Source organism: Mirounga angustirostris, unplaced genomic scaffold (assembly GCF_029215605.1).
Source record: "Mirounga angustirostris isolate CCGP_5_RB_7025 unplaced genomic scaffold, mMirAng1.0.hap1 SCAF_12, whole genome shotgun sequence".
NCBI classification, from domain to species: domain Eukaryota; kingdom Metazoa; phylum Chordata; class Mammalia; order Carnivora; family Phocidae; genus Mirounga; species Mirounga angustirostris.
In genome coordinates this window covers 45,396,201-45,518,096 of record NW_026991720.1, presented here as the reverse complement: position 1 = coordinate 45,518,096, position 121,896 = coordinate 45,396,201, and the positions used below count along the sequence as shown (strand labels likewise).

The window sequence follows — 121,896 nt, the reverse complement described above, 5'->3', positions numbered from 1 at the left end:
TAGGTGTTTCAACTGCTCTCACTCTATAGAGGAGCAAACTGAGGCAAAGAGTCAGATAACCCAAAGTCTCCCAGCTAGAATGTGGTAGAACTGACAACTGATCCGAGGCTGTCCGGTTCCAGAGTCTGTGCAATAATCCTCTAGTATGGACTGTGTACAGCCAACATCAGACCCAGTATGGGTGAGGATATGAGTCTCTAACAAAGTGAAATAGTACTTCAGTAGGGAAGACAGGTTAAACCACAAATACATTTATTTCTCTAAGAATAGTATGCCATTTTTAAATTAAAAAAAAAATATATATCAACTGTCTCTGCAGTTTGCTTGCTCTTATTAAGCTGATTAAAAAAAATCCCAGAGCAGAGTGATTCACCAGCACGATCGTTAAGTTGCAAATCTCTCCTCTGTCACAGAGCAAGAATACACTCAACTCCAGAAAATAACTTTAAGTGTTCATGGAAGGAGTACCCACATCCATTTGTCATGCATTCCAGTGCATCATGGCCTCCTTTTCAATGATCTAATTTTTTTTAAAGGTTTTATTTATTTATTTGACACAGAGAGAGAGAGAGCACAAGCAGGTGGAGCAGCAGGCAGAGGGAGAAGCAGAATCCCCGCTGAGCAGAGAGCCTGACGCAGGGCTCCATCCCAGGACCCTGGGATCATGACCTGAGCCGAAGGCAGACGCTTAACTGACTGAGCCACCCAGGCGCCCCTCAATTATCTAATTTCTAACCTAGTTTCTTTTTCGAGTCTGAAAACAAGGAATTACCTAAGTAAGATATCCCTTCAGAGCACTGTTGAAAATATATTAAACATACAGATACCTCAGATCTCTTTTCCAAATGTTAAAAATATATTAGCACATACAGAAAATATCTGTATTTTCTATTATAATTTAGATTTCTATCTAAAATATCTATTATGTTCTAATGAACTTTTGTTTCTCCCTTTTTGATAATGTCTTCAATTTCTTCTGAGACTTCTCCTTGGTAGTCATTTGGTTCTACTGCATTTAACTTCTTTTGATACTCCAGTGGCAAATCATTTTCTTTTGCACCTAGGCAAATGACCTAGAAATGGTTAAAAGAAACCAAAAGCACCTTTTAATTAGGAACACAATTTAATATACCACAGCTTTATGATAACTTCTAGATAACTCTAGAATAAACAGTTATAGAACAAAATAGAATCATTCCTCTTATAGTGAGCATGAATGTGCAGGGAGTTTTCGAGGCCACATGATACATTCTCATGGAGGATCAATTTCACTCAATAATATGGTTTAAAATATTTTTAAACACTAAAGTATAATTAATATACAGTGTTATATTAGTTTCAGGTGTACAGTATAATGATTTAACAATTCTTTATATCACTCAGTGCTCATCATGGTAAGTGTGCTCCTAATCCCCTTCACCTATTTCACCCATCCCCCACCCACCTCCCCTCTGGCAGCCACCAGTTTGTTCTCTGTAGATAAAGAGTCTGGGTGTTTTTTTGTCTATTCATTTGTTTGTTCATAGATTCCACGTATGAATGAAATCATATGGTATTTGTCTTTCTGTCTAACTTATTTCACTTACCATGATACCTTCTAGGTCCATCCGTGTTGCTGTAAATAGCAAGATCTCATTCTTTTTTATGGCTGAATAATATTCCATTGTATGTATGTGTATATGTACACACACACACGCCATGTCTTATTTAGCCATAACTATGGATGGACACTTGGGTTGCTTCCATATCTTGACTATTGTAAATAATGCTACAGTAAAATAGGGGTGCATATATTTTTTCAAATGAATGTTTTCATTTTCTTTGGGTAAATAGCCAGTAGTGGAATTACTGGATCATATGGTAATTCTATCTTTAATTTTTTGAGGATCCTCCATACTGTTTTCCACAGTGGCTGGACCAGCTTGCATTCCCACCAGCATCGCATCAGGGTTCCTTTCTCTCCACATCCTTGCTAACATTTGTTATTTCTTGTGTTTTTGATTCTAGTCATTCTAATTTAAAATATTTTTATATTAAGACAAAAACTTATTGTATAGAACTGGCATGATCTATTAAGAAAAAACACCATTCTTTAAAAAAAATGTAAAGTTTATAGGGAGCAGTTTTAGGTTAATCTGGGAGTCTACTCTACCTCTGATATGAAATGAGCTAATAGATGGTAACTATGTTCAGTGGTACTTCCCAGATCCATACCAGGCTAATTCCTCTAGGTTCCATACTAGAAAATTCCAGATTAGGCCCAGGAACTGGGTCATCCACTCCACGTGCTATGTCCTGATTGGGCCTTCCAATAGTACCTAAGTTTGGGTTTCTAAAAAGGGATGTTGGGGTTTCTATCCCACATTCTTTTCCTATGCTTGTGGGAGTAGTTTCTCTGATTTTGAAAGAGTGTGACTTGGGGCACCTGGGTGGCTCAGTCATTAAGCATCTGCCTTCGGCTCAGGTCATGATCCCAGGGTCCTGGGATCGAGCCCCACATCGGGTTCCCTGCTCAGCGGGAAGCCTGCTTCTCCCTCTCCCACTCCCCCTGCTTGTGTTCCCTCTCTCGCTGTCTCGCTCTCTCTGTCAAATAAATAAAATCTTAAAAAAAAAAAGAAAGAAAGAGTGCGACTTTTTTCCCCTCCATCTACGGATGGAAAACATTTCAGCAATAGGAAATGTGTTTTTTCCCCATAAAAATGAATCTTGGTGTTATGAAATACTGTTTTGTGGAGAAAAAATGATTACAAAAGCCTATGCATAGAATAAATCCACTAAAAATACATGCATATGTGTTATTTTCTACTTTAGGAAAGAAAACATGTATCTAGAATTATGGCTCATATAGATTTCCACAGTCTTTTTTAATAAATCTGTTTTAGGAACATAGTTCTATTTTTACAAATAAATCTGAATATTTTTCAATTTGCATGTTAGGTAAATAACTATCATTTTTGTATTAAAAACATTTTTATTAAAATGAAGTGTTCATAGGGGTAGGGCAGGCAAAAAAAAAGTGTTTGTGTAGAATTTAATGCACACATAGCCTTTTTAAAACAAGATATTTTTTAGTTTAGCTCAGTGAAAATTAAAAAGGAATTGCGAACAGTCTTTGTAAGTAGCTTACCTTTTTATACTGGAGGGATGGCAGAGCACTCTCATAATTTTTCATCTGATAACTTCGACAGGTTATTTCTTTTCCTTCTTGAGTATAAACATTAACTTCTATTGGGACATATGTTCCACTTTTAACCCCTTCTTGCCTGAAACCAGAACAGCCAAATTTTAACCATATATGATTTAGCCAAGTTAGTTTACTGGATTAAAAATTTAACTATATATGGATGTACTTGCTCCCTTTGTATTTTGGGATATGGTAGAACATATTATAAATACTACCACATCAAAAGTAAACCTAGCATTTCATTTGGAAAGCCTCAGATTTAGCATTACTTAGTATACTTCTAACAGATCTCTATATTTATCCTATATAAACCCATGCTTGAATATAGTTATTTCAATCTTTATACCCCTCAACACTGCTCTCTAGGCTACAAAAAATGACTATGTGTTCTGACAACAAGAGAATATCCACCCAGAGAAAAGTAGAGAGAATGGCTCACTCCTATTCACCAGTGACATAAAGTATCATGCATATCAGATAATGCGTTCTTTTCAACTCCTACTCTTTTCTGCCAACTTTCTTTGTATACATGCTCTACCACACAACCGGAGAGTTCTAGTTATAAACAGTATCAAAACATTTCTAGTATGTTGTCAAAGTTTTTACAAATTATTACTTTTTTATTGATTCAACTGCCACCTTAAAGAATTATTTTTTAAAAACTGACTCTAGTAAAAACTGAACTGCTTTTGAAACCAATAAAAAGATGCAACAATTACAAACATCTTCATGCCTTTTCACAATATGAAACTACAAAGAGATTTTTTTAAATAAAAGATAAACAGAACAAAAATAAAGACTTCCATTTTTTTACAGAAGAGATTATAAATATCCCCCAAATCTCAACTGGAATAAGTGACCCTTCTAGGCTTTTTTTTTTTTTTTTTTTTTAATGTAGGCTCTATGCCCAATGTGGGGCTTGAACTCACAACCCTGAGATCAAGAGTTGCATGCTCTACAGACTGAGCCAGTCAGGCACCCCTAGGCTTTTTAGGATATGCACATTATACTTTTTATGTTAACTCTACAGTGTAAAGAATGTAGTATATGGTTTTGAAAAACCAACATATATATATACACATCTTTGCATATGATCCACTTTCTGAATTAGTTATTATTTAACTTATAATTAGAAGCCACCTACTTATCCAGAGAACTCAAATTGCTTTTGTTCATTTTCCATACTACTCCCCATACTTCATCGCCAGGACTTTGAAAAATGGTGGCTATACCTCCATGCCAAGTTTCACTTGTTTTGCCTTGGGAATTGCCAAAGTCAAGCTTATAATCCTACAAAGGAAGCCAAAATGATTTGATCAATATCCACTTGAACCAAAATTTCCCTCTTCAATATAAAAAAAAAATTTACCTTGAACTCCATGCAATTAAAACATAAACTTTGAGTTCTTTCTCTGCATAAGAAGCTGTAAAAAATACAAAGATAAACAAGGACCCGGATCTCAAGGACTCTATTTTTTCATATTTTTCTTTAAAAATGAAATGTATACTGAATATACATATGTATATATATTTTGCCATAAATTGGTTAAAAAAAAACCCCATAATCCCAATGCCTTAATGTAACTATTTTCATTTTTAAAAATTACTTCCCAGTCTACCTACATACACGTAGATTTTAACTTAGAGGCAACCATAGTATACATAATTGTTGAAGCTGGGTAGCTACATAGGGGTTATAACCTACTTTTATGTACATAGAGAGTATCCTACTAGCATGTATCACCATGTTTGTCCTCAAGGAGCCAGCATTTGAGGGTGATTTGTATACTTCCTAACATTAATCTAGCATTCATGAATTGTACTATTATATCTATAATAAACATTAAGAGCAGCTAACACTAGTACATTACTAGGTTCTATAACTGCATTATGAGCTTTATGTGGACTCATTTTTATCCTGCCAACAACTTTATTATACCCATTTAACAACAAGAAAAACTGGCTTATAAAGATTAAGCAACTTGCCCAAGGTCTCACAACTAATAAGTAATGGAGCCAGGTTTCTAGTTCATTTTTATTTTTATTTTTTAAAGATTTTATTTATTTATTTGACACACAGAGAGATAGAAAACACAAGCAAGGGGAGCGGCAGGCAGAGGGAGAAGCAGGCTCCCCGCCAAGCAGGGAGCCCGATGTGGGACTCAATCCCAGCGCCCTGGAATCATGACCTGAGCCGAAGGCAGACGCTTAACTGACTGAGCCACCCAGGCGTCCTGCCAGGTTTCTAGTTTAGCTTCTTCCCTATAGAGATGGGTAATCAGAGGAGAAAATCCTGGGGAAGATTACAAACCCTTACTTGGCCATTTGGTGTAGAAAATTTCTATCCATCTTTCCAGAGCTTAGTTTCCTTAATAATAAAAAAAGGTTGGACTAGATACTAAATTTAAGGTTTATATTTTATCTCTGTCACCTTTATTTTCTTAAAAATGTTAGACATTTCAGGAAAAAGGTTGGTTTGAGTGCCCAGTATCTTCAATTGGTATACTGGATGTTTTAGGGCCAAGCAGCCCTGGCAGGACATCAGGAGAGCTGATAAAAAGTCACAACCACATTAGGTACTGGTTGTTTACTGCTGAATCCAATGGACAATTTTCATTCCTCCTCTTGCTCCACTTTTCAGCTGCTTCCGACAGAGTTAACCAGCCTGTCTTGATCTGCCTCCTTCCTGACTTTCAGACTGTTCCCTGATCTCAATTCCCTTTGCTAACTCCTCTTCCATACCTGGTCTTCAAATGGTAGAGTTGCTAAGGGCTCAGTTTAGGCCCCTTTTCTTGTTCATCAGCAATTTGCTCAAGACAATCTATCCCTTCCGATAACTTCAAATACCATCCGATATTCCAATCATCTTTTAATCCAACCCAGATCTCTCTTCTAAACTTCAAAAATGCTTAGAACAGGGTCTACCACACAGTGAGTACTTAATAAATGCTCACTAATATTTTTCTGCTCACTTGGATGTGTAACAAACATCTCAAACTCAGTATATTTAAGCTGAGCTTGACTTTCCCTCCAAAACGGATTCTCCTCTTTACAAATATCACCATCATCCACCCTATTGCACCAAAAATCTTAGTCACCCCTGTTATCTCTTCCTCCCTTCACAATCAATCACCAAGGCCTAACATTGTTATCCCCTAAGTATCTCCCCAACCCATCTACCCACCACTGCTACCACTTGAGTTCAAGGTGCCATTATCTTTAGCATGGATTGCTACAAAAGCTTTCTAACTGGGCTCCCCACATCAACTGTTGTCTCTCCTTCCAATCTATTTTCCATAGCAACCAGAATGAGCTTTCAAAGTTGTAAATCTAATCTTTCATTTGCTTAAATTCTGCAATGGATCTTTTCATTGCTCTCAAGATAAAGACCAAAGTCCTCTTTGGCCTCTGTGATCCTGTAACATGTGGTCCTTCTACCTCTCTGGTTGTCAAGCAATATCCTCCTCACACACTAAACTCCAGCCACAGCAGCTGGATGATCCAGCTTCTTTCCTGAGGTCATTTGTACATGCTGTTCCTTCTCTTTTCTTTGTCTCCCCCTGCCCAATCATTCAGGTCTCAGCTTAAAAGTCATATTTTCAGGAAAAGCTTTACTAAGCTCTTAGGTCAGGACCTCCAAGTCATACACTCACATAGCACCTTGTAGATCTCGCTCTCTCTCTTTTTTAAAGCCTTCACTTTTTTTTAGAGCAGTTTTAGGTTCACAGCAAAACTGAGAGGAAGGTACATGTCTCCTTTTTAAACTCACCATATGTGTAACTGAATAATCACTTGTTTGATAACTCTTCCACTTGTCCCAACTATAAGCATCTGAACTTCTTTTCCACATTTGGGCAGTTCCCTACCTTAGGAGTCTGGGGGGTAGAAAGTGTTAGAGCCCAACTCCCATTTCTGAGGCTTCAAATGCCAGCAGTTGGTTCTCGCAGCTTTGCTTGCAGTCAGGGCATGGGCATGTGGCCATGGGTTAGCCAATCAGGACACCCACCTGCGACTTTGAATTAGAAGCTAGTGCTAGTGCCCAAGGACAGCAGAAACTACATCCCGGAGGTGGTGGCCTCATCTAGGTTTCAGGAACTGCAGGAGTGACAGTAGCAGGCAAGGTCCGAAGCAGACAGGGTCAGTGAGGCACAACTTAGTGTCCATGTTTACGAAGTTCAGCAGAGGCGCGCCAGTGGCCTCCGGGGCTGTTGTGGTTGCTGTACCTCCCTCTATGCCTGCCTGTTTTTTGTTTTGTTTTTAAAGTAGGCTCCACATCCAAAGTGGGGTTGAAATCACAACCCTGAGATCAAGAACCCCATGCTCCACCCACCGACTCACACAGGCGCCCCTATGCCTCCCTGTTTTGTCAGCTCTGTGGTCCTACCTTCCTGGTCATTCTGTGAGGCCTCCAACAGCCTTTCAACACATTCTTTTTCTGCTTAAATCAGCCACTTTCTGTTGCTTGCCACTAAGAACCTGACAAGGACAGCAGAGACCATGTTTGTCTAATTCGACAATGTCAAAAGGTTTCGTACATAATTTTTTGGTGTGTCCCTCCTATAGACATGGACGGGTCCTCAAGGCAGCCCACTTTATCACTTTTGTATCTGCAGGGAAAAAAATCTACCAAAGGAATGAACGGATTGTACTGAAGAGCAATTATTTTTAAGTTTTTATTTATTTAAGTAATCTCTACGCCCAACGTGGGGCTCGAACTCAGACCCTGAGACCAAGAGTCACATGCTCCTCCGACTGAGCCAGCCAGGCGCCCCTGAAGAGCAATGACTTTTACCAACGTGTGTTATGGTTCACCCAGCCACCTGGCTGAACTGAGCACGGCCCTTACTATGACTACGACACGGTGCCAGCTTTCAGGACCTCTCCCATCGGGAGCGGGACAGGTGAACGGAGTTTTACAATACCAGCTGACAAGCCCTGCAGCGAAGGTGTGTGGCAGGGAAGAGAACGCCACGCGTTCCCTGACTTGGGGCAGAGAAGGCGTCTGGGAGGCACGGAGCGAATGGATGCTGTGAGCGCTCCCCTAAGTCGGTGGGCAAGACCGAGGCGGCCAGGTCTGGGCAGAAGGAGCCTCCCGGGGAAAGTCAGCAGGGGGGCTCAGGGCGGCCCGGGGGCGCACAGCTGCCAGGCGGGCACAGCGCCGTGGGGGCGAGGCGGGCTCGCCCAGGAGGGCACAAGCCAGACGGTGAAGACAGCCCCGACGTGCTCTTATCAGCAAGAGCTGCATTCCCGGCCCCGAGAAAGCGACTTCTCGAAATCCTGCCCTCTCGTCCGCAGGGTGGGCACGGCACTGCAGGGGCCGCGCGCCGGCAGCACTGACCTGCAGGCGGGCCACGCAGCAGAACGCGGCCGACCGGTTTCGGAGGTGGATCCGCTCGGTCAGCAGATTGCTACCGTAGGCGAAGTACAGAAAACTCTCCCCCTCCTGGCCCCGGACGTCCTCACAGCCCGAATTCGCCATGTTCCACCAGACACCCGCGCGGCCCCGGGGTCGGCGACAGGACTGTGAGAAGAGGACTGCGGGCGTCCCAAGTCCGGTGGCTAACGAGCCGGGGCCTCCGGAGTTAGCGGAAAGGCGGGAAGCGTGGGCCGGGCGAATCGGACGCGACCGCTCGTCTGACTGGCTGCGCGCCCAAATGTTGAGTCTCCCCCTATGATTGGCCAAGCCCGCCACCCCCTCTTCGCTCTCCAGTTAGGACCCTGAAATGCTCAGCCCTGAGGCGACCGCGAGCCGATTCCTCATTGGACATACTCCTCTGTTGTCCCGCCCCGATGCTCCAGGCTCCGTACGATTGGTGGGTGGGCGGGCGCTACGCGGAGGCGGGTCAGGTCCGGTGGGTTCGGTTTGGGGGTTGCTCCGCGTGGTTCCTAACCAGGTTTTCTCTCCTTAAGGTGGTGCCTGCGTGGTTCCAGGTGTTTCGTGCTCTTTAGGGAGCTCGCCCGCCGCCCTGCCCTCCCGGTTCGAAGCAGTCGGCCACGACGGGTCAATTTCCCCCTCATGCTGGTTCTCGCATCCCCAGCCCTGATCACTTAACGTGGAGAAGACCCTCTGAATGTCTGGGACTCCCTTCCCGGATGGAAATAGCGTGCCGGGTTCAAATCCCAACGCTGCCATTTACTGGCCACCTCTCATAACGGTTTCCTCCTTGTAAAATAGCGATTTTAACATGAATTATGATCACAGTTATATAACTTATAATCCCCTATCTCATAGGGTTGGTTTAAGTATTTAAAGAATAATTTTGTTAATGTTATTAGGCGCAAAAACTCCAGTGTAAAATAAGATATAAAAGTATAAAAACAAGAAATAAAACCTTATGTTAACTTTGAAATGAAAATATTAATTTGAACTCAGGGCAGTGGTTATCCTTGGCACCCAGATTTTGATCCCTAAATACCACTCTCCACTAAAAGGTCCCAGGGCTCCTTGGAGAAATGATATATGCCAGGTCAAAAGCTGGGAATGAATAGGAGCGCTTGGGACATCTTGTGACAGTGAAATCTGGAGGTATCCAAGAAAAAAAACAAGGTCCTTTCAAAAGGATATGGGAGCCAGCTTGAAGGAATGCCCACTGGCCAAAATTAGAACAATTTGAGCACCAAAAATAATGACTGCAATTGATTGAAAATGTCAAAGAAGTCCCACCAAAAGAATAAACCAAATATAAAAAACAATTTTTAAAAGCCTCGTTTGCCATGGTGACTGTTACAGCAACTCTTTACTCTGAAAAGTGGTAATTTAAGAAAATAAATTAAACATTTATCCTGCCCTCCTACTTGCAGCTGTATTTCAGGGTAACCAAATAGTCCCAGTTGATGAGGAAACAGTTCTCTTTACAAAAGTTTTCCAGCTAAATAATGTAAGATGAATGATAGAATTAGAAAATCACCATCTTGTAGCCCCTAATGAAATAACTGATTCATTACAGGATCATCAATGAAACCATGTGGTGAAAGGGTGACAGGGAACAGAATAGTCACCTAGGGCCAAATTATCCCCCAGGGATTGCTAGCTGTAGTCAGAAGAAAAACATAGTGACAATGAAGGAATCTGGTCCCTCCCATCTTAACCTAGATCAATCTTATAATCACTAAAAGTGGACCAATCAGACATTATGTGCCTCCTGATGTGATACAATATGATGCCCCCGTTTTGTCTGTGAAGGATTGTTTCCCAAACTCTTTCACTTCTATATAATCACGCTCAAGCAGGAACTACAAGGATAGAAGAATAAAATGACACCAAGAGGAAACAATTAGAAAAATTCTGAACATCCTGCAGAACAAATGGCTGTCTCTTAAGTCAGTGTAATTACAAAACAAACAAACAAAAAAGCAAGACAGAGGGCAGGCTGTTCTAGATTAAAAGAAACCTAAGAGACACAATAACTACATGCAATGGCTTGTCCTTGTTTCTGGTTCAATAAACCAGATATAAAAGATATTTTGGGGACAATTAAATCTGAATATGAACTAGGGCATGAGATGATATTAAACAACTGCTTTTTTATTAGGTATGATAATAGTATTGTGCTGATGTAGAAAAATGTCTCTATTTTTAGATATACATATTAATATATTTTGGGGTAAAATTTTTGATATCTATATTTATTTTAAAATAATATAGAAAAATTAAAATATGGAAAGTGTTCAGTGCTTGATTGATGTGTATATGGGTGTTCATTTTATTATTCTATCCTATATATTTCAACATTTTCATGTTAAAAAGTCAAAGAAATATGGTGATGTGTGTAAAGCACTTGACATACAGTGAACACTCAATAAGCAATAACACTGTTGTCATGTAATCGGAAAATAGGATGGTTCATACCCTCTCCCATCCCCCAAACATCAAGGTAGAACTTGAAATTCGTACTTGGTTACTTCAGTGAGCAAGTTGCTCTTGTTGGCAAGATAGTACTCTACTGCATCATGAATTCTCAAGGCCTCTGCTTTGGAGCATTCCCACTTAAAATGTCCTTCTGCATTTTAAATTGTTTTTAGACATTCTAAATGTATTTATTATTTAATTACTTTGCCTTTTTTTTTCTCTTCCTATGTTTCTCGCTAATTGCTTAATTTTATGGTTACTGATTTTTCTTAACACCATTTTACAAAAATTTTCTGAAGCACTGATGTTTCCTCAAACACTGAAAATCTTTTTTTACGCCCATTAAGCATTTTATTTAGCTTCCCCATGTGGATTGCTGTGTACTGACCCCTGTTGGCTAAGTTAGTAGATAGCAAGGGTTTTTGTTCTTCCAAATTTAATCAAAGCTTGGTTAGTAGTTAACATTCACTGAGCACTTATCAAATGCCAGGCTCCAATCTAAACTCATATATATTAACTCATTTAATCCTGAAAATAGCCCTATTGAGACAGTACTAATATTATTTTCATTTTACAGTTGAAGAAACTGAGGTCAGTAGGTTAACTCACTTGCCCCAGGTTGTAGCTAGCAAGACAGGCACACAATTCAACAGCCAAGCCCTCTGATTCTAGAGTCATTACTGGGTACTGACTCCCAGATTTCTCAAACTGTAAAACCTGGTGGTCTCAGAGCTGGTGTCAGATGGGATGGGAAGAGGAGGCAGGGTGACTGAGAAGAAAGCAGACCCCACCTAACAAGAGAACGGAGCTAGAGAAACCCAAGCCCTGAGCTTTGAGGTGCCTGGCTCCAGCTGTTACCAGACCCAGATGAATTTCTCATGTTGTTTTTCATGAGATAGTCTCATAAGCTTTATATTCCAAACCACACTGATAATGAAATGAAAGATTCTATTAAATGCACATAGGTTATGTGAAATGTGGCATATTTAATCCCACAACAATATTTTAGATTGTGTCTTGACTTCTAGCTCCTAAAGTATTTTGTTCTGCTTGTATTATTTTATTTTATTTTTAAAAGATTTTATTTATTTATTTGACAGAGACAGCAAGAGAGGGAACACAAACAGGGGGAGTGGGAGAGGGAGAAGCAGGCTTCCCGCTGAGCAGGGAGCCCAACTCGGGGCGCGATCCCAGGACCCTGGGATCATGACCTGAGCAGAAGGCAGACACTTAACGACTGAGCCACCCAGGTGCTGCCTGTATTATTTTAAATAAATATATATTAGTGACCTAAAGTATAGAGAAATCATTAATTATATGTGGTCCCAGGTCACACAGGCAGTATGAAATAAATATGAACTTCCAACAACTGCAAGGATGAGGAATAAGCAGTTATGGAGAAGGAATTGTGTTTGCTGCCTCAAGCCCAAAATTAGTTACCTTTGACTCATCTCTTTCTTTCAAACCCTGTGTCCAATCAGGAAGATCTGCTGCCATCAGCCGTCCTCTGCATTCTCACACTCACTACCTTCTCCCTGGTGGCATCAGCCCACACCTGAATTATTCAACAGCTTCCTAGCTGTTTTCTCCGACTCTGCTTTTCTCTGGAGGTGGGGTAAGGGTGGGGGATCACATGAGGACAGCACAGAAGAGGTTTGGGGAATAGTAAGTAGTTCAATTTCAGTGGAGTAATAGGTTCATATTAGGGAATGGGAGACAAGTCTGTAAGGAGACTAGCATGATTTATGGGAGGGTCTTGAACTTCGCACTAAAAAGCTCAGACTATGTGGTGGTCAAAGGGGAGACATTTTTGACCTTTGAACAGAAAGGGGCCCTCTTGGACCTTTAGAAACATTCTTGTGGCTGTGTGTAGGATGGCCTGGGAAGAAGAAGGATGGGGAGATAGTTGAGTGCTGGACACTAGCTCCTTGCAATAGGCAAAGTCCTAAAAGTCAGAGCTAAGGCAGTAGTTACAGAATGGAATTGAAGGGATGGAAAGTGGGGGGAGGGGCAGAGGGGAAGAGAGAGAGAGAGAGAGAAGCTTTTTTTTTTAAGATTTTATTGACACACAGAGAGAGAGATCACAAGTAGGCAGACAGAAAAGCAGAGGGAGAAGGAGAAGCAGGCTCCCTGATGCAGGGCTCAATCCTAGGACCCTGGAATCATGATCTGAGCCGAAGGCAGACGCTTAACTGACTGAGCCACCCAGGCGCCCTGAGAGAGAGAGAGAGAGAGGATCATAAGCAGGCTGCTCAGTGTGAATCCCCATGCAGGGCTCGATCTCATGACCCTGAAATCATGAAATCATGACCAAAACCAAGAGTCGGACGCTTAACTGACTGAGCCACCCAGGCACCCGAAACATATTTTTTTCTTTTTTTAAAAAGATTTTATTTATTTATTTGAGAGAGCGAGTGAGCACATGTGTGAGTGAGGGGAAGGGGCAGATGGAGAGGGAGAAGCAGACTCCCCGCTGAGCAGGGAGCCTGAAATGGCCCAATCCCAGGACCCTGGGATCCCAAGATCATGACCCGAGGTGAAGGCAGACACTTAACCGACTGAGCCACGCAGGTGCCCCCAAAGACATATTCTTTTAATTTGCTTTTATTGTATCACTCCTTTGTACAGATACCTTGTGAGGCTGGCTGTCTATTACTTTATCAAGTTCAAGCTCTTGTGAAAGCTTTTTCTTATCTGATTCCATTCTATTTGGCCAGTCTGATTTCCCGCTGATGGTAAGCCCTTTGGAGGCAGGGACTACACCTCATCTTTCTGTACACCTACAGCATAGATGAATAATAAATATTTGCTGATCAATCAAATCAGAGTCAGAATCTCCCCTGCCCTTCACAGAGATGCCCAAACCTTTTTTTCTTTATGATTTTTTTTTTCCAGCTTTCCTTGACTTACTGAGAGGCATTTGTCCTTTAGCTCTGATTTAAGATTTAAAAATTCATACTAATGCTTTAACATACAGGATTCTGCATACATTTTATTAGCCATAGTGGTATTTATATCTCCTCCCAGCTCATGGCCACATGACTGGGAAGCATGCCAGAAGATATTAAATCAGAAGTGTTCTGGGGGAAAAAAAAAGTAAAATTCTGGTAGGCAGTAATTTGTCAGGATGTTTGACAGATAATCCGTATTCTTGTTTTGAGATTAACCCTAGGAAGTGGTTCCAATACAGTTTTTTAGTGCTTAGTGCTTAGTAAAAAAAGAGTGCTTATCTTTATATCTATATGTATTTTTATCTATAACCATACACTTTGGAAAGGCATGCACCAAACTGCTAACAGTGCTTACTTACGGGAAGGGAAACGGAATTGGAGGGGTGGGGAATAGGGGAGCAGTTTGGACAAAAAGCTTTCATTTTCTTCATTCTGTATTCTTTGGTATTTTTTCCATGTTTGAGCATGCATTCCTGTATTACTTTTATTATTTAAAAATACATATGTTATTAAATTCATATCCTATGGAATTTAAAGTCAATATCTGGAGATCTAATGTCAGGAGGGTAAAAAGAGGGTGATGACTAAATAACTGTCCAAAATAAAAGCAGACCCAGCAAACACATTCCCAAGTGACTCACCTCTCAACACATCAGATAATTAGGCCAGAGCAGGTCAACCTTGCTCTGTGGAAGGGTACAACCCCATTCTGAGAGGCCTGCAGCGGCAGAATCTCCATGTGTCTATCCGGTTAGTCCCTCTTTGCCCTGTGAGATGCCAGTGGATACAAGACCCAGACTATTTTCCCAGTCTGGTTTAGGGGAAGACCACACATATATTCTAGGACAATGACCTGCTAGATCCTACTGCCAACCTTAAGTCCCTTCCAGGAAGTTCTGGAGATAATAGCAATTCAGCCATCTCCATGTCATTTACCATAGCTACATTAGATCAAGATGTACCAATCCCAAGATCTACTACCATGAATGTTAAAGTCTGACAAACTGTATCATAATTAATATACTCATCTCTTCTGTTTATATGCCCATATTATTTGTAACACCTTAAGTTTAACTGAAATTAAAACGTAAAGGAAGACTATTGCTGCGTATTTCTACTGCCAATAATAGCTGTAATATAAGCAATAACACTTTAGAATGTAGATTTACTTAAGTGAGAATCCCAATGTTTCCCTTGGTGATAGACCTCATTCTTTTCTTCCTGGAAATTTAAACTCAGTAAATTCTTAATATCATGTATAATAATTAGATGAGAGCCAAGGTTTTCTCCACGTCCCCATAGGAAGAATGGCTTTGGAATGAGGCCTAGTTTAAGCATTTGGAAACATTTATGGAAAGTGAGAACTATGCTTGAATTCCCTGCTTAATTAATATGCTTGGATTTCATGTTTTCAGTCTATTCAACAATATTTAATCAACAATTAACACTTCTCAGAGACATACACTCAAATGAAGCATTTTACTTGACTATTAAAACAATTCTGGATGTTTGGAAATCTTTCCAGAATAGCTGACCTAGTGCTGGTGTCAACCTTTTTTCTTCTTCATTATTTTCTGCTTTCACATGAATACAACACATCCCAATAATAGAGCTCCCAAAAGGCATCTCTACTTATTGTCTTTGTTAAATGCTTATTGGATGAGAAGACAACAGAAACTCTAGATAGCTGAGTAACAGAAACTCAGATGGCTCACTGAAAATGACTGTTGTTCATGGGAGAAATAGGTGTGTTTTGTGTGGAGAAGAAACTTGCTTCAGCAAGTTATCCTCTAAGCTTCCTGAGGGTAGTGCATTTTATATGCATCTTTTTTAGATGCATTAAAAACTGTCTCAAGCTAGCTGAATCATATGAATTTTATTAGAATCCATATGCTTTAGAATTTTATTTCCATGATCCAACAATTCCACTCTTAGGTATGTAACTAAACAAATTGAAAACAGGGACCCAACAGATACTTGCGCACAGATATTCATAGCAGCTCTACTCAAGACAGCCCAAAGGTGGAAATAACCCAAAGTCCATCAGCTGATGAATAGATAAATAAAAGGTGGTATATCCATACAATGGAATATTATTCAGCCATAAAAAGGAATGAAGTACTGATACATGCTACACCATGGATGAATCTAAAAAAAACCATTATGGTAACCGAGAGAAGCCAGACATAAAAGGTCACAAATTATATGACTCCATTTATATGAAATATCCAGAATTGGTAAACCCATAGAAACAGAAAGTTGATTGGTGGTTACCAAGAGCTGGAGGGGCAGAGGGGTAACTACTTAATGGGTATAGGGTTTTATTTTGGGGTGATGAAAATGGAACTGGAAAGAGTTGGTGGTTGCACAACATTATGAATGTACTACATGACACCAGGTTGTTCACTTTGAGATGGTTAATATTAGATTATGTGAATTTCATCTTAATAAAAAAAAAAAGGAAAAATCAAAAACCCCATTTACTTTCCAGGGTTTCTCATCAGTGCTGTGAGAAGTGACAGTAGAATGTTGGTGGATCAAGGAGTAGGGGTGGGGGACAAAAAAAAAAAAGTAATGTTGGTGGATAACTTGGACATCAAGTTCCTCTGATATGAGGTGAGGGTGAGGAGTTTAACAGATTTGACATGTCTCCCGGACAGGTCACTCCTGTTCCCATATGCACTCACTGAAGGAATGTGATGCCCTTACTATTTTCAAGGGATGATGGCAGAACCTTTGTCTGCAGTAGGTGCTTGGTGGATATTGTGGGAAGGGAAAATCAATCATTACTAATATGCTGCTCCTTCCCTGGAGTCTCCTTATAGTGTCCGGTGCTCCATTAACAATAGGGAGGTGTTCAAGAATAACAATTATACTTGAACAGCAATAGTTCCCAAAGTATGATGCTTGGGACACTGGCCCCACTAGATGGTCCTCCATCCAAAAACAGCTCTGTAGTCAAATGAGCTGGAAAACAGTATATTCTGTATTTCTTCTTAGAGATTCACTATGTCTATTACCACATGAAGGAATCTGAGAATACCTGTAGTGAAGAAACCTGGTGACATGTTTGTCCATACCTCTTTAGTCACAGAACCCCTTGGATGTGGAAAGCATATTACTCAGAGTGTGGAAAATGCTGCTTTGTGTTGATAGGCTGACCTTGATTTGTTTAGGATGACTATTAAGTTTTTGAAGAATCATATTAAATAAAACCCTAAATTATCCAGAAAATTGAAGACAAGCAATAATGGTGTGTGAGCTAGAAAGGGAAGATTCTAAATCTTCGTACTGTTCTGGTTTGCTACTGCCTGGTTTGGTGGGTGATAGATAACCTCTTATCACAGATTGACTCATGGAGATAGTGTATGCCTTTGCTGGCTAAATACCTGATAACCAGAAACTGAAGATAACTGATAATTTGAAGCTGCAGAGTCATGTATAAAAATACCCATCAACCGCCAACTTCTATTAAATGCAATAATGGTTGTAAGCTGGTGAAAATAAGAATTTGATTGCAAGGCTGAAAGCAAAAGTGATAGTTTCCAAAATTCTCAAACTGGAAAAGCATTCGGCTCCTTGGCTCTTTCTACTTCCCACCCTTCTTATTTTGTCCTTTCTTAGTTCCTTTAAGATGGTCAAAGAAGTTTATAGGCTTAATAAAACAGGTTAGACAACTTCATGGAAATGTACCTAATTACCATTGATAATAATGGCAGGTCTTGTTAGGCCAGTAGCTTCTTGAAACAAAATGCTTGAGCTTACCCATTAAAACATTTTAGTAAATGTCAGTACTGATTCATGTTTCCTGTTGCAAATAAGAGTTCTTTCTAAATTCCCATTTGGAGAAAAGCATTGGCTTAGCAAATTCTACTCCCTGGTGTAATATGATTTTCCAAGCTGCCATGCAATTAAGAATTTCTTCAACATATAAAATCACTAATGAATTGATAATGACAAATCAGATTTACTGCATCTGGCTCCTTCAAGTCCTTCTGCCAATCTGGTTTAGTGTGTACAATATCTGATGTTCTCCAAAGGGAGCAAATGACAGTAAACACCGATGTGGCGCGGAACAGGGGTGCTTCCTGGGTTTTCAGTCAGGTGTCAGAGAGGAAGGTTTGGAAGTAACAGGGAGACCATTTTTAAGAAGAATATCTTCCATCTGGCTTAGAAATGAGAATATTTATCAGGAAGAAACTTAAAATACATCCTTTTTTCCCTTGAATTAATTTCATTCACTCTGTCAAAATTAATCTCTTTTATAGAATTGTTTTGAATCTTACTTTCCCAAGCTATCACTGCCTAGGGAACAAAAGCAAAAATAAAGTCAAAACACTAAAACCCACAAGATATTGGTTAATATTTACATTAGCAAAGTAGGACTGGACTGTAGTGAAATAAACCTGCTAAAAATAAGCCCTGTGTATAGTTTCAGTCTGCCTGCAAAGACTTTTCCTACCTTCCTGGAAAACTCTTATTTGTTCTTTAAGATCAAACTAATGTTGTTTCCTATATCAAGCCATCCTTAACTTCTAGCTAGATTCAGTCTTCAATGTTTATAACACTTGACTGATTCCTTTACTCTTGCACTAAAACCATTTTATTTTAATCATTTGTTGACATGCTTTCTTCCCCTACTAGACTAGATGCCCACAGAGGGTGAGAATCATTACTCATTCAGCACATATTTATAGAGTGCTTGTATGGGCCAGCAGGCCATTTTCCTCCTCCTCAAAACTGCAACATTCATCTTTTTATTCCCAACACTTAGTACATGACTGTCCCATTATTGAGTAGGCACGCAGCAATGAGTTGCTAAATAACTGAGTAACTGAGTGAGTGAAAGGATGAATGAATGAATGAATGAATGGACTCGATTGTATAAGGTAGAAAAGGCACCAGTTTTGCAGGAAGTTTTAGCTTCCCAATTTGCAAACAGAATCAGTGCAGAGAGAAGTTAAGCTCCCAAGGAGAGCAGGACCTATCATTCCGCAAGGAGACCAATGACTCAATTCCTAGGGGACCTTAGAGGTTTAAAGATACCAGGGCTATAAAGTGGTATAACTTTAGAAGGGCGCAGTCCTAGCCTGGTGTCTTCTATGTGCTGGATTTGTTCTGAGATAAGATTGAAGGCTGGCTAAATCAGGAGAATTCCCAGGGCTCCCCTGCTAATAACTAGGGTTGAGAGAAAGAGAGAGGTGGGTGGGGGCACTGGATTGAGGAGGAAAGAATAATGCAAATGAGACATTTAAAAGACTGTGGGTTTCCCCCATACTGCAATATTCTTGTTGCAGAAAACATAACGCTTGTTGATTTTTCTCTTACAATACTTCCTCTGATACTCTCTCTCTCTCTTCATAAATAATGTGCTAGGCCTTACATAGCTGCTGCAAATCATTTTTGACAGCAGGGAGTATTTTTCCAAGATGAGCCTGAGCCATTCTGAGCCTTGAATTTGCTTGTCAGCAGTTTGCCCACACCGTAGTCTCTGGGGCTGGCCCAGACAGGCTACAATGCCTCTAAATTTCACACTTGAGATGGAGGGTTATTACGTGGAGTCTGATCTAGTTCCAGTAGCAAGTGTAATTTCTGTGGTTGGGTGTGGCATAAAGAAAGACAAGCCCAAAAGAAAATCATCAATCTTATGTGCATTCCTCGTTGATTTCCTTTCCTGTTTTCTGCATGGCTTTCAACCTCCCACCAGTCTTGTCAAGCGACTATGTGCTCAGCAAGTAGCATCCCTCATATTTTAATTTACAGAGAAAAGAGAGACTGTCAGGCATCTACTTTCTTTCCTTTTCCATACCATGCATGTCTTCACCTGTCATTCTTCAATTTCCTTCTGACTCAGAGAAAGTAGTGGTAACAAATTGCTGTGTAACAATCCTAAAGTTTAGAGCTTAAAAGAACAAACATTCATTATCTCACAGTTTCCATGAGTCAGGAATTTAGAAGCAGCTTAGCTGGGATGGTCTGGCTTAGGTCTTTCATATAGTCAAAATATCAGCTGGGGCTGCATTCATCTGAAAGCTTGACCGGAGCCAGAGGACCAACTTCCCAGGTGAAAATTTCATGTGGCTGTTAGCAGGAAACCTCACTCCCCGGCCACATGAGCCTTTCCACAGGGTTGCTTGCTTGCATGTTTTCATGAAATATCACCTGGCTTCCCCTAGACTGAATGATCTAAGAGAATGAGCATGGGAAACATGGCAATGCCTTTTATAACTTCCTTTCCAAAGTTGCACATTGTCACTTCGACCTCATTCTCTTAGAGTCACTAAGTACCACCTACACTCAAGAGGAGGGGAATTAGCCTCTATATTTTGAAGACAGGGGTATCAAAGAATTTGTGGCCATCTTTTAGAACCACGACAGAGGGATCCCTCTTCCTTTTCAGGGTAATTCATCCACCTATAAGCTTGATTCTATCATTTCCCATCTGGACTTGACTCAGTTATGCTCTCTCTTAATCTCTTAATAATAGATCCCATTTATGGAGCATTTGATATATCCTGTCTACTGTGCTAAGGACTGTATGTGGATAATCTCACTTAGTACATTCAACCACATGAGGTAGGGGAATGATTACTCCACTTTTACAAATGAGAAGACCCCAGCTCAGAATGCTTAAGTGAGATGCCCAATGTCAGAGAGCTAGTAAGTAGAGAAGTCACTACTTAAATCCAGCCCAGACTGACTCCATAGCTGTGCTTCCTTCCACTAATTTATTCTACACTGCCTTGCATGGATCTTTAATTTCTACCTCTCCATCAGCTTCTTCTCCTTCACTTTCAAACAGCCTCTATTCCTCCTCATACAAACATTACCTTCCTTTAAACTCTACCTCATCTCCAGTTTCATCACATCTTCCCATCACAAATTTCTCAAAATAGCAGTCAGCATGCTGTCCCTACTTCCACACCTCCCTTTTGCTCAGCTCACAGCCATCAGTTCTACACTTATCAATTTCACAAAAGGGATTTCTCTAAGTAAGGCAAGCAATGCCTTCCTAATTTCCAAATCCAGTGCTTTCTTTTCAGCTCACATTCTGCTGTGTTTAATAAATTCTAACACACATAATTTTCACATTTCTGAGGGCAGGATGTCTTAAAATCAATGGTACTTTGTATTTGTGTTTGGAAAATTCAATTTCTTCACCCTTCTTTGTATTTCATACCATGCCCATTCCCCTCTCCCGGAAACTCTCTGTTCCTGTGCCACTGACATCCCTGTGAACAGGCTTCCCTCCTCCCCCTCTGATAGCTCTACGCAGTCTTCTTCATTGACTCCTCTTCCTCAGACAAACCCTTAGATGACAGTATAGATAATTTGGTGGTGATTCACTCTTTTTCCTCCTGCACTGTGGGTAATCTACTTTAACATGTCTCCCATACCACTTTTATGTTAATAACTCCTAATTTCTTCTCCAGCCTCATCTTCCCTTTTAATTAATTACTTATTTCCTGTACGTCTTACAAGTACCACAAACTCTGCATGTGCTGATCCTTAACCCCCTTCCAGACTATCTGTCCTGCTTTTATTGCCTATCTTGGATGTTGACATCATCCTGTCAAAGAATATCTCACAGACATGTAGTTTAAAGCACAGCTGACATTTATCATACGGGGAGATCTAGTCATATATAGATTGTCACCAAAGAGGCAAAACAGGAACCCTTAATCGGTGGAACAATGAGAAAGCTTTTTGTTTTGTTTTGAACTTAAGCATGCTAATTGGCTGAAACTACCGAGGGGATAATTTGCACCCAAGCAGACTGCATTATTACCAGGATAGACAATTTTAGTTACTTGTGATCCCCCCCTGCCCCGAAATCCTGTGATTTCAGCTGTGGAATAGGTAGGGAGTATATTCATTTTTGGTATTGGCTGCTGATGTCCTTCCTTTGGTATCTATACCATAGTTAAGCTATGACTGTCCCATTTCTCTCATTATAATTACTCACTCCCTTCTTGTGGTCAAACTCAGACCCAGGACCATGGCTAACCATGAAGACTTTAGTGTCTTCCTGATGCAGTATCACCCACTGGATGTTGCATTGACATAATAGCTCAGAGTAGTATTTAAGTAACTGGATATCAGACAATGGAGGAGCTCACAATGTATGAGAACAATCACAAATAAAATTAAAAAACATTTGAAACCCAGTTTGTATCCAAGTTTCCCAGCTGGCTTAGACCAAACCGGGCAAATAAGTCTCTTGTCTTATATTATTATTATTATTATTATCCCTCATATTCCTTGCATTCCTTTGAGGCTTATGTAGATTTCAGTAACAGCAGCTAGTGGTTAGAGGCCAACAGTTCAGTTAAGATATATTGATATGTTAGGGGGTCTTATTAGAGGAGTCTAAAGCCATTGGCAAATCCATCCATTATTAACATTGGCAGCCATTGCAATTGTTTGAGATAGGTTAATTAGGGAGTTCAAAGAGTTTATGGCAAAGAAGATAGCTGAGGGAAAAGCAAATAGGATTATGGCAGTCATTTTATAATCTCATCCTTTCACCCACACAAAGGAAAGCATATAAGTAATAAAGGAGGAAACAAATAACAAAATATAAGTCCTAACCACAGATCTTAATCTGGAAACCTTAGGTAGAACCTGTCTACACCTTATATCATCATTTTGATTCATAAATCTTGGAGTAGCTATCTATTTCCAGAGCTGCCTGCTTCTAAAAGCTTTTTACTAAGCCTAAGAGTTATGTTATCTCCAGTGGGATTGGATGTCCAGGCTGTAGAATCTGTACAGTGGGAATCATTAATCCTTAGAGTTTAAGAGTAATTGGCAGTTCAAAGTCCATGATATGACCTCTCCAAGGCTGATGTCTTGGCGTCTTGGCGTCCTTCTCAATATACCCAGTTTCCTGGTTTTATATCATGTAGAAATGCATTTGATGTTGTCATTTTCAAAGTGCAGCTTGCACCTTGTGATTGAGTACATGGTATTAGTTTTGACAATAGCTGACAAGTTTGGATTGTTTAACAAGGCAAAGTCTGTTGGAGGAGTCAATCTGAGCCTCAATCTTATTCTTTTTTTCTTTTTGAATAAACTATGCCTGATGTGGGGCTTGAACTCATAACCCTGTGATCAAGAGTCACATGCTCTACCGACAGAGCCAGGCGCCCCCCGTTATGGGTCTTCTTATATGAATTTTCTATGGTGAGAGTTTGAGCTTTTTGTAGTGTACATCGCATTATGATTATTCGTCAATAATCATCATATCTGATTATTTTTTTTAATAAAGATTTTATTTATTTGACAGAGAGATAGAGAGCACAAGTAGGCAGAGCGGCAGGCAGAGGGAGAGGGAGAAGCAGGCTCTCCACTGAGCAGGGAGCCCCATGAGGGGCTCGATTCCAGGACCCTGGGATCATGACCTGAACCGAAGGCAGACGCTTAACCGACTGAGCCACCCAGTCGCCCCGTATCTGATTATTTCTTGATCTTTAAGGTCAAGAAAGGTTAAGCTCTTCTAGAAATTTCAACAGTTTTGATTTTAAAATATCATTTGTTAGTTTTACCTTTCTAGAACTTTGGGGATAAAAGGGACAATAAAGTTTCTGTTTTATTTGAAGATTCTACATAGATCCTTAAGTATAGAAATTGTAAGCTCCTCCTTTCAGGTAGAAAAAAACAAAATCCCGTTTGTTTTTTTAAAATCAATTAAAGTATTATCCTTTTAGCAGAATAAAGCATTTGTCCCAATAAGAAAAAGTGTAAGAAAAGTCTATTACTGAAACATATTTAAAATTTTATCACTTGGGCAATAGAATGAATCCACTTGTAGGATGCCTGGGAGGCTTAGTTGGCTAAGTGTCTGCCTTTGGCTCAGGTCATGATCCCAGGGTTCTAGGATAGAGCCCCACGTCGGGCTCCCTGTGGAAGCCTGCTTCTCCCTCTCCCTCTGCAGCCCCCCACTGCTTATTCTCTCTCTCTCTCAAATAAATAAATAAAATCTTAAAAAAGAAAAAAAGAATGAATCTACTTGTAAATGTTTAAGTGAATCTTTAGGCAGGATTCTGAACTTTGCCCTTTCTTTACAGTTTTTCCTGGATTTTGATACTTATAGACAAAGGAAGTTTCAGTTACCTATTGGGCCTCAGGTAAAATTTCCCCAACCGTATTTTTGCATTTTAGATGGAATCCATCCTTGGCCTCACAGACGCTTCCCTGTAACTGATGTAATAAAGGTTTGCAGGTGTACTTGGGAGCCACCAGGTGGCCATCACGGGAAGTCCCAAACCCAAAGCTCTGCATGAGAGTTTTGATATAGTTATGATCTTTTTTCCTTCTGTAGAGGCAGATCATTGTATTCAAATAAATCCTTCTGGATTGATGAAATCATATTAAGTAGTGCTCCCTATAATAACAATCGTGGGAAAATCAGTAAGGGCTGTAGTTTTGCACAGTAGATGGCTAGGACATTTACTTTAGCTTCAAAAGTATTATTAGTATGTATTTGTAGTAGTATTTAAGCAGTACTTTTAATAGTATCTTAAAAATAATATTTTTTCAGGTGTTGTCTTGTCTCTAGTTAGTTATTAATTCATTTTCCATCTTTGATTCAAGGAAGTTAGAAGACCCATTTGCTTTCAAAACATGCCGAGATCTTGAACGATCCAAAGGCATATCTACTATCAGGGTATTTTGAATTCTTAAATCTTTAAAGGGATGGCATGTTCTTGTTAAGAGGCAGAGAGTTCTGAAGTTACAATTTATGCAGCACAGAACGTACTTTGATCATTTTAAAAATCAGAACCATGAAAAAATAATACATCAGCATTGGCCAAGGTAATATCAGTCAAGAGGGGGAATGCTAAGAGTCTGAAGAGCTAAAGTAAATGCCCTATGGGATTCACTTTTATTAAGAGGGGGAGTTATTAGATGGGTTTCCTTAGATTGGATTACTGAGGTTGGAGTGGTACTTGACAATTACATGAGAAGTGGACAATGGAAAAATGTCACAGGCAAAATGCAGATAACTAAAAAAAAAAATGCAGGTAACTGTTGTGCATTGTTTTGAAGCAATTAGGTTTGAAGGACAAATTTGATGAGGGATCTTGGTATTATGATTTAAGCTGAGGCTATAGAATAATACAATCACCGTTGCTATCAAATATTGTCAAAGAGGTGATATTATGAATTTTATGTGGAAGTGGAGTAATTCATTCTAAGTAGGTTTTAACATTGTTTAAAATTCTTAAAAACAAATCTTTAAAAAAGATCTAATTATAACTCAGTGTAGTTGGGCATATGCATTTCTTAACGTTTTTATATTGTCAAATAATTAGTAACGTAAACTTATCGGAAGAACAAGACTAGTACATGATTTAGGAAGTTCAGATTAGTAAGACTTTCCACAAATAAATAAATCCAGGTCTTGCAAAAGCTAAAATATTAGCTACCATTATTTTTTTTCCTTGTTGAAAACAGAGAAAACATATTACTGTTTTTAAATCAAAATAGTCAAGTCAGTAGACCTATGGCATATGGAATTAAATATTTTTCTTTTCTTGAATTCTCCTATATTTATATTACAAATTATTAGTTTCTGGTTCTGTGCTCATGGATTGGAAGAACCAATCTTGTTAAAATGTCCATACTACCCAAAGCAATCTACAGATTTAATGTAATCCCCATTAAAATACCAACAGCATTTTTCAGAGAACTAGAACAAATAATCCTAAAATTTGTATGGAACCACAAAAGATCCCAGATTTCAAGTTATACCACATAGCTGTAGTAATCAAAACAGTATGGTACTGTCAAAAGAATAGACACACAGATCAATGGAACAGGATAGAGTCCAGACATAAACCCATGTTTATATGGTTGATTAATTTACGACACAGGAGGCAAGAATATACAATGGGGAAAAGGCAGTCTCTTGAACAAATGATGGTGGGAAAACTGAACAGCTACATGCAAAAAAATGAAACTGGACCACTTTCTTACACCATACACAAAAATAAACTCAAAATGGATGAAAGACCTAAATCTCAGACCTAAACCATAAAACTCCTACAAGAAAATATAGGCAGTAATTTCTCTGATATTGGCTGTAGAAACATTTTTCTTTTTTTTTTCTTTTGTATTTTATTTTATTTTTTAAAGATTTTATTTATTTATTTGAGAGAGAGAATGAGATAGAGAGAGCATGAGAGGGGGGAGGGTCAGAGGGAGAAGCAGACTCCCTGCCGAGCAGGGAGCCCGATGCGGGACTCGATCCCGGGACTCCAGGATCATGACCTGAGCCAAAGGCAGTCGCTTAACCAACAGAGCCACACAGGCGCCCTTTTTTTTTTTTTTTTTTTAAGATTTTATTTATTTATTTGAAAGAGAGAGAGACAGCGAGAGAGGGAACACAAGCAGGGGGCATGGGAGAGGGAGAAGCAGGCTTCCCGCCGAGCAGGGAGCCCGATGTGGGGCTCGATCCCAGAACTCTGGGATCACAACCGGAGACGAAGGCAGATGCTCAATGACTGAGCCACCTAGGCGCCCGAAACATTTTTTTAGATATGTCTCCTCAGGCAAGGGAAACAAAAGCAAAATTAAACTATTAGGACTACACCACAATAACAAGCTTTTGCACAGTGAAGGAAACCATCATCAAAATGAAAAGACAACCTACTGAATGGGAGAAGATATTTGCAAACGATGTATCTATCCAATAAGGGGTTAATATCCAAAATATATAAAGAACTTATAAACTCAACACCAAAAAAATAAATAATCTGATTAAAAAATGGGGAGAGGTTCTATACAGACATACAAAGAAGACATACAAATGGGCAACAGACACATGAAAAGATGATCATCATCACTTATCCTCAAGTACATACAAATCAAAACCACAATGAGAGGGGCGCCTGGGTGGCTCAGTAGGTTAAGTGACTGACCCTTGGTCAGCTTAGGTCATGATCTCGAGGTTGTGGGATCCAGCCCTGTGTCAGGCTCCGCACTGAGCATGGAGTCTGCTTTAGATTCTTCTCCCTCTCTCTGCCCTCCTCCTGTTTGTGCTCTCTCTCTCTAAGTAAAAGAAATAAATCAATCTTAAAAAAAAAAAACTATAATGAGATATCACCTCCCACCTGTCAAAATGGCTAGACTCAAAAAGACAGGAGAAAACAAGCATTGGTGAGGATGTGGAGAAAAAGGAACCCTACTGCACGATTGGTAGGAAGGCAAATTGGTGTAGCCACTGTGGAAAACAGTATGGTGGCTCAGTCGGTTGAGTGTCTGCCTTCAGCTTGGGTCATGATCCCGGAGTCCTGGGATAGAGTCCCACATTGGGCTCCCTGCTGGGTGGAGGGTTTCTGCTTCTCCCTCTCACTCTCCATCTGTGCTCTCTCTCGTTCTCTCTCTCAAAGGAAGAAATAAAATCTTAAAAAAAAAAAAGAAAAACAGTATGGAGTTTCCTTAAAAAATAAGAAATAGAATTACCATATGATCCAGTAATTGCACTACTGGGTATTTACCCAGAGAAAATGAAAATACTTATTCAAAAAGATATATGCACTGCTATGTTTACTGCAGCATTTACAACAGCCAAGATATGGAAGCAATCCAAGTGTCCATCAATAGATGAATAGATAAAGATGTGGTGTATATACACCATGGAATATTACTCAGCCATAAAAAAGCATGAAATTTTGCCATTTGCAACAATACGGATGGACCCAAAGAGTATTATGCTAAGTGAAATAGGTCAGACAGAGAAAGACAAATACCATACTATTTCACTCACATGTGGAATTTATGAAACAAAACAAACAAACAAAAAACCAGACATTTAAATACAGAGAACAAACTGATGGTTGCCAGAGGGGAAGTGGATGGGGGGATGGGTGAAATAGGTGATGGGGATTAAGAGGACACTTATCATAATGAATAATGCATAATGTATAGAATTGCTGAATCATTGTATTGTACACCTGAAGCTAATATAACATGGTATGTCAATTACACTTCAATAAAAAAATATAATTAGGGAGCGTCTGGGTGGCTCAGCTGTTAAGTGTCTGCCTTTGGCTCAGGTCGTGATCCCAGGGTCCTGGAATCGAGCCCCGCATCGGGCTCCCTGCTCAGCAGGAAGCCTGCTTCTCCCTCTGCCACTCCCCCTGCTTGTGTTCCCTCTCTCATAGAATCTCTGTCAAATAAATAAATAAATAAAATCTTTAAAAAAAAAAAGATACTTAGTTCCTATAAGTCAATCAAAATAGAGGCACCTTTAATTTTAAGGTGTTTTATAATGCAATCTATAAATTCTCTCTGGAGGTAGGCAAAGATACACCAATCCATTTGTTTAGAAATTATTTATACCCTGTATTCATTAGAGTTCTTCAGAGAAACAAACCATTGGGAGGTATACATATAGAGAGAGACTTATTATAGGAATTGACTTACACTGTTAGGGAGGCTGTCAAGTCCAAATCTTCGGTGTGGGCCAGAAGGCTTGAGACCCAGGAGAGTGGATGATGCAGATGAAGTCCAAAGAAAGTCTGCTGGTGAATTCCTTCTTGCTCAGGGAGGCTGGTCTTTTTGTTCTGTTCAGTTCTTCAACTGAATGGGTGAGGCCTACCCACATTTCGGAGGGTAATCCAGATTTAAATGTTAATTTCATCCCCAAACACCCTGTAAATTGACACAAAATTAACCATCACATACCCATACATTGAAAATATCTTATCAAACTGTCAGGAAAGCTAGATAACTGTTAGAAGAATTTTTGAGATATGAGTTCCCTCATACCTTGACATTGCTCATTTGCATTTATTTCTATTGAACTTCCCTATTCCTTTTAGTGGAGAATGGAAGAAAGAGCCTTGTACTCAGAACCTCTACAATTTCTTGGGATGTCATGAAGCTCTGAAAAGTCAGAAGCAATCATTCCTACTTCCATCTGCATTCCAAAAACACACGTTCAGTATATTTACAGTTGCTATCAGAGTTTTTTTTTTAAGATTTTATTCATTTATTTGACAGAGAGAGAGCGCGAGAGAGCACAAGCAGGCAGAGCAAGAGGGAGAAGCAGGCTCCCTGCTTAGCAGGGAGCAGGCTCCATCCCAGGACCTTGAGATTATGACCTGAGCCGAAGGCAGACGCTTAACCAGCTGAGCCACCCAGGCGCCCCTCAATTAGAGTTCTTTATTTTCCAAGTCATGAAAAAAGTTTCAATTGTTTCTTTTTTCTTTGTATACATTTCCCTCCCCTTTGATAGAAAATATGCCTGTTTGAATTAGATATAAACTATGGTGTTCACAAATGACAAAAAAAATCTTGTGGCTAATTAATCTCCAATAATTAACAACCCAAAACAAAAACTATCTGATGGGACTTCTGGGATGCTGGTGTGAGTGAAAACAATTTGGAAAAAAAAAAAAAAAAAGAATAAAATCAGAGGATTCACACATCCCAATTTCAGAACTTACTACAAAGCAACGACAGTGTGGTTGTGGCATAAAGAAAAACATACAGATCAATAAAGTGAGAGTCCAGAGCAAACGCTTGTATTTATAGTTATCTGATTTTCAACAAGGGTACCAAGATAATTCAATGGGGGGGGAAAGAACAGGCTTTTCAGTAAAATGGTGCTGGAACAACTAGATATCCACATGCAAAAGAATGAAGTTGGGGGCGCCTGGGTGGCTCAGTTGGTTAAGCGATTGCCTTCGGCTCAGGTCATGATCCTGGAGTCCCAAGATCGAGTCCCGCATCGGGCTCCCTGCTCGGCAGGGAGTCTGCTTCTCCCTCTGACCTTCCCCCCTCTCATGTGCTCTCTCTCTCTCACTCTCTCAAATAAATGAATAAATAAAATCTTAAAAAAAAAAAAGAATGAAGTTGGACTCTTATCGTATGCAAAAATCACCTCAAAATGGTCATAGACTTAAATGTAAGGGCTACAACTATGAAATTCTTAGATAGAAACATAATAAGTCTTTATTACTTTAGGTTAGGCAAAGCCTTTTTTCTTTTTTGGATGAGATTTACATTTATTTTTTTTAATTTTTTTTTATTAACATATAATGTATTATTTGTTTCAGGGGTACAGGTCTGTGATTCATCAGTCTTACACAATTCACAGTGCTCACCATAGCACATATCCTCCCCAATGTCTATCACCCAGCCACCCCATCCCTCCCACCCCCCACCACTCCAGCAACCCTCAGTTTGTTTCCTGAGATTAAGAGTCTCTTACTGTTTGTCTCCCTCTCTGGTTTTGTCTTGTTTCATTTTTCCCTCCCTTCCCCTATGATCCTCTGTCTTGTTTCTCAAATTCCTCTTAACAGTGAGATCATACGATACTTGTCTTTCTCTGATTGACTTATTTTGCTTAGCATAATACCCTCTAGTTCCAGCCACATCATTGCAAATGGCAAGATTTCATTTTTTTTGATGGCTGCATAATATTCCATTGTGTATATATGTCACATCTTCTTTATCCATTCATCTGTTGATGGACATCTAGGCTCTTTCCATAGTCTGGCTATTGTGGACATTGCTGCTATAAATATTGGGGTGCAGGTGCCCCTTTGGATCACTACATTTGTATCTTTGGGGTAAAGACCCAGTAGTGTAATTGCTGGGTCATAGGGTAGCTCTATTTTCAACTTTCTGAGAACCTCCATACTGTTTTCCAGAGTGGCTGCACCAGCTAGGCAAAGGCTTCTTAAATGTGACATCAAAAGCACAAGTGAAAAGAAAAAAAAAATAAATTAGACTTCATCAAAATTAAAACCTTTTGCTTTTCAAAGGATACCATCAGGAAAGTGAAAAGAAAATCCAAAGAATGGGAGAAACTACTTGCTAATCATATATCTGATCAACATAGGTAACCATCAGAGAAACACCAAATACAATGAGATACCACTTTATACCACTAGGATTGCCAAAAAGTAATAAGGGTTGGGGAGGATATGCAGAAATTGGAACCCTCATACACTGCAGATGGAAATGTAAATGGTGCACCCACTTTAGAAAACAGTTTGGCAGTTCCTCAAAAAAGTTAAACATAGAGTTACCATATGACCCAGCAATTCCACTCCTTGGCATATTCCCAAGAGAAATGAAAACACATGTCTACACAAAAATTTGTATATAAATGTTCATAGCATCATTATTCATAATAGCCCAAAAGTGGAAACAACCCAAATGCTCATTGACTGATGAATGAATAAACAAAATGTGGTATATCCACACAATGGAATACCATTTGGTTATAAAAAGAAATAAAGTACTGATATGTGTGTTACAATATGGATGAACCCTGAAAACATTATGTTAAGAGAAAGAAACCAGTCATATACCACATATTGTATGATTCCATTTATATGAAACGTTCAGATTAGGGAAATCTATATATAAAGTAGATTAGCGGTTGCCTAGGATTTGGGATTAGGGGTGGGGGTTCAGCTGTTGGGGAAAAAAGGGGAATGACTGCTAATGAGTATGGGGTTTCTTTTTGGGGTGATAAACATGTTCTAAAAGTGTGGTGATGGCTGCACAACTCTGGCTATACTAAAACCTACTCTATTTTATGCTTTAAATGAAGTTAATGGTATGTGAATTACCTCTCAATAAAGCTGCTTAAAAAGATTTCCACAAATACATGCGGTGCCTGGGTGGCTCAGTCAGTTAAGTGTCCAACTTTTGAGCCCAGCTCAGGTCTTGATCTCAGGGTTGGGAGTTCAAGCCCCATGTTGGGCTCCACTCTGGGCGTGGACCTACTTGAAAAAAAAATTTTTTTTTAATTTCCACAAATACGAGAGAAATATACTTATTAACAGACTGTTTAAAAAAGAAAATATTTCCTTCCTTTGCAAGGGGGGCAAGGCTTTTTTCATTTATAGATACTCAGAGAACTGGCAAAACTAAATACAGAGCATAAGACAAAGAACACAAAGGATTGTATTAATAGTCAAAAAATATAATAAATCAACAGTGTTGGATATGACATAACTGCATTTTCAACTTTATAGTTGAGGGTGGCAAGTGCTTGATTAAACCATTGTCTTGTGATGTTAAGGTATACATACCGGTTTCCCAAGTATTAGAATCTTCAAGAAAAACAGGAACAAAAAAAGACAAAGAGACACCAGGCTCCCAGCCATTTGCCACTTGACAGAGATCAGATAATCAAGGCTTAACCACCCGCTTTTCTTCCACCAATGGAAACAACAACAACAACAACAAAAAAACAAGCTGCTGTGGAGCCAGAACTGTTCAGAAACCAGGTTTAGCATGCAAGAGTCACAAATTTTTTTTTCTTTTTTTAAAGATTTTATTTATTTATTTGAGAGAGAGAGAGAGAATGAGAGACAGAGAGCATGAGAGGGAGGAGGATCAGAGGGAGAAGCAGACTCCCTGCCGAGCAGTGAGCCCAATGCGGGACTCGATCCCGGGACTACAGGATCATGACCTGAGCTGAAGGCAGTCGCTTAACCAACTGAGCCACCCAGGTGCCCAAGAGTCACAAATCTTAATGGCCACCCAAAGAGGCCCCCCAGAGGGGCTGAGGGAAGACAATTCAGAATTCAAGGTGTCCAGAAGAGATGCCACATATAGGCTCCAACAGGGGAACAAAGTGGGCCGATCTCGATGGAGATTCCACAAGTAACTCTCAAGGCATAATTCAGAGACATTTCTCACAGCAGATATTTACTCATATATGCAGGAGACCAAATCAAGCACAGACCATCATAGAACAAAGGTAGGGTAGGGTGTATCAAGGTAAACACCACACAGGAGGTGATACCGTGGGACTTCCCTTTTGCCTTTTGGCAAGCTGACTGCCTGAAAACTACCAAGGAAGATCTAGTTTACACCACAGGAGCAGAAGGGAACTGCAGTGATTTACAGATTTTCAGAGCCACCTTGTGATTTCGGCTATGGAGTGCATACGGTGTGCTCTCCTTCTCTGTTATGGCCACTGGTACGCTTCCCTGGGCATGTCCATCGTGAGCTAGGACTGAATCTCTCAATTATTATTATTTTTAAAGATTTTATTTATTTATTTGATAGACGGGGTGAGAGAGCACAAACAGGGGGAGCAGCAGGAGAGGGAGAAGCAGGCTTCCTGCTGAGCTGGGAGCCCTAAGTGGGCTTGATCCCAGGACCCTGAGATCATGACCTGAGTTGAAGGCAGACCTTGTTAACCGACTGAGCCACCCAGGTACCCCAGGACTGGATCTCTCAATTCCTTACCACGAATCCAGTTGTCTAAGCTAAAAACCTAGCACCCCCAATTTTCTGTTTCACTCCCTCTAATGTGGGAAACAAAGGCAGAAGGAAACATAGGAAATGCCCTTATAACCTGCAGCCCATTGACAAATACTTGAGGCAGGCAGAGTATAACGTTCCTCCAGGAAGCTCCTGACCGTCTTAATGTTAAATCTTTACTACAAGGGAAAACAACCTTAGCTTGACAATAGCAAGGCAGGCAGTACCCCAAGTCTTCTTTAGTATATCAAAGTCCTTTTGAAAACCTCCCTTTTTCCTTACCTCGCCCAGCTCCCAAGTATATAATCATAATCAGCCATTCCTCAGAACCCCAGTGCATCTCTTTCTGCCCACGTCCTGTCCCCGTGCTTTAATAAAATCACCTCTTTGCACCAAAGATGTCTCAAGAATTCTTTCTTGGCCGTGGGCTCTGGACCTCACCAACATTCCAAAACTATATCATCTTCCCAAGTCCCACCAATTCTCCTTCCTTAATACCTCTTAAACCCATTTTCCCTTTCCACCCTCATCATCTGTCCTAGTTCAGGTCCTTATAATCTGCAGTCTCTTAACTGGGCATCCCCATCCATCTGCCACACAGATACCAAAATTATAATAAAACACAGATGTTTGACATTCCTCTGCTTAGCAGCCTGCCTAGACTCCATGTTGCCACTAGAATAAAATTCAAATGCCTTATAAAAATGGCAAACAAGGGACGCCTGGGTGGCTCAGCTGGTTAAGTGTCTGCCTTCGACTCAGGTCCCAATCCCAGGGTCCTGGGATTGAATCCCGCTTAGTCGGGCTCCTTGCTCAGCGGGGAGTCTGCTTCTCCCTCTACCTGCCACTTCCCTTGCTTGTGCTCTCTCTCTCTAACAAATAAATAAATAAAAATCTCAAAAAAAAAAAAAAAAAGGGCAAACAAGGCCATTTGTAGTCTAGTTCCTGTGGACATGGGCAGCTCCATCTCCACCAGCCCTCATCCACCCATCTGCTGGCCCCTGGATGCCATCACCTGAGGTACTCCATCACCTGAGCTACTCCGCATTCCAAAACTTCTCCCTCCACCTGGATGTCTTATTCCTTTTCTGCCAAGGAAAACCTCCACTCAGCCTTCAAGTGTTACCTCTTCTGGGAGACCTGATTTGCCTATCAAAGCAAGTCACTTCCTTATTTGTGTTCCCAAGCTACTTTGTACTTACTTCCATTCCTTTACTTAGCACTTATCACATTGTCTTTAATTACTTGGCTGCTTTCTCACACCCTGAGGCCAGTGGGCAGTGGCTGTCTTCTCTTTGTGTCCTCCAGCACCTATCTTCTGCTTTGGCAGGAAAAAGCCTCTCAGTATGTACTGGGAGAATGAATGTGTCATCTGTCACAGAGACACAGATCAGCCCGTGTTTTTGCAATGCCTTGCATCAGCACCGCAGGTGATAAAGACAGCTTACAGTCTGGTGGAGGTTAAGAGAAGTAAATATGAATAAAACAAGCCATACAGCAATCCAGAAGCCATATGAGAATCAAACCAAATCTTAGGGTGTCAGGGGCGCCTGGGTGGCTCAGTCGTTAAGCGTCTGCCTTCGGCTCAGGTCATGATCCCAGGGTCCTGGGATCGAGCCCCGCATCAGGGAGCCTGCTTCTCCTTCTCCCACTCCCCCTGCTTGTGTTCCCTCTCTGGCTGTGTCTCTCTCTGTCAAATAAATAAATTAAATCTTAAAAAAAAAAAAAAGAAAATCTTAGGGTGTCAGAGGGCAGAAAATGATTCTCAGAGACACGTCTGAAGATTTCTAGTTAGAGGGTGGGCTCAGCTGATGGTGGGGGCGGGGGCAAAGAAGCTGTTTACAATTTGATGCTGGGACAGATTGACTGATTGACATCACTTTCAATGGCAAACTCTGAAATAACTCAGGGGTAGTAGGGATTTTATCAAAGGGTTTCGCTCTCTGGGAATTCCCTTATCTTCCAAAGCCAGCAGAACTGGAGTGCTTCCTTTTGCTGTCAAGGTGACCTTCCTCTTACAGATTTGTGACTCCTGAGCCGGTTCACAATGCAGAGGGAGCTTCCCTGTTGTTACCTGCCACTCCTCGATTTGGGCCTTGGTAGTGGCCACACCTGGAACTTCTGGACCACTGGTCCCCTTGATCTGATATGGCCTTTGCCACACTGGCCTGAGCAGAGGGGAAGCAAAGAAAGCTGCACTTCCAACGGTTGCCCATCCTTTCGTACTCCTGCAATCTACCATCACTAGACTGTCGGGCTGAGACACTTCAAGGTTTGGTAGCAAGAGACTGAATATACCAATGGACAATGGCCAGACCACATATACCAAGAGACCTCTAACCTACACCCTGCAGCAACCAGCCCAGGGAGCTGATCTATTCTCTATGTCAGACTTGTAGAAAGTCAGACCTCTCTCCACCAACCAGTCCAGAAAATCAAGCAAGAACCCCTGGAACAATCAGACCCAAAGGGTCAGCACATTATTAATAACAGCCTCCCTAATTCTTGCCCCTCATTTTTCCAGAGAAAGCAAATATACATTCCTGACCAGTCACATAAAATACCCCACTTCTAGTTAGCCAGCCTACAGCTCACACAAGCCAAGAGCCTCCAACTGGGGCCGGCCACAGCCCTCCCCTCATTCCATGATAAAGCTTTCCCACGCCTCTGCCTGCTTCTGGGTCTCTGCCAAAACGTGTGATGGTGGCTGACTCCTTTGCTATAGCAAGCCCTGAATAAATGATCTCATTTGGTTGGTCTTTGTTGATTTTCACAGCAGAAAAAGTGTCTAAAAACTAGATGCTAACTATTGTTCCTAAAATCAAAAGAGGAAAACGAGGGGCACCTAGGTGGCTCAGTCGGTTAAGCATCTGCCTTTAGCTCGGGTCATGATCTCACGGTCCTGAGATCGAGCCCCACGTCTGGCTCCCTGTTCAGTGGGGTGTCTGCTTCTCCCTTTTTGTGCCCCCCCCACCCATGCTCATTCTCTCTCTCTCTCAAATAAATAAATATTTTTTAAAAATAAAAATAAGTAAATTTTAAAAAGGGGGAAAATGTTAAATGCTGTATAAGAGTCCTCTCATGGGCATAGCGAGCTCTAGCCTCACTTTCGGTTTCTCAAATTGAACCCTCCTCTTCGGTTCTGTAGGCCATCCAGGGAAGCATACACAGACTGGTGTTGCTCTGGAATCTGTACCTTTATCCTGAACATCACAGTGGAACACAGTAAACCACAGCAATCCCTTTCCCTGGGGGTGAGTTTAGAATCTAGTCACCAAAGAGCTCCAATAGAGGAGCCCAGGGTGGGCATTACTCCCGGTCTCTCAGACCCTGTGAGCTCTCCTCCCCAGGGCTAGGTGACATCATGGTGCCTCCTTTCCCCTGGGATCCTCCAGCCCCCCTGTGGGTAACTCTTGGCCAGAAGCCCACATATGCAGCTTGCAGGATAAACACTGCTCAGAGACAGTCCAGTGGGGAATCCATGTCAACAAAGAACACTTTCCTACAGCAGTATGCATGGAAATAACATCTGTTTCCTTCTACCTTACTATGCAGAGAAGTTTTACTCCCACTTTTCTCTTCTTCCACTATCCAGCCCTGCCCCAGGTGGTCCCACCCATGATGGAGTCCTTGCTGGCTTGCTTCTGGACAGCTGAGCCCCTCACTCTGGACACCCTCGCTGACCACATGGTGAATTAGGAGGAGCCTGCGAAGTTGTTTTTCTTTTCCAGTGAGTTCATGTTCTTAGGCCCAGCGGGGTCTTCCCACCAGGCCTGATTAAGAAGAAAGGAAGATGGTAAAATTTGCTCTCCCAGTATCCGGAGCAAGCCCAGGGGGTGGGGCAGGAGGAAGACTGAGGGGTTTTTCTCATCTAATGTGTGTATGAAGGTATTTTGAACTATTTAAATATTCCTGCTTTAAAAATGTTCTTAAATAGTATCTGTCCTTTTGTGGCTGGCTTATGTCACTCAGCATGATGTCCTCAAGGTTCATCCATGTTGTAGCGTGTATCAGAAGCTCCTTCCTTTTCAAGGCTGAGTAGTATTCCATTTATGCACACATCACACTCTGCTTATCCATTCACTTATCAGTGGACACTTGAGGTGTTTCTACCTTTTGGATACTGTGCATAATGATGCTCTGAAATATGGATGTTGCTTTTCTCTATTCCCTTGTTCTCAACTCTGCTCTGGCCAGAGCTACTGATAATACCCCAAGTAGTGTTATTAAGATGAAATTAATCAATGCTCAGTTTTTAAATTGAATTACTTTACTTCTGAAATCCACTTTGAAAGGAAGGTCTGAGGACAACAGAGTTTATGCCCCCAAGTTTATGCCAAAGCAACAGATTTTGATAGAAAACAGAACAGAGCTTCTTGGTTCTGGCTGTACTGGGGAGATTCGAAGAAGTACCCAATCCTACGCCTCTGAGAGCCTGAAATAATTGATCTGGGCCTGCTGGAATCTCCTGAGAGCTTTTAAGCAGCACCAATGCCCGGGCTGCACCCGAGACCCATTAAATTAGAACTCCTGGAGGTGGGGCCCAGACACTGGTGTATTTCAAAGGTTCCCCGGCTAAGTTTCCTGCTCACTGGGACTGCCAACCACTGGCAGAGCCCACAGCTCCACCCCCAGAGGGACTAAAGATGGGCCACCTGAACTGGGATGGAGTAGGGAGAGGGCTGGGGCATAAGGTCATATAAAGGGTGGGGACCTTGGTGGAATCCAGGTGGAGGGGAACCATCCCCTGAACCTTTCACATCTCTATTGATGGTCCTTTCATTAAACTCTCCTCAGTTGCCTTGTTTGAGTGAGTCACCTTTTCCTGCCAGATCCTGACTTATATAGTATCCTCATCTAGATAGGGTTGCTGGGTTAAGTACCGGCTGCAAAAATCAGAGATGGTCAGTTTGCCATGAGCAGATGCTATAAGGCTACATCTGAACAAGACCTTTTTGAGACTGGCTTATGTCACTTAGCATGATGTCCTTAAGGCTCATCCTCATAATAGCAAGTGACAAAATTTTCTTTACTTTTTTTTTTTTTAAGATTTTATTTATTTATTTGAGAGGGAGAGAGAGCATGGGGGGGGGCAGAGGGAGAAGCAGGCCCTCCACTGAGCAGGGAGTCTGACGTGGGGCTCCATCCCAGGACCCCAGGATCATGACTGGAGCTGAAGGCAGACGCTCAACCGACTGAGCCACACAGGTCCCACTGTATTCACATATTTTAAATGTGAAATTTAAATTCAATGAAATGAAAAAAAAATCTTTGTGCATCTCCATTAAGTTTTGACCAATGTATAACCCCGAATCACCCCCAAATGTTCCAGTATTCCTTCTCAGCAAATCCTCACCCTTCCTCCCAGAGGCAACCACCATTCTTCTGATTTTCTGCCATAGATTAAATTTGCTTTTTCCAGAACTTCATTTAAACCCAATAATCTTTAAGGGTTTTCTTTCATTAGATGTGTGGCAGTCTGGAAAGCAAAAAAGTGCAAAATGCTAAATGAGAACACTCTGTTAATTGATTATCAATCAGAAATTCAATTGGAAAGGAAAGACACAGGGGCTCCTAATTCTAGATTTAATTTAAATCAATAGGAAATCTTACTGTCATCCAAGTTCAATTTAAACACAACTTTTTGGCAAAATCTTCTTTAAGAATGTTAGTTACCTCTTCACGTATCAATTCGATAACTCACATAATTATCCAGAGACAGTAATTTTTAAACTGTGCTCCTTGGAGCCCCTAGGACTTCCAAATTTAAATCAAATCTTTGCAGTGGCCCCAGGGAATCTTCAGAAACCTGGGATGGGGTTTGAAGCTAAAAAAGTTTGAAAGCCATTCTCCTAAATCATTGAATTTTAATAATGCAGAAGAACTTAAAAATTATATCATCACATGCTTTTACTATTCAGATAAGGAAAATGAGAGCCAGGGGCATTAAGTACCCAAAGTCACCAAGCTTTTATAGGGCAGAGCCAAACTCAGAACCGGGGGTGGGGGGTGAGGGGTGGGGGGCCCTTATTGTTGCCCAGTGCCCGTTCACATGGACTCTATCTTTAGTTGGGTTTGCAGGTCTAAAGGAGAAAAGGATGAAAGTCTGCCTGACCACCATCATCACTTATTTAAAGCTAATAATTCTGATAATTCACAACAGTAGTGCATGTGATGTTGATTAACAGTAGAGAACCCTATGATTTGAGGGACCTTCTGAGGGGTTCCCAGCAATGATTTTGAACCTTCTCTTTCGGTATATGTCATTTGCAGAAGCTGATGAAAGCTCTTGATCTTCTCCCCCGGGGGGGGGGGGGTAGAAACACATTTTCAGACAAATTGCATTTTGCCTAATATTTGGGGGGTTCTGTAGATTCCTTGAAGTCCACCCCTGAACCTGAGATTCCGTGCCTGTGTTCTACAATATATCTAATCCCACAGACATCCTGCATGGGACATTTCATCTGACTTTTTGACAGAAGACGCAGAAAACCAACACTTTTTCGTTTTTGACGTACATCTCTTTATTTTAAACTTATTTTGTCTAGTGAACGGAGATGTAAGACAATGATCACAATCCTCTAAGTCATGTTCAAAAAGGGACTCACGAGGACAAGTGAGTCAGGTCATCAATATACATGAGCATCTGGGCAGGAGGGCTTTCCGCTCTCATTAGTACCGCAACGATTGAGAGCCTCTCATCCCAGGCGGGGTGAAACGGACGAACCCAACACATGGCACTTTGTTTTGTTTCGTTTCATTTTTAAAGTAATCTCGATACCTAACGTGGGGCTCAAACTCACAACCCTGAGATCAAGAGTCATATGCTCTACCTCCTGAGCCAGCCAGGCGCCTCCAGATTGCACTTTTTGATCCCTTACTCTGTGCCCTGCTTTTGATGTTAGATGCCAGTCCACCAACTCCTGACGATGATCTAGTAGATCTACTAAGTATTTCAGGTGCGTGAACATCAGAGATAATTTCATTATTATAAAGTACTGAAGAAAACATTTTTTTATGATTATAGGTAAATATACATCATCTGAGCTTCTTCATCCCCCATCAGGATATAGGGAGAGCAAGGGGGTGACATTAGCAGTTATAACTCTTGTCCCTACCCGCTAATGCAAGACTTCCGACTTCTTGTAAAGTTCTCTCCAAATATTTCTCCTTCTCCCAGGGAGTGTTTTCAGGGCTGGTCTTGTTGGACAGTGTCCTATACCACTAATTCCACCAGGTGGCAGCACGACATCAGCAGGCACTGCCTTTCGGCTTCACAGTGCCCTCCTCGAGGAGTGTGACAAACCGTCCTTTTCTGCCCCTTGCATTACTACTGAAGAGTTCCCAGAGACCAAGTTTTTCTGGATTGTTTTGTTCTTATTTTTAGACAGTACAGCTAGTTCAGCCTTTGTCTCTCCACAGGAATTGGGCATTAGGCCCCTGAAAGTCAGAGCTGAGCGGTAGCCATGGGGCTATATTCAGAAGCGCCTTGCCCCTCTGATGACAAAGGCTTGGCTGCTGGGTCCTTCTGGTCCCTGGGGTGCTATGAGAGCTTGAGAAGAAGACAAGATGAGTCTTGGATTAGTTCTACCTCTGCCAATTCCTAGCCATGGGATTTTGAGCAGATTAACCTCAAAACCTGTTTCCTCATCAGTAAAATGAGGATGATGATTATGGTACCCACTTCATAGAGCTAATGATGAAATGAGAGTCTAGCACATGGAATTCACTTAATCAATGCCAGTGTTTATTATAACCACATATATTTACAAAAAACATTAACAGTGATTATTTCTGCTGGCAGCATCAGAGACCATTTTAAATTTCTTCTTTGTTTCCCAAATTCTCTTCAATAAGCATGCACTGTTTTTATAATCAGGAAAAAAAATGGCAATTAAAATATAATAGACTGTTGATCCCAGTTCCTGATGATTCCTCAGAAACATGCAAATACTTTCTCCACTGCTCAATGAGCTCCAGGCCTAGGTCTTATCTATTTTGGTACCGTTAGCATGAAGTACCTCATTTGGCACCCAGTAGGTAGTCGATACTCATTTCCTGAACAAAAATCTCAATGGTAATTGCTTCAGGTTTTAATTTCTCTGTGTAATGAAACATCTTTTTCTTCTCCATGAATTCCTTTTTCTTACTTAAGTCCAATTTTTAATCCTTCTATCGATTTAATTGAATCCTCCCCAAATTTAGTCCTCTCCAAATTCTCCTCATCAGAATTTCCTTTAGACTGCTGAGTTGGGTTTAGGCAGGCTTTCAGCAAGCTTTTCATCTGAGCTCCACACAACTCATGCCAATAGGTGATATGGATGGGACTGAGTTGAGATCAAATCTTTTTAGTAGCTAAATGAAGAACCAAGGGCAACAGTAACCTGGATTATATAAAGATTATAAAAGGAAACAGACATTTCCAAAGAAATATCATATTTTAACTTGAAACCCATAGTGAAAAGAGTTTAAATAAAAGAGTTTATTTTTACCCATGTCAAAATATAGGGTTATTGATGATTAAGTTTGGCCATTGCTAGGATGCCTGGGTGGCTCAATCGGTTAAGTGTCTGTCTTGGGCTCAGGTCATGATCCCAGAGTCCTGGGACTGATCCCTGCATGGGGCTCCCTGCTCAGCCAGGAGTCTGCTTTTCCCTCTCCCTCTGCCCCTCTCCACCGATCATACCCACGTGCTCTCTCTCTCAAATAAAATCTTTAAAAAAAAGTTTGGCCATTGCTATCATTTGGTTCCTTTGATCTTAACTGAATAAATGAAATGGTCTGGTAATCTCTAGGAAGGACAGGCTCGAGCATGATATTGCACTGGTGTTTCTTCTATAAAAGCAAATGCAAAAAAGATGACATTAGCCCTTGGCGGCTGATGTATTTTAGTTCTTTTCTCTTATTATTGATAAACATAAGACTCTCTCTCTAGGAATTTGAACCTGAAGGGAAGTCCAAAGAGGATTCCAGCTGAGCCACCTGAGGCAGGGCCCCATCTATACAGAGTCTGATACTCAATTCCTCCTTTGATCTTGTGATCTACAATAGATTCCTCTTTGATTAAGATGTTCAAACATTTAGACTCCTAACTAGGTCTTAAAAGGTGCTAGGCCAAGCCTGGGTCCAGGACCAGGAGGAGACCAGGCTGGCAAGATGTGGGGAGGGTGGTCCTGTTGTTGATGGAGGCACAGGAAATGTGGAGAAAGTGGAAGGAGAAAGAAAAGCTTGGGTGCTTGCCCACGTTGGTCAGCTGGCTTCTGTTCCCTGTAACCCAAGATTTCAGTTCACATGATGCCAAAGCAGGGCTGCGTTCCTCTCAGCCCGTTCCTGAGCCCCTGATCCTGGCAGGAGCGGGGAGAAGCGCTTGCCCTCTCTGCCATGCTGTGGCCTCTCACACGAGCATCTGGCCCTGAAGCAGAAGAGCTCTGTCTTCTGCTGCCTGCAGCAACTCTCTCCAGACAGCTACAAACCTGGTCCTCCTGAGGACACCTGCAGACACCCTGTCTTTCCACCCTCTCTCTCTGCCCCCAGGCACTGGGACATAAACTTCTTCTCTCATATCATTCAAGCAACAAAAGGAATAAATAAATGAAAATCAAATCATGCAAATCTCCTTGGCAGAGGCCCGCATCTCTGGGTTGCCAAACTTGCTGAGACATGCCTAAGCTGAGAAGTGAAGGTTGATCAAGCTCATGTGTGAACCCTGGATCATCAGGAAAAATTCCGGCTAGCAAGGAGCATTGCTCTGACCCATCCCACACGTCGCTCCCGCAAAGAGCTGGTCCAGGGAAAACTCCACTTGTTCAAAGGTGATTCATCAAAAGGAAAATGCAGAGGATCTCTCCATGCACAGGAATGGGATAGGAAAAGCAAGTGGCAGATGTGAAACGCTTACCAGGAAAATGCTGCCATAGAGCAGACAAAAGCTGTAACCAAACAATTGCCAGGCATTTAAAAGACTTGATGAAGGGACTGCCTCTATGAAGAAAGAGCACAGGGAAAAGATGGGAAGACCTCAGGAGGCGAAATGAGAGCTCAGGAAAAAAGTGTAAAAAAGAAAATAAAGAAAAACAAAACAGCCCAAGGGAGGAAAAACACTGCTGAAAATATTAGGGACACAGAAGACAGGAATGACAAAAATTCAACAAAATAAAATGGAAATAAAAGAGTTTAAAAGAATGAGATAGGCAAAGAAGCCCAGTGACTATTAATATATCAAGCACATGTGATGTACCAGGCACTGTTCTAGGCACTAAGGAATACAGCAGCTCCATAACCGACATGGGCCCTTATGGCCCTTGAAACAAAACCGTGTTTTGTTTTCAGCTTTCCATACCATCTGCGGTTGATAATGCAAAGGCCACCCAAGAGATGGCCCATTGTCAAGGTATGTCACGGTCTTGTCATGCTCCTGTCATCTGCAGGCATGTGGCATTATCCAGCATTGGAACAGTGTCCTTCAAACTTAACATCCAGACATCTAACTTTACCCCTGTCACCTCCTCCTCAGCTGGGTTACTGTTACAGGCTGAACTATGTTCCCCCCTAAATTCACAGGTTGAAGCCCTAACCCCCAATGTATTAGGAGATAGGGTCATTAGGGGTGTAATTAAGGTTTAATGAGATCATGTGTGGGGCCCTGATCCAGTAGAACTGGTGTCCTTACAAAAAGAAGAAGAGATACCAGGGCATGGCTAATACCAAAGGCCATGTGAGCACACGGTGGTCCCCTACAAGCCAGGGAGAGGGCTCTTACCAGAACATGAATCCACCAGCACCTTGATGGTGGGCTTCTAGCCTCCAGAAGGGTGAGAAAGCAAATGTCTATTGTCTAAGGCACCTAGGCTGTGGCATTTTGTTATGGCAGCTCAAGCCGACTAACGGTCCCTCAATGTGCCATGCCTAGCATGGGATCATCTCTCCCTGGTGCTTTCTGAGGAATGATCAGGACAAAAGGGGTGGTGAGCAATATAAGCCTATTTTGAAAATTTGGGATTCTACCCTGACCATTCCTGGTTACAGTGCTCTTTTTTCCCCCTAACAGCTACAAAGAGACCCGAAAATGGAGTGAGAGGACACAAACTTAATGCTGTTTCAGCTACCTGGATTTTCTTGTTGGCCTGAGATGGTCCTAGATCTCAAAGATAATGGTCACTTGGTTGAGAGCCCTGCTCACTGAATCCTCCTGCAGTGACCCATACAGCTCTGTAGTCGGTTTCTGTAAGTTCTGTAAAAATGCCCTTGTCACTCCTGCACTTGTCCCTTCTGGACAGAAGGTCTGGGCACGTGCTGGGGACAGCTGAACGAAAGATGAAGGTACAGGCGCTGGAATGGCTTGTGCCGATTCTGTGGGGTAGAGGGAGAGCAATCCCCCAGCGCCTGGGGAGGACACACCTTGGACCCTGGAGGGGCTGAGTTGTGAGGGCAGGGATGCGATGACCCCACACCTTGTCCATGACACCGGGCGCAGTCACACGGTCTGCCTGGGCCAGGCGGCCCCTACCGCTCCCGCCTGCCCTCCTGTGGGGTTGGTCATCCCTGCCTGCACACTATGGAAATAGGAGAATTCACAAGGTCACGGATGTTTCTCAAGTATTCCTCTGGCCCGAAGCTCCAACAGCACTGGCGAACATGCTTCTGAACATCCCCTCATACTGTTCAGACACCTGACTGGGACAACCTTGTTTCTACCTGACGGATACAAATTCACCTGCTTCTCTTCAGGCTCAAGGGGTCTTGGGTGAGGCCATGTGTGGCAATCAGAGACCTGTTCATGTTCCTTAACCAAACTGATGCAACGGTGAGCCAAATCAAACTCAACAACAGAGCCCAACTGGAGTGACCTGCGCCCCTTTAAACTGTACCTTTGTGTGTCAGAGAGAAGGGCCACAGAATGTCTCTCCAGGGGGTCTGACTCTCAGCATGGGGGCAGGGGGGAAGGTCCTTCCCAGTTTCTTCCTTGGGTCTTCTGCTTCAGTGCTAGATTAGTGTCAGCTACTCATTCCACCACACCTGCAGACTTTTAAAAATTGTGGTAAACTCTACATAAATAAAATCAATCATTGTAACCACTTTTAAGTATACAATTCAGTGGCATTAAGTACACTCACAATGTTGGGGAACCATCACCACTATCTACTTCCAGAACTTCTCCATCATGCCAAACTGAAACTCCATCCCCATTCCCTGTCGCCAGGCCCTGGTAACCTCTCTTCTACGTTCTGTCTCCATGACTTGCCTTTTCCAAGGGTCTCATGGAAGTGGAATCATGCTGTGTTTGTCCTTTTGTATCTTTCTGATTTCACTTAGCATACTGTTTTCAAGGTTCATCCGTGCTATGGTGTATGTCAGAATTTCCTTCCTTCAATGGTGAAATACTATTCTACAGCACATATATACCACATTTTGTTTTCATCTGTTCCTGTATTTTTTAGAGCTCTCTTTATCCCTTGGTGGTTAAGCCTCTGTTATCAGTTAATAATCATTTATATTCAACTCTCCCTGTTAACATCATGTAGTTCCCATCTCCTGACCAGAGCCCTGACACACTTGCCTTTGGAAACTGCCTTTCCACTCACTCCATGTGACCTTGATTGGGCCAGTCATGGAGGCTGATTTCCCTCATCATGAACCATACTGCCCCATCACTATGATAGCAGTGACAGGTCCTAGGGCAGGCATATGACCCAACCAATGCCAATCACAATCATTCTCCAGGATCAATAGATGGATATGGGGGAAATGTGTTTCCATAATGTTTGCCACACTGGGGTTCTTGCTGTCATGTCCCCAGACATGTGTAGAGGGCTCATCTTGTGGTAGAAGAAACTGAGACCAATACACAAGGAAAAATAGAGACAGAGAGGTTTCTAATATGTCCAGAGGCAGTGTAGCCTGAGAAGAAGGTCAGAATTTAAAGAGGTGAGGGAGGAAATAAGAAGAGTGAGGATGGGCAGCCAGAACTGCAGAAGAAGGTGGAGGAGAAGGTGGTATCGTGCTATCGTGATCATTGTGATATCAAGAGAGGATTTTTTTTAAAAGAGGGGAAGGGGTGGGGCGCCTGGGTGGCTCAGAAGGTTAAGCGCTGGACTCTTGGTTTCGCCTGTCATGATCTCGCAGTTGTGGGATCGAGCCCCACGTTGGGCTCTGCGCTCAGCGTGGAGTCTGCTTCAGATTCTCTCTCCCTCTCCTTCCCACTTGTGCTGTCTCTCAAATAAATAAAATCTTAAAAAAAATAAAAGAAGGGAAGGGGTTAAAAAAAGGGGTGGGGCTGGAACCTGGCGCCTGGATTGGGCACTAGGCTGTGGCTGACGGGAGCGAGGGCGGTGGCTGCGGAGTGCTCTGCGTTAGCACCCCTGCGTCTCTCCCGGTCTGTCTCCAGCACCCTCGAGAGCCCTGGGCTCCGGCTGTGCCTGTTGTTCTTCAAAGGTGCCACAACCCTCAGGCTTCCCCAGCTCCTGCTCTTGACCAGCTGTGACCGACTCTGCCAAATTCGAGTCAAGCTCAGCTCTTCAGAGAAGCCCCGCCGGTCAGTTCCCGGATCCCGCGGGGGAGCCGCCCCTGCGGCAGCACGGGCTCTGTCCCTTCTGTGGATTACTTAGTATGCTGCTGGCTGTGCACGTCTGTCTCCTCTGGCAGCCTGTGGACGCCCATAAAGCAGGGGGCTTCAGTTTATGCATCTCTGCGTTCCAACCAGCCAGCACAGGGCCTGGCCTCGAACGGAGCTTAGCGCACGCTAATGGATCAGCGCCTGCAGGGGTGCACTCGCCAATTCTCCTGTTACAGGAGAGTGAGATCTGGTTGCCATGGCGCTGAGAGAGATTTCTCCACCTGCTGTTTTCAGGAGGAATAAATCAACAGTGAGCTGAATGCATTTTGGCATCTGGCCAGCATGCCATCTCAGGCCGACCCTGAGATGGCAGAGACACCTTTCCAGCTAAACAGACCTTTTCACCCTCTTCTTCCAGGCAGGTAAACTGTGGGTAACATCAAAGAATTTCCTTTCGTCTGTCCCTGGAAGATTTAAAGGGCTTCTCTTTTGCCAGTATCCCCCTCTGCTCTCATGCCAGTTTCCTCCCCTTCCCTCCTGCCTCTGTCAACGAGATGTCAGAACTTGTTGCACGTGGCTTCTGCGAGCGCCCCTGAGGAGGGAGGCACCTGTGAGGGTCCATGTGCTGGTCCTGCTTCCTTATTCTTTCTGCGTAAGACGTGGGCCTAATGCTTGGTGATGTGGGAAACAAAGGCAGAAGAAAAAGTATTAAATTTCCTTACTACCTACATACAGCCCACTGACAAGTCCTTGAAACAGGCAGAGTGACCTTCCTCTAGGGACTCAGCTGCCTCGATGTTAATACTTTGCTAAGGGCAAAGCAATCTTAGCCCGACCCCCCAGGATCCTGCAAGTCTACTTTAACATATAAAAATTCCTTTAGAAATTTCCTTTATCTCTAAACCCCCCAAGATACGTGTTGGCAATCATCCCCCAAGCATATGATCCACTGATATACATCTGAAGGGTCTCATGACTCAGGTTTTATTAGACAGTAATAAATGACCTTTTCCCAATAATACCTAGCCCCTCAAGGTCCTGGAAACCTTGGTTCCAAAATTCCTTAGAGACTTACACTATCCTTACCTCCCTCCCAACTTGAAAGTCTATAATGGGCCATTTCTCATGACCCCAGTGCTGCTCTTTCTGCCCATGGGTCCTGTCCCCGTGCTTTAATAAAACCACCATTTTGCATCAAAGACGTCCCAAGAATTCTGTCTTGGCCGTCGGCTTCGAACCCTAATGTCTTTCCTACATCACTTAGAACTTCATCAACCATCAGAGAAGTCAGCCCCAACATCCTCAAGTCTTGAGCCTGCCCTGGATTTCTCATCTTTGAGCTTCTTTGTAGATGGCTAAAAATAGAGCACTGTGTTGTTCTGTGTCTGTATTTCATGTCTCTGTGACTTACAGTCAAATGCAAGTTCTAATTAATACCCCGGCCTCTGCTTCTTGGCCATTCAGAGCTGTTTCATTCTTGAGCGTGGCCTCCAGGCTCCTGCTGACTCTGTGAGTCCTCCTGCTGTCTCCCTAATACATGTCCTGTCATTGGGGCTAGCCTGAATGGGATCTTGTTTGTATCCAAGAACTGTTCCTGGTAGAAGGCATATGCTAGGTGGGAGGGTGTAATGGGAAATAGAGATGAAAGAAAATGTTCCAGGTGTGAATATGTGCAGAGGCGAAAGGCAAATGACCACCCCTCTTGTAAGTTAGTAAGACTGGATCATACATTACATGGGGAGTGAGGCTGGGAGGCAGGCCATGGTGACACTGGGCTTTATCCTGAAAACATGGGGGTGGGTGGGTAGGTTTTGCGTATGTGCGTGCGTGTGTGTGTGTGTGTGTGTAGGTCACATGATCACATTTCCAAATCAGGTATCTTACTGTAAGTGTAGTGAGGAGAAAAGATTGCTGGGAGCCAGTCTGAAGACAGGGAACCTTGTCACAGGGACCCAGATAAGAGATGATGGAGCAGTCGGGGAAGGAGAAACAGATTTTAGGCAGACCTGGAGATAAATAAAATCAGCAAGAACTGTATTTGATAGGTAAAGGAGAGAAAGAGGTCAAGTTCAGAAGCCAGAATTCTCACTTGAGCACTTGGATGGATACCACTCCTTCCTCAGGCAGTTTATGGTCTTCGCACCACCTCTGTACCCATGGAAGTATTCCTGGTGACCAAGGAACCTGTCATCTCTCACCGCTTTCCTGAAACCGTAATAGTCACAGTCTCTCAGGTGGCTTTAGGTTACATCATCAGAGGTATTGAGTTCAGAACCAGGGAGGTGATGCTCTTGGCCCCCTGACTCTGGTTAGAACATACACCAGGTGTATCGTGTCTAATCTTGGTCCCTAACTACAAGGGGGAGTTTAACAACTGGAGCTGTCTAGGTTAGGTGGCCATCCGTAAGCTACACCGATGAGGCAGTTCTGAGGGATCAGGGACCAGAGAATGTTTAAGGCTATAAGGCTCCTGTGTGCAAATGTTTAAAGGCAGAGGGTACAGAGGGTTTTTTGTGGCTCTAGAGTACACGGCAAGGACTGACGGGCTGAAGCTGTAGGGAGGCATATTTTTGTCCAACATAAAGAACCTTCTCTGGGTCAGAGCTGCCCTGTGTGGACAGGAAGCCCAGAGAGTAAACAAATAGCCCATGTGAGAGGTGTTTGGGAGGAGGCTGAGGGGCTCTTCCTCCCAATCCCCTCCAGGGAGCATGGAGCAGGGACCACAGCTCAGATGCCCGCAAAGAGCCAGGTGAGGCATTAGTTGGAGCAGTCTGGCTCAAGGTGCCCAAATTCTGCATTAAAACCAAGAGCACCAAGAAATGCTGTGCAGTGTGACAAATCCTGCCGCAGAGGTGGGACTGAGTCAACGCACCATTTCTGCCCTGGAAGGCGAGGGGCGGAGGGTGCGAATTTGTGGGGCTGCAGTAACAAAGCACCCCAAACTGGGGACTTAAACAACAAACGTATTGTCTCATGGTTCTGGAGGCTGGAAGTGTTGGCAGGGCGTGCTCCTCCTGAAGCTTCCAGGGGAGATACTCCCAGCTTCTGGCAGCCTGATTCCAACCTCTGCCTCCATCCTTAATGTGGCCATCTTCCCTCTGTGTCTGTGTCTGTGTCCAAGTTCCCCTCATTTTATACGGACACCAGTCATATTGGATTAAGGGTCCACCCTACTCCCATATGAACTCAACTCATTATATCTGCACTGACCCCCTTGTTCCAAATAAGGTTACAATCTGAGATGGCCTGGTCTTTTGGAGGGGCACAATTCAAACCCGAAGTCTGAGGTCCCATTCCGCTGAAGGCTTGTCAATCTAGGAGTAGCACCTAGCTTTGCTAAGCCTTTTGTTTGTTTTTGCCTGTCTTGTGTTTCTAGCTTACATAAGCTTCCTCCTTCCCATCAAACTGGCAAAGCCAGAGCCCCACTAATATTTAGTGACTGACACCCCCTCGCTCTGCAGAAGAGGCACGGCCTGAATGACTTCTCATAGGGCTGTGCTCCCCATCTCGGGGCGGGTTTCTTGTGCTTGGAATGCTGGCTCCTTTCTGCTCTGAAAGCCGCTGAAGGCTGGGCCTGTGGCTGCCTAGGTGCTAGTTGTGGGGAACTGCTCCCCTCTGTTGGACAGAGGGAAACCTGCTCTCCTTCCATTTCTTAGGGATTTGCTTCCCCGAAGTCACAAGTTCATAAACCCACAGTAAGAGCGCAAAGGGGCCAGAGGTCAGCGGGTCCAGTCGCCTTTGTTGTTCAGAGAGGGAGGCTGAGGCCAGAGAGGGAAAAGGCCCTGTCGAAGGCCACAGAGAGAGTTAGGGAGATGGGATCAGACACGAGCTCCTCCCTCCCACACCAAGGTCTGGGAAGCATCCCTTAGGATCCTAGAGGCACAGGCTGGAAGAAAACCAGAGTGAGGCTCCTGGGAATCCCACACATACCTTAGCTTGGAGGACAAATGGCAGAAGGCAAAAGAGAAGGGGTGGGTACCTCACTCCAAGTAGGGGCATGAGAAAGCTGGAGAGCTACTGGCCCCGAGAAGTGTACCAGGACCACCAGTCAAGTCCCCTCACTCGGGATAATTCCCCATCAACTGAGTGAGTGATCCCAGCACAGCCCAACTCCACACTCCTAAAAAGTCATGTATCAACAGAACTTCTGTAAATCAAATGTTGTCTTCACTCTCTCCTTCTTTCTCCTGTGTCCCAGATATCTTTATCATCTTTCTCAGAGCTGGCCCATGGTAGTATGATAGCTTGGGCAAGCTTACTGCTCTAACAAATAGACCAGAATGTATCACAGCTCAAATGCAATAGAAATTTACTTTTCGCTCATGTCAACAGTCCAAACAGCTTATCAGAAGGGGTGAGGGGCAACGGGCTCTGTTCACACAGTCACTCAGGGCCCAGGGTCTGCCATCTTTAACATGTGGACATCAACATCCAGCCAACAGAAAGGGAAGGGCACAGAGGACAGCACACGGGAGTTCTTCTAGGCTGGGCTGGGAAGTAGTGTGTGGCAAATTCAATCATGTTCCATTGGCTGGAATTCAAAGGATCCAGAAGGGACCAGACAAAACTAAATCTAAACCTGACTTAAGTGTTGATCCGATGGGAGGTGTGGCACCACAAGAATGTGGCTCACAGAGCTCCTACTACAGGGAGTGTCACCGACTGAGGACCCCAACTGCTGCCCTTTGAAATCTATGATGGTGTTGGTGCTGAGGCATGTCTCCTGCAGGCTGCTCCCTGCCAGTGACTGAGTGCAGCCCACACACCATGGCAGATGGTTCCTATGAGTATCAGGGACTCTTGTGTTGTCAGCCTGGTTCCAGAACGCCCCCAATGGCTTTGCTGAACCTTTCTGAGACTACATGGCAGGCTAGGATGCTTCACCCAGCTGTTGCTCCCTCACCTTCACTTGGGGTCGGATGGGCATCATGGTCTGGTGGTTCTCCTGAACTCCCTGATTCCTACTTCCTTTCATTTTCCCTAATAAAATCCTGGCACACTTAATCCTGACTGGTGTCTGCATCTTGGAGGAGCCAGTCTAACACAGGAGTCAACTCTCTGGTATTGACTACTCCAACTCCATTGGAGTCACTTAGCGCAGGTGGTGAAGACAGACAAGACTTGTTGAAGAAAAGATGCTCTGGGTACACCCAGAACTTGCAAATGTCATATAGAGGTACCAGGGGTTAGGATACAACATGCTTTTTTAGGGGACACAATTTGACCCAGAAGTGTCTCCACACTCAGCTGGGTGACTCCTTCCCACATTTTCCCAGCAGGATTGTTCTTCAGTTCTTCACAAGGGCTTTTCCAGACCTTCTCCACCCTCCCCAACATCACAGCCAAGCAATGATTCCCTGCCGGCAACAAATGACTTTGCTTCCTCCTTCACAGAAAACCGAACACTGACAGAAGGGAAGTCCTCCTGCACAGAGCATCTGTCTCTACCTTATCCATCTTCTTCTCCTGCCCCCCCTCACCATATTCTTCCTCAGCCCTAATCCATATCATGCTTTACAAATCCCTTTGCTCTGAGGCAGGGATGCTGCTTCTCCCCACTTTTCTCTGTACCAGGAAATGACACCACAATCTACCCATTTGCTCAGGCCCCCAATATCCACAAGTCCATCTTTGTGATTTTCTTTTCCTGACTCTCCTTCTTCCTCTAACATGACTAATCCATCAGTATGCCTGATTTGCTTTACCTTCCAAGTATTTCCTGAAACCAGCCCGTCTCAGCATGTCCACCGTTACTCCTCCAATCCGGAAATCTAACTGGTAGTTAGAAAAACCTCTTAACTGCTTTCCCTGTCCCCATTCTTGTCTCATTCCAGCCCAATCTCCACACACAGCCAGAATGATAATCTTAAAACAGACATCAGACCATTTACTCCCCTGCTTAAAATGCTTCAGCAACTCCCCATTGCAGATGAAAATAATTAACTTTTTTTTTTTTTTATCATGGCCTACAAGACCTATATGATCTGGACTTTGTAGACTTCTCTGATCTTGTTTCATATCTTTCTCCTTTTCAGTCACAACATTCCAGACACATGGGTTTTCTTACTATTCTTTACACAAGCCAAGTAGGTTCCTACCTTAGGGCCTTTACACATACCATTACTTCAGATCTTCTCATGGCTGATTCCTTGTTATCTCTATATCCTAGATCAAATGTTGCCTCCTTAGAGAGGCCTGACCACCTATCTAAAGACTAGCCTCATCTCATGTCATGCTTTACCAAATTTCCCTGCTTTATTATTATTGTTTTTTTTTTTAAAGATTTTATTTATTTATTTGAGAGAGAAAGAATGAGAGACAGAGAACATGAGAGGGAGGAGGACCAGAGGGAGAAGCAGACTCCCTGCTGAGCAGGGAGCCTGATGCGGGACTCGATCCTGGGACTCCAGGATCACGACCTGAGCTGAAGGCAGTCACTTAACCAGCTGAGCCACCCAGGTGCCCCTTATTATTGTTATTGTTATTATTATTATTATTATTATTATTATTAGAGAGGGAAGGAGAAAGAGGGGCAGAGAGAGAGACAGAATCTCAAGCAGGCTCCACACCCAGCATGGAGTCTGATGTGGGGCTTGATCTCACAACCCTGAGATCATGACCTGAGCTGAAATTAAGGGTTGAACACTTAACTGACTAAGTCACCCAGGCATCCCTCCCTGCTTTATTATTTTTAGAGTACTTACCGCTACCTGAAACTGTTTATTAACCAGCTTATTTTTTTTAAGATTTTATTTATTTTATTTTAGAGAGAGAGAGGGAGTGAATGAGTGGGGGCAGGGGCAGATGGAGAGGAAGAGGCAGAGAATCTCAAGAAGACTCCAGGCCCAACACAGAGCCCGACCTCACAACCCTGAGATCATGACCTGAGCCAAAACCAACAGTTGGATGCTTAACTGACTGAGCCACCCAGGTGCCCCAACCAGCTTATTTTTATATTGTCCGCTTGGTCCCAAAGAATCTAAGCTCCTTGTGAATAGGAAGTTTGTCAGTTTTGTTCATTGCTGTTCCTCCAGTGTCTAGAACAAAGCTTGGCACACAGTAGGTGCTTGGTAAGTGTTTACTGAATAACTATGTGACAGGTGACATGGCTCTTAAGCATTACAAAAGTTTCCAGGGGGACACTATTTCACCACTGTGACATTCCCTGTCCAAATCCTAGGAGGTACCTTGAAGGCCAACATATGGTCACTTTTGTGCCAAGCTGGAGGAAAGGAATTCTTTCCCAAAGGCAAAGAGTCCCAGCACTTGGATCCAGCCCCTCCCAGGGGTGCCACAGTAACCACCTCTCACTGAGACTCTGACACTGTGACCAGTGTATTTGGGAACACTTGCTGGTCTCCATTTCTTCTGGATCCACAGACCTCTGCTCCTCGTCTCAGAGAAAATCTTACTACTCTAGCCGCTTCTGCTTCTCACTGTACAAGTCCCTAAGTGGTTATCTTCCCCTGACTCCTAATTTAACAGTTTTAGAAGATGAAATCTTCCCTTACCTATGCCCTAGGGATCAAGGAGGGAAGGGAAGAGAAGCCGTTCTCTTTCCTCCCAATGCTTCCACGCCAGTGAAATCAAAACATAAATTAATCTTACAATAAATTACCCTGCCTTAGCCACTGACATCATCACTAAGGTTTCAAGGGACCTTACCTCCTTGTTGTTGGAGAACAGGCTGAAACAAATCTTTGCTAAGGGAGGCTAGAAGTTGAGGCAAAACTTTGTTAATGGTTCAGGGGCCAGAAAGGAGAGTCAGTGCCAGAGAATTATGGAAGCCAGACCACGTGGGTCACAGGCCAGGTTCACTCACCCTATATTTAGGATCTTCTTCAGGGCACCTCTCTGCTTTAGCCTCTGCTGTAGCTGCCTGCACCTAAGGGAAAAAGACCCAGAAAATCAAGCCATGGAATTTTCTGCTTCTTAGGTAAAGGGGTAAATATTTTTGAATAAAACAGGTGCCTAGGGTAAATGTTATGAATAAGACAGGTGCCTAGCTTTTCTGTAGTAAGGGGATTCAGGGAGGATATTATTCTCACTGCAATGACAATCATTGTCAAAGCCTCAAAAAGTCCCTTGAAGGCCAGCAGTCTGGTCACTCACTTCTCAAGAAAAGGGATTATATAACCAGTTCAGGGAAGAACCCTGTATTAGTTATCGATTGTGTAACAAACTACCCCCAAACCTAGCAGCTTAAAAAGCCACAAACATTATTTCACAGTCTCTGTATGTCAAATAATTGGAAGCAGTCCAGCTAGACGGTTCTAGATCAGGGCCTTCCATAAGATTAGATGCAAGACGTTGACTGGGGCTGCAGTCATCTGAAGAAGGCTGGACTGGGGCTGGAAGGCATGGCTCCCAGGTGGTCCACTCACATGGCTTATGGCAGGAGGACTCAGCACCCCATTAGCATTTGGCACTGATCATAAAAGAGCTTGAATGGCTATATTAACATGAGACTAAGTAGATTTAAAGAAGTATATTTAGAGATGAAGATGAACAATTCATAATAACAAAAGTGTCATTCAGCAAAAAGATGTAATAATTATAAATGTGTATATGCCTAATAATGTCAAACAAAATACATGAAGCAAACATGACAGAATGAAAGGTAAAAATAGACAAATTCGCTATCAGAGATTTTAACATCCTCTCTCAGTTATTGATAGAACTAAACAAAAAGTAGTAATGACAGAGAAGATCTGAACAACACTATCAACCACCTTGTCTAACTGACTCTTATAAAACACCACGCACAACAACTGCATAATGCATATTCTTTTTAAGTACACACGGAGCATTCACCAAGGTACTGCCATATGCTGGGTCACAAAATTTACTGAAGTCAATAAATTTCAAATGCTTTTCTCTGACTATATGGGAATTAAGCTAGAAGGCAACAATAAAAATAACAGTATATGTTTAAAGGTTTCAAATATTTGGAAATTAACATTCTTCTTTTCTAAAAGATTTTCTTTATTTGAGAGAGAGAGTGAGTGTGAGAGAGAGAGAGCACAAACAGGGGGAGGGGGAGGGGCAGAGGGAGAGGGAGAAGCAGACTCCCCACTAAGCAGGGAGCCTGATGTGGGGCTCCATCCCAGGATCCTAGGATCATGACTTCAGCCGAAGGCAGACGCTGAACTGACTGAGACACCCAGGCTCCCCTAAACAACACTCCTCTTGATAACTAATAGGTCAAAGAAGAAATCACATAGGGAATCGGGGAATTAGAAAGCATTTTAAACTATATGAAAATGAAAACATGATGTATCCAAAATTTTGGAATTCAACTAAAGCAGAACTTAGAGGCAAATCTATAATTTTAAATGTTTGTTTTAGGAAACAAAAAAGACTTACAATAAATTATCTAAGTTTCTACCTTGAGAAGCTAGAAAAAGAAGGGCAATTTAAACCCAAATTAAGTAGAAGGAAAAAATTATAAAGTAGATATCAATGGAATAGAACATGGACAAAACAAGAGAGAACATTAACAAAGCCAAAAGTTAGATGTTTGAAAAATTGATAAATTGGTAAACATTTAGCAAGACTGACAAAGAAAAAAAAAGAGGAAGAGAAAAAAAATTTAATTACTGATTTCAGATATGAAATAGGGGGTTTTCCTCCAGACCTTACATGTATTTAAAGAATAATATTGGAATGTTATGAGCAACTTTATGCCAATAAATCTGATGACTTATATGAAATAGCCAGATTTCTTGAAAGACAAAACTTACCAAAAAAAGACAAAAGAGAAAATAGAAGACATGGATGGCTTCATTTCTATGAAAGGACCTATTCACAAATTCACTGGTAAACTCTACCAAATGGTTATGGAAGAAATAATACCAATCTTACAGAGACGGGTATTTCAGGAAACAGAGGAGAAACTCCTCCCAAATCATTTCATAAAGCCAACATAACCTTGATAGAAAGACTTTACAAAAATATTGTAAGAAGAAAATTATAGGCTAATATTGCTCATGAACATAGAGGCAAATATCTTTATCAACATATTAGCAGATCAAATCCAACAAAACGTAAGGAGGTTAAAACCAAGTGGGATTTCTCCTGGCAATGGAAGGTTGATATAAAATTTGAAAAATTCAACAATGTAGTTCAGTATTATTAAGAGAATCAAGGAGAAACACCCTATAGTCACCTCAGTAAATGCATAAAGAGCATTTTATAGAATTCAGTACTTATCCATGACAAAATCTTAAGCAAACTAGGAACAGCAGGAACTTCATTAATATAATAAAGGCATCTGCTAAAAATTCTACATCTAACATGATACTTACTTAGAGGAACATTGAACACTTTGCCTTTAAGATCAGGAACAAAGGGAAGATGTTCATCCTCACCACTTCTATTAAATATTGTACAAGATGACCTAGACTATACAGCTAGGCAAGCAAACAAAACAAAACAAAACAAAACATAAAGATTGGAAAGGAAGAAGTAAAACTGATTCTTTATACAAATGAGATGATTATTAATGTAGAAAATCCCAAGAAATCTACCAAAAAAAAAAAACCCCAAAACTCAACTACTAAAATTAGTAAATGAAAGATCACTACACAAAATCAATTATATTTCTATACATTAGCAACAAACCATTGGAAAACAAAATAACACTCAGAGTTAACAAGTAAAATACTTAAAAATAAATTTAACAAAAGACATCCAAAGCCTATATTGTTGTCAATTCCCCCAAAACTGACCTATGGATTCACAAACCCAGCAGGTATTTTTTTCAACTGACAAGTCAATTCTAAAATTTACACAGAAATGGAAAGGACCTGGAATAGTAATAAACAATTTTGAAAAAGAAGATGGAAAATGTACATTATCTGACTTCAAGACTTACTCTAAAGCAACAGTAATCAAGAAAGTGTGATATTGACATAAAGGTTGATAGACAGATGGATCACTAGAACAGACTAGGGATCAGAGAAATAGCCTTACACTTACATAGTCAATTTATTTTCAACAAAGGCACCATACCTGATCAATGGTGAAATAAATATTGTGAGTTTTTTTCCTTTTAACAATTGGTGTTGGGGAAGATGGTGGAATAGGAGGACCTTAAGCTTGTCCTGTCCCATGCCCACACTAGATAATACTCACAGCAGTGTAAACAACCCCCGAAACAATCTGAAGACTGGTAGAACAACTGAAGGCTGAGAAGAGGCTACATCAAAGAAGGTAGGAAGGGTGAAGACACAGTCTGGGAGCAAAATGGACCATGGCCATCTGCGGTGGGGAGGAAGCTGGTGGCACAGAGAAGGGCAGAAAACAGACTATCACACCAGAGAGCTCATAAACAGGGAGGATGAATCCTCATAACATTTGCCTTTGAAAGCCAGAGGGGTCAGTTTCATGAGTTCATACAACCAGCAGGATTCAAAGCCTAGGATATTAAAAATCTGCAGGCTTAGCTCTGGGAGAACCTGGAGGGGGCTAGGAAATGGAATCCTTATCCTTAAAGAGATAGCAGGACGAACAGTCTATGCAGATACAGCATAGACCCAGCAGTCTGACAAATGTCAGGGGCAGACGAGAGGGAGAGTGATTTGCTCATCTCAGAGTGTGGCCCAGAGAGACAGGGATCACCACAGGGAGACCCCTCTAGGAACAAAGGAGCTGGCAGGCATTATTTCCCTCCCATGCAGCTCAGCATAAACATGGGCCACCTGCAGGAAGCAGCACCTCAACAAAACTCTCTACTTTGCACCAAGCCTCGCCCTCCACGCTTCAAGGATCCGCTCACTTCCAGCCATGCTCACTTCAGTCCTGGCACTGCGGGACCCTCCCACAGAAGACCTGTGCAAATCCTGCCAACACCACATCTCTTGGACTTGTGCATTTTGCAGGACCTCAGTTCCCGTGGCAGTGGGGGTATGCCTTGTTTTACAAGCAGACCAACCCACACCTTGTTAAAATGCCTCCCACCCCTGCTGGGGACCAAACACTGCCCACAAATAGGCAAAGAGAGCCTCTGCAAACAACTAGACTGAAGGAAAATTAGGCCAAGACTCAACAGCAGAGTGTAGGCAACACACATAGGAGATACTCCCTGAAGTGCCAGGCCCTGAGGAACAGGGAACACTGCACTGCAGGGCACTATAGGACCTCTTCTTCATAATGCTGTTATTGTTAAGAGCAAAAAAAGTAGCTGACTTTCCTAACACAAAGAAACACACACAAAAAGTCAGACAAAATGAGGAGACAGAGAAATATCTCCCAGATGAAAGAATAGGACCAAACTATAGCAAGAGACCAAAGTGAAATGGATATAAGTAATATGCCTGATAAAGATTTTAAAGTAATGATCATAAAGATACTCACTGGACTTGAGATAAGAGTGGGGAACATTAGTGAAACCCTTAACACAGAGATAAAAAAAAGAACAAATCAGAGATCAAGAACACAATAAATGAAATAAGAAATACACTAGATGGAATAAGTAGCAGGCTAGAAGTAGAGGAATGATTTAATGAACTGGAAGACAGAGTAATGGAAAGTAACCAAGCTGAGCAAAGGAGAGGAAAGAAAATCATGCAAACTAAGAATAGTCTTAGGGAACAACAACAAACAAAACCCAAACCCAGCAAAAGGAAGGAAATAATAAAGAATAGAACAAAAACAGATAATATAGAAACTAAAAAAAATAGGGCGCCTAGGTGGCTCAGTCGGTTAAGCATCTGCCTTTGGCTCAGGTCATGATCCCAGGGTCCTGGGATTGAGCCCCGCATTGGGCTCCCTGCTCAGCAGGGAGCCTGCTTCTCCCTCTACCCTTCCCCCTCTGCTTGTGCTCTCTCACTCTCTCTCTCAAATAAATAAGTAAAATCTTAAAAAAAAAAAAATCTCATTTACAATTGCACCAAAAACAACAAAATATCTAGGAATAAACTTAACCAAAGAGGTGAAAGACCTCAACAAAACAAAAAAACAAAAAACGCAGAGGTGGAAGACCAAAAACTATAAAACACTGATGAAAGAAATTCAAGACAATGAGAAGAAATGGAATGACATTCCATGTTCATGGGTTGGAAGAACAAATATTGTTAAAATGTCCATACTACCCAGAGCAATAGACACATTTAATGCATACCTATTAAAATATCAACATTTTTCACAGAATAGAATAAGCAATCCTAAAATTTGTATGGAACCATAAAAGACCCCCAATAGCCAAAGCAATCTTGAAAAAGAAAAGCAAAGCTGGAGGCATCACAATTCCAGACTTCACATTATATTACAAAGTGGTAATAATCAAAACAATATGGTCCTGGCATAAAAATAAACACATAGATCAATGGAGTAGAACAGAAAATCCAGAAATAAACCCACAATGATATGGTCAATTCATCTTTGATAGAGAAGGAATGAATATCCAAAGGGAAAAAAAGATAGTCTCTTCAATAAATGGTATTGGGAAAACTGGACAGCTAGATGCAAAAGAATGAAACTAGATGACTTTCTTTCATCATGCACAAAAATAAACTCAAAATGGATTAAAGACCTAAATGTGAGACCTAAAACCATAAAATCTTAGAAGAGCACAGGTAGTAATCTCTCTGAAATCGTCTGTAGCAACATTTTTCTAGATATGTATCCTGAGGCAAAGGAAATAAATGCAAAAATAAATTATTGAGACTACATCAAAATAAAGTTTCTGCACAGCAAAGGAAACAATCAACAAAACTAAAAGGCAACCTACTGAAAGGGAGAAGATAGTCACAAATGACATATCTGATAAAGGGTTAGTATTCAAAATATATAAAGAACTGATACAACTCAATACCTAAAAACCAAATAAACCAATTAAAAAATGGGCAGAAGATATACAAATGGCCAATAGACACAAGGAAAGATGCTCAACATCACTCATCATCAGGGAAATACAAATCAAAACCACAATGAGCTATCATCTCACACCTGTTAGAATGGCTAAAATCAAAAATACAAGAAAAAACAAGTGTTGATGAGAATGTGGAGAAAAAGGAACCCTCTTGCACTGTTGGTGGGAATGCAAACCGGTGTAGCCACTGTGGAAAACAGGATGGAGCTTCCTCAAAAAATTAAAAATAGAACTACCTTACCATCCAGTAATCACACTATTGGGTATTTACCCCCAAAATACAAAAACACTAATACAAAGGGATACATGCACCCCTATGTTTTTTTTTAAAGATTTATTTATTTATTTATTTGAGATAGAGAGAGAGCATGAGTGGGGGGCGGGGAGGGGCATGGGGAGAGGGAGAAGCAGACTCCCCGCTGAGCAGGGAGCCTAATGTGGGACACGATCCCAGGACCCTGGGATCATGATCTGAGTCGAAGGCAAATGCTTAACGGACTGAGCCACCCAGGTGCCCCACCCCTACGTTTATTGCAGCATTATTTACAATAGCCAAATTATGCAAGCAGCCCAAGTATCCATCGATAGATGAATGGATAAAGAAGATGTGAAGGATATATCTACAATGGAATATTATTCAGCTATAAAAAAAGAGTGAAATCTTGCCATTTGCAACAACATGGATGGAGCTAGAGAGCATAATGGTAAGTAAAATAAGTCTGTCAGAGAAACACAAATACCACATGATCTCACTCATATTTGGAATTTAAGAAACAAAACAAATGAGCTAAAAAAAAAAAAGAGAGAGAGAAACTGAGCTTCATTAAGTTATACGTTAAAATTGCCTCTGCCCCCAGCTCACATTCTGGTCCTCTATTCAGTAGCTGTGTGACCATGGTCAAGTTATTTCTATCTCAGCGCTCTGAATCTTGAACCTATAAAATGGGAATTATTAAAGAGTCTATCTTATTGGATTGTGAATAAATTTACAGGAGATAAACTGGAATGCTAACTTGTACATAGTATGCCCTCAATGAATATAATCTATTATTATTGTCTTGTAGATGTAGTTTCCCAAGGGAAACCACTTAGGAAATTCTGCTAAGGGCCATGTGGACCTATTGAAGTGTCCTGAGCAGAGAAGCAAAATGCACAGCTTTGTCTTTTAGAAATAATCACTGAGGCAGCAGTAGCGAGGATGAACTGGAGGGGGGAAAACAGATTTGGAGACTAGAGCTGGGATTGTCCTCATGTGAAAATCGATGAGACATTATTGATCTAAAGAATTGAAAATACATATAGAAGTAGATTCAAAATATACAGAATTTGAATATGTTTTAATAACAATGTAAATAAGAGTATACGTGAACATTAAAATTGTTTTTCATCTTTAAAAATATTAAATTCAAAATTACCTATTAAATGAAGCCAGATAAAGATGGTGATTAATGTCAAATCTTGAAATAAAAGTTTTAAAAACACAAATGGTTTAATACTGCAGAAGGTTCTTCTGCACCTGCCTTGCTTATGCTCAACTGTTAGTACTTCTCCAGAACCACAAATTGGAACAAGAAGAGAATATGGACTTCCATAGTACTGGGAAAGGCAACTTCATTCTGGTGAGCCTGTCTACTCTCCTAAGCTCCTGGGGTGATCACAGGGAAGGTGTGTATGGTTGGCTCTAACAGATGCCATCAAACAGTTCATCAATGCAGCTGTGTGGGACAGACAGTCCCAGAGCCTCACTTGCCATTTTCCATCATTTTAATTTTAGACATTCTGGTGGGTGTGCGCAATGCTATTTCTATAACCAACACTTTCTTTATTTTTCTATTCTCTCTCTGGAAAGGGAATCCAGCTTTGCCTGCCAACCCACCTTTGGGGCAGAAGGGAGGGAGGAAGCCATCTCTGGAGGGTAGCCAGCTGGGACCCAAGCACAAGAGGGCAGGTCTCCTGGGGCAAGGCCACGCAGGAGGAAATCGCGGGCACCTGGATTCTCAGCTCCACTTCCCTGCATTATCTTTTTTTCCTAGTCTTTCCTCCTCTCTCTGCCTCTTGCCTTTCCTCGTGTCCGCTGGCTCAAATCCTGCTCGCCCTACAAAGGTTGCTTAGAACTCACCTTTTCAAAAAAGACCCTCACCTCTCCTCCGCCTTTCCCCAGCTATTTTCTTGAAGTCGGTAAGGCATGGGTGTGTTAAGATGGGCAAATCATTAACCTCTTTTGTTTCTTCATACGAGGAGCATGAGAGCTTGAGCAACATTGAGGCTACGTCCCTGAGTTGATGTGATATGAGCCTTTAAGGCTCCGGAGCGCACGAACACAAACAGAAGTGTGTATTCCCGTGGGTGAGACCGAGTGTCAGTGCCCAAAGCCTACGCTTTGACGGTCCTTGTGCATCCCGGTCGGCAGGTCTCGGATGGGGCTGCGTCCGGGAATGTCCACCCTGGGGTGGCCAGGCTCATCTTTGTGCAAGCCTGTTGGCGGGGCGTTACCTGAGATCCCGCAGCCCTCCCAGGCGCCCAAGGTGGAGCGAGCCCTCCGGAGTCTCTGAGGGACTGCGGGTTCTGTGTCGAATCTGCCGGTCGCCGCGTCGCGGGGTGGGGAATGTGCGGCTGCGCGCGCGCCGCGGCGTTTACGCGGCGATTTCATCATGCTCCCGGCCGGGCCGCGCGCGCCGCTTCCGCCGCCGCCCGCTCCGGACCGCCCAGGCCCGCCCGCTCATGCACTCTCTGCGCTCGGCGCTGCTTAGAGCCGCCCGCGCCGCGCTGCTGCTGTCGCTGCCCTCCCGGCTCCCGGCCCGGCCTCCGCTCCCACCCTGTCGGCCGCTCAGCGCCCGCGCCCGGAGCTCATTCCCCGCCGCCGCCTCGCGGAGCAGCATGGACGGCGCCGGGGCTGAGGAGGTGCTAGCCCCTCTCAGGCTTGCCGTGCGCCAGCAGGTACTGGCATTCTGCGCCTCCCCTGGGCCCCGGGCTCTCCTCCCCTTGGTCCGCTCTCCGTCCTCCTCTCTTCTCCTCGGGCACGCGTCCACCGCGCCGGTTACCCCTCTCCTTCATCCGCTGGAAGCCCTTGGTTTCCTGGTATCTTCCTCGCCTCCCCCACTTTGGACTCCAGTCCCCGCGTGCGTCGGCCACCTTCCTTGCCGTGGACCCGCGTCCTAGCTTATCCTTGGGTGACTCCCTCGGATCCCCTCCGACATCCTGCGTCCCTCCCTTCGCGATCCGCTCTCCTTTCCCAGCCGTTGTTAATGTCTGCGCCTCTCCTCTCTCCGTTGGGGCTGGGATCTGTGACCCTTGGTTACTCCTCCTGGCCTAGCTCAGTATCCTCAACTTCATTCTTCCAGTCTCTGCGGTGTTCTTTGTGTCACCCGGCTGGCGAGGTTCCTAATTCTTCCCCGGTCAGGGGCGAAGCTGTCGGTTCTGTCTTCTTACGGCTGGACTATTTTAAAATCTTCAGAATGCTTTGCATAGTGTTTCCTCCTTGACACCTTCCTTCATTCAGTGCTTAGTTAGCCAGATGATCGGCTGAGAAAATGAAAAGTTGAAACGTGGATGTGAGAGGGTGTTTGAACTTCTTTTTCTAATCACGATGTGAGTTCATTGTCCTTCGCTCATCGTCCTTCGCTCACTCCTGTCATCTTCTTTGGGTTCCCAAAAGACTATTTGGAGTGACTGAGCTTTCAGATCGTAAACCTGGGAAACTGGAAATGTTCCTGAGTTACTGGGTGAAGTCAGCCATCCTCTGTAGGGAACATTTTGAAATTTGATTTTGGGGTAGGGAGGGAAGTTTCATGGGCTGGAGGGCTTGGTGATTTAATACAGGCCTCCTTTACCTAGGGCACGGCATGAATATTAGAATTTAGAGAGGACAAGGAAAATGATTAGCTCAAGTGGATTCTCACATCCAGTCAGGCAACGCCAAAAGCTTGGAATAGGACCCGGGTGTCTGTGACCTAGTAGTAAACACCAAATGGGCTTCTTCGGCACCGGTGCCTGATGCAATAACTTGCCTTAGCTACGGAGGGTGGAACCCTGCCTCAGAAATAATTCATTGGGGCAGAGTTGCCAAAAATTAAGCAAATGCTGCCACTTTGTAATGTCTACTTCTCTCCAGTTTGAGCCTGATTCAGTAGTGTTTCGTTTTGAAATTTCACTATAGGCTTAATTTTTTCTTACTTATTATTGGTATTATTCTGTCTCCCTCCACCCACCCTACCCAAAGAAAATTAGGTGTGGTTCTTTGTCCTTTCTGTAACTCTCAATTTTTTTCCCCATATCCTTTACTTGAGGAGGGAGAATACATCTAATTTGGAAAAACACGCACCCAAACCCCTCCCTCTGCCACGTTAGCCTGAAACTGCAGTGCAGATTATCCATGTGTAGTAAGACTGTGGAACTAGTTAACTGAAGTAAACTTTATTCCTGATGTGATTACTATTTAGTGTATTGTTTATGTTGGCTTGGGTTTTTTGTTTTGTTTTGTTTTTGGTACTTTTAAGATTTTTTTTCTGAAGATATAAGTTCTAGTTCTTTTTCTATTTCTCCAGGACCACATTTATCAGTTAGCTACCTGGAACCTTGAATCACACAGATTCCAGTGTCAGCTGGAAGGGAATTTAAAGATCATCTGGTTAAAGCTCTCTTTTTGCTTATGAGGAAATGAGACACATCGTCACATCTATCCATTTGACATATTTCCATTGTGAAGTTTGTGCAATTGAAGACATTCTTGGAGTGGGATTTTTAAGGCGCTTAACAACTGGTCTTGTTAGTGGCATGTGTTTTATATAAATATGCTAATCTGCTTGACTACGTGGATGCTGTTTCTTTTAAAGGTTTGGCTTGTTGATGGACTGAAATGAATTTTCTCCGTGGCATATTCTTAGTTATTTCCTGGAGAACTAGTTATGGAACTTGTAGGAGGGCTTCAGAGCATCTAGAAAACACATTAGTTGTTTGATCAAGGGCACACTGGGGCACTTGAGGTATGTATGTATGTATGTATGTATTTATTTATTTATTTTATTTATTTTTAAGTAATCTCCACCCCCAGCTTAGGGCTCAAACTCAGGACCCTCAATTGCACCCGAGGGCAATTGAGTTTTTTTTAAAAAGTTGGGAACTGGGGCATCTGGGTGGCTCAGTCGGTTAAGCATCCTACTCGGTTTCTGCTCAGGGTCATGATCTCAGGATCGTGGAATCAAGCCGTGTGTCAAGCTCCATGCTCACTGGGGAGTCTGCTTAAGATTCTCTTCCTGTCCCTCTGCCCCTCCCCTGCTTGTGCTTTCACTCTCGCTCTAAAATAAATAAATCTTTAAAAAAATATATAATAAAAAAATGTTATTTAAAAAAAAAAGTTGGGAATAAGCACAGTGTGGCCAGCCTTCATTTTGCCAAATAAGAGTAAATCAAAAACTAGTATAATCCTCACAATACCATCTGCTTTCCTCTTTTATTTTATAAAAGAAAGGATATTTTAATACAAAAAAAGCAGATTATAACTCGAAAGAAAGAGCAGTCCTTTTTTTTTTTTTAAAGATTTATTTATTTTAAAGATTTTATTTATCCATTTGACAGAGAGAGCCCAAGCAGGGGGAGCTGCAGGCAGAGAGGGAGAAGCAGGCTCCCTGCTGAGCAAAGATTCCCAGGACTCTGGGATCATGACCTGAGCCCAAGGCAGACACTTAACCGACTGAGCCACCAAGGTGCCCCAAGATTTTATTTTTAAGTAATCTCTACACCCAAGGTGGGGGCTTGCTTGAACGTACAACTCTTAGATTAAGAGTTGCATACTCTACCACCTGAGCCAGCCAGGTGCCCCAATTTTTTTTTAAAAGCTGTCTTTTATTATTTTATTTTTAATTTTTAAAAAAATTAATTTTTAGGGTGCCTGGGTGGCTCAGTTGGTTAAGCGACTGCCTTCGGCTCGGGTCATGATCCTGGAGTTCTGGGATCGAGTCCCACATCGGGCTCCCTGCTTAGCAGGGAGTCTGCTTCTCCCTCTGACCCTCCCCCCTCTTGTGCTCTCTCTCTCTCTCTCATTCTCTCTCTCAAATAAATAAATAAAATCTTTAAAAAAATAAAAAATAAAAATTGAATTTTTATTCAGCTTTTTTATATTTGATAGGTTTAATTTTGGAAAAAAGATCTAATACAGTGTCTTTTTTTTCCTTTTACCATGTGTTGGAAAAACCTCTGTCTTGGAGTATCTTGTTTGGGAACAGTTGCTGTAGGGCAGTGGTTCTCTGGTCTTCAAACCCTTGGAGGTCTTCAAAGTCAAAGCCATTTTCATAATGAAATTGAGATGTTATTTTCACTTTTTACTGTGTTATTTGCACAGAAGATATAAAAATCATGGTGGCTAAAACTGCCTGCCCTTAGAACTAAACACACGAGGACACCACATCATACTCTGTCATATCCTAACAGTTAAAAAAAAAAAAGTTTTGCTTTAGAGTGTCCTTGATGGAGCAGCAAAAATTATTAATTTTATTAAATCCAGACCTTTGTACACCTTTTTAGTGTTCTGTGTGACAAAATGGGAAATACATGTAAAGCATATGGAAATATGATGATTGTCTCAGGAAAAACATCTGTATGATTGTTTGAGTTGCAAGCTGAACTACCTGCTTATTTTCATGGAACGCTATTTGTAAAATTCAATTTTGGCTGCTGGGCATTCATTTTCTGAAATATGAGTGAAGAGCGCCTGTCATTTCAAGAAAACAACTGATAGTATTTATAGCCAATAATAAAATCAGGCTTTTGGTTAATTTTAGAGTTTTGGAAACATTATCTGCTGCATGAACTAGACAGCTTCACAGTATTTACAGACTTTTCTGATGGGATGAGTAGTGATATTAACAAATGTACTTTTTTTGATATAGTGTAATAAGTGGGTCAGTATCTAGAAGATTTACATAACTCAGTATTTTCCGTATGATAATGCCTGATGTTATGGAATCAAATATTGGTAAAAGATTTATTCAGAGTCTAAAATACATTAATAGATTTAATGTAACGGTATAAAAAGTTCATTGGTATAGTTTTCAATTCCACATTGCTATTAACTTTTATGAAATAACCTTTAGGAAACTACCACTTGGGGCGCCTGGGTGGCTCAGTTGGTTAAGCGATTGCCTTCGGCTCAGGTCATGATCCTGGAGTCCCTGGATCGAGTCCCGCATCGGGCTCCCTGCTCGGCGGGGAGTCTGCTTCTCCCTCTGACCCTCCCCCCTCTCATGTGCTCTCTCTCTCTCAAATAAATAAATAAAATCTTAAAAAAAAAAAAAAGAAACTACCACTTGTCAGAATTTGGGTATAGTCTAAAAGAAGAATATCCACAACTATTTGAAAACGCTTTTAAAATTCTTCCTTTTCTAACTTGTGGTATTCTTTGTATACTTCACCATTAAAATGCTATATTGCAAGAGAGGCAGATATGCAAATCTAGCTGTCTTCTATTAAGCTAGAAATTAAGGGATTTGCAAAATTATAAAACCTTTTCTCACTACTTTTTGTTTTGTTTTGGAAAATGCAATTATTTTCACAGAAATGTTATTTTTATGCACATTGGCACATATTGAGCTTTTACTGTTATTTAAATGAATTAATATTTTAAAATTTGCATTTTAATTTCTAATATAGTAAAAATTGGTAGAAATAACCCACAATAACAAAAACTTTTTGGGATTCTCAGTAATCTTAACAGTATAAAGAGGTTCTAAGGCCAAGAAGTTGTAGAACTGATGTTTTCGGGGAATGGAAGTGTCTGATTTATATGAAGACAGATTTGGGCTCTTGTTTGGAATGTAGCCCCCAGAAGCTCCCATTTCCCCAGCCTGTTTTACCCTTTATAGCTCAGTGTTTTCTCTTATCCTCTCTCATTGTCTCCACTTTCTTATTTCTCATTTCATTCCTTTATCCACTGCCCTCTGCCCTTGGCCTCTACTACTGCCCTTTCCTGGTACCCTAAAGGGTACTTTTCAATAATCATCATTTTACCTATCTTCAGCATTTAATTGTGTTGATCATACTCTCCTGTCAAGAATGCCACCCCCCCCAGCCCCAGCTTTGTCTAAACATGAGGTGAGATTCTATCTCAAGGTCTCAGTGCAAACAGGATCTGTTGAGATGACTTTCACTTGATCTGGAGGTTTAGGGAGGAAGTGGTGTAAAGATTTGGTTATGTATTTTCAGTATCATTGCTTGGAATTAAGAGGTCACTGAAATGATTTAGGTGGATATAACTTGATGCTCTAACAAAGTAATTAGTATGGAAAAAAATAACCAAGAAAGACTTTTTTTTTTTTTAAACCTGTAGTAAAATTTAATAATTGTCAAAACCGGAGAGGTTTTGCAGAATTGCTAAATGGGTTTTCTTTATACCCTGGCATATTTTTGTGTTGATGCATCTAGTAATGAAAGTGTAGGCCGTAGGGTGCCTGGGTGGCTCAGTCGGTTAAGCGTCCAACTCTTGATTTCGGTCAGGTCATGATCTCAGGGTCCAGGGATCCAGCCCTGTGTCAGGCTCTGTGCTCAGTGGGGAGTCTGCTTGAGATTCTCTCCCTCCCTCTCTGTCTGCCCCTCCCCTCCCCCCAGCTCTCTCTGCCTCTCTCTCAAATAAATAAATAAATCTTTAAAAAAAAAAGTGTAGGCTCTGAAGTTATATTTCCAGAGTTTGGATCTGACTCCACTGTCTACTAGCTGGTGATGTTCAGCAAATTATTTAACCTTTCTGTAGCCAAACTTCTTCATCTGTAATATGGGAATGGAGTTATAAACATTAAAATGAGATAGTTCATGTGAAGTGCTGAGAATGCTGCCCACTGTGCGTATAGTAAGCTCTTGCTAAAATGTTAGATATAGGATATTGTTCTGAGATGATTGTGGCTTACTGGGGGTACTAATTTTACCAAACCATTGCTGGCATGGAGCTCACATTTTCTTGTGATTGCCAGTTTGAAAACATTTTGCACCTTTAGGGGAGGATTGATGTCTTCTGAATTTGGTGAGATGGGGTGCTAGAAAAGCATTTTTAGTGGTTTCTTGGGAGGTCTTTTGTAATGATTTACCATGTGAAATGCCAATGGTAGGAATAGATGTGCGAATAATATTACTTGAGTTTCAGTATTTCAAATTTTCTTTTGCTGTGATTGGGAAGACACAGATGAAACTCGTATCTTGGTAGTAGTAAGAAAACTTAGGGTGAAGAGCCTTGGATTTTTCTCTGCTTTGATTTTCTGGACTAAGAGGACCCATTAAAGCGCTTGCTTAATCCAGAAAGGGCAAATGAAAAGTTTATGAAGTTTTTGTCAATAATTATAAAACATTGGGGAATCTGAGATGAACTCAATCATAATAGGATTCTTCTACCTACGTGTATGTAAAGCTAGGTGAGGAAATGTTTTCTTGTTGGTTTTTCTTGGCTGGCTGAATATGCACCATGATATATATGAAGGATCCATGAAGAAGATCCCTTGGAATGATTTCTCATCTAATAGCTACTCTGCTTTATAATCATAGGCTCTTAGTTCTAATATATGTCTTTATGGTAGGAATTTATCCATGGACTAAGCTGCTTCTTTTTTTTTTTTTTTAAAGATTTTATTTATTTATTTGACAGAGAGAGACACAGCGAGAGAGGGAACACAAGCAGGGGGAGTGGGAGAGGGAGAAGCAGGCTTCCCGCTGAGCAGGGAGCCCGATGTGGGGCTCGATCCCAGGACCCTGGGATCATGACCTGAGCTGAAGGCAGGCGCCTAACGACTGAGCCACCCAGGCGCCCCAGGGACTAAGCTTCTTAAGGATAATTTAGAGATATTGATGATATTTCATGTCAGTTTTATTCAGCGCACACACACATACATGCAAACACAACCCAAAATATAGTTGAGCAGTGAAGAAAGAAGGAAGAAAAATAATTAGATATTAGGACTGTTTAAGTACCTTCATTCCATGTTTAGATTACCTCCAATTCTTTTGTTTTCAGGATTGGATCATTATAAATCATGGTTTAATTATTCTATTATTCAGAATAAACATGATTATTTCCTTTCTTCACTGCATTTTACAGATGATTAACTCATTGTAGGAATCCTTACTCTCACACGGTTTCTATCTATTTATTTTTAAAGATTTTCTTTATTTATTTGTCAGAGAGAGAGAGAGAGAGCACAAGCTGGGGGAGCAGCCGGCAGAGGGAGAGGGAGAAGCAGGCCCCGCTGAGCAAGGAGCCCGACCCAGGGTTTGATCCAGAACCCTGGGACCATGACCTGAGCCAAAGGCAGATGCTTAATTGACTGAGACACCCAGGTGCCCCACACTGCTTCTTTTTAATAGTTGCACTTGATGTATGTGTTCTCTACCTTGATGTATGTGTTCTGTACCTGAATCTTAAAAAACAAAAAAAAAAGTTTTTCAGGGGAATTTAAATTCTTCCTGCCTTTACTGTGGCCTTGCTTGCTAGTATTCTCTGAGAAGCTTCAAAAGAAAAGGTAGATGAAGTATGTGGGAGTGCTAACCCTTGACACAGAGTGGTTAGATATCCGAAAGAACTACTTGCTTACTTCTTTCAGACATTCAAAAAGAACTACCATTTGCCTACCTCTTTTCAAAACAAAGACTTTCACAGAATTCTTATCCTCATGAAAAAGCCCTGTTAGTGAACATTTATTTATTTATTTATTTATTATTTATTTATTTTTTTAAGTGAACATTTATGAGATAGGTGTTCTGAGAGGTAGAGAAAAGGAGAGGAAGCACCGAGTAAAGAATAAGTCAGTAGATATTTACCTGAATACTAAGTGCTTTGTACTTTGCTAGATTTAGGTTGTGGTATCAGTCAATAAGTATTTGAGCGCCAGAATTGACATGCCAGAATTCCCATTTTTAAAGAGCGTACTTTATTCTGACAGGGACAAATAAAATGCATGTAAATAAATAAGCCACTGCATTGATTGGGTGACTTCAGTTACTGTAAGTGTAATGAAGAAGCCAAAATAAAGTTAGAATATGACTGAAGATGTTTCTTTAGCTAAAGAGGTCAGGATAATAGAATAAAAACTGCTAATGTGATAACAGACCAGACTTATTTGCATATGATAAAGAATAAGAGGAATAACTAATTCAGTGGCTCTGAACTTTCAGACCTAGTGTCCCCTTTTACACCAGATATTTTGAAATCCACTAATGAAATTCATACAAAATATCTACAAGATCTAATTAAAGAAAAATATGTGTACACATAATGTTTTAAATGTAATACAAAGAAAGTAATTTATGATAAAATAATGTGCATTTCAATATGTAAATTGTTGGGTATGAATCCACTGGAAGTTATATGGAAGTAAGTAGATGCTCCTACCTATACATAGATTTACACTGAGTGTAGTTGCAATGGATACACATGGATAAACATATATCCTGTTGGTTGCTCAGATACCAGACAACATTGCTGTTGGTCCCATCTTATTTTTTGTTTGTTTCAAATAATACCAACTCTCTGTAAAATTGTGAACAAAAACAGTATATAGTCTTCCTTTAAATTACATTTTCCTGGGTGCATTCTTGGAAGACTGAGTGTAAAAACTGGGAGAATACTTCTCATTACACGTAAGCAGAGTTAGGTTCCAGGTTAGATCATTATAAACATCTTTGTCACCTCCTGACCAGGACAATCTAAAGTAGAGTGCATCGCATAAAGGAAAACTGTTAGTGAGGGGAAGTAAGTGGGAGCTTAAGAAAATGTCCGCAACAAGGGGAAAGGGTAATGACAGGTCCTTCAAAGGAACTTGGGTTTTAGAAGTAGCAAAGAAGAATCAGTTTGAAAGTGCATTGGGGAATAAGGAGGACATCTATTCCATTTCCAGCCTCTGAGGATCAAGGGATATGGGAGAAAACTCAGCCTTTAGTTGAAACATCCTTAAGGGAAGCTATTGTAAGGTTGGGATATTCACGAAGTGAATTTTGTTAAGTGAAGGGAAGTGCTTTTGGATAAGAGGATAAACATTATTAGTAGTATTATTATTAATTTTTTTTGGAGAGAAAGAGCACGCACTCATGTGCAGTTGGGGAGGAGTGGAGGCAGAGGGGGAGAGAGAATCTTAAGCAGGCTTCACGCTCTGTGGGCAGCCTCACATGGGGCTCTATCTCATGAGCCTGAGATCATGACCTGAGCCGAAAGCAACAGTCAGATGCTTAACTGACTGAGCCACCCAGGTGCCCTGAGGATAAACATTATTGAAAGCATGGGGGTAGGAACAGTCACCAAATTAGGAATGCTATGTGCTTGTGAAAAGATTTACGAAGGTTGGAGAGAAATGACATGCATTAGGATAGTTTGGGGTGAACGTATCTTAGTGTAGACACTTTGGATGAGAACCAAATTGGTAATCTGTTTTAGCAATCGAGTCTACGGGGTGTGAAAGGGAGACAGTAGATTGAAATTTGAAATTGACCAGATTTTGGCAGTAAAGAAGGATAACTTGATGTTTCTTATTCGGGAAATGGTAGTTTTTTTGTTGTTAACAAATAGAAAGCAATGCATAGGAGAAGGAACAAGTTTAGGGCAGAGAAAAATAATTCTGTATAAACAAGTTGGGTTTGAAGTATTTGAAAAATAACTCAGCCACAACCAAGTTGGGGTGTTTTATAGCATGGTAACTATAATTTTTTGTGTGTCTACTGTTTGTTAGGTACTATTGAAAATATTCTGCTTAAATTGTTTCATTTACTCTTTTTTTTTTTTTTAAAGATTTTATTTATTTGACAGATAGAGACATAGCGAGAGAGGGAACACAAGCAGGGGGAGTGGGAGAGGGAGAAGCAGGATCCCCACCGAGTAGGGAGCCCGATGCGGGGCTCGATCCCAGGACCCTGGGGTCATGACTTGAGCTGAAGGCAGGTGCTTAACGACTGAGCCACCCAGGCATTCCTTATTTACTCTATAACAATTCAGTGAGGTATTGTTATCCTGATTGTACAGTTGAGGAAACAAGCTTAGAGAGGTGTCAGCTTGTTCAAAGTTTCACAATTAGCTGATCGGGAATTAAAACCCAGTCTCTAATCTCTCTCATAAGTTTATAGACTTTTCTAGATGTAGGTTTTTGTTTTGTATGTTGTTTGGATTTCATGGTGCTTCCTAAGTCTGATAATTCATGTCTTTGAGCAATTATAGAAAAATTCATAGTCGTTATCTTTTCAAAATCTTACGGATTTTCTTTATTTTCTTTGAGAATTCTGGTTGGATGAATGTCAGGCTCTCTTTTTTCTGAGTCTTATTACCCTGTTTATATTTTTACATCTTTGTCTCTCTGCTCCATTCCATGGATTATGCATGGATAATTTCTTCAGGTCTGTGCTGTAAGTCACTAATTCTCTCTTCAACTTTGATCTGTTTAACCTGTCCAGTGGGTTTTTAATTTCAGTGATTCATTTCTAGATGATCTATGTGGTTCTTTTCCCCCTTACTTATTTATATATATTGAAGCATAGCTGACACAATGTTACATAGGTGTACAACATAGTGATTTGATAGGTTTATATGTTATGCTGTGCTCACCACAAGTGTAGCTCCTATTTGTCACCATACAGTGCTATTACAGTACCACTGACCATATTCCCTATGCTGTCTCTTTTATTCCTGTGACTTCATTCCATAACTAGAAGCCTTTATCTCCCACTCCCCTTCACCCATTTTGCCCCTCCCCCACTCCTCTGTCATCTTCTTGGACCGGAACCTGTGTGGTTATTTGTCAGGTTTCCTGATTGTTTTTGATAGTCTCTAGTTCTTTGCTCATGTTTTTGACTTCTTTTCTTTTCCTTTCCTTTTTAACATCTTAAGCATTTAAAAAAGTATATTTGATCATTCTAATATTTTGGAGGCTCTAATTCTGTTATTTGTCATTTCCACGGAGTCTCACCTATGGTGGCTTGTTTCCTCAATGGGTTTTTAAATTTTGAGTTGAATGCTTATTATTTTGGTGACCTCGATCTGTGAAAATCCTAAAAGGCCTATGCGGAAGGTCTACTCCTCTAGAGAGCAGTTACTTCGTTGGGAACCCGAAGGCTCTATCAATTTGACAACTTTAATTTCTCAGCTTGAAGTTTCTTAGACCTAATAGGTAATGTTTTGTTTGTTTGCTTTTTCAGATTCCTTACTCCACCACATTACTGTAAGTGGGGGAATCAGTGTGCAGGTGGTAGGTTGTTGGAAGTGAATAAAGTATTCTAGAGAAATTATCAAGGAAAAATTGTAACAATTAAGAAGAGGGCAGAGGGGGGCACCTGGGTGGCTCAGTTGGTTAAGCGACTGCCTTCGGTTCAGGTCATGATCCCAGGGTCCTGGGATCGAGCCCCACATCGGGCTCTCTGCTCAGCCGGAAGCCTGCTTCTTCCTCTCCCACTCCCCCTGCTTATGTTCCCTCTCATGCTGTCTTTCTCTCTCTCCCTGTCAATTAAATAAATAAATAAAATCTTTAAAAAAAAAAAAAAAAGAAGAGGGCAGAAGAATATGGGTTAGTTGTGACTAAGAAGAAATGGTCAAAGTAGGTGGAAAACCAGGATGGTCGTTTTTGTAAGTAGGAGAGAGATTCAAGGGGAGGGTGGTTTATTTATTGGCTCTTTGTGTTCTCAGTACTAACCTTGTTCTTTCACAGTTTTTTGTTTTTGTTTTTACTTTTTAAAATTAAACTTTTTATTTTGAGATAATTGTAGACTGGCTTGTAGTAATAACTAATACAGAGAAATCACTTGTGTCCCTAACTCACTTTCCCCCAATGGTGACATCTTACAAAACTAGTACAGTATCACAACCACAATATTGACATTGATATAATCAAAATAACAACAGTTCAATCACCAGATTCCTCATGTTGCTTTTTTTATGTATACAGACTTTTATTTTTTAGAGCAAATTTAGGTTCACAACAAAACTGAACACAGAGATTTCCCATATACTCCCTGATCCCACATATATACTGCTCCCACACTATCAGCTTCTTGCACCAGAATTTGTTACAAATTGTTACAATTTGTTACAATTGATGAACCCACGTTGATATGTCATTTCACTCCAAGTCCATAGTTTACATACATTAGGATCCACTCTTGGTGTTTTACATTCTCTGAGTTTTGACAAAAATATAATGGTGTGTAACCACCAAATATAGTATCATACAGAATAGTTTGTTACTAAAAATAGTTTGCTCTAAAAATCCTCTGTGCCTGCCTAGTCATGCTTCCCTCACCCCTAACTCTTGCAAACCACTAATCCTTTTACTCTTTGCCTTTTACATAATATGATAGCTTTTCCTTTTACAGAGTATCATATAGCTTAGAATTAGCCTTTTCAGATTGGCTTCTTTAACTTAGCAATATGCATTTAAGATTCCTCCATGTCTTTTCATGGTTTGATAGCTCATTTATTTTTCAGTGCTGAATAATATTCCATTGTCTAGATGTACCACAGTTTATCCATTCACCTACTGAAGGACATCTTGATTGCTTCCAAGTTTTGTCACAGTTTTTATCAATGCCTTCCTCTCCTTTTCCACCTGTTTCCTCTCCCAAAAGGAAAAAAAAGCACAGTAGTACTAATCACCCTTAGAACATAGTTATTTGTATACTTGTTTGTGTATTTTGCTGGATTAAAAATACTGAGGGCAAAGACCTTCAGTTATAAAATTTATAATGACATCTCACATAATAAACATTTGAATGGCCTCATTCTTACACAGATACTTTTTAAAGCCATGCTTAAAAACACATTCATAACTTTTCTTGACTTCTGAAACCAATCCTGAATATAAACTCTCTTTGTTGGCTAGGGAGATCTTGTTCGAAAACTGAAAGAAGATAAAGCACCCCAAGTAGATGTAGACAAAGCTGTAGCTGAGCTCAAAGCCCGGAAGAGGGTTCTGGAAGCAAAGGTGAGTCTTGGGATCCTAAAAGAGGAATGTCATTTTTATTTAATGTCTTTGGGTGGGAAGGACCTAGAAAAGTTTCTGAACAGTATCATTTGCCTTATCTCTATTTATCCAGCATGCCTTCTTATCTGCTACCTGGCAGACTTCTCATGCTTTCACGCTCCATCTCAAAATGTCACCTTGTCTGTGAAGTCTCCCTGACTTCTGACCCACCCCTCCCCTAAATCCTAGATTTAATATACTCCGCGAATTTCCCTGGAAGGCATTGTGCTTTTTTTTTTTTTGTGCTTGCTCTTCTTTATAAATTCTTCTATCCCTGGAAATAATGGTTTTGTGTTAAACTTTTTTTTCTTTTAAGGAAAAGGTATATCCATCTGATACCTGCTCCCAAATCTTTCAAACAGTAAATGTCCCATCACCAAACTGAAATAGTTTGGAGTTCTAAGTCACTGTCTCACTACAGTGATCCAATAAAAATTCAGATATTGCTTATCAGTATCTGCATCTAAGTAACCTTAATCTTCCTAAATAATTAAGTTAAAGGGATCTTTTTTGTAACTGAAAGGGGGGAAAAACCCTAAGGTTTCTGTTTTTTAGAGGCATCAAAATCTTGTCTGATAAATTTTGTATTGAATTTTGCTGAGGAATAAACCAAACTCACATATATAAATTCATATTTCCTCTCACTCCTAATCACACGTTTTCTATTTGAAAATCCATTACAGGAGCTAGCATTACAACCCAAAGATGACATTGTAGACAGAGCAAAAATGGAAGATACCCTGAAGAGGAGGTTTTTCTACGATCAAGCTTTTGCTATTTATGGAGGTAGGGGATTAATGATAGCGCAATTATGTTGTGGGTCACTTTACTATTGTTCTTAAATCAAAAACATGGCTTTTCAATCGATAACTGTATCAGGTCACATAAAACAGAGAACATTATGCTTTTGTTTGTTTAATATTGGCCATTTGGTGTAAAATCTGTTTATTCCTTTCCATCCTACTTATTCTCAAAGACTGCTTTTTTCCCATTTGGATGTAGGGAATTGTTAGGGGCCCAGGTATGAAGCACTTAATATGTCCATGTACCTATCAGACTCTTCTTTGGAGCAGTTGAGGGCCATTGTAACACTGGCCAACTGTATCGTGCATCTTCACACAAGGGCAGTGAGAAGCCAGGGTCCCTAGGTTATTCTTTATGGCAACTGCCAGGAGAAAACATTCTTCATAGGTATGTAGGTAAATCTCTACATCTTTCTGAATGCTTTGTGAAGGTATGTAGGCAAATATAATTCACTGATTAAATGTACAGTGGTATTTTTCATAGTGGGTGGAGATCATTCCAACAGTATTAGACTTTTAATACTTTGTCCCTGAAACTTGATTTGAGTTTGGCTAAGCAGATTTCTAAATGTTTAACTTGAGGTTTAAATATAGTGGCTCATATACTCAAGATTAAATATAGTGGCTTGTATATCCAAGAATAAATTAGAGAATTGGGTGCTAAAATTCATCATTGTTATCAGCTGATGCAACAAGTTAGATCTATGGCAGAAAAGTGTAATCTGTTTTTCATTGTTTCTTATATATGGAGGAACATCTTTTGCTTTTAGTTTTTTGCTAATCCTACTTGGGATTCTTAATATAGAAGTAGTAAACGGAGTAAGAGCTTTTTAATTTTACTTCTCTTAGCTAGCTGGAAATAACCCCTTCAGTATTGAGGGGTTTGAATTGTTGACTTTAATACCTCTTTAGGGAATATGTGAAGTCGTACAGTTTCGTACATCCCCTTGCTTTAATTTGCTTGGAGTGACAAGGTAAAGTATGGATTTTCCTTGTTCATATTTTGTAGGTGTTAGTGGTCTGTATGATTTTGGGCCAGTTGGATGTGCTTTGAAGAATAATATTATTCAGACCTGGAGGCAGCACTTTATCCAAGAGGAACAGATCCTGGAGATTGATTGTACCATGCTCACCCCTGAGCCAGTTTTAAAGTAAGATTTCTACTTTGGGGGCTGAAATTCATTAATATGCATATTTAAGTAACTTCTCCTGATTACAAAAACTACTCATATTCATTGTAAAAATGTGGAAAATAAAGAAAGACAAAATATACATCTAATGTCCATAGACAGCCATGTCAAAATCGTTGTGTTTATCCTGTCTTCTTTCTCCATAAGTCCTGTACATACATCTGTGTTAGCAGCACAATGCTTTTTTTCATGTAATGTAGGTGAGCATTTACTTATGTCATTAAATATTCTTCTAAAGCATTTTTAATGACAGCATAGTACTCTCTTGTGGGTATACCATAATTTATTTAGGTAGTGCCATATCATAGGCATTTAAATTGTTCTTGGGGCGCCTGGGTGGCTTAGTTGGTTAAGCAGCTGACTCTTGGTTTCGGCTCAGGTGTTGATCTCAGGGTCCTGGGATCAAGCCCTGAGTCGGGCTCTATGCTTAGCAGGGAGTCTGCGTGAGGATTCACTACCCGCCACCCTCCCCCCCACCCCCCCGCCACCGCCGTGCATGCGCACTCTCTCTCTAATAAGTAAATCTTTTAAAAAAATAAATTGCTCCTGATTTTTGAGTCCACTGAACATCCTGATAGATGGATTTTGTATATATATGATTATTTCCTTATTCTAAGTTTTTAGAAGTTCTGGGCAAAGGTGTGTATACATTTAAAATCAAATAACTACTATTTGTGTTGAAGTGTTAGTGCAGAAATTTATTTTATTCCTACTAACATTGTTGAAAGCAGGGCAGGATTGCTAGAATATAGAAAGAAGAATCCTTTACATTTTGTATCTCATCACTTCATTTAATGTTGCCTGGTAAAGAGCTAATTTTCACTGTTTGCATCCTTTGGGCTCTCTCAGTAATTTCAGCCAATAAAAACAAGATGAATTCCTGATGAGGGATCTAAAAGATCAAGACAACCTATTCTTGAGCTACTTGCTCCACTAATAGGAATGCGTAAAAGATAATACCAGTGTCCATACAGTTTTTGGTGACAGAAAACTCTTTTCTTAAGATTCAGGATCTCTACTGAGTTATGAATTCTTGCCTAGTCAAATTCCCCCTGGTTTTGGCCTTTGCATAAGTCGTTAATAATGAGATAGGCATGGATTAATTGATTCTGCAAGGTAGAACATACTTTATGACAACTTGTAAAAGAGTATAATCTAGTTGATGTCTCTTTCCTGTGGGATGGAAGAGCTTGGAGGAAAGGGTGGAGATAGATTTGAGGAAGAATTTTCTGTAGCCTACATTATCTACCATGGATACATCATTATATATATGGGAGCTTCCATCTTTCAGATACACAGATATAAGCATGATATACTACATATAGAAGGGGGATTATCTTAGAACGTAAAGTTTATGTATTAATTTGTATGAAAATGACAAATTGGCTTGGCATTTGTTAACTTAGGACCTCTGGCCACGTAGACAAATTTGCTGACTTCATGGTGAAAGATGTAAAAAATGGAGAGTGTTTTCGTGCTGACCATCTATTAAAAGGTATGGTTTTTCATCTCGGATAAGTATTCTTCCAAGTAAAATTGATCAAAACAGAGGGTTTAGATTAAGCTTTTCTCATATTTTTTCTATTAAAATTTTTTGGGGGCATAACATACAAAGAGTAAAGTGCTCAGATCTTAACCATACAGGCTGACCTCATTTATTGCACTCTACCTTACCGTGCTGTGTGGATACTGGCAACCCGGGGCCAAGCAAGTCCGTCAGTGCTGTTCTTCCAACGCTTTTACTCACTTTGTCTCTCTCACATTTTGGTAATTCTTGCAATATTTCAAACTTTTTCATTATTATTTGTTATAGTGATCAGTAATTAGGACTCGCTGACAGCTCAGGTGATGGTTAGCATTTTTCAGCAATAAAATATATTTTAATTAAGGTATACTTTTTTAGATATAATGCTGTTGCATATTTAACAGTACAATATGAGGCAAACAATTTTTTTTTATTCTTATGTTAATCCCCATACATTACATCATTAGTTTTAGATGTAGTGTTCCATGATTCATTGCTTGTGCATAACACCCAGTGCTCCATGCAATACATGCCCTCTTTAATACCCATCACCAGGCTAACCCATCCCCCCACCCCCCCTCCCCTCTAGAACCCTCAGTTTGTTTCTCATAGTCCATAGTCTCTCATGGTTCGTCTCCCCCTCCAATTTCCCCCCCTTCATTTTTCCCTTCCTACTATCTTCTTTTTTTTAACATATAATGTATTATTTGTTTCAGAGGTACGGGTCTGTGATTCAACAGTCTTACACAATTCACAGCACTCACCATAGCACATACCCTCTCCAATGTCTATCACCCAGTCACCCCATCCCTCCCACCCCCCACCACTCCAGCAAACCGCAGTTTGTTTCCTGAGATTAAGAATTCCTCATATCAGTGAGGTCACATGATACATGTCTTTCTCTGTTTGACTTAGTTCGCTCAACGTAGTACCCTCCAGTTCCAACCACATCGTTGCAAATGGCAAGATCTCATTCCTTTTGATGGCTGCATAATATTCCATTGTATATATATACCACATCTTCTTTATCCATTCATCTGTCGATGGACATCTTGGCTCTTTCCACAGTTTGGCTATTGTGGACATTGCTGCTATAAACATCGGGGTGCACGTACCCTTTCGGATCCCTACTTTTGTATCTTTGGGGTAAATACCCAGTAGTGAGGCAAACAATTTTTATATGAACTGGGAAACCAGAAAATTTATTTGACTTGTTTTATTGCAATATTTGCTATATTGTGGTGGTTTGGAACCAAACCCACAATATCTCCAAGGTATGCCTGTACAACTTGAGTCCCTTATTTAACAAAAAGAAGTTAATATGATAATTAGAAATTCTGAGTCAGCAAAGGAATCAAGACAGTATCATGATTCTCCCTGTAAAATCAACCATAGGATTTATATAAAGTGAAAACATTATCCTTGGATTCGGTTTTTTTTTTTACCTCTCCAGCACCGAAACTCAAAATGCATTGTCCTTTTACCCCTTGATTGAAATTGACATGTACCAACACTGTTCTTGTAGCTCATTTACAGAAATTGATGTCTGATAAGAAGTGTTCTGCTGAGAAGAAATCAGAGATGGAAAGTGTCTTGGCTCAGGTGAGTACTTCAGAGATGTTATCACAGCTGTCTTTCTTACAGTGTTTGGTGACTGTTGAATTCCACATTGTGCTGACCCAGGCCACGATTGTAAGGAAGTAGAGTTTATCTTCTGTCTCTCTTTGAATTTTTATTTTCTTCTCTCTCTACCTTTTGTGGCTTTATTTTAACTCAAACTAGCAATTCAGTGTAAATAGGCGTGAAATTTGCTCTATCTCTTTGGAAACCAATTTTCTGGATTTAATAACAAAAACCAGAGGAGTGACTAATGATGAATAGTGTTTGGTCTTGATGTGGAGACTTTGGGGCAGATATCCTTATGAACACTGTCTCATCAGCCACTTGATCTGCTTCTGGTTGCACTATCCCTGACTATGTGCTATTACTCTTAGAACCTGATGAGCAGGCCCCTGCTTTTCTTAAAAACTAAAAGTTTTACAATTTCTATTTAAGTTGGCAAAGTTTAGGGAAGACTTAAAAGAAACCATAGAGATAATCTGTTCTGACTTTTACCAAGTGCAGGAATACCTCCTAGATCAGAAATAGTTCTTACCTCTTTTTTTGGGTCACAGATCACTTTAAAAATATTACAAAAACTGTACCTCTTTCCCCCAGGAATATGCACATGTCCATGTATGTATGTTGCTGATTTCTCACCTTATGTATCCATTTAAGCAAAATACATTTCTCCTACACCATATTTGATCATGAGGTCCACCAAGGCTCACCTCTTAAATTTTATTTACTTCCTTGGGCAAAAATGTACATACACACACAGAAACCAGTGCTGTATTTATAGATATTTTCTTTATATTGGCATATAAATATGTGAGGCTGAATGTAGGAATCCCTGTCTCTTTTCATTTTCTCATGAGAATTTACTGGATACTTTCCCGCTGCTGCCTTGTTTTCTAAAAATATGCTGATTTTTCCCTGCGGTATCTTGCTTTCTAACGGTAGCTGAGAAATTTTCTCCTTCCTCATTTAAATTGAAAGAAAATCTTAATTTGGCTGTTGACTCATCTGCGAGTTTATTTTAGTCCTTGTGAGGTATATTTTATCCTTTGCTTGGAGCTCTTTGCTTTAGTATTGTTGCTCATGATTTAATAAATCAATTCTTGGATTTTGACACTGTTATAGCCAAAAATTCATTTCTCATTTCCTTTCTTTCCCAAAGGCATGACCTTTATTAGAAAGAAGAAATGAAAAGCACTTCTAATTACCCCTTAGTTACCGTTTTCCTTTTAGAATGTTAGACTTACTAAGCTTTTTGGAAGTATGTGTCTTTGATCTTAACAGTTTCATTCATTTCCAAGTCAATTGTCAGAGCAGGAAGTAATTAGTTGATTCATTAAGTCACTTATAGTTTGAACTCTGACTTTCTGTCTCATATCCATGGTTTTAGAAGAGCAGTCTGTTTTTTTGTTTTTAAAGATTTTTTTTACTTGTTTGAGAGAGAAAATGAGAGAGAGCACATGAGAGGGGGGAGGGTCAGAGGGAGAAGCAGACTCCCTGTTGAGCAGGGAGCCCGATGTGGGACTTGATCCCGGGACTCCAGGATCATGACCTGAGCCGAAGGCGGTTGCTTAACCAACTGAGCCACCCAGGTGCCCCTGTTTTTGTTTTTTTTTTTAGAGAAGATGTGTGCACGTGCTTGTGAGGGGAGGGGCAGAGGGAGAGGGAGAAAGAGAATCTTAAGCAGGCTCCACTCCCAACGTGAAGCCCAATGCAGGAGCCCAAAACAAGGTTCTGTCTCACGACCCTAAGATCATGACCTGAGCCGAAATCAAGAGTTGGATGCTTAACCAACTGAACCACCCAGGCACCCCAGAGAGCAGTCTGTTTTTTTGATTTGCCATATTAGATCTACATACAAACTGTCAATGTAACTTTCAGTGAAAAGTTGGGGACTGTGTGGTCTAATACTCAGAAATGGTCCTGGTGGATTCATGGCCAAAGGCCCATCTGTTTGCTTGAGCAAATAATAGCATTTTCTCTACCTGTTAGTGCTTGTGACTCCTTTTCAGCTTTATTTTAGCATGATAGTTTCTTTAAAAGGCACTGATTCACCCTCTGTGGTAGGCAGAGCTTTATTCCTGTTGTGGATTCAGCAGCTCAGAACTGTTTTTCTTTGTCCATTTTTGCTGACCCACCTCTGCATGTACCAGTTTTTAAGTCATTTTTTAATTTTTTGTTATGAAGAATTCAAAACATATGCAAATAGAAAATAGTATAATAAATACTTATGTACCCATGAACCTGCTACAATGTTGCCAAATTTTGTTGAATCCATTCCCTGCTTTCCTGCCTTCTTCTCCAGAATTATTTTGAAGTACATCTAAAACATCATTTTTTTTTTAAAGATTTTATTTATTTATTTGAGAGAGAATGAGAGAGAGCACATGAGAGGGGGGAGGGTCAGAGGGAGAAGCAGGCTCCCTGCCGAGCAGGGAGCCCGATGCGGGACTCGATCCAGGGACTCCAGGATCATGACCTGAGCCGAAGGCAGTCGCTTAACCAACTGAGCCACCCAGGCGCCTAAAACATCATTTTATTACATTGTCTTAAATGTTAACCAGTTTTTTTTTTGTTTGAATTGGGATCCAGGTAAAGTCCATACTTTGTGAGTGGTTGATACATTTTTTAAGTCTCTTTCAATCTTCAGGGTCTTTATCTCTAATTTTCCTTGTATTTTCATTAAAGTTGAGACACTTGTTTCTTAGTGCTTTCTACTATCTGGATTTGGCTGATTGCATTATTTTGGTGATATTTCACATGTTCCTCTGTTTCTGTATTATAATTTGGTAATCCGACCTTGAGGCCCAGTCGGATATTTTGGCAAGACACTTAGTAAGTGGTGTAGTGGTTGCTGTGTGCCAAGCCCTGTGCTAAGTACTTTACATAGTTAATCTTCATAGTAGCCCTTCATAGTGAAGTAGATGCTGCTTCCTTATTTCACAGATAAGCAAATTGAGGCCCAGAGAGGTTAGATAAGAACTTCTCTTGAGTCACACAAGCCGTACGTGGTAGAATTGGGTGGTTGGTTTACCCAGGTTTTTCTGACTCCAGAGCCTCGGTTCTTACGGTCATGAGTTGATTTATGTAATTATTTTGCTTCTATTAGGAGTTTTGTTTTTTTTTTAAGTTTTGAATATTCTTCAGTATTAGATGGTTTGTCATAGTCATTTGAAATTTTCAAGTTGGAGGTCATACATCATTTTAGAGGGTTTCATGTTGGTTATCAATGTATAAAATGTGCAATACACTGGAACATGCAGACATGAATAAGAAACAGTTTCTACCTTCAAGAGCTTAATATCTAGTGGGAAAGAAAAGTTTTATGCACATTTAATTAATAGACAGGGAAGTATACCTGACTCTTAAATATGCAGAGCGGTAAAATGCAACTTCAAAAATTTATTTGTGGGACGCCTGGGTGACTCAGTCGGTTGAGTGTCTTTGGCTCAGGTCATGATCTCAGGGTCCTGGGATCGAGTTCCGCATTGGGCTCCCTGCTCATTGGGGAGTCTGCTTCTCCCTCTGTGCTCCCCCCGCCCCGCTTGTGCTCTGTATCTCTCTCTGACAAATAAAATCTTAAAAAAAAATACTTATTTATATGATTTCAGATTCTTGCCAATCAGTAACTATTATAGTTGAACCAGAGATCTTTTTCTTTATGTTTCCTTGTAAAATGGTGAATGTATGAGTTTTAGGTCAGTCCCAGAAAGATACTCCAGTTTTCTGGAATGGTAAATGGTAAATTGATAAATGGAAAGTGAACTGGTTATGATTTTAATTTGGGTTTTTGAAGGTTAGAGTAACTTTGATGTTCTTATTTTGGGTGATTTTTAATGATGGATGGGTTTTATATATATAATACTTTTATGCCCTGTTTTTTTTCTGAGTCTTTTACATTAATTATTTTCTTTACCTATCCTTTAGCTTGATAACTATGGACAGCAGGAACTTGGGGATCTTTTTGTGAACTATAATGTAAAATCCCCCATGACTGGAAATGATCTCTCCCCTCCAGTATCTTTTAACTTAATGTTCAAGACCTTCATTGGGCCTGGAGGAAACATGCCTGGGTATGTATCACTTATTCTTTATGTAATGAAGTTACTGAAGTTGTTGTAATAAAAAGTAAACATCAGATCAGCCATGAAGGAAAATTTTCTAAAAATGATATGTAGAAAGTACAGATAAATATTTTAAGTAGAAATAATAACAGACATATTCTTAAATTTATTCCTTCTAATTCTTTCTGAATGTATTTTTTTTTTAGTGTATATTATTATTATTATTATTTTTGCCACAAAATAAACAGAAGTCTGATCATCATATCTCGTGGTGATAGCTGTGTAGGGCAGGAGAGGTAGTTGAAGAATGATTTTGAAAGTCATTGAACTTATTGCTGAAGGAGACTTAGAAACCATTTAGTCTAGATCAACACTGTCAAGTAGAACTTTCTGCAGTGGTATAAATGTTCTATAATCTGTGTTGTCCAATATGGTAGCCACTAACCACATGTGGCTACTGAGCACTTGAAATGGTGTTAGTGCTTCTGAGGTACTGAACTTTAAAATGTATTTAATTTTAATTAATTTAAATTTAGGCATTTGACTACTAGCCTACCATACTGAACAACATAGGTTTAGTTTGTTATTTAAAAGATGTGGTTTTCATAGTAAAGAAAGCTGAACAGTTACAGTATGATCCAGAACTAGAATTTGTATTTACAGATTCCTTCTCAATGTTAACAAACTTAGCCAAAGTATTCTTCATAACTTCAAATATTTTTCTTACGGTTTCATTGTAAGGTAATTGAGGGTAGGCTTTTGTAAGATGAAGCTAGATAGATCATGTCTCCTGGAATAGAAACTAAAGAATAGTAAAAATGAATTGTGACAGAATGTATGAATGGAATTATTTTAGTCACACACTGTGTTGACTTGGGATATTTTATGGAAAGAGGCCAAAGGTAAGCCTTTCATTTTGGCAGTACATACAGAGAGTCATTGAATGGGCCAGACCCTCTGACCTGTCATCCCACTCCTGGGAATTTATTTGAGAAAATAATTCAAAAGGAAAGGAAGCTATATTTATCAAGAGTATATAAATTAAAAGTAGAAATAACCTATTTATCCAAAAATTTGAGATGATTAAATTATAATAGATTATTTTAGAATACTCTGCAGCTGTCAAATATGAGAAATTATTATGATTATTTAGAAAATGGAAAAATAAGGAATACATAATTTTACACATATAAATCACGCACATAGGAGTACCTGGCTGGCTCAGTCAGTGGAGCACGCGACTCTTGATGTTGGGGTCATGAGTTCAAGCCCCATGTTGGGCGTAGAGTCTACTTAAAAATAAATAAAAAATGAAATTTAAAAGTCTTACAGCTTTTTAAAAAAATGCATATAAAACTGTAGTTACACTTCTTTTGGATGAAATCTGGAAAGGACCACCAGAATGAGGAGTTGGTGTGTTAGAGTGAGAAGAGGGTACAATTGTATTTTATTTTTTCTTTGTTTTAAAGTTTTCTTCATAAACTATTTATTTTGAAGTAGGCTGCTGGGAAAGCTTTCTTAGTTGATGTTTTTGCAAAGAATATTTTCTGTAAAATTGAGAAGAGGCAGTGGCTATCATGGGGTATTTGCTTGGCCGTATCTTAAAAATATGGAGAAAAAGAGAAGAAGCTTCTGGCTGGAAATGTAGAATACCACAAAGGAGAAAATGATAGGAAAAACCTTGAAATTTGCCTGGCCTAGTGTGTTGATTGTGATGAGTGAGCTCAAATGCTGAGTGTGAGCCCATACTGGCTTCTTTGTAGCCACATAATTACACTCTAATACGTGAGTTAGTGGGCATATACTTAGGCAGGGTCTTATTTTCAGAAGGATCTGAATTGTTGTCTGCCTCCTTGTTAAATGATTAATCAGGTTTTAGGGAAATTAAGAGAGAGGTGGTATTTGACTCACTGGACTGATGAAATAAAATGACATTTCTAATAGTAGTATTGCCATACCAGTTGCTTGTTACGTTCTCTAACACTTGCTTGAGAATGTTTGGTACCAAGGAAAATGTTTATTCCTCCTATTCCTTTGCTTTCGAGCATATATGTACTGCTTTGTGTGAAAATAGTATATTTCGGACTTTTAGGATTTATATCTTTCAGATTTTTGGAAAACTTAATTTCTTTCCTTCTAACAGACTGATTTATTTAAATTTATAGGTACTTGAGACCAGAAACCGCACAGGGGATTTTCCTGAATTTCAAGAGACTTTTGGAATTCAACCAAGGAAAGTTGCCTTTTGCTGCTGCCCAGATCGGAAATTCTTTCAGAAATGAGATCTCCCCTAGATCTGGACTGATCAGAGTCAGGTACTGCCCATATTATTCTTCCAGTAAAATTTGTGGATGATCTCGGCTTTGAATGGGAAAGGGAAGCTTGCTATGTTGAGACAATTCTGTTTCATTCTTACATGACCATGTCTTTATTTTTGTCCTCCAAAAGATGATGCTTTATGTTTGTAATCTCTGGGACATCAGGTAGTTGTGAGTAACTAATGAGAACTTGAAGGGAAAGGAAGGAAGGAAGGAAGGTGAAGAATAGATCACGTTTCTCACCTGCTCCAAAATGATCTTTCTCCCTTGTTTGTTATATGTTTAGAGAATGGCAGGATCTTGATTGTCTAAACCAAGGCATTTTCTGGCAGTGGTGATATGTGTAAGTGTAGAGTGAGGTGGGCCAGGGTGACAGGAGGGGAGTGTCATGCTGGGTGTCCAGGGCAAACAGCAGGCTGGAGTTGGGCCGGGGGTGTTTCTGTAACCAGTTGACATTCCTCCAGACATTTGAGGCGCCTATATGACAGGCCAGCTAGTAGGCTTGCTTCTGTCTACTTTAGTCTGCTCACTTGTCTCTATTCTAATAATCTCCCTTTGCCAGATATCTCCAGGAATGTGTGGGAGGTCATATTAGCACTTAGTTATAGTTTTCTTTAGAAACTTACTGTGATTTAGCTGCTTTTGACTTGAGTTTTTTGTGATTTCTATGTATTTTCTTACTGATATCATCTCTTGGTGAAATAAATTCCATATAAAAAATAAGATATGTAGGTAAACTTAGCTATCTTAGACTCCAGAAGGATTTTCCACAGCCCCACCACCCCACCCATCTCTCTTTTCTTACTCATTATAATTACAGACTCCAGTCATAGCATATCCCAGCCACTGACTCTACATCATAGCACCCAAAGCACCTGCCTAATCTTGTTAGTCTCCATTACACCCACTGAGGAAATGCCCCTATGTATTATTGACCAAACTGTTTCTTCAGGCCTGTGATTGGTTCAGCCTTCTGGTCAAGAAAGGCGGGACTACACAGAGGAAGGGGCTTGCACAACTTAGAGAAATGGGGTGGGAGGGATTCCCTTGGGCCTTTGTGCGGAAAGAAGAGGTGGTCAGAAACTTTAACCAGCTATAATAACAATGAAAAACTTGTCAGGCTTGAGTCTGTTTTACTTCCTGGTGTCTGGGTTTTTCTGTCTCTCTTTTTCTTTTGTTTTTGGCTTTCCATCTGTTCCAGTAGTGTCTTCAAGCATGCTTTCAAAATACTGAGAAAGCCTGGTAAGACTGACTTTGTCTAAAGCCAGTATTTTGGAGAGGATATATATATAACATAGAGTAGCTCTTGGAAGTTATAAAAGGACCACGAAGTAAGGCAAAACCTGGGGCTTGTGGAATAGAAAGTGGTAAGTCGAAAAAGCAGCTCAGAACTAAGGAATGATCCTAGGAGTTAACTGGTAAAAGGTCCGTGGGGCTTCCCTGGATATTTTTTATTTTGGTCATTTTCCACTTTAAAGCATCCTGTCTGGATTCTGGCTGGTTTTTGTTCTTGCATCGCTAAGATCCTGACTAGAAGTCTATTCGTTCTTCCATGAGCCGGTATCCCCATGGTTTTTGTTCCATGGATAGGGCTAGGATTTGTTTAGTGTTGTGATTTATAGAGTTATCAGGTGATTAGTCTTTGCATGGCTGTGATTTCTTTTATTTAGGTTGGGAGTATTAGACTGTTCATATGTAATTTTTAAAAGTTTATTTTTATTTTGATTGGCTGGTTCTGTCTTCTAGACTACATGTATTGTAGTTCTCCATGGTTCAGGTACAGCATCTGAACTCAAAGACAGGAGACCACTGGTAGAATCACTGTTAGAGTTGATTTCCATCTCCTGTCTGTGAGCTGGGATTATTTGACAGAACAAATGGAAAGGCTTTGGCAGCAGATTATTTTGGGATTCTAGGCAGGGCCCTTATTTTGATATGCTTTGCATTTTAGATGTTCTCTTGCTATCCGCCACACTATAAGATATGTGAGGACAGACATTGTGCTTCTTTGTCTGTGTCCTATTTCTGTGCACACAGAAGACATTTGATAGTGCTTGAAAGACAAGATATAGGTGCTATAGGACCAAGTAAGAAATAGTATTAAAAAATAAAGTTTAAAAATTAGAGCTCTTTTGCCATGCATTTCATGTATTTTTAGGTCTCATTTAAGCAATTTTTCATTGTTTTTAAAAAATCTGAAATAATCATGAAAGTGCACTAGTAAATGTGTGTGGGGGAGTGTGTTTAAAGGAGAGAAATTTGATTTTGACTCATAAAATTAACTTAAAACACTTTTCCCCCAATAGCTACTTAATTGCCATTCAGAGAAATCTCTTTGGGAAAGCATTACTATAGGCATATTTATTTCATCATTATGCAGTTAGCTTGATGCTGGCCTGTTCAATTCATGTCTTATGTCCTCTGCCTTGAATAACACTTTATTTGAGAAGCTATTACCCTAAAAAAGCCAGCTGTATGGTGCCATTATCAGTCATTTACTTATTCAGAGCAATAAAAAGGAAGAAACCAAACTACTATAGAAGCTAAAGAACAATTTCACTTCACTTTTAATTTCCCATTCTTGGAAAAGGAAATATCGGGAACTTCATTTAGTATATATTTATAAAGACTTGCTAGTGCTATAAGGAAAATCATTTTATTTGGAAGTCACTATTCAGTATCTCATTTCTTTTTTGTGTCTGACATTTGCTTAAGTTTTCCTAATATTAAAAACTATCTGTTCTTTAAAAATTATTTTCCACTGAAAGTAATAATCTTTTGTTGTTGTGGCTAGTATGGAAGGAAAAACAGATGGACAGTAGTTAAGGTGGTAGAAACAGATTTTATTCAAGACTATTGCAGTAGAGGAGGGCGCCTGGGTGGCTCAGTTGTTAAGCGTCTGCCTTCGGCTCAGGTCATGGTCCCAGGGTCCTGGGATCGAACCCCCACATCGGGCTCCCTGCTGGGCGGGAAGCCTGCTTCTCCGTCTCCCACTCCCCCTGCTTGCGTTCCCTCTCTCGCTGTGTCGCTCTCTGTCAAATAAATTAAAAAAAAAAAAAAATCTTAAAAAAAAAAGACTATTGCAGTAGGCAGTGGGGGGAAAAGAGATCTCAGTATGGAACCAGGCTCAATTTTGCATATAGCATGGGCAAGAAAGAATTTCTAGCCAAGGCGTGGGGTGAAGTGGGGTCAGTGGCTAGAAAACTACTTAAAGGGACCATCAGGGACAAGGCAAGGGGGATTCTGGCTAAACCAACCTGATGGGATGTTGCTGGAGACAGGCCAGAGTGATCAAACACCACCTGGGGGATGGTGGAGGATGACAAACCCAAAAAGATATCAGAGGTGATCACATAGCAAGGGGTGGGGTAGAGTGGTTCTGGTTAAACTGACTTAATCAGGGTTCTTGCTAAAACTGGATTTTACAAAGAAGTATACAGATGGGCCTAGGAGGAGGTTCAGGAGACTGACTAAAATTTGGGCAAGCAAAGAATTTTTGTCATAGGACAGAAGTTAATATTTGAGGGCACCTGGGGGGCTCAGTCATAAAGCGTCTGCCTTTGGCTCAGCTCATGATCCCAGGGTCCTGGGATCGAGCCCCACATCGGGCTCCCTGCTGGGCGGGAAGCCCGCTTCTCCCTCTCCCCCTCCCCCTGCTTGTGCTCCTGCTCTCACTGTGTCTCTCTCTCTCTGTCAAATAAATAAATAAAATCTTAAAAAAAAAAAAAGTTAATATTTGAGGAAAGTTTGATTGTATTTATTTATTTAAAATACTATTCAAGTGAGTTGTAAAGTTTTCATTAATGTTTTTTTTTTTTAAAGATTTTATTTATTTATTTAATAGAGAGAGAGCGTGAGGGGGAACACAAGTAGAGGGAGTGGGAGAGGGAGAAGCAGGCCTCCGGCTGAGCAGGGAGCCCGATGCGGGGCTTGACCACAGGACCCCAGGATCATGACCTGAGCCGAAGGCAGTCGCCCAACCAACTGAGCCACCCAGGCGCCCCATTCATTAATATGTTTTAAAAAAAATAGCCACCCAAACAAATTTAATCCAACTTTTTTTTTCTTTTCTTTTTTTTTTTTTTTTGCCATTCCCTTAGGAAACAATTTTCTGGTTTAGTGATAAGAGATTCCTGTAGTATGAGGGCCTATATCATTGTAAAGTTGAAAATAAGGGCCTTGTTTATTTTTTATAGTAAAGCATGCAACTTTTATCCCTTATATTTTTGCTTCCAGAGAATTCACAATGGCAGAAATTGAGCACTTTGTAGATCCCAGTGAGAAGGACCATCCCAAGTTTCAGAATGTGGCAGACCTCCACCTTTATTTATATTCAGCAAAAGCCCAGGTCAGCGGACAGTCTGCTCGAAAAATGCGCCTAGGAGATGCTGTTGAGCAGGTAAGATTCCGTAGGTAATTTCATTTAGGTTATTCCAATTTAGGGTCTGCAGCACTTAGCAAATTCTGTGTCCTGGATAACAAAATATTTATTTTAGCAGTCATTTTATTTTTTATATAGTATTTGTTTTTATATACAGTATTTATCCTACACTATTATTATAGTGGGAGGAAATTACCTGAACATGCCCATTTGTAGGCCAGGGGGCCAACATGAATAAAATATTTAGCAGAGCACTTGGAAAAAAGATCTTTGAACTGTGGCCTATCAATCCAACTTTTATCAATATGTACTCCTTTTGGGGAGACATTTTGACTCACAAAAAGCAAGTCCTCTGGATTTTAATCTTTTCTGTATTACCCATAGCAGTTGGGATAAAGTCTTGCATAGGATAGTATTTCTCTAATCATTTGTCTAGAGAAGTGAGTGAGTGAAAACTTTCTGATAGTTGCTGCTGCCTGATAATGGAATGAATCTCCCCAGGGAACAATGAACTTCCTGCCCCTGAACATATTCCAGTGGAGGCTGGGTGATAACTTGCCAGCCATTTTGCAGAGAAGAGCCCTACAGTGGGTAGGAGATGGGGCTAGATGATTTCTAAGATCTTTCTGGTACTGGAATCAGAAGATGACATATACAATATGGGGTGCACAAACTTCAGTGGATAAGGGTACATTAAAATCCCCTTCAACATGTCTCATTACTTTTGTTAATTCAGAAGAAATATATCTGCCCCTCTGTAGGGTCATTATTATGAATGGCATTTTTAGTGCTCTAGATTTAGAAGGTATGAGATATTGGGCTGAAGTTTTGCTGACCCAGTGAGTATGGCAGAAAGATTTTCAATGACTCTGTTATTATGAGCTTGTTAACTTGACATTAACCCATTTAAAAATAGCCACAATCACATTCTGGGTATTTGAGATTGTTCTGAAAGCTGGATAAATTAGCTTACCTTGTGTTTCAAATATTTTTCAGTAGAATGTGAATAAATCAAAAGTGGTACATTGGCCTTAGAAAGAATATGTATTTTTTCCTTCTTCTGTGCTTGTTTGCATATTTGCTTGCTTATTTATTTACTAACTTGTTTACTCATTGATTTTTAGGGTGTGATTAACAACTCAGTATTAGGCTACTTCATTGGCCGCATCTACCTCTATCTCACGAAGGTTGGAGTATCTCCAGATAAACTCCGCTTCCGCCAGCATATGGAGAACGAGATGGCCCACTACGCCTGTGACTGTTGGGATGCCGAATCTAAAACATCCTATGTAAGGAGAATGGAAGGCTTGTTAGCATGTGATCTTCACTTAGGAGCGTGGACATCAAAATTGCTTTTTGTGTGCTGTATGTCAGAGAGCAACAAAGAGAAAAGAGGTCTTTTCCAAAGCAAAATGGAAAAAGCAGTTGCCCCCTGCCCTCTTACAAGGAAGGGGTTATGGGTTACTCTTGTGTCTCAATAGCCCTTTGTAGACTTAGATGGCTTTTACAGAGACTGAGAGTAAGAGAGACAGAGAGGGAAAGTCAATGATGGGGCAGTGCCGGTGTGTACATTCCTGGGGTGGGCAGTGTTATGAGTAATATCCCTGGGTGCAGCTAAGTTGGAGTGGCCTCCTTCCTGACAAGGACCCTAGCAAATGTTGGAAATGTGGTAGGGCTGAGTAAAGAAAGACATGGTGCTCTTTGTTTAGAGAGCTATTTGTTAGGTTTTGGTGGTAGACTAGTAGTTATGATCTCTTTTTTAGGAACTACCTTTTCTCAAATTCTGTGTATTAATAATAATTCAGGGAAGACCACCCAGCTACCGATTCTCTGTACTTTACCACCCCCACCTCCCAAACATGAACATTCATACTGGAGCTTAGAATTGACAGACATTTGGGTATAGGAGGGCTGGCTGGTTGGCTCAGTCAGAAGAGCATGCGACTCTTGATCTCAGGGTCTTGAGTTTGAGTCCCATAGTGGGTGTAGAGATTACTAAAAATAAACAAACATTTAAAAAATAAGTTAAAAAAAGACATTTGGATATAGAAGTTGCTTTCTGCCCTGGTAACAGTGGGAACAAGGTGGTATCCAGAACAAGGGGCCTGAGAGCCTCCTGGCATTTCCCTTATTTGGTGCTAGAGAGGCTCTTCGGTGACTTTTGACAGTCATTCGTTCCCACGTACCCTTGGTTTCACTCTTTACTTTGCAAAATGACTTTCTTTTAATAGATTCATTTTTAAAAATTAGAAATAAAAATGACTCATTTTTGTAAAATGAAAAGCAAAAAGTAATTCTGAAGAATATTATGTAGAAAGTGAAACTTCCATTTGTATACATCTCCCCCAAAGTTGTTCATGTCTCTTCTACATCAGGGATCAGCACATGTTTTCTATAGTAAATGTAGTAAAAATACTTTGGGCTTTGCAAATTTTTGCTGCTTCTTTGTTGTTGTTTCTTTCTTTCTTTCTTTCTTTCTTTCTTTCTTTCTTTCTTTCTTTCTTTCTCTCTCTCTCGCTCTCTTTCTTTCTTTCTTTTCTCTCACAACCCTTTAAAAATATAAAAACCATTCTTAGCCCCATGGGTTTTTTTAGCCACTGTTCTAGATGGCTTTACATGCATGACAAACATATATGCATGTATACATGCATAATGGTACGCAGATATCTGTAGTGGGTGTTATTGATGTTGTTTTAAATATATCCTTTTTCTTTTGTGGATTTAGGAAAGAATTTCTATAATCTGTTAAGTTTTTCTTGTTACTTTATTTTCCTCACAGACTTGCTTGACATGTACGCCAAAATGATAGCAGTAGTTGTTTTTGGATTATATAGATTATAGATTCTATAGATTATAGAAATTATGTAATTTCTTTACATGTTTTAAATTTTCTGGAATTTCTTCGTATTTGCACATCAAGCCAATAAAATATTTTCTATGTTGTGTGAGAAAAGATTATTTCTTTTCTCTTTGTTCTATACCAGTTCCCTTTCTTAGTTTGCTCTGACTAATTTTGTTAAAGCAGACACAGATTCTTGCTGTCTCACTTGAGATTCTGAGTGGGGCCTGGATTACATTTTATTTCTTTCATTTGTTTGTGCATTCAACATGTATATTTGGTAAGGACTGTGCTTTTCCATTCTAAATGCTTCATATGTAGTATCTTGTGTAATCCTCATCATAGGTCCTATTTCTGAGGAGACCGAAGTGCTGAGAAGTTAAGCAATTTGCTTGAGTCTCACAGTGAGTGGTAGAACTGGTGAATGAACCAGGGCTGTCTCACTCCAGGCCCGTGCGCTTAACCATTGTGCTACATTGCTTTAATAGACCCTGCGGCATTCCTGCTCATGCTTTTCTGAGTGCCACTGTGAGCTGTGGCTAAATCATCAAGTACTGAGAATCAGAAAATGTGGGCCTCAGTCTTGCAGATGTGATGAACATCATGGTGACGATTGTTAATAATGCTGTATTGTGTATTTGAAAGCTGCTAGGAGAGTAGGTCCTATAAGTTCTGGAACCAGGTGTGGTGCTGGATGTTAACTGGACTTATTATGGTGCTCATTTTGCATTATCTACAAATACTGAATCATCATATTGCATACCTGAAACGAACATAATGTTTCATGTCAATTGTACCTACATTTTTTTTTTAAAGATTTTATTTATTTATTTGAGAGAGAGAGAGAGAGAGCACATGAGAGGGGGGAGGGTCAGAGGGAGAAGCAGACTCCCTGCTGAGCAGGGAGCCTGATGTGGGACTCGATCCTGGGACTCCAGGATCATGACCTGAGCCGAAGGCAGTCGCTTAACCAACTGAGCCACCCAGGCACCCTACATTTTTTTTTTAAATTAAAGAATAAAATTGAAAAAAGGAAAATGTGGGCCCAGCATTGAGTTAGGCTACAACGTTTTACATAAGGTCATTGGGAAACTAAACAAAACCAGAAGCTCGAAAGTAACAGGAACTTTCAAGGAGAGGGAAGAACTCCTTTAAAGATTTTTTATTGTTTTAAGTCCTCACAGTAGTGATTTTGTTAAACTAGTTGCTTTATAAAATGTCGTAATTGTTAACAGTTTACCAGACTGTAGACAACTGGTGCCGTTTGCTGAGCATGTTTTATAAAGCAAAGGAAATGCCAAAACCTTATCAAAGTTCTTCCGTTGCAGCCTAAGAGAACAAAGGACACTTGTTTCTCACTCACTTAAATCAGGGAAATAAAACAGGTAAAGAGCTTCCCTCCCCTATCTGAAGCACTCCATCAGTAGAACGGTCTGATAAATAGAAATTAGTCCATGCATTCAAGAAAAGACAAACACTTCCTTTTTGTGTGCTTCATATTTTATTTTTTTAATGAAAAAAAGTCACTGAGGCAGCTAATGCTCCACCCTTCTCTTCTTCCTCAGAGTTAACCACTATCCCAGAGTTGTTACTTGCCGTTCTCGGACGTGTTTTTGTAATTTTATCTTTTAGTACATAAATATGTTGACATCTTCAGTGCATGTCAGATGATCAAGTGACATGATTTTCGGTTTCATTCTTTTAATTTCTGTTTTGTTGTTATGTGTTGGGGTTTCTGAGCTTGTGCCCTCTTTAGTTCATGCACCCCATGTGGTAAAGGGGAAAAGGAAAGCTTAGTAGTTGTGACAGTTGCAATTTTTCATACTCTTTGGATCAAAGGCAAAATATAAATATTCATGAGGACTAACTAGGTATCTCCTAAAAGAAGTCTTTAACATCTATATGGTGGTGTTGCTGTTAAGTTTTATTCTGTGACTTAAATGTTACCTGCTCTTTATTGAGATCTCTTTTGTTGTGTAAGAAACTGAATTGAACACAAATGCCCACGTTCATGGTCAGCTGAGGTGTGTGTTTAGCACAGCCATTTGATGCCAGGTTGTGAGATCAATAGACACTTCATCCAAAGAGAGTAGTGGTTTCTGCCAGATTGATTTTGAATCCTGGCCTCAAATTTGAAACGCATCTACTGGTTTCGTCTAGGTTCAGATTTTATTTCCATAGTTAAATCCTAGACTCTATTAGTTTACCCCACATTCACAATATGGCAAAAGAAATCTGCCCAGAAAATAAGAAGACAACTTTGTGTACATGTGTGAATTATATTTTATAGGTTTGTTAGCTGCCTGATGTATAGAACTATTCCCATTTCAAACATTTATAAAAGTTGAGTGGAGATGCTATAATTTATCTTTGGGTATGTGAAAATTACTTACAATCTGCATGCATCTGTGAATGAACCCAGTGCAATAAGTGTTTTTATCTATTATGTCTTCTTAGGGCTGGATTGAGATCGTCGGATGTGCTGATCGTTCCTGTTATGACCTTTCTTGTCATGCTCGAGCCACCAAAGTCCCACTTGTAGCTGAGAAACCTCTGAAAGAGCCCATATCCTTTCTGGTCACTTCAGCAACTCAGGTCTAAAGTGTAAACATCTTGAAAATGGATAAATCCAAGTCTACACATTCTATGGATAAACAGATGTTTTGGATATTGTGGTAACACTTATTTAAACCTATTTTTCTACCCATCTCATTGCTCCTTGCCTAGTCTCTTTTTTGTAATCTGATATACCCACCCATTGTTTGGTCTTTAAAAGAAGCATATTCAGAAAAGTGCTCTGAATGTCTTTCCGAGTGTTGGCCAGTTATTCTCAGCTGTTTTCACAATACATTTCTCCACACCTGCACCTACCTACGTGCTCTTTAAATAAAGGGCACCTGGTGAATACTTTCTCTATGAAAAGATGAGTGCCATTTTATGGTAGATGAAATAATAATTTAGCTCACTTAGTCTGTACATCAGCAAAGAAATTTCCATTCTTTAGTAGGCAATGAGGTCGTGAACTCATCTTAGGGCTAGGCCAGTGACAGAAAGTAGATCCTGTTGTGTTTGGGACATTTCAGAAATCAGTAAATGGTAAGTAGAGGTAATTATGCTGTGTATCAGGTTATGTTGCTGATTAGAATAATATCCCTTTTATCTCACTGTAACTTTGTAGAAGTCTCTATTGACAGTGTTTACTTATTTTCAGTGAGGTTTGTCTAATGATTTTGTGGGTAGTTATTTCATCTTACACTTGAAGTCAGTATAAACGGGATCTAGGATGCCAGTAGAGAACTAGTCATTGTTTTAATTTGATGATGGATTGTCCTCAAGATCGTTTTCCGAAATACTATGGCAGTTCTCTGTGTTTTTTGGTTCCTTGACTACTTCATACAAAACAGTCAATGTTGTTCAGTTTGAACCCAATAAGGGAGCAATTGGTAAGGCATATAAGAAGGATGCAAAGCTGGTGCTGGAGTACCTGGCTGTTTGTGATGAGTGTTACATTACAGAAATGGAGAAACTACTGAATGAAAAAGGGTAAGATTTAAGATGTGTACTTTTATATGGGCTCCACTTAGATATGTCCTCTCTGCAGATTCTGAAAGGGTAAGATCAGTTTCTTTAGACATTTTTTGCAGGTAAGTATTATCTCTATATTTAAAGAACTGTGTTTACTGAGATTCTGGCATTATAGCCTGGAAATAGATTTGAAATTATCTTTTTTTTTTTCCCCAGTAACTTTCTTAGAGGAGGAGTTTTGTCTAAGGAAGTGACTGAAGAATAATAAGAAATGACATCCTCTCATTCATTTTTTTTTCTTTTGAGCTTTGGAGTGGTCTCTGTAATTGTTTTAAGCATAAATATAAAGATATAGAGACATCTATAAAGAAGTATGACAAAATCCAGTACTAAACAATGTAAAATTTACTGTGTCCGACAAACAATAAAAAACTTATAAATAGGGGTGCCTGGGTGGCTCAGTCAGTTAAGTGTCTGACTCTTGATCTCAGCACAGGTCATGATCTCAAGAGTTGTGAGTTCAAGCCCTACATTGGATTCCACGCTGGGCATGGAGTCTACTTAAAAAAAAAGTTCTAAACATATAAAGAAGCACGAAAACGTGACCCATATTGAGGAGGTCAGTCAAAAGAAACACCTAGAAGTGACAAACATGATGGAATAAACACATAAGGATGTTAAAACAGTAATAAATGTACTTCATATGGTCAAGGATATAAGGGAAAACATGAACATATGAGGTGAGAAATGGAAGTATGTATCAAAAAAAGAACCAGCAGACATCTAGAGGAAGTATTGCAAATGAGAATTCACCAACTGGGATTAACAGTAGATTAAACATTGCAAAAGGAAGATCATTGAATTTAAAGACATAGCAATAGAAACTCTCCAAAGGGAAGCATAGAAAAACAAGAGACTGGGGGAAAAATGTCCTTTGGATCAATATGAGGCAATCTAACATGTGTAATCAGGAGTCACAGAGAGGGTGTACAGAGAAAATAATCTGAAGATACATAGGATAGGTCAAAATTTTCCAAGTTTGATGCAAACTGTAAACCCAGATTCAAGAAATTCAACCTCAAGCAGAAAAAATACAAAAACCACATGAAGGTACATTAGAATCAAATTGCTGAAAACCAATAATGAAGAGAAAAGTCTTTAAAGTAGCCAGGGGAACAAAGACTCATTATGTTAAAAGGAGCAAAGACAGGGGCAACTGGGTGGCTCAGTCAGTTAAGCATCTGCCTTCCGCTCAGGTCATGATTCCAGGGTCCTGGGATCGAGCCCTGAGTTGGGCTCCCTGCTCAGTGGGGAGTCTGCTTCTCCCTCTCCTTCTGTCCCTTCCCCCGCTTGTGCTTCTCTCTCTCTCAAATTAATAACATCTTAAAAAAAAAAGCAAAAACAGTAACAATATATTGTGAAATTTATAACATAGAAGTAAAATGTATGCCATCTACAGCTCAAAGGATGAGAGCAAAGAACTGGGAATATACTGTTGTAAGGTGCACACATTACATGTGAAATGGCATAATACTCTTTGAGGGTAGACTCTGGTAAGTTTGAAAAAGTACATATAGTTAACTCTAGAGCAATTACCTGGAAAAAACACACAAAAACTAAATAATAAACCAGTAAGGGAGATAAAATAGAATAATAAAAAATACTCCAGAAGAAAGCAGAAGGGGAAAAATGAACAAAGAAGAGACAAATAGAAAGTAACTCTTGAAGTGTTAGATTTAAACTCAGCAGTATCAATAATTATATTAAATGTAATTAAACACTTGAATTAATAGCCATTGATTGTCAGACTAGTTAAATCAAGACCCAATTAAATGCTGTTTACAGGAAACTTGATGTAGTTGTAATACACAAATAGGCTTAAACAGAATCAAAAAATATTTCCCATACAAATATTAATCATTAAGTTAGGAGTGGCTGTATTAATATCAGATAAAGTCAACTTCAGAACACAGGAAATTGCCAGAGACAGAGTTACATTTCATAATGTTAAAGGGATCAGTTCATCAAGAAGACATATTACTTCTAATTGTATGCAACTGAAAACAACCTCAAAATATATAAAGCAAACTTGACAGAACTGAAAGGAAAAATAGACAAATCCACAATTACAGTCAGATTTCTACACCCTCTGTCAGTAATTGGTAGAGTAAGGAGACAAAACAAAACAGGAGTTTGAAGATATAAACATTATTAATCAACTTAGTTGCCATTTATAGAATACCTAATAACTGAAGAGTACAGTTTTTTAAGTGAACTTGTAAAATCTTTTATATTGTTTTTTTTGTGCAGCCCTCCAACTGAGTTTTGCATTATTTTCTAAGTGTTGTTTAAAAAGCAAAGAAGGGGCTCCTGGGTGGCTCAGTCAGTTAAGCATCTGCTTTTGGCTCAGGTCATGATCCTGGGGTCCTGGGATCCTGGGGCCCACATCGGGCTCTCTGCTCAACAGGGGGTCTGCTTCTCCCTCTCCCTCTGCCACTTTCCCCTGCTCGTGCTCTCTCTCTCTCCCCCCCTCTCTCAAATAAACTCTTTATTTTATTTTATTTTTTTAAGATTTTATGAATTTATTTGACAGAGAGAGACACAGCGAGAGAGGGAACACAAGCAGGGGGAGTGGGAGAGGGAGAAGCAGGCTTCCCGCTGAGCAGGGAGCCCGATGCGGGGCTCGATCCCAGGACCCTGAGATCACGACCTGAGCCGAAGGCAGGTGCTTAACGACTGAGCCACCCAGGCGCCCCATCTCAAATAAACTCTTTAAAAAAATAAAAGTAAAAAAACAAGCAGAGAATACGAGAGACTAAAAAATAATAAAGCAGAAAATATGAGAGACTGCATATGGCCTGCAAACCGTGAAATAGTTCATATCTGGCCCTAGACAATAGGCAAAGTGAAAGAAGTCTGACACAAAAGATTTTATGTAAAACTAGGAAAGATAACTCGAGTTTATAGTGGTAGAAAGCACATCATTAGTTGACTGGGAGTGGAGGGGATTGAAATGGAGCCTTGGGGGTGATGGTGGTTGCCTGAGAATATTGTCAAGAGAAGTTTTATAAGATGAACCCTTGTAACAAGTTGAAGATATGATTGTCCATTTCAGTAGGAAAATTTTTAAAGCATTCTGGTCTCCCAGAATTAACATCGATTTATGTTAAAACACTATCAAATGTCATTAAAATGGACAAGTTAGAGCACTAGTTAGATACCATTTTCTGTCATAAACATGACAGTTTCCTTTATTAATTATTCTCAAATAATGGCTTCTTGCTAATTTCAGCTTTTTTTATGACCGTAGGCTACCTACTTTTTTTTTTTTTTTTAAAGATTTTATTTATTTTTTTGACAGAGAGAGACATAGCGAGAGCAGGAACACAAGCAGGGGGAGTGGGAGAGGGAGAAGGAGGCCTCCCGCAGAGCAGGGAGCCCGATGCGGGACTCGATCCCAGGACCCTGGGATCATGACCTGAGCCGAAGGCAGACGCTTAACGACTGAGCCACCCAGGCGCCCCTAGGCTACCTACTTTACACTTAGACTGTACTCACAGAATATTTATGATAATGCTTATGTAATGGCATTTTAATGCACTTACAAACTTCAGACAGAATAGTAAAAATGGAGGAAGTGAGTGAAAACCACTCATGATGCATGAGATTATCAGTGCTAGAAACTAGCAAAATGCAGTGCAAAGTGTGCCACATGAGGGCTCTCTTCCTGGCATTGAGCTGCTTATGAGCCAAGACAATCCCTACTTGATAAAGGTGAATTCTTATAACCAGTAGTGGAATGGGCATATCTCAGGATATGAACATAATGCAGTCACTGATTTTTGGAGGGATAGTGTTTTATATTGACATATCGAACAGAATCATTAAACTTTTTTAAGCTGATCTTCAACGTAAGTGTCAAAGTTTATTTTGGAATTAGTGTGGGGGTTTTAAAATTACCTTCTGTAAGATGACAAGCTGGTCAGTTTTACATTTCTGGGGACAATAATGAGAACAGTGGTCTTTTTGCCAGGAGGCCTTTTTCTGACAAATTTATTGTAATCTAAAACTGAATTTTTTTAAAAAAGTGGTTTTGGCTTTATTTTGATCTCAAAACCAAAGGAATTATTAATTGAGTCACTTGTGGAATTTTATAAGACTAATCACGTTTTTGGGTGCTTCCCAGAATACTTTTTGGTGCCATTATTAAAATAATACTTAATTTGGTGTTCCTTATGAAATAATTTAAATTTGACTTCAGCTATTTTATCTGGAGAACTGACCAACCTGTATTACACTTAAAAGAGTCTAGCAATTGGTAAAACTCCTTTAAATTAAGAGATAGGAATGCATGTTTTCACTAATATGTGGTGTGTTTTCTTTGTAGGGAATTCACTATTGAAACTGAGGGGAAAACATTTCAGTTAACAAAAGACATGGTCAACGTGAAGAGATTCCAAAAAACACTACATGGTAAGTTTGTAAAAATAATTAAGAAACAAACACAAAAAATCATTACTCCTTAAAGTTTTTTTACGTTTTATGACATAGCAAAATTTGGAGAAGAAAAATAAATACTTAAGGCCACAACCCTAAATTTGATGAATATATTTAAGGCATTATCTTTTGCCTTTTTAAAAAACTTAAATGTATTAATACTGAAAAATAGTTTATAATGCCCCCTTTGTATTTCCTATGAACTGAGGTGCGTATGAAGAATATCTCTTTGATTAAAACCATCTTTTCGTTTTCTCCCATTTTAAGGAAATGTCCTTTTGTTTTTTTAAGCAAAGGGGAGAACTCACCCCTTCACTCTCTTGTGGCAAATTAACCTTTTTTTTTTTTTTTTTAAGATTTTATTTATTTATTTGACAGAGAGAGACACAGCGAGAGAGGGAACACAAGCAGGGGGAGTGCGAGAGGAAGAAGCAGGCTTCCCGCTGAGCAGGGAGCCCGACGCGGGGCTCGATCCCAGGACCCTGGGATCATGACCTGAGCTGAAGGCAGATGCTTAACTGACTGAGCCACCCAGGCTCCCCGCAAATTAACCTTTTAAAAAGTCATTTAGATTAGTGATCTTTCATGCTTTTTTAAAAGATAAGGAGGTGATTATTTTTTGGAGAACAAATTACATGAATTGGGATATGAGTGTTTTGGAAAATATACAAAGGATGCTTATGGTTAACTGTGGCTGAGTGGAAGCTTCTGGAAACTTAGAGTAGTAGGTGGGTATTTGAGAAGCTACTGCTATTGGAGAGAGCATGCGTACTTTTACATTTGTTTTTGGCTTGCCCTCTAGCTAAGCTTCAGTGAGCTGTAAAAACCCGTCTGAGCAGTGATCAGAGTAAGCAGGGGATCCTTCTTGCTCTGGGGCTTTTTAGCCACCATTCTGGCAGCTGGTTCAGAACTGTACTTCACCGTGGCTTAGGTGACCCAGAAGGATGGGCAGGAGATGCCTTGGTCATATTTCTAAAATGTTACTCTTACTCTTTATCACAGACAAAAGAAACAGCCTCTCTTTTCCTCCACATATGTGAATTTTTGGTTCTCCTTATCTCATTTCCCTTGAAACAGACTATCCAAGGTTAAGGTCAGTTACCTAAGACCCAGTGCTTAGCAGTCCTTCCTTTCTGAATAATAAGTAATAATGAATCCATTTCCTGTGTGTACCACAGGTGTAGCCTCCCCCATGTGAGGCCTCTGGTAAAATGTCTTTGATTGAGTGCAGATCCCCCAGCAAACTCTTCTCTGAGGGCCTCTTGACCCCAGAACCTTGGGAGTACAATGGTAGTAACCTGACTTTCTTAAAGAGTTCTCATCAAGACAGCAAGATAAAAAGTAAAACACAAAGCATGTGATACTTGTGTGTAGGAATTGTTTTTGTTAATTTTTCCAGCTATGCTGGTAGATTTTTGTTCTCATAGTCTTATAAAAGCTCGAGGGGCGCCTGGGTGGCTCAGTCGTTACACATCTGCCTTCTGCTCAGGTCATGATCTCAGGGTCCTGGGATCGAGCCCCACATGGGGCTCCCTGCTCTGCGGGAAGCCTGCTTCTCCCTCTCCCACTCCCCCTCCTTGTGTTCCCTCTCTCGGTGTCTCTCTCTCTGTCAAATAAATAAATAAATAAATAAATAAAATCTTTTAAAAAAAAAGCCTCAAAAGTTCTAATGCTTTCTGCAAGGCAAGGCAGATGATGGAGTAGCTGCTCCTGCTCATAGCTTACCAACTGTGGTATACTTGGTGTACATAGCATGCTGTGGCATACTACGGAAGGAACACTGGTACCTTGTTTCAGTTTTACACTGTACAAACAAAGAACAATTTGGTGAAAAATTTTTTCACTCCTGCTTTCTCTTTAAAGGCATCATATTTCTTACCAGCAAATAGTTTTAAGGAATGTTCTGACTTCTTTGTCCTGATGTATAGGATCACTCAAGTCCATCTAGAATAGAGATCTTTTTAGTGCTAATAAGAATTGTTGAGAGAGGACCTGCAATGCATTATGTAGGGTTTGAGAGAATGTTATTGGATTTCTATCTCTTTTGCAGTGGAAGAAGTTGTTCCGAATGTAATTGAACCCTCCTTTGGCCTGGGCAGGATCATGTATACGGTATTTGAACATACATTCCACGTACGTGAGGGAGATGAGCAGAGAACGGTAAGTTATCTTGGATAGTGTGCTATTCTCTCACAGTGTCAGGGAATGAAACTTATTGAAGAACATTATTAATAAGACTCTGGAATGATTGGTTATCGAATGTACTAGTGGCATTAACACTCATCTTTGCTTAACCGTTTACAAAGCAAAGAACTTTCTTATGTTAGCTCACTTGAGCTTTGGAATATGTAGGTCATTCTAGATGGGGTTGTTTCAGTTGCCTGGTGCTCTTTATTCTGAGACAACATATTACTGTGGGGGAACTATCTGTATTGCATCAGTGGAAGATACTGGCACTTTCTGGATATACTCATGTTTTCAGAAAATTGGGAAGAAGGGGATGGCTCAGAGAATTTGGACCAACCAAATAACTGTAGCCAAGCACTGGTGAAGCATTAAAGGGAACTTTCTCAAACTGCATAAAATTTGGGGACTTTGGGGAAAAAGGTTCTGGTCCAGAGATACTGATTCACAGATCTGAGACCTAGGGATCTGTATTTTTTTTTTTTTTAAAGATTTTATTTATTTATTTGAGACAGAATGAGAGAGACAGAGAGCACATGAGAGGGGGGAAGGTCAGAGGGAGAAGCAGGCTCCCCGCCGAGCAGGGAGCCCGATGCGGCACTTGATCCCGGGACTCCAGGATCATGACCTGAGCCGAAGGCAGTCGCTTAACCAACTGAGCCACCCAGGCGCCCCAGGGATCTGTATTTTTTTATAAGAACCCCCAAGTGATTCCAGTGTGAGAAATTGACAGGGTAGTAAATTGGGCAGTGGTATTTGGGGTAGAGCCTTTCCTAGCATTCAAGCACTGCTAAAGGTAAATGTTTCTAAGAAGTCTTCATTAACTCCCACACACTGTCTTTTGGCCCTCATGCTTCTGAACACTGCTCCATACCTTCCACTTTATCTCTTCACTCTGCCTTACTCCACCTTTCTCACCTTGACATCCCTGCAGAAATTACACTCTTGTCGTTTATAGGCACAGATTTCCAGGAAAATCATTCAGAAGACTGGCTAGAGTGGAAAGGTGGTATGTGCCAAATTAAGTGAATGAAACATTCTTATCTGCATGACCATTCTGCAGCTGAGTGTACATGATGTGAGACATAGAGTTCTTTCTAGGACATTTAACCTTGAAGAATAGACTGATGAGTTCTTGGTGCCATTATTTTAGAAAGTCTGATATACTCTTGGTAATAATGTAGCTAATAAACTTACTGTTTTATCCTCTGCCCTAATTGCATCTTAATTTCTTGACATTTAAGGAATAGCTTTTCATTCATTCAACAGATGGTAAGAGCCTGGTCTAGACACCAGACGTGTAAATATAGGCATGGTTATTCTTGAGGAATGGTGACATACTGAAAGTGTTCTTTTTAGATACTAAGTTTGCTTCGGGCCTTTTCTGTTTATTTTCTAATAAAAAGGTTTTTAAAAAATCTTTTAGCTGTTTCTTTGAATCTAACAATATTGGTATAACCAGAACTTTAGAAATTTCATAAGGGCTAAGCAAGAACAAATTAGTGACAGTGTTTTATGAATTGCACAGAGATTACTCTCATGAAGAGAAATTTGATTAGGCTCTGAGAAGCCAGAAATGTTTCTAAATTTTAATCACATTGTCCCTTAATCCATTTTCCTATAAATTTGGTATAAAAACATTGCCAGTGAGATTTAAAAAATTATTTTTCTATAAAGGCAGGTCCTTACTTCTCTCTTACCAGACAGAGGAGAGGAGTGGAATTCTGAATGTTCTGTGATTTGGGCAGCCATGGAGTCTAGGACTTACAGCAGGGGTCGTCACTGCCGCTTGGCATTTAAAGCTAATGGGGCTTTTGAGGGACTCAGCTGGAACCCATGTCAGTGATTTTTATGGGACCTATTCATTCTGAGTTCCATATTCTTGCCTTCCTGTGGCCCTTTTATACAAATATTATTTAAAAACTGACTTCAGGGCGCCTGGGTGGCTCAGTTGGTTAAGCGACTGCCTTCGGCTCAGGTCATGATCCTGGAGTCCCAGGATCGAGTCCCGCATCGGGCTCCCTGCTCAGCGGGGGGTCTGCTTCTCCCTCTGCCCTCTTCCCTCTCGTGCTCTCTGACTCTCATTCTCTCTCAAATAAATAAATAAAATCTTAAAAAAAAAAAAAAAAAAACTGACTTCAGCTCTTATTTCCAACTCAGGGCGGTAGACTAGTTTGCCTTCCACAGAATGTATTTGCTTTCGTTATGTCTCAGTAACTCTGAAACCTACTCTAGGAGCAGTTTAGGAGGGTTGTACTTTTCGGTATAGGTATACAAAGCATCTCTTTTTGTTTCACCCTATTTCTTTTGAATATACATTTGCAAACTAATTAAACTGTTCCGTTTTACCTGGTCACGAAGACTTACAGATCCTTCAGCCGTGCTGAGTTTCTTAAAGGACAGAATGGGATTTTGGTTTTTGGCAGTGCCACTTACTATTTGATGATTTGGTGGGATGGTCTTCATGGGTTTCCACGGAAAGAAGTAAGGTTTTTATGTGGTACCCAAAATGACCATCTTATATGGTAGCTCTCTGAATGCTTTCACATCATTCAGCTTTTTACAGACGTGTGAAGTAAGCAGAGCAGATGGGAGATACCCGTTTTTAGATGGAGAGACTTAAGATCTAAGTCATAAGACTTAGATCTAAAGTGGTTCGAATTTAGAGCTGAAAACCAGATCCATCTTGCTTTTTCTCTTTTGTCACACTGATTTTCAGATTATGTTTTCTGGTATTTTGATAATGAAGTTTGGACATTAATGTTTAGATGTTTATAAACTAATGTCTTTGGATTTCTTTCTTTTTTAAAACACGTAGTTCTTCAGTTTCCCTGCTGTAGTAGCTCCATTCAAATGTTCGGTCCTGCCACTGAGCCCAAACCAGGAGTTCATGCCATTTGTCAAGGAATTATGTAAGCAAATCCAGTTGGGTAATCTCTAGGGGAACACTATCAAGTAGACTGAATTTTAGGAAATGTATCCTTTTTTCAATAAAAATACATATTGAATAAAGAGTAAATCTGAGTGATTTTAGCCTCCGCCCTTACTTCTAAAAGGGAGTATGCTTGTTCAGAATGTTTTCTCCTAGTATTTGAATTAGTCAGGGTAGGACCCAAGGGTCAGGTTCAAAATATCCTTGCTTCTCCTCTTGACCTTGGTGCTGCTCCCTTCATCAGGGGAATCCTAGTGGAGTGTTAACCAACTGGACCCACAGCACTGAATGGGCTCCTAGTGGTCATGTGGTGGGGCCCACCGATTTCAGAGTTGGGAAGTGGGAAGAGTTCATTGAGTTGCTTGGGGTTGTGCAAGTAGAGGTGGGGGAGTCTGGATGGGGTCCCCTGGCCTTGGCTCTTAGTGTGATACTTGTTCCCCTGTAGCCAGGTGAGATGTGGGTAGGAGCTACACTGAGGCACTTAGTAAACTTTGGGGATTTTTCTTTCTTTTGCAGCTGTAACTTAATTGCTCTCTTGTCTCAGGCCCTTTTATAAGTTTCCCAAGCTTGTATGACAACATGTAGATGACATTGGAACGTTGTCCGTTTTTTATTTTTAATTTACTTAATTTATTTTGGACAGCGGAAGCCCTGACCAGGAACGGCGTCTCTCACAAAGTAGATGACTCCTCTGGGTCTATTGGAAGACGCTACGCCAGGACTGATGAGATTGGCGTGGCTTTCGGCATCACCATTGACTTCGATACAGTGAACAAGACCCCTCACACGGCAACTCTGCGGGACCGAGACTCCATGCGGCAGATTAGAGCAGAGGTGGCTGGCCTTCTTTTTGGCATTTTTAACTTAGAGATGTATACTGGTTCCTTCTGATTTGACCTGGATTTTGTTGTGTTTTTGCCCCCCACCCCCTTTTTTCTTTTGAATTTTAATCATAGGCTTGTATCAGTGTACAGATTCCCAAATCCCCTTGGCTTAATTATGAAAATACCCGTTAACAGTTATCTAATGTTTTATAACCATTTGGCTCACTCTGGGCTCATTCTCCAGCAGTTTGCTTTTATGTAATTATTTGTTTATTTGGGCAAGAGACGTATGATCCCAAGTGGTTGCTGCCATAGTTTTATTGGCAGGCTTTGGGGGGCTTTGACATTTGTATATTTCTATACAAATGTGTACATATGTATAGATACATATGTATGTATAGATACATATGTATGTATAAACTTTTCCTGTTAATCCTTTCAAAATAGCCAATAATGTTTCAGTAATTTTACTTAATGGGAAGGGATAATGGAGATGGGAAAACTACAGAAGGGGAAGGAAAGAACACCCACTTTGACAACTGCCTGACTGATTTTGAGCAGAGGTTCTATTTAGCGTGCCTGTTAGGTGCTCAGCTTGCTACGGAGAGTTAATAATAGGAAAACAAAAGTAGAAGACTGCTTTTTTTCCAAAGGAGTTTATAGTCTAATTTGGAAGTCAAGGATTTCTGGTTTGTCTTTTTACAAAGCCAGATCTGGCTACTGTGGACCTACATTCCCATCTGATAGTGGTTTTCAGAGTGTGGTCCCCGGACCAGCACCATCACATCACTTGGGATTTTGTTAAATAAGCAAACTCTTCACCCCAGACCTATTGAATCAGAAACAGGTGGGGTGGGAGGTTGGAGACAGATAGAGGGTGGGCATGATGTGACCCCTGGATGATTCTGATGCACGCTCAAGTTTAGGAACTGCTGCTGAGTGGTAGCCAATGTTCGGTTGTGACTGAGGAACAACTGGCCCCCTTGGTTGGGGCTCCCCGTTTTGCTAGTCTCCCCTCGCTCATATACTTGACTAGCTCCTCTTCTAAAGTTAATGCACATGAAGTAGCGTCAGGTGACAGCGATTTAGAATAATTAGGAAAGGCTTTGTGGGAGAATTGAGTGATCCAAGGGTTAGACATTCTGGGCTGGAAGAAAAGCATGAACCCAGGCCTGGGAGAAAGGTGAGTATAAGTAAGGAAAGAGGCTTCCATAGAAGTGATGGGAAACATTCTGTGGGGGCCAGTTTGCAGAGGGATCTTGTGATTATTTAGACACTGATTTGGCTCTCTATAAGGTCTCCTGAGTTCAGGGTGAATCTTTTTTCGATGGTCTAATCAAGTCTGTTGATTCTTGGAATTCTCTTTGCTTTATTACCCCAGGTCTCTGAACTGCCCAGTGTAGTCTGCGATCTGGCCAATGGCAGCATCACGTGGGCCGATGTGGAGGCCAGGTATCCTGTCTTTGAAGGGCAAGAGACTGGTAAAAAAGAGACAATCGAGGAATGACGACAATTTTAACGACTTTTGACCACTTGCCCTAATAAAAAAATAGCTCTTATCATGTCCACTTTACAAACAGCATTGCAATTACTCCTGGGGACTGCATTTTATCCTCAGTGGCTGCCTGATCTGACCCCCACAATTAAAGTTGAAGGAATTCTGAACAAACTTGTAATCCATTTGCTCCTCTTTCTGCATTTTCAGCAAAGCTGTATTTTTCCCCACCTTGGGTAGACATGCTCATGAGTTAATGTTAAACACAGTTAATACATTTTTTTTTTCAATTAACAGCCGTATTGGGGTAAAATTTACATACCATAAAACTCAACAGTTTTAAGTATCCAATTCAATGATGTTTAGTGTATTTACAGAATTGTGCAGCCATCAATGCAATCTAATTTTAGAACATTTCCATCACTCCAGAAAGAGGTTTCATGTGCTTTTAGCGCCACTGTCTATTCCAACTCCAGCCCCAAGCAGCCACTTACCTACTTTCTGTCTCTCTAGATATGCTTTTTCTATTCTCTTTTTTTTTTGAGAAAGTGATGCCTTGTGTTAAAGAGACAGCATTCCGTCAGCAGCTGGAACCCCTTCTAGGAAAAGCTGAGGGGGGGGATGGGCAGCAGGAGCAGTGGAGGAGGAGGAAGCTTGCTGCCATGGGGGCTTAGGGCTGCCAGCAACGATGTTCTGAGGACAGAAGAACTGCTTTTCTGACTCCGGGAGGGTGTGCATTGGCAGAAGCCTGCTATGTACAAGAAGTATGCTTGTACTTGGCTTTGCAGGTAGCCCTGGCGATCATTAAACTTCTGATGCTGGAGGAATCCCACCTGTCTTGTCTGACTTAGCAGTTCTCAACCATCACGGTATCGTGATTCTAGCCCAGCAGTTTTGGGCTCAGCTTTTGAGGGACTTCTATTATGTTTTTGTATAGAACACTCAGAACACATATATTTGTTAGGAAAATATTCAAGGATGTGCAAATTGGAACAACTCTCTTTCCAGAGTTAGGACTTTGTCTAGTGTCTCAGCCTCCTCTCAGACAATGTGAGATAGGGGCACAGTGGTCTCCAGAATGCTTCCTTTGTCTTGGGTATGAAGAACAATTGAAGTAGTGGATCTCCCAGGGATTCCCTTCATTTTTATCTCCTCTCTGATGATGCCCACCACAGTACGTAGTAGGTATTCAACAAATAGACTTGGGATGAGTCTTGAATTTTTGAATGAACTTCTTGGGGATGAAAGCCTTTTACTGAAGTTTATTTCTCTTCTACCTGGTGCTTTTTTAAAGCATTCATTATTAGAAGGAACTAGATTTTGAATAAACTGAGTGTTCATTTTGTAGGGATTCCTTTCACCTCAGATTTCTTACAGCTCTTGACTTAGCATATATTCTAGCATTCTCACATTGGGGCTGGAGGTTGCCTTTGCTTATTCTAATTTACTTCCTTTTACAGTGAGTACCTCCACAGTCAGTCAATCACCACCACCTCAGACATTCTTACGAGCTCATTAATAGTAAAGATACATATTTAATACATAGCGGGATCTGCCTACTTTAGATCATAAAAGGATTAGAACTAAAACTGTCTTCACTTTTCATTGGCAAATACATCTGTCATGAGTTCAGTGCTGGATATTACTTCTGGGAGCCCTCCTTTTCTCTTCTCTGTTCTCCCCTAGGGCCAGTGTGTGATTTCTCCTGAGAGAATACCCACTGCATTTCAAGTGACTAATTACCTGAGTGGGGAACGTGGGCCAGTAGCAGAGCTCACGGGTTCTGTTTGTGCCACATGTGCTCGATTCTGAGCCCAGGCAGGTGAAGGACTGCCTTCTGAATGAAGAGGCTCTCGACACACGAGTTTTGCGCACACACATACACACATACACACCTCTCACCTCTCTTCTGTTCAAGCTCAGTATGTATTTAAAGCCAGAGTCTTTCTGGCTTGTTGCTCTGTGAGTCCTTTTTCTTAATTATTTGTGTATTGTGTGTATCAGACTGTGGGCTAGTTCAACAAGAGCTGGATAAATAGCACTGTCTCTCAGAGAAGTTACTTCTGTTCATCACTCTCTCCAAAAATAGTGATGGGGAAGGGTCAGATTCAAACTGATTTCCATGGAATGTGCGTAAGAACACAGTAGTTTCTTTAAAACCTAGGTTGGAATTCAGGGCATTAAAATACAATGAGGAGGTTTGTCCAGAGAAGTGCTCTGTGCCTGACTAGTGCAGGAGCTCGTAATAGTAAAATACTGAACGTAGCTGGATGTTCTAGAAAAGGAATTCATTGCCAAGTCATAAAAATACAGAAATGATCTTACTAATTGCGTGAGATGGTACTAGAGATGTCAGATGTCAAATGAGCTCTGTGACAACTTGCAGAATTATTTTGTTCATGAAATAGATTCCTTTTAGACCTTTATTTACTTTTCCTAAACCAGTATAAACTTAGGGTAACGGTAGTGACTGTTTTAGCCAGTGGAATCTATTCATGAGAGAACTAGGTGCCCTGGAAATAAATCCAAATTATCTCTGAATATAGTTGCACTTAATCTTCTATCCCCAGGAAAAACTATTAATCTGTATCTCTTGACTGAGGCTAGGATGGAGAGGTTTTGATAGCATTGCTCACATTAAAGAAACTCTCGCCAGCATCTTTGCTGATAGCCTTTAGTTTAAGGCAGGTTTTCATTTGGCATTCGGCCAACACCATGAAGAATTTTAGCTGATTCAGTAAGTGAATGGATGAACAAGTTTGCTCTGCTTCAAAATTCACCTCTTGTTGCCTCTTCAATAATTCTTGGTTATCGGGCTGCCTCTAAGCAGTAATTGTGTTAAAATCATGTGGATGGAATTAAGGTCTCTTCTGGAAATTGGGACATAATTTGGGAGCTTCGACAGGAATTGCTGGAAAGAAGCAGCCCGTGTCCCTGTCCTCTTGTCCAGGAGCTCCTCTTGTGTTTTTGACATGCTGTTCTCTCAGCTGGATGGTGTTATCTTCCTAGCATGTTAAAGGACACATCTTTTTAAACCTGTTGCCGCAGTAAAAGATGTTAACCCTGGCCGCACAGTAGAATCCCTTGAGCTTTAAAAAATACCCATGTCTGGGGCGCCTGGGTGGCTCAGTCGTTAAGCGTCTGCCTTCGGCTCAGGTTATGATCCCAGGGTCCTGGGATCGAGTCCCACATCGGGCTCCCTGCTCAGCAGGAAGCCTGCTTCTCCCTCTCCCACTCCCCCTGCTTGTGTTCCTGCTCTCGCTATCTCTCTCTCTGTCAAATAAATAAAATAAAAATCTTTAAAAAAAAAAAAAAATACCCATGTCTGTGTCCCCTTCAAACCAGTTTAATGAGTTTCTCCAAGGTGGGGCCTGGGCATCAATATTATTTTGAAAGCACCTAGGAGAACCATTGCTGTAATGGATGTTACAGCTCAAGCCATAGAGAGCCTGAGCCCCGCCCCACCCCCCCAAATTGGGGAAAGGTCTCCTGAATGATTTCTTCTGACAATAGGGGTCAAGTTGTCAACACCAAAGTTTCTCTCAATGTGCTCTCACAAACCCTAAGCATCTCTGCAGCTTATGTTCTGCTTCCCTTACCTTGTGTTGGGAGATGAATTCCCCTCCTCTGTCCTACTTGCCCGGCCTGCTCTGATTCTGTCCAGAGACTTCAGTGAAGTATTGTAGCACAGTGTTTGCAGAGGAAAGGCACATTTGTAGGGGCCTACTATGTGCCACGCTGTGTTCAAAGAGGGTTCCTATGTGTTACGTCTTTTAACCCATACAATAATTTATCATTATTATCCTTTTACATAAAAGGAAAAGAAAGCTAAACCTTTTCAGGTTCACTCAGAGGGCAGAACCTGTTCTGAACCAAGTTCAAAGTACATGGTCATGTCACACTGCTGCCATCTGTGTTTTGCTGGTTTCTACCTTTTGTGACTAGGGATGAAGATAACTTGAGAAAGAGTGTCTTGAAGTGTCTAAGAAAATCTTGCCTTTAAAAACATATTTCAGGGGGGCGCCTGGGTGGCTCAGATGGTTAAGCGTCTGCCTTTGGGCAGGGTCCTGGGTCCCAGGGTCCTGGAATCGAGTCCCACATCTGGCTCCCTGCTCGGCCAGGAGCCTGCTTCTCCCTCTGCCTCTGCCTCTCTGACTCTCATGAATAAATAAATAAAACATTAAAAAAATATATTTCAGGGGGCGCCTGGGTGTCTCAGTCGTTAAGCGTCTGCCTTTAGCTCAGGTTGTGATCCCAGAGTCCTGGGATCGAGCCCCGTGTCTGGCTCCCTGCTCTGCGGGAAGCCTGCTTCTCCCTCTCCCACTCCCCCTGCTTGTGTTCCCTCTCTCGCTGTGTCTCTCCCTGTCAAATAAATAAATAAATTCTTTAAAAAAAAAAAAATTTCAGGATATTCAGCCTCAGTGAATGAGGAAATCCACATGCTCTCTGACAGCAGTGGGAACTTACTTACCTTCTTAGAAGATGGAAAAGCATGAGCTCTTGGAATCAAAATGTCTGACCTTGAACTGGAGCCATTGAATCACTACTGTCTTAGAATCGTGGAGTTGGTTTTGTGGCTAACTGGACTAACTGAATAGGCTTGTAGGTCTGTAAGGGATGGGGCTCCTGGAGAGGCCTACTAACTTACTTCCTGTCCTGGTCACTGTCCTCGCTGCACCAGCCTCTTACTCAGTCACTTATTACAAAGTTTCAATAGTTTCTTGCTATCTGAATATGCTTATTTGTATCTAACCCTGCCCTATGACTCAAGACCTTTCCTTCTGGTCTCAGACTTTGGAGTTTGTAAAAGCTGTTCCCTCTCTCACTGTGTCTCTCTCTGTCAAATGAATAATAAATAAAATTAAAAAAAAAACAAACTGATTCTCAGCCAGGTTAGGAGATCTAGTTTTATCAGTTATGACTTATCTCAAGATAAACTGTCTGTAGATCTCTCCTTGAGGAGGGTGTTGCTAACATTAGAGAAGAAGATGAGAGAAGGTGTAAGAAGACTATTCGTAGGCTCACTGTGTGCTACAGAACTATTTCTTGTCTCCATGCGCCTCAGTTTCTGTCAACCACTGACATTGCTTAGTGCCCTAGCTGGCTAATTTCTTCCTCTTTTGTCCTCCCTCCCCCCCTCCTCTCTCTTCTCCCCCTCCCCTTCTCTCTGATCTGGCACTTGCTCATCTTTCTGCTTTTATCTCTTGACTGCTGTTCGACATTAGCCCATTTTGGGGGTATTTTCCATAAAGGACACACAGTTTTTACTCAGCCTCAGGAGGTTCTTTCAGAGCATTCCTGTTTGCCTTGATACCTAGATTTACCAAAACCACTTAGGAATTGTTTTGTAAAACCATTTCAGATTCTTTTGCCCAGGTGAGGGCTCGTGTCCAAGAGTCGAGTCAGTGACCCTGGCAGTTAGTTAGATGCACAGTGCTGTGATGGATGCTAAGGGAAGTATTATAAAAGGAACCCTAAGGGAGGGCCTTTGCTCGGACAGGGGAGAGCTGAGTTGTCACTTGAGTCACTCTGTCCTTTTGCTACTGTCCTTGAGGGTTATTTCCTTTTCTGAAAGCTGGTTGAACAGAATGGGTTCAGTGTTTAGTACATCTGCCCATGAAACAGCTGAGTTTATGTCTTCCCTCTCCCTTCTTGAAGTTTGCTATTAGAGCTGGAGGAGAGGAAAGTTCCTGTCCTTGGCCTGAATTCTCATGTCGCGGTGTGAATCGGGCTCGGACACCACATACGGGTACAGTCCCCTTGGGCAATTTGTATAACCTAAAGCTGACAAGCCTTCACCATTAGAGAAACTCCATGTCCTCATTTACAAAGAAAGAAGAAGACTCTGTCAGCAGAGCTTTAGGCAGAAAGATGGACCTGTGTTGGGCCCAGTGGGCAGGCTGGCCCTTGTGCTAAGCGAAAAAGGCCAATGAGTGAGCCATTTTTGGCTTGATTTTTAAATCTAAGGCCACTCCAAGCTGGCCAGAGAGGAAATTACAGAATACAGCCCTGGACACTGGCTTGAGAGGCCTCCGTCCTCGTCATGTGCAATTGGATTTCAAAGAGAAAGGGGTCCCTTTGAAATAGCAAATGTCCATCTACTCTGTGGGACCCCCCACTCTGTAATGCATGTGTTTGGGGCAGGGACAGTGTAGTCAAGATGAGCTGTGGGGGATCCCTCAGAGGAGATTGTGGTTCCTTTTGGTGTTTTCCCTACTATTTCTACAGTTGGGAACTTTCTTCCCATATGAAATGCGGACCCATTGCTCCCCCGAAAGGGCTTTCCCTTGAAAATGTGAATTTATAAGAACCTGTATCCAGTGAGATGATTAGTTAAGTGGGGCAGGGTGGAGGGGCACGTGTGCCGTGGGATTTTAGTTTCCCTGGGTGATCTCATGGAGCCACGAGCTTACAGGATATGGGGTGGGGGGCTGTGCTGGACATAAAATAAAGTGCATTCTAGTTCCGACTCTTCCAGAATCTAGCTGTGATGGTCCTGCTGTAACCCTCCATGCCTCTGTCCCAAGCCACAGCCTGAGCCTGAACCTAATGGAAATTTTGTGAGCATGAGGCTGGGAAGAGAGAGCCCTTCTCTCTTTGGGAGTCAAAGCTCTCTGCCTGCTCTTGTAATGTTCTGGACTTGGTACAGAAGTGAGCCTGCATAGAATTTTTCCAGACGGTGTCTGCATTTGTTACGTCTTAAAACTCAATCGCCAACAACACAAAAGCAGTTGTGCTAACTAAAACAACTTAGCCTAATTAAAACCTTTTTTAGTTCATCAAAACCCACTATTCTGCATCTGAGTGCCAGTTAATTGATAGTGAGATTAAGCATAGCGAGACTGTGGGAAAGGAAAAAAAAAAACACAAGCTTTAAAAAAATCCTTATTAACATTCTTTTAAAAATTGAGACCAGATCTTCTGTTTTTTTCTAAAGGATTCTGAAGCAAGCTTGCAAACCTGACCTCTCGGTTATTAACAGCTCCTCAGTGCCCATCCTGACTGCTTTTTCTCTTATGTGCCTCATCCAGACCATCAGCTCCATCCTCACTGGATATTCAGAATCCATCCTCACCGGATATTCAGAATCAGGCCACCGCTCTGGTCCGGCCACCACCATCTCCTCACTGGTTTATTGCAAGACTTATCTGAAGTCTGTCTCACAATCTGTTCTCAACACAGCAGCCCAAGTGATCCCATTGGTCCCACAAATTCAGACTCAGTCGTTTTTCTTCTCACTCAAGAATAATACCTGCATGGTCTCCCCCATCTCCCTCCCCACCAGCCTACGCACACATGCACGTACACACGCATGCACACTGGGCTTTGGCATTGACTTTTCCATCCGTCTGCAACACTTCCTGCCAGGATCAGATGCTCACAAGTACTCCCTTCGTTCTCAGGACTTGATCCAGCAATCACCCCAGTGAGGCCTCCCCAGTGATTCCACTTATAGTTTCAACCTCGAGCCAAACCTTCCTCCCCTCACATTCAAACACATACACATTCTATATCCCATTCCTCGTTTATTTTGTCCCCTTTATCGGTTAACGCTATATAGCATATTTTCCTTCTTGTTTAATTTATACTCTCCCCATTAGAATGTAGGTTCCATGAAGTCTGGGATTTGGGTCTGTTTTATTCATGGCTATATGCCTGTGATGCCCAAAAGACTGTGAGCACTCAGTAGGTGCTCAATAAATATTTGACTTAAGGATGCATATTCTCCAGGCAGCTCCCACATTCAGTATTTTGGTGTAAAAACTGGCTCACTTCGGAATGTCTGCCCCCTAACGCACATAACGTAACTCAACTCTTGGCTCAAAACGCAGGTCCCTCGGGAAAAGCCTGGCAGTCGCCGAGTCATTCGTGCCAAGGCAGGTTCACAAATTCAGTATATTCTAGTGACCTTGATAGAGGACACCAAATCTCAAAACTCCGTGGAATACATTAGGGAATCCCCAGTTTGAGGAACTGTAGCTAATGTTTTGTATGATTAAACTGTATTTCCATTGACACTGAAAAGGGTGTTTTGAGGTCAAATACTTTTTAAGACGATTATTAAATTTTTAAGACTTCCACTACCTTTTTAAGATTACAACTAAAATGAACGTGGTAAATCTAAAAATTCATATAAAATCGTAGCCTCAGAAGAAGTTCGAAGCAGAGAAACTCTTAAGACGTCAAGGCCCTTGAGGGACAAGAGTTCCCGGGTCTGGGTTAGACTCTCTGAGAGGAACTGGTAGCGAGCATTGTTTTTCTTTCTTTATAAGCTGAGTTTTTCTATATTGCCGGATTTTTAAGAGGATTAAATGAGAAAGTACATGGGAAAACATTTAGTGCAGTCTGCCATGCCGAGGCCTGTGTGTGTTCACTTCTTTCCTTTCTCCCTCCAAGTTCAGCACACTGATACAGTCGGCCCTCCTACACGCACCAATTCCTGCACTGTCTTGTCCCGTTCCACTGTGCCTCGGTAGAAGCTTCCTCTAGCAGCCTCACTTAGAAAGCTCCTTCCGGCCCTGGGCCCCAAGAGGAGAGAGCCCAAGGGACTAAGATTGTGTAAATTCAGTGGTTTTCAGATTCATGCTTTTGGAACCCATGGTTCAAATGCAATCTCTTTTGGAATCCCGACATTTCCTGGGTACTGGCAATTCAGGACTGGGGCAGACAAGGCTCTGGCTGGAGACCCAACCTACATACAGTAGCTGGTGTGGGAAAAGGCAGAGCTGTGCCCTGCAGGGGAGAGGTGGACAGCAGGAGATGCAGCGAGCCAAGGGCCTTGTGTGCCGGGGAAGGAAGGAAGGAGGGAGGGAGAAGAGGCCTTGTGTGCTGGTGGCTCCCAGGGCCCTCCTGGGTGAGCAGCACTCCCGGAGCCTGTTGAAAGTGTGAATTCACACCCCCTGGGATTGTGTTTCAGGAGGTCTGGAGTGGGCTCACAAACCTGTGTGATGCAGAATGCCCTGCTGCCTCTAACACAGGCAGGCTGGAGCGCCGCCATTGTGGGAGACTCTTTAATTAGCTACATGAGAGCGTTTTTCTCTTATCTTGAGGTCACGGGCTTTTAAACTTGGGTCTGTGGTTCTTTTGAGGATTTCTTTAGAAATTTTCCTGCACTATTTAATGCATAATATTTGTACATTTCATATATTTATATTTTTCTAGGTAGGGAAAAGAATGCACATTTCCAAGGAAGGACCTTTTTCTCATTCCTTCCGATGGAAATGTTGAGGGAAAAAAAGGCAGGAAGAATATGACTAAGAATAAACCATATACAACATGGGGCCCACTGATGCACATCTGAGACACGTAGAACATGACATTCTTCAAGGGTCTCATGACTCATGTTTTACTAGATAAGAAAGGGTAACCTTATCTTGACAATAGCCAGACCTCCAAGATCCTGTAAACCTCACTTTCAACATACACAAATTCCTTAGAAACTTAGCCCTAATCCCCACTAACTAAACTACAAAGTATATAATCAATCACTCCTTACACTCACAAGTGCAGCTCCATCTGCCTGCGGGTCCTGTCCCTGTGCTTTAATAAAAGCACATTTTTGCACTGTGAAACGCCTCAAGAATTCTTTCTTGACCTTCACGCTTGAGGATCCCGCATCATAAAGACCTTAACGTTTAGGTGTGCAATGTTGAGGGTGTGGGGTGGGGGATAGCCCAGAATCTGTTTCAAACCGAGGACTGAGATGGATGTGGAGCCACAAGGCTGGGGGAGTTCATTAGGGACTAGAGGCACAGACTCCATAGTGCACGCTTTGGAAAGCCCTGGAAGGACAAGCTATTTGGGCCAAGCTGGAGGAATAAGGAAAGGGTCCCTATCCCTCCTGGGTCCACCACCCGCCTTCTCCAGAGGACACGGAGACCGGACCTGGGGGAAGCAGGAAGAAATGACAAGTCTGAATTTCTCTATCTTCTTGGGCAGAGGGGCCTCCATGGGGATCCATGATGCTGGATTGTTCATTGCACGCAGTTGGGCCTGAGGGAGCCAGAGAAGGCTCCACTTGGTGCCCTGTAGAACTAATTATGAACCACAATTAATTACTTTCTTGTTTTCACAGCAGAAGCAGAGGGATGGTTTTCTTCCAGAGCTGATGCCCCTGCCTGCTCACTCATTTGTCCAACCAGCAGTTATCAAGACTGGCTGCAGGACTTGGCCTCGGAAGATCCCTCTGCTTGGGTTCTCTTTCCAAAGTGCAGTAGCTAACACTTCGAAGTTTCTGGGGGCCCTGGCTTTCATCGTTCATTTCTCCAAGCAGCATTTGTGGCCCCTGCTGCGTCCTCAGACAAATGTGAGGTTTAAGCAGGGTGATCATAAAGTGAATTGTCTAAGCCAGGACCTTCGTTGGGAGAGGTGCTTCCACTCCCCTAGCAGAGGACCGCAGGCACACCCCTAGACAGCGGGGGCACAGGTCTGGTCTCCTACCTCCAACCAGCAGGAAGTCAGGGCCCATCAAGGCATGGGGCCCCACACACGGCGTGAGATTAACGGTCGGACAGCTGCAGGGAAGTCTTGGAATGATGGAGAGGCTCTCCTCCGATTTTCTGCCTGCACATGGGGAGGGGATGTGCTCAGGCTGGGCCTGGCCCCCGGGCTCTGGTGGGGGGGTGGGTGTCTGGAGCTGGAGAGTGGCTTTTCCCCCAGTGTAAAGCTAATAGATCTCTGGGATTCTTTGCACCTTTGGTCTGTCCTGTCAGCACTGGACTCCCGCTGTGAGTTACCAGCTCTGTGGAACAAATACGAAAGGCCAGGTTATTCAGTGCATGTTTCTAGAGCTCCTACTGGGAGCAGAGCTCTTGCTGTGGATGTAAGGCCTTGAGCAGTTCCCAGCCTGGCAGTGTCATAGGGGCTTCCTGGGGGACTTGTCCGACTGATGCTGGTAGGAAGGCTTCCTAGAAAAGAGGCTCTTTGGGTTGGGTCCTGTAGAATGGACAGGATTCGCTAGATGGAGTCCACTTGGTGGTTCTGTGGTGGGGGAAACATGCCGCAGCTCTGTGGGAGGGCCTCAGGCTCTGAGTAAAGCAATTGCTAACAGTATCTGGGGGAGACTCAGTCAACACGGGGCAGT

General features: G+C 41.2%; 2 protein-coding genes and 1 long non-coding RNA gene across 6 annotated transcripts; 1 reads left to right on the top strand and 2 right to left on the bottom strand.

Moving 5' to 3' along the window:
- Nucleotides 1–521: 521 nt before the first annotated feature.
- GGCT (gamma-glutamylcyclotransferase) lies at nt 522–8,819 on the bottom strand. Of its 2 annotated transcripts, none has more exons than XR_010406446.1 (4): nt 8,523–8,819; nt 4,417–4,474; nt 3,128–3,263; nt 522–1,073 (listed from the first exon to the last, which is right to left on the bottom strand). XR_010406446.1 is itself a non-coding variant. In XM_045864482.3 (4 exons), the coding sequence occupies exons 1-4, from the start codon at nt 8,661–8,663 to the stop codon at nt 930–932; spliced, it is 567 nt and encodes a 188-aa protein (XP_045720438.1). In that variant the 5' UTR covers nt 8,664–8,808; the 3' UTR covers nt 522–929. The 2 variants fall into 2 exon arrangements, 1 of the variants encoding a protein (XP_045720438.1); XM_045864482.3 differs by having other exon boundaries at nt 4,329–4,474; nt 8,523–8,808.
- A 3,469-nt stretch (nt 8,820–12,288) lies between these two features.
- LOC123835431 (uncharacterized) lies at nt 12,289–63,280 on the bottom strand. Its single transcript, XR_008505243.2, has 5 exons — nt 63,148–63,280; nt 54,604–54,666; nt 31,582–31,734; nt 28,418–28,645; nt 12,289–13,247 (listed from the first exon to the last, which is right to left on the bottom strand). It is a non-coding gene; the product is annotated as an uncharacterized LOC123835431 (long non-coding RNA).
- A 46-nt stretch (nt 63,281–63,326) lies between these two features.
- GARS1 (glycyl-tRNA synthetase 1) lies at nt 63,327–110,987 on the top strand. Of its 3 annotated transcripts, XM_064575098.1 has the most exons (18): nt 63,470–63,591; nt 65,487–65,636; nt 76,479–76,580; nt 77,303–77,405; nt 78,432–78,573; nt 80,019–80,107; nt 81,663–81,739; nt 85,682–85,827; nt 87,984–88,133; nt 92,373–92,535; nt 93,642–93,806; nt 97,814–97,922; nt 98,755–98,899; nt 103,269–103,354; nt 105,429–105,538; nt 108,381–108,474; nt 109,138–109,328; nt 110,700–110,987. In XM_064575098.1, the coding sequence occupies exons 4-18, from the start codon at nt 77,348–77,350 to the stop codon at nt 110,823–110,825; spliced, it is 1,851 nt and encodes a 616-aa protein (XP_064431168.1). In that variant the 5' UTR covers nt 63,470–63,591; nt 65,487–65,636; nt 76,479–76,580; nt 77,303–77,347; the 3' UTR covers nt 110,826–110,987. The 3 variants fall into 3 exon arrangements, with proteins under 3 accessions (XP_064431167.1, XP_054361220.1, XP_064431168.1); XM_064575097.1 differs by lacking the exon at nt 65,487–65,636 and having other exon boundaries at nt 63,327–63,591; nt 97,814–97,926; nt 98,759–98,899; XM_054505245.2 differs by lacking the exon at nt 65,487–65,636 and having other exon boundaries at nt 63,328–63,591.
- Nucleotides 110,988–121,896: the final 10,909 nt, after the last annotated feature.

Coding starts and splice junctions, on each gene's coding strand:
- GGCT (XM_045864482.3), bottom strand. CDS start 8,663: ATGGCGAATTCGGGCTGTGAGGACGTCCGGGGCCAGGAGGGGGAGAGT. Junction 4,475..8,522: donor GCTGCGTGGCCCGCCTGCAG/GTCAGTGCTGCC, acceptor CTTCCTTTGTAG/GATTATAAGCTTGACTTTGG. Junction 1,074..3,127: donor CATCCCTCCAGTATAAAAAG/GTAAGCTACTTA, acceptor AACCATTTCTAG/GTCATTTGCCTAGGTGCAAA.
- GARS1 (XM_064575097.1), top strand. CDS start 63,376: ATGCACTCTCTGCGCTCGGCGCTGCTTAGAGCCGCCCGCGCCGCGCTG. Junction 63,592..76,478: donor GGCTTGCCGTGCGCCAGCAG/GTACTGGCATTC, acceptor TTTGTTGGCTAG/GGAGATCTTGTTCGAAAACT. Junction 97,927..98,758: donor CCTCTGAAAGAGCCCATATC/CTTTCTGGTCAC, acceptor TTCATACAAAAC/AGTCAATGTTGTTCAGTTTG.